The sequence below is a fragment of the Brachionichthys hirsutus genome, chromosome 21 (genome assembly GCF_040956055.1).
Source record: "Brachionichthys hirsutus isolate HB-005 chromosome 21, CSIRO-AGI_Bhir_v1, whole genome shotgun sequence".
Taxonomy (NCBI): Eukaryota; Metazoa; Chordata; class Actinopteri; order Lophiiformes; family Brachionichthyidae; genus Brachionichthys; species Brachionichthys hirsutus.
The window spans coordinates 8,578,608-8,685,018 of NC_090917.1; the positions used below are offsets into that span (position 1 = coordinate 8,578,608).

Consider the following 106,411-nt stretch of genomic DNA (forward strand, 5'->3'; position numbering starts at 1 on the left):
CATACTGCAGTGGCCCAGTGGGAGCAATCTGCGGTTCAGTGTCTTCCCCAAGGACAGACACTTCGACATGCGGACAGTCAGAGCCGGGATTCAAACCGCTGACCTATCGGTCACCCGCTCTACCAACTGAGCCACATGTCAGTGTTCGAGTGTGACACAGTTTATAGCAGTTTGGTAAAGTATAACTTGTTTGCTGCCTTGCTTTTAAGAAAGAATAAGACAAATGTTATTTCATATTTACTTGACTGATTGCGTCCAGATGCTGCTGCTGAGAGGGGGTGGGACAGGTGAGGGGGGGTGGGACAGGTGAGGAGACCGGCGCTGTGGCTCAACGCCTCGGTACACTCACCGATTTGAACATGTGGATGAGTGTTTTGTCATGTTTAGTGCATCCTTCCTTGTAAAATATATGTTTTGCCCAGCTGACTCATTATTCGGGCCTAAATAAAGCCACACTTTAGCGCTGTTAGCTGTGCTCTACGGCAGAGTCCAGTTTGAAAAACGTTTCTGACCTGTAAGGCACAAACTTCAGATGCCGCCACCACAGGAACTGAAACTTAACGCGAGTGAAATGTATCCAGAAACCGGACAACTGAAATAAAAACGTCGTAATGATCCCGACGGAATCGTATGTTTAGAAGCTGTTCTGATTCTGAACTGGTGGCCCAACCTTTGTAAAGAGTTTGAAGTAACAACAAAATAATAGCGCATGATGTGAAATAATAGATATTCTAATGTCCAACAGTCAATATCAAATTATATAACCCTATGATAAACATACAATTTAAATTTTACTAAATTCTAAAAACAAATTCAGAATTATACGTTGGAACAAAAACAAAGAAATTCCAATTTCACAATGTAAATTTCCATGCAGCTATCTTACAAACAAACATAGTATAGCGGATTGTGTGTGAATCGAGCGGAGGAGCAGAACCGAAGGTGACCCGGCTGAGACGCTCGGCCACTGCTGACCTCATTTCTACCGTGTACACTTTTATTGTTTCTGCTTGAGAGGCGAGAATGTCGAGACCTCATTTCTCTGTCTGCCTTTTATAAGGACAGCTTTCTCTGTTTGTGCATCACCTGCAGGATGAGGTGGACAGTCAGAATCCAGTGTTAAGAGACAACCATCAGCTCTACGAGGAGGTGAAGGGCTGGCTCAAAGACCAGAAGGTGCAAGAAATCTTTATGCAAGGTAATCTATTGGTTGTTTTTATTTGTATCATTGTTTCAATGTGTGAAGCGTGACCATTATAAACGGTTGTCATGTTATTGTGACTGCATGGTGCATACGCAGTGTGCTCGGTCTTCTCAACGTGTAACTGTTGTGCCTTCTAATACCACGAACCTGTCGGCACGTTCTCTGCCCCGCAGGCAGGCAATGCTCTGAAAGGTTTCCCTTTGCTTCCAGGTCCCTATTCCCTGAATGGCTACCGTGTGCGTGTGTACAGACAGGACTCCGCTACCCAGTGGTTCACTGGTATCATCACGCATCACGACCTCTTCAGTCGAAACATGGTCGTTATGAATGACCAGGTACACCCCAGACATGTTGTCCTGTTAAAGCAACAGCGATGCCAGCCGCTGTTTTAATGTTGCCGAGCTCGCACACCTGTCCCAGATGTGTCGATCTGTTTTGTGTTCAGGTGCTAGAGCCTCAGAATGTGGATCCATCTATGATCCAGATGACCTTTCTGGATGATGTAGTCCACTCCCTGCTGAAAGGAGAGAACATTGGCATAACTTCAAGACGAAGGTCGCGATCCAGTCAGAACAACAACACTGCTCATGTGAGAACAGCAGCACAGTGGTGCAGATTATAATCAATACGTCTACCCTCGTAATCAGTTTGGTGTGTTCTACTGTCCTGTGAAGGCCGCTGTTTGACCTCAGCATAGTCTTGGTTAAGTTTACCCAAACATTCCAAAATGGCAAAATCCATCCTGCCTTGGACGTTTTGTTTTTCTAAGTGGGGTCACTAAATATCACCCGAGTCCTTTCTCACAACTGAGTGAGCCAAGCCTGCTCTCTCGTCTTTCTGTTTTTAACTCGACCTTAAAAACTCGTGTGTTTCATGTGACAATGATGTCAGACACTTTGTTTTGTTAAAATGCTTGCGGTACGTTGGGGAACCAGTCTGCTGACCGATCAGGTCTTTCTGGGCCCACAGTCAAAAGCTCTCCTTGTGCAACATTTTCCTGATAGCGATTTCATTTAGTTACTTTTCTCTTGATACTTTTTCTCTCCTCTTGTTGACACATTAAAGATGGCAGGAGGGAGATCCAGCGGGACCACTGGCATCAATCAGGTACCCCCGCCCCCCCTCCGCCATCGTCATGATTGATGCTTGAGCGAAAACATAACTAATAGGAATCTGAACATTTCCAACTGTTGAGTCTGTTCGGCTCTACTTGATTAGCCCTTTTTACACGATTGATAATGCAATACCATTGTTGTGCTCTTTATTTGAGTTAGCTGCCGGCTACCGCTACCTGCTGCTATTAAATCTCCATGCTGAGAGTCACGCTAAGATGTCCTCTTGAAAACGTCGCACCCTCATCCTGTCCTGGGGCTTAGCAATAATTTATTTTATCAGACAGTATGCTGTCACTAACTGTCTCGCTGTCTCAGAGGTGGAACAAAAAAGTACTTCACCGTTCAGCTTCATAACTTTAAGCAGAATGATGACGCAGCAGTTCTCCCGTGAAGAGGATTTGTAAAAGGCGTTCGTGATAAAGGTGCAGACGTTGGTCTCATTGGTCATTGACATGAAGTTTTCATGTTATAGTAATATTGCAGTCATGAAGGAAAACCTAAATTTAGAGCGCTAGTGATCCAGAAATATATTATCTTTTTATCAACTATAGCGTCTTTTAGTCCTAAAAACACAGGAAGACTCATTTTTAAGCATCAGCTAACAATTATATTTTCTGCATGTCATCTCTGTTGTTTCAGTAATTGAACAGATGAATGGAATAATGAAAAATGATGCTGTTGTAATCTACTTATTAAACTGTTTTATTACAAAACAGGTCAACAGTTTGATTTCAAGCACTTGCCATGTTTTCAGTGTTTTCATAACTATTGACATTTTCTTTGGCTTGTACACAATATTTTCACTTTGATTGTTCTCAACATCTTTGGGGAAAGAATAGAGCTTCATTATACTAGTCACCATAAAGAGCATAGAGAAAAGACTAAGTTATTGCTTAGACTAACTTTGCCCTTCCCAAAATCAATCCTGTTTGCACTGCCATCTAGTGTTCATGCCACTGCTACACACTGTGCTGCAGTCTGCAGCCAACGAGACAAAAGTGAATCAGCCCAGAGCAATGTTTTGAGCTTCGTGTGGAGTTGCTCTATAGCCATAAATACTACTAAATTCCTCCAGAGTATGGCTCAACACAGGAGAGACAACTCCTCAGGACAGGACTCAGCAGTCCACCTGAAGGACATAGGACACTCCTTTGAGGACAGTAATGTCCAGGTTTTATCCAGGGAAGACAGATGGTTTGAGAGAGGCGCTAAAGAAGCTTTTTTTTTGTCAAACTTGATAAATAATCTCTGAACAGACGGTCAACAGTATTGACCTCTGTCCCCATAATCCCATCAACCTGCCATACCTGGGTGCAGCTCAACATAACAGCTCACATGAGAGTGGGGGGCAGCGACCCTTCACCTTATAAAAGCTAATGAATCCTACTAAGTCTAATTTTCTTGGTGGTTTCGGTCCTTCGTTTGTTTTCTGCTCCAACAGGGAGTGCAAGTTTCGGGACTCTCTACCAGTCATTTAGAACTGAACAAGTCCAGTTACTCTTCGTGGTTATGGCTGTGTATTGAATCTGGTGATGTATTATATATTTTGAGTGCAATTTAAGTCAAATAAAACTCCAATATCAATGAAATATTCCTAAAAAGAGATTTTATGGTAGGCCTGTCACATTGATCGAGTGAATTGAATTAGCTACATGTATAGATTAATAGTGTTTTTAAGCATGACCTAACAAAAGACTTTATCTATTCTTACAGAGTCATTACACACGAGCCCAAGCTAACAGCCCCCGCCCCACTATGACTTTATCAGGTCCCAACCCAAAAGGTTCCCAGGGTTCGGTGACCTCCCAGCAGCAGAACCATTCACAGCAAAGCCAGCACCCAGCAAGTCAATCTCACAACTCTCCAAACGGCAGCGGACGGGGGGAACAACGCAGTGCTCGCTCATCCAAAAGGAAGGGATCTGATAGCAGTGTTCCAGAAGAAGAAAAAGACAGGAAGGAGGAGACGACAGGAAGAGGTGACCACGACGGCCAGTCAACACCCAAACCCATTTGCCCTGTCATTTTTGGTGATTTGAGCTTGTCTTTCTATGATGGTGCAGGGGTGGGTTGTAACTGTTTTACACAGAGGATGCACAGAGGATTCCTTTTTTAAAATACTTTTTATAGATAGATACTTTATTACTTTATCCTGAAGGAAATTCTGCGTAACCTATTGCTCTAATAATAATACATATTAAATTAATATTTATTTCTATAGCGCCAGATCATAACAGAAAGGTATCGCAAGACAATTTACAGGCGTAGCAGCAAAAGACCTGCAGGGAAAGATAGAACCCAACTTGTCTCACAAGAGATAGCACTTTGGAAACGAAGGCAAGGAAAATTGTCCTTTTATTAGGCAGAAACCTTGAACAGAACCCAAGACTCAGAGTGGGCGGCCATCGGAGAGAGAGAGATGTAGAAAGACAGGGAGACAATGACAGACAAGGACAGGTAGGAGGAGACTGTAGTCGAACAACTCAGTTTTTTACCCAACAAAATGGAGTTTAAAATGCCTCAAGTCGAACAGATTTTCTGAGTTCACGCGAACGAAGGCGGAGTCTACCCGAGTAGGTTCAGTTTGTGTCGACCTGCCAGAGGGGAGAGACTGTGCAGACTTTATGCTTCGTGTGCGTGTTTTTTGGGATTTATTCTTTTGAGCTCTTCGCCATGGATCCAAAGAAAGGCAGCAGTAATACTACCGGTATTTACGGTACTAATTTTCTTGGGAAAACTGAGCTAAACAGAGAGAAGGAACAAAACAGAAGGACATTCACCCAGTCATTTCATGGAGGGAATAACCGTCCCCTTCTGTCCCGCCGCCTCCCTCCCCACACTTTTTCTGCATCTGCTGGTCCTCTTGTCTTTCTGGTTCTCCTGTGGTTTGTGGTTCGTGGTTCATTTCTTTCATGGCTTAAATTACAGCTACACACTCGTACTGTTTCAGAGCTTTGCTTTTCGACTTCAGAGATATGCTTTGGCTGAGTACAGACAGTAACTTGTAGCGAGTACAACAAGCAGAATAATGACGACAATTGTGTTCTTGTAACTAACATTTACCTCAAAATTAGGGTTGTTTCATTTTTCTCGTAAAAGTAAGGGTAATAAAATCTGTGATTGCATTTTTCAATTCACGCTTTCTTTTCTAATTTTCCCAGATACCAAGTCAAAGGCCAAGCAAGTGGTGAACAAACGCAAGAAGGGCGAGGAGGATGAGAAGAAAGTGAGTCTAAAGAGGCTGAAGACTGACATGACCTCTGACCTATCAGAGAGCAGTGACTCAGAAAACCCACACAAGAGAACTGCCCACTCTTCATGCTCCTCTTCTTCATCATCATCTTCATCATCATCCTCATCCTCCTCTTCCTCCTCCTCTTCTTCCTCCTCCTCCTCCTCAGAGCCTAGTTCTGAGAATGAACTAAAGACTCGTAGCAGTGATCTGAAACCAAGCAATGTCTCCAAAAAGGAAGAAGATGAAAAGGCTCTGATACAGGGCAACAAGGCGAACGATTCCTCGTGTCTCATTGGTCGTCTGTCCCCATGGGTGGAGATTCAAGCAGCTGTGGATAGCAAGAGTGTTGTGGTTAAGGAAACTGGGAAAATGATAACGAAGGAGGAGGAGGAGTTGGTTGCCGTAACGCAGATCACCCAATCTCCACGACAACAAATGCTTCTGAGCTCTGACGGCGTCCAGGGCAGCATTATGGAGAGCAGCAAGAACACTGTTAAAGGTACAGTCCACGGCACATGGGAATAGTCATGCACCTTAAGCTGCGAGCCTCCACAGAGTTTCATTGTGTTAGCATAAAGACAATAAAGGAATCTCGAATACACACGATGATTGCCAGTTAATTTTAGTAACCCCGTCGCGTATTTCTTTCAGTGACATGCCAATCCCAAGCAGCGTTGATGTCCCACCTCCATGGCGGGGGTGTGATTGACATCACAGATGATGCCCAGGCAACAGTGCACCAGGAGAGCTCCGAGGCCGTGTCGGCGTTGCTTGCCTCCCAGAAAGCAGAGTCCACGTCCCTGTCCCCTTACCTCCCCCTGAACCCCTCTCCTGTCTCCTCACCTCCTGTGCCTCCATCTCCCTCTCCATCAGAAGGATCACGCAGAACTGAAATTGAATCCCCCATGCAGGCACAGGGACTGTTAGGAGGTGGTATGGCAGCAACCAGGAGCTTAAGCAACAAGATAGAGTTTGCTCCCTCTGAGGTCATCAGGTAAGAACTGAATCTTCTAATATGTTCAAGAGTATTTCTTTAAAACTCATTCAGTGCCAGCCGTTTTCGCTCATTGTGCCCTACTTTGACTATGCAAACAACAAACCTACCGAATGAAACTACCAGATCATTCGGGAGCAATTTCAATTTGTAAATTCACTAAATGAGTATTTTATATATATTATATATTTTTTTTACAGGCCTGTCACGTCAATGGCTGACAATACAGTCCTGGTGGAGAAGGAGAAGACTGTATTTTCTCATCAATTTCATCATCCTGTGCAGCAACAGCAACACTACACATCTATCCATCCCTGCATAAAGAGCCCGTCTCAGCCTGAGGAGACGAGAAAATACCCACAGCAGCAACCACCCCCCCACAAGATGAACCCCAGCCCACTCCGGCTCGACTGCCTCAAACAGAAACTTCAGTATCCCAATAACTCTCAATGCCAGCCGTACCCCATCACAAACTCAGCTAACATCGTCAAAACGAAACCCCACACGGGCCAGTTGGACAAACCCAAACCCAACACCTCCCCAGAGGTCTCTAAACATAAAATACCAAGGTACTCTGACGCCTCCCCTCCTCTGACAGGGCGCTTGATCGCCAAAGCTGAAGTGGCAGAACCTCCGCGCTCTAGTTTCAAGCCGGTGCCAGACCGGGCGGAGACGGGGGGAGTCGGTACGAGCTGCAGCAGCAGCACCAGGAGCCCGCTGATCATCGACAAGAACGAGACCTTCACTGTTTACAGAGACCCGGCGCTGGTCCGCTCAGATTCAGAAAACACTGCTTCTGCCGCCATCGCCTCAAATCACGTGGCAGCCTATCTCCATCCCCACCTGCACACCCTCCACTCGCCCTCCCCTCATTCCCCCTGCCTCAACCCGGCGCCCCACCTCCTAGCCCCTCCCCACAGCTCAGCCCTACCTCACCCTCACCTCTTACCTGGGGTGCTCCCATCCATGCCTCCTCCCGCAGCGTCTCTTCTCGGGGGCCACCCTCGGCTCGACGCTCCTGGTGGCTTGGGCCACCTTGCCCTGCCTCACCCAGCATCTGCGCATCAGCAGCAGTTCCTGCAGGTCTGACTCCAAATTACATTCACACTGTTTAAACCGATGTGTGTGGGTGACATCTTAAATTCTTAATGTATTACATGCTATAGCTAGCTTGAAGTTACACATCCTTTGTATTGCTACCAGAAATAGAAATGACTGAATCTGCTGCTTTGCTTTCAGGGTCAGGGCCCCCCTCCACCGCCTCTTCTAGCACAGACTCACGGTGGGGCAGCAGGTCTTGGTCTTTACCCCATCCTCTGGCAGTACCCAAATGGGACATCAACCTCATACCCCCCAGGGCTCAGCATGTCTCCCACGGCTAAGTGGGTTCATTCTGAAAGTCCTGTGAGTGTGAATTCGGAGCCCTCGCTCAGGAGGGTAAGCCTTTACGGGGGGGGGGCAGTATTTCTGCAGTTCTGTATTCACATTCATTTGTTTGGTGATTCGTTACCTGATTGAATTGATAGGCTCTTAGTTTTCTGGCAACAAGGAGAGGGAGGGTAGATATAAAAATATAGCGACTAGTCGAATACGGCATGTTGTTTGCTGAAAATTGTCGATATAGTTAACTTTTATTTTACTCAGAACTCCATTTATTATCTTATTACTTGCTTCTTACAGTATTTTACGAGTCTGTAGGATAATAGTGTGGAAAGGCATGGATGTAAATGCCGCTGGAGGCCTGCTGCACAACTCTTGTTTTCTATTCTATGCGTCTATTGATTTCGTATGTGGTTTGATATGTATTGATGCTGAACGTTGCAGAACACAGCCAGTCCGTGGCTGCACCAGACCGCTGGTAGCACTGGTGACAGTCTGGGCTTGCTGAGCCATGATCCTGTGCGGCCTGCCAGTGCCGACCCCCACCGCCCCCCTGTTAAGGTCAACGCACACGCAAGCTCTTCCCTTTCAAAAGCCAGCATGGACATTCGTAAAGAGTGAGTATAAAGATCAGAAATATTTCATTCTTCTTCAGATGGACTCTGACCAAGAATGAGTAATCTACTACTTAAAACTTTGATTACTTTTCTTTTTAAAACATTTTTTAATGGTTTTGTCCACTAGAGATTCACAATGTTGGTTAATTACGCAGTCTTAACTATTAGCGGAATGCACAGGATTACAGTGGAAGCAGCTCCGAGTCCTCTCATCGGTCATGCTTATTGAGTCTGCTTCACAGTCAGTAATAATATGGCCTACTTTTTTATTTTATCTGACCTTATTTTGACTGACTTTCATCCAATCTAATAACCGACTTTCTTTCAGCGATTCATTTATTGACAGTTCATAAGTTTTAGATTATTGCAGTTGATTATGTAATTAATTATATGATGATTATGGGATGTTTCAAAAACCTGAGGTCATTTCTGACATTTATAGCACCAAATGCTTTTCAGGCAATAAAACCGTCAGCCAACCACTTGAAGAGCAAAAAGACATCTTGATTTAGCAGCGATGTCAGATGGTTGTAATAGAAGATGACCGTGGGAGAGCTGATTTGCTAAATGTCGGACTTGTCTCTGTGCAGAGATTTGGATAAGAAAGGCTTTGCGGAGCCAATAAGGACATTGACATTGGCTCAGCTGAAGCAGGATCAGGCAGATAGGAGTCGAACACCCACAGGGAAAGATGCCAGCCTACACCGCCTCTACGTAGACCCCCACAGCAAGGCTCGCCTGACAAGTCCACAGGTACACCCCTCTACTGCTACCATTGCTATTAGCATTATTGCTATTGTTGTTAGTGTCTCTGTCTGGGTCTCGGTCGGCCTCGAGGAAATTCTGGCAAAGCGTCCGGTGCCTCCGGAGGGGAAAGCGGTGCGCCGCCAACCTTGTTTACGGTGAAGGCGGCGAGCTGCTGTCCCTGCCTGGAGATATCAATCCCGTCACCATGTCGTCCATGGAGGAAGCAGAGGTGGACTCGTCCATCACCCGAGGTCACTGAGGTGGTTGTCAAGCGTCTCGGTGGCAGGGCACCGGGGGTGGATGAGATTCGCCCTGAGCATCTTAAGTCTGGGACGGATGGACTATGGTTTTCGCTAGTTGCAGTATTCAGTATTATCGTGTTCCACTATGTGAAAAGATGTTTTCTTTCTCTCAACATGAAAGCAGCAGGTAAATGAATTCAAATGTAGTAGCATCACTTCAAATGTGTGCTTTAGTTTATTTGTGATTCTAACTGGATAATAGGACTGGTGCCACTATCGTTCTCATGTCCATCATTACGTTATTAGACACATATGTTGGTCTACGTTGAAATAAAAAGTATTTATTTATAATTCGGAATTCTGCTCTTAATCTCTCTGAAAACTAAAAATCAAGTTAAGTATAACAACTTTTTGTTCCAGGATGCCATCCAGGCAGCAGGCCGAGCCAGTAAATACAAAGAGGAGAATCGGCAAATCCTGAAAGAGAGCATTGAGGTCGCGCCCTTCACTGCGAAGATCCAGCGCACCGGCGACCCCGGGATGGACCGGGAAAGAGAAAGATGTAGAGATTCAGCCTTCCCTGCCCGGATACCAAATATCGCCTCCCTGAGTCCCAACGCTGTCCATGCCCATCTCCATGTCATCCAGCCAGAGAAGAGCAACTACTTCACCACGCTATCTAACAGCGTCGTGAATGAGCCGCCAAGACTGTACCGCTCAAACGAGCTAAATTCTTACTATGAGAAAGTATCAGCTGGCGTTCCAGGGGTTGTGGCCAGTGTCGGGGCCACTGTGCCAAACCAGGGGCCTCTGTCCATGGGCAGCTACAGCTGCAAAGCCTCCCTCTCTAAGCCCCCTCCCCTTATTAAGCACCAGCCGGAAGGAGGAGAGGGCTTAGCAGGGAAAATCACAGAGCAGCTCTGCCAGCAGGTGACCCTGATTCAGCAGCAGCATCAGCACCACACGGTTATAGACAGGGTAGGGTGTCGCAGCCCTGCCAACTCTCCCCCCATCTTTACACCTTCACCTTTCTCCTCCGCCCAGAGCCACCACCTTCACCATCACCATCAGAATCATCAGAATCATCTCAGGGCAATGCCATCGCTCCACCGAGCCCCCGTCTTCCACCCACCCACTCAGCATGCACTGGAACGCAAAGAGGACCGGGAACGAGACAAAGAGAGGGCCAGCTACGGCGGACGCCTGTCTCCACCAACCCTCACGCCCATCCAGCCAGTTAGCTTAGTATCAGCTGGAAACAAAACATTAGCAGAGCAGCAGAAGCCCCCCACGCTGCTGCCAGAACTCAGGGACATCAAAGGTCATGGAAACGCTGCCGTCGTCACCTCTGTGGCCTCGGCCGTCGGCGTGGACACCATGAATTCATCTAAAGACGGGTGGAGAGGTGGGGAGATGATTAAAGGAAGAGCAGCCTCGTTCTCCGGAGAGAATGGAGCGTCAAAGGAAAAGCCCCACGCTGCTATGGCGTCAGTCATCGTGCGTCCAGTGATGTCTAATAAGTACGACGGTGATATTGGTGGTAACAAATGCGGTGCTGCGATCCATAAGGAGTTCCCCCTGGGGAGGTTCTACTCCTCCAAGCTTCAGGGTGAAGGTCCTCGACGAGGGGAAAGTGAATCTGGAGTTGGCAGGATTATTCAACACATTTCAAATCTAGATCAAATGTCTGTTCAGTATAAAACGAATTATGTGTGTGGCAGTAAGGCAACAGCGAGAGGCAGCGCCGTCGCCTCTTTGTGCAGGACTGCAGTTTCAGCTGCATCAGCCTTTGGCAGAGAGATGGACAGTTGTGCACCCGTCCCCGAGCTGGGCGAGACCTCGGTGCTTAGAAGCAGCACTGCTGGCTGGGTGCTCAGCCACTCAGGACCAGATCACCAGGAGGGGCTTGGATCACCCACATCATCTCCAGGAAGGTCTCGCCCTCCATCCAGTCCAGCAGGGATGCCTCAGCCAAGCCCAAGCCTCACCCCAACGCTTACTTCTGTCTCCGCCCCCAGTCAGCCTTACTCCTCCTCCTTCGTCCATCTGAAGAAGCACAAAGCCGCCTTAGCTGCAGCCCAGTCCAGAAGCAACTTCTCTTCTGTTCCCATGCCCATCACGGCTAGAAATTCATCTCCAACTATTGATGCGATTGATAAAACCATGCCTCACTACTCTCCCCCGCCACCGACCACGAGCCAATCCTCATCCTCCTCCGTTGACAGCAGCGGCAGCAGCTTGGCCAACGGGAGCACAACGCCAGACAAGTCCAGTCATCTGTCCAACGGCCATACTTCTGGGTTGGTCTCAGCAAACATCAGGCAACCTAACAACTATCACAAGCTGAAGAAAGCCTGGCTAACTCGCCACTCGGAGGAGGACAGGAACACGGCTGCTACCGAGAGCGCCACCAGCACGAAACCAGAGAAAGCGCCCGGCACCTCTGCCAGCACAAACAATGCCACAGCCATGTCAGACATGATCAAACCCTGTACCGTCAATCTCAGCGCCTCCACCTCCAGCGAAGTGGAACTGAACAAAGACAATGGGGGCAAAGCTGAGAGAGAGCGACAGCTGGAGAAGCTGGGAGGAGCAGCAGTAGAGGTGGAAGAGAGAAAGCCAGCTTCTTCATCGAGGCGAGGGAGCAAACGGCCTTATGAGTCGGCTTCAGAGAGCGGCGGAGACGAGTCTGACGCCAGTGAGAGCAAAACGGAGGGCAGAGCCAAGCGGCAGCCTAAACCGACCTACAAGAAGAAACAAAACGATATGGCCAAGAAGAAAGGAGACAACGACAAGGAGGAAGACGATGCTAAGCCAAATGGCATCTTCAGATCAGCCAGAGAGAAGACTAAACTCAAGCTGACCAGCAGCAGTAAGTCGTATCGTCTATCGTATCGTATCATTTTAGTGTCTGCTACAATAGATAGACTCTATTGTAGCAGACACTAAAAGGATTAGTCGGGCAAACTTCAACATTTTGGTTACGAGCTATGTCAATTTAATATGGCCTAGTAATGTAATGTAATCCCTTCCCTCAGACGGTATCCCCCGATCCATTTTGAAGGACTGGAGGAAGGTGAAGAAGCTAAAGCAGACTGGGGAGTCCTTCCTGCAGGATGACTCGTGTTCTGAAATAGGTCAAAACCTGCAGAAGTGTCGGGAGTGTCGGGTGATCCGCACCAAGAAGGGCGAGGAGCCCGGGCATTCCCCGGTCTTCTGTCGCTTCTACTACTTCAGACGGTAAATTTAACATTTACATTTGTAACTTTTTATTATTACTAGCCCTGCCTTCTGTCCATCCTACGTTTTACTGTTTAAATAGTAGTTGTTGTAACCAGAATGCTCTTTAAAGAGTTCTGAGAGTTATTTTTCCTGCTTAAATAAAGGCTAAGTACAATTTAAAAAGTGAACTGCATGTCACAGCAGAATTAAACGGAGAGAGGACAGATGAGAGGAAGGAAGGAGATTATTTATGACGGGTTTGTGCAGACCATTCGGCCTCGGTCGGTTTTCCTCTCAGACATTTGCTGTAAATGCACATTTAATACTCGCATTTGAGTCTGGATTCTGCCAAAGAGGATTTTGTGCTCTACAATCTCTCAATCCTACACTGCCCCCCCCTCCCCCCTTTTTCTTTTTTCATCTTTAATTCGTGCTTTCTAAATCGCCCTATTTCCCTGTCCTCGTTGACTGATTTCATGTTCACCTGAGCTGACGGACATTTCTAAGGACAGCGGAGGCAATAGTGATTCATATAAAGTGAGAGATAGCAAATATAGAAAACTATTTTAATATTGAGTATGCTTGGGTATTGTAATGGGATTGGGTTTTAAATTGTGTCCAATACAATTGCTTTATCTAATCTGACTGCGCTGCAGGGGATTCCTGCGATGTAAGTGTCATTTAAACATGTAACGTGGCGTGTAGTGAGCAGAAGACACTTGCAGTTGTGTTCCTCGTTAACGTGTTTCTCATCTGGGTGACTGTAGATATGAAACGGATTTATTGTTCTTTACGCGCTGCTTTTATCCTCACCGGGACGAATGGTGACCAGCCTGTTGTATCCTGTCTAGGCTTTCCTACAGTAAAAACGGAGTCATCCGGATGGATGGCTTCTCCACTCCGGATCAGTTTGATGACGAAGCGCTGGCCCTTTGGGACCCCGGTGTGATGCGGGAGAGCCACCTTGACCAAACAACAGCCAAGTATATCCTCAGCTTCATAGGAGACAAGTTCTGCCAGATGGTTGTGACTGAGAATGCTGCAGCCAGTTGGGTCAAGAACGATGGTACATACGTCTTTGAAACGTGCTGATATTTAAATTCAACAGTACCGCGTTTTTTACATTTACCTAATTTTGTGTTGCAGCCAAGCTGGCATGGAAGCGAGCCGTGAGGGGTGTCAGGGAGATGTGCGACGCCTGCGAGGCCACACTGTTCAACATCCACTGGGTGTGTCAAAAGTGTGGCTTTGTTGTCTGCTTGGACTGCTACAGAGCCAAGGAGAGGAGGAGCTCCAAAGGTGCGTGTCCTCGGGCCGGCACTAGCATCGCCCACGTAGCCTCACGCCCCAGCGAGTGAACGAGGAGGAGCCCCCACATTAAGACGGCAGCAAACGTCTGAAGTGCATTTAATATGTCAACATCGCTAAAGATGAGATTTGCAGGAAGTTGCTTTGTTACAGCAGCAACTTGCATACACGCACTCGGGCATCCCTAAAAGAAAGAATAAAGAAAGTAAAAACATTCAATTGCATTTAATATAAAGTGTAAATTAAATTGTGAGATAAAATCAAGACTTGGAGGCAGGTGGAGAATGTCAGGAGTAACGTATGAGTAATATGAGTAATGGATAAACCAGCTAAAAGAACAACGCGTGCAAAAAGCAGAAGGTTTAGCTGTTTTATTGTGAGCATTTAAACATGCTTTGTGTTTATGCTCATGTCCTCTGTCAGCCTTTTAATCAACATCCAATGAAAGTTTAGCTTAAAGAAACATTGATCTGTATTGTTCTTCCTTCACAATTCGATCGGGACTCATTTATAATAAACATAAGTTCCAATCAGCACAGCTCTGTGCAGATCTGACATGAAACTGTCTGGAAAATGAATATGATAGCGACTTTTTAAATTATTTTTTCATCTTTATACTTTGTTGATAGAGTGGCTACAACTATGATTTATTTATATTTAAAAAACTGTAATGAAATGATGAATTAATGATACAGTGTTCCTGTGTGCACACTTAAATGACTCGTCTGTCCTTCCCCGATCAGATAAAGAACTGTATGGATGGCTGAAGTGTGTGAAGGGCCAACCTCATGATCACAAGCACCTGATGCCGACACAGATCATACCTGGCACAGGTACTGCAAGCTTTCCCAGTGTGGACCATGTATGCCGCCTGCTTTCCTATTATCTCTTGACACCACGTACATCCATCCATCCTTCCATCTTCTTACGATTATCCAGGGCCTGGTTTCTTGTGAAGCACATCCTAGTGTTTGAATCGTGCTACACAAATAAGGGCGCTCTACTGTGCCGTTATTGTGCTAATAAATGATCGATTCTGCTTCCTGCTGTGTCAGTGCTGACAGAGTTGGTGTCTTCCATGCACTCTCTGAGAGAAAACCACAACATCAAGCCCCTCTGTCCCTGCACCAGCAAACAGAACCTCCTCCTCAAGCTGCCAGCCACCAATGGAGTCTCTCAGGTATGAATACAGTTGGTTATTATGGAGCTATAGACGAACAATAAGGCTACATAAAGTTGCAGTTGAAATGATAGCGACGGCGAAGTGTAAACTATTGTCGACGTTAAACCGATGCCTTTCACTGGCAGGTTCTGCAGAACGTCCTGAACCACAGTAACAAGCTGGCTCTGGTGAAAGCTGAGCTGGGCTCTCATCAGAGCTCCGACCAACCAGGAAGCAAGACGGAGGCGAATGGCGAGGGGGGCGGAGGAAGCAGTCCTGGCAGCGATGCGGGAAGCGCCCCCGTCACCCCGCCAGTGTCCCAGTCGCCTCTAAACTTCCTGGCTGACCTGGCAGACCAGAAATCCAGGGAGGAAAAGAAAGGTGATGAGAGATTTTGAGTATGATGTACAGCTATTATCGCTTCTACATTGTCTCCTTAATTCCGTTTTGTATATTTCATCCCCCTTTTTCTTTCTCCCCACAGAAAACAAGGAGGCCGTGATTCTTGGAAAATCTCTGAAGGAAGACAAGGAGGGAGAAAGATTGGAGGTCCTGCAGCAGTGCAAGGCCACCTTGCTGGGGGGCAACAATCCAGAGCAAGGCTCCACACTCAGGGATCTGCTCACGACCACAGCAGGGAAGCTGAAGCTGGGCTCCACTGATGCAGGAATCGCCTTTGCACCAGTGTACTCTACTGCTTCACAGGTAGGCGCACATACTGGAACATGTACCGACTAGATAGTCATCATATTTTAATCACTTTTGGTTCTCACAGAAAATCACAACAGTCACCACCCTGGGAAATGCAGAGTTGAATAAATCAAGTTTAAAATATTGAAGTCTTGTCCCCCCCCCCCCCTCCTTTCCTTCATATGTTTCCAAAGGCTGGAAAAGGTGGACGGACTATGCCCAATATACTTGACGACATCATTGCTTCGGTAGTTGAGAATAAAATTCCTGCCGGCCGCCAAAACATCGCCGCCAAGATGGCAATCAAGCAAGAGCCTTTAACGCCGAGCAAGAACAGCCCCGCCCCCGCGGTGGCTGAGGATGTCAAAGCAGACAGGAGGAAGTCGGTAGCTGCTGCTGCAAAAGTGTCCGAAGAGGCAACTAATCAGTATCCGGACGTTTCCCACTGCTGGTTGAACAACAAACAGTTACTGTGGCTGAAAGATCACCGCAACCAGAACAACTGGAAGCCGTTCAGAGAGTGCTGGAGACAGGGAAAGGTACCTGTGGTGGGGGGGGTGCTGATGATTTCATCATCGTCACATGATCATTGTTAATGCAGAACATTTGTGTCACGACTGGATCCCTAGATGAATGTCTTCCTGTTTGTTCAGCCTGTCTTGGTGTCAGGAATACACAGGCGGCTGAATGCCAGCCTCTGGAAAGCAGATTCCTTCAACCAAGAATTTGCCGACCATCAAGGAGATCTGCTCAACTGTAAAGACCAGGTTGTGACCAACTCTGGTATCAAGGAGTTCTGGGACGGATTTGAGGACATCACCAGTGAGTTAAGCTGCCCTTGATAGAAAACGGTGACAAACGTATACGGAACTAAGCCTTCTCTACCCGTTCAGAGCGACCGAAGTCCAAGGATGGGGAGCCCATGGTCTACCGGTTGAAAGACTGGCCGTCTGGAGAGGAGTTTATGGCCCTCATGCCCTCGAGGTACACGCACCGTCTCCTTTTCACCTTTTCTCCAGGTTGTAGATTCTAAACATTTACATCCGAAAATATGTAAATGCAAAAAATGCTCTTGAGGATTCAAATTCTTTTCCTGATCATGCATGTTTTTTGCAGATATGACGACTTGATGAAGAACCTGCCCCTGCCAGAGTACTCTGATCCAGAGGGTAACCTCAACCTGGCCTCTCATTTGCCGTCTTTCTTTGTCAGGCCGGATCTCGGGCCAAGACTATGCTGCGCCTATGGTAGGAAGGAATTACACGACGGACAGCGATGCTTTAGTTCTCACCTCACAGCCTCCGATTTTAAATCAGTGGCTAGCGAGTCGTTACCGTCGCCAGTCACAAACCTGACTGATGCAAAGCCAGTAGGCGAGTCGGCTTGAAACGACTCGCCTACTTCGTTGATCTGCTTTTAAATAGCTTCTCCATTGTAAACAAGCCAGTAATAAAAGGCTACGTGAAACGTTTCAGGCGTGATTAGTCAATGCAGGGTGCGCGGAATGTCCTGAACGGCCCAAAGCAGTGGCCGGCACACTCAAACAGCTACAGTTTCCAGTGTTCGCTGCAGATTGAAGCCCAGAGCGCTCTTGTTCTTCTAAATCTCTTGTTTGCCCCCCCCCCCCCCCGTAGGTGTAGCTGCATCTCTGGACCAGGACTTCGGCACTGCCAATCTCCACGTTGAAGTGTCAGACGTGGTTTCTGTTTTGGTCTACGTGGGTGTTGCCAAAGGCAACGGAGTTCTGTCCAAAACCGGTGAGGCTAACTGGAATCAGTTTATTTATTTACCGGAACGAAACGTCGCCTGAGACAAGTATGTAGGTATGAGCAAATAGTGAACTACAATAATAAGCAAAAACAATATATATATATTAGAGTAATGAAAGTAAAGTGTAATAAGAATAAAAGACAAATAAAATAAACTGGAATCAGTTTAAATGGTCAAATCCAGACTCTTAGAAAAGTGTTAACGGTCGGAGCAAGGAGAAGGTTGGCTTCCCGCTCAGTTCATGCAGCTCGCTTCAAGGGAATTCTGTACGGAGCGCCTCGATACGACTGGGGCTCATTAGAAAGCAGCTTTTCTTTAGTAAATAAGTATTTGAAATGGGTGCAGCCCTCATAGATCTCAGTGTTCAACTTCAACCGCATTAGAAACATGAATACGCTTTAATTCCCCGCCGGATGCCTAAATATTTCATATCGTTCTAAATGGAATGCTTATTATTATCCTGAGGAATATGAGTGAGTGTTTATGTGTGTGTGTTCAGGAGTGCTGAAGCGATTGGAGGAGGAGGATTTGGATGAGGGCGTTCGGAGGAGGCTCAAGGATTCCAGCGAGACCCCCGGGGCGCTGTGGCACATCTACCACATCAGAGACATGGACGAGATCCAGGATTTCCTGCAGAAGGTCAGCACGCTAATAGAGATGCTGCAGCAGGTGAAACAGGAAGTGTGCTAAATCTCACCGCCATCTGCCTCAGCTTCTTCAGGAGCAGCGATTGGACGTGTCGCTCGACCAGGACCCGGTCAAAGAGCAGAGCGTGTACCTGAGCAGGAAACAGCGCCAGCGGCTGCTTGATGAGCACGGAGTTCAGGGCTGGACTGTTGTTCAGTTCCTGGGGGACTCTGTACTCGTACCAGCGGGGGCCATGCACCAGGTATACATGGCACACACACACACACACACACACACCAACGAGGATGCACCTCTGGAGAATCACTTCATACGATACCAGAGTCACTATTTAATATATTGTTAGCTACTGCAATACTGGAAGTGATATATTGCAATTTTCCAATTAATTTTAGGGAAACCGCCAGTGGTGTTTCCTTTAACAGGGAAACGGGCTCTGGGTCTCAGTGGCGTTCCCTGTAACAGGGAAACGGGCTCTGGGTCTCAGTGGCGTTCCCTGTAAACAGGGAAACGGGCTCTGGGTCTCAGTGGTGTTTCCTGTAAACAGGGAAACGGGCTCTGGGTCTCAGTGGTGTTTCCTGTAACAGGGAAACGGGCTCTGGGTCTCAGTGGTGTTTCCTGTAACAGGGAAACGGGCTCTGGGTCTCAGTGGTGTTTCCTGTAACAGGGAAACGGGCTCTGGGTCTCAGTGGTGTTTCCTGTAAACAGGGAAACGGGCTCTGGGTCTCAGTGGTGTTTCCTGTAAACAGGGAAACGGGCTCTGGGTCTCAGTGGTGTTTCCTGTAAACAGGGAAACGGGCTCTGGGTCTCAGTGGTGTTTCCTGTAAACAGGGAAACGGGCTCTGGGTCTCAGTGGTGTTTCCTGTAAACAGGGAAACGGGCTCTGGGTCTCAGTGGTGTTTCCTGTAAACAGGGAAACGGGCTCTGGGTCTCAGTGGTGTTTCCTGTAAACAGGGAAACGGGCTCTGGGTCTCAGTGGTGTTTCCTGTAAACAGGGAAACGGGCTCTGGGTCTCAGTGGTGTTTCCTGTAAACAGGGAAACGGGCTCTGGGTCTCAGTGGTGTTTCCTGTAAACAGGGAAACGGGCTCTGGGTCTCAGTGGTGTTTCCTGTAAACAGGGAAACGGGCTCTGGGTCTCAGTGGTGTTTCCTGTAACAGGGAAACGGGCTCTGGGTCTCAGTGGTGTTTCCTGTAACAGGGAAACGGGCTCTGGGTCTCCTGTACTGGGTTTCCTGTATTCTGAGCGGTCCAGTACGCTCACATCGCCTTTCCTTCCTGTGTCTCAGGTGCAGAACCTCCACAGCTGTGTGCAGGTCATCAACGACTTCGTGTCTCCAGAGCACATCGCCAACTCCTTCCAGCTGACCCAGGAGCTGCGGCCCGGCAGCGAGGAAGTCACCTACGAGGATAAACTGCAGGTGATGAACCACCGTGAACAAATTCACACTGTTAATGCAGAAAATGGGGGTTGTTTGAGTGCATTATCCTCGTTAGTAGGGGGGGGGGGGGGGGGTAAATGATTGTTCCGGCGTGGAGGTGGAGCTCCGGGAAGGGGTCGAGCAGCTCCAGGTGGCTCGTCGCGCCATAATGGAGGATTCCTGTCTGAAGATAAATGTTTGAAATCAAGCATCTGATGCAAAACTCAGAACTTTACAGTGTTGCATGATTTAAAAACCAGCGCTGCAGTATCCGGTGTTTCCTGTTGCTCCTCCGGGGCAGCGTGTCGTCAGTCACGTTATACCTGCGGTTGTCCTCGCACCAAAGTCTCCAGCCTGCCTCTTAACGTGTGACATACTCGATTGAAAAGCATTAGTGGAATAAAACCTCTCTCCTCAGGTGAAGAACATCCTGTACCACTGCGTGAAAGAGGTGGTGAATGCACTGAAGACGTCCGTCCCTGTGGAGGACAAGGATGAGAACTCATGATACGCCCTCAGTCGTCACACCTTTAGGAGACGGACACGACTCCCATCAACAACTTAAACAGCTGTCGCTTGGCTGTAGCTGGTGGTGATGTCAGAGCTTGTTGGGGGGGGGGGGGGTCATGAGCCACACCCACCTCCATCAGCTCCCCTGAACCGTCAGCGCCAAGGAGACGCGCTGGGGGGGGGGGGGGGGGGGGCAAGTCCCGTAAACTGGGTGCAACCAAACTCTCTGGGGTGGCTCGAGGTCCATTCTGTTCAGGCTCCGTTTCCATAGCGATGCAGCCATGGTTTGCAGACCCAGGAGATTGAATCCGCAGCAGCTTCTCGGATTACAGATGTTGCTGATCGTCACCAGCAACAAGATCCAGCTGCCATCGCTGTTTAAAAAAATAAAAAGAGTTGGCTGGAGAAACTCACGAGAGAAATGTGGGATCTGTCAGAAGACGGCGAGCACTGCTGCTGCCTCGGTTGTTGTTTTGTCACGTGTCTGTGTCCTTTTTGTAGTCCGTTGTAGTTTTGTTCTTAATTTCCTCTTTCATACAAACGTTTTGATTCCTCTTTGAAGATGTATTTTATTGCTCTGATGTGAAATAATTAATGTAAAGGAGATTGTACAGGTGTTTTTCTTTTATGTGTTTTCTGTTGTGATACGGCTCAACTGTGATGGAGGGCGCGCGCACACACACACACACCAGCTCATGCCTGTGACTTTGGGAAATGTTGAATGCTCTACAATCCTCATGCCATAAATACATTTTTTTAAGATTTACTGCCAAACTATTGTAAAGACTGTAAAGTTGTATTATATAATGACTAAAACTATACACTTCAGCATTTTTGGAGAAAAAAAGTATTTGCTGTAAAGTTGAGACGTTTACCAAAAAAATATGTAATTTATTTAAGAATGAATTGTCTTGTTTTTTGTTTTAAGATTTACTATTGTGAAGTTAAAATATAAAATAATGAAAAGGTTTACTAAATGTGTAAATATATACATATATACAGTCACTAAGGTATTTTTTTAAAACATGGCTTGCTTCAATTTCAGATTTTAAAGTGCACATATAACATGCTTTCTACGTTGAAGTTGAAAAGGGTTTTACATTTTCCATTAAAATGGATTTATCAGATTTGTGTTGTGTTTTTGATGCTCGAGCTCCGGTGCAGCTTCTGCTGCTGCCTTGCTTCACAGCAAGGCAGCCCTCGTTTCTAACCCCGGACCTGTGACTGTCCCCTGAGAGAGTTTGCAGATTTCATACTCTGGATTCCTCCCAACAGTAAAAATCAAATGGATGCATTTCTGTGAGACTTTGTGGAAGGTTTTGACTTTTATGTGAATCTAGATATGGAGCCTCGTGCGTCAGCCGTGCGTAAAAGCCTGGCGGTACATTCTCACGTCAAAGTTCATGACCGTGGGGGGCGTGCGCTGGCTCACGCCAACGTCATGGCTGGTTTACGCACGTTCCTACAGCTGTTGGCTCTTTGGCGACACTTAGAGGTGATGCTGGGAACTGTTAAATACACATCAGAGAAACGCGAACAATGAACGCACCCAGCCTTCTGCAGCTACAGGAGAGGAGAGAAAAGCAAAGTTTACTGCTTTTACCGGAGGACAGCGAATATCTCTGCGCGTCTCCAACTCGCTTCCGGTGAAGTTTCTCTTATTTCCGGGCTCCCTCATCCTTTTGTTTTAATTTTCTGGTCGTGCAGCCATGCAGGGTCATTTACATATGATTTGCGTATGTAAATATGGGCGTGGGCAGGGCGGGGTTAGCGTAGCGACTCCGACATGTGCGCGTTGATTGGGACGCATGAAGGAGATGTGCTTGGATTCACGCGTGCTCTGTTTTCTAGATTTGTGCGGACTCCAAGTTTCAGTAGGAAATCCACGCACGTCTCGATCCACGAAGCTCCTGATACTTTTGTATTCTCCATCAAACATAAAAGATAAAAGCTGCCTTTGCTCTTAACGCAGTAAAATCGTTTTGACCATCGTTTTCCAATAATGACAGTATTTATTGATCAGTTTCTGTTCGTGTTCTGATTCACCAAAGACATGAATTCTGGTTTCGGTTTGTCCTCCAGCTTCAACACATTGAACCACTGGATGGCAGACTAAAACTAAACACGGCGGCCTGCGTGTGTGCACGCGCGCGTGACAGTTTAATCGGAGTGCACTGGAGGCAGAAGTTCACCAATTGAGGTCAGACAAAGGTCAGGCTCCTTTCCTTCTTGTTTTCCTTGTTTTCTAATGTTTGTCTTTCACCTTCATTTCTTTCTTTCTTTCTTTCTTTCTCTGGATTTAGATAAACTGCTGAAGCTGAGACAATACAGTCATCTCGTCTTCAAGAAGACGAATGGATGATGGATAAATGAATAAATGAATGAATGGATGGATGGATGGATAAATGAATGAATGAATGGATGGATGGATGGATGGATGGTTATCTGTTTCACATTAAGATCTGTTGTTGTTTTTGCTTGTTTATAGGTTATCATTAAAACACTTTGTGCTACTTGTCTATTTCCACAATACAAGGAGAGAGAGAGAGAGAGAGCAGATCAGGGAGGAAGCCACCGAACCGGAGCAGCAGGATCTGAAGATGCTTTTTCCGATTCAGCGAGGAAAGACTCGGATCCTAAGCAGTTAAAACTGTTTGAGCATCGAGAGCCTCCAAACCGAACGGCTTCCAGAGTGTTTGAAGGTTCGAGTTCTGACCTAGAACCTAGAGCCATGGAAAAGAACGGTGGCATCTCCCTGAGCTTTTACCCTGAGCTCTGCTTTAGGGTAGCGAAATCATGTCTTCTCCAATTTAGGAATATTTCAAATCCACACAAGCCCCACACCTGCTGTCTGTCTGCCCCCTCGGTGTGAAAGTAAACAAGTAAACAAGACATTCTTGCTGTGGCTTTGTCTGGAGGCAAATCTGGATAGCTCCAGTTTTAGTGATGGAGCTGGAAAAGATGTTTGCATCACTGATGTGCAGCATTTTTATGACAATACTGTGTGTGTGCGTGTGCGTGTGCGTGTGTGTGCGTGTGTGTGCGCGCGCACGCTGCCCCTCTTTAAATGTGTGTGTCCTACTGCAGAGGCTGGTGTACAAACAGAAGCTTCTAAGCGGAGGAGAGGAGGCCTCATAAATCCAGTGTGTGGACAGCAGGCAGCTTCCTGCTGCTCCTCCCCGTCTGTCCCAAACCGGGGACACCGGAGACAATGCGCCGTGTGTCCCCCCGAGCAAGGTCGTACAGAAGCAGAGTCCCAAACTGGGGACACCGGAGACAATGCGCCGTGTGTCCCCCCGAGCAAGGTCGGACAGAAGCAGAGTCCCAAACCGGGGACACCAGAGACAATACGCCACGTGTCCCCCCGAGCAAGGTCGGACAGAAGCAGAGTCCCAAACCGGGGACACCAGAGACAATACGCCGCGTGTCCCCAGAGCAAGGTCGGACAGAAGCAGAGTCCCAAACCGGGGACACCAGAGACAATACGCCACGTGTCCCCCCGAGCAAGGTCGGACAGAAGCAGAGTCCCAAACCGGGGACACCAGAGACAATACGCCGTGTCCCCCGAGGAAGGTCGGACAGAAGCAGAGTCCCAAACCGGGGACACCAGAGACAATACGCCGCGTGTCCCCCGAGGAAGGTCGGACAGAAGCAGAGTCCCAAACCGGGGACACCAGAGACAATACGCCGCGTGTCCCCAGAGCAAGGTCGGACAGAAGCAGAGTCCAAAACCGGGGACACCAGAGACAATACGCCGCGTGTCCCCCCGAGGAAGGTCGGACAGAAGCAGAGTCCCAAACCGGGGACACCAGAGACAATACGCCGCGTGTCCCTAGAGCAAGGTCGGACAGAAGCAGAGTCCCAAACCGGGGACACCAGAGACAATACGCCGCGTGTCCCCCGAGCAAGGTCGGACAGAAGCAGAGTCCCAAACCGGGGACACCAGAGACAATACGCCGCGTGTCCCCCCGAGGAAGGTCGGACAGAAGCAGAGTCCCAAACCGGGGACACCAGAGACAATACGCCGCGTGTCCCCCCGAGGAAGGTCGGACAGAAGCAGAGTCCCAAACCGGGGACACCAGAGACAATACGCCGCGTGTCCCCCCGAGGAAGGTCGGACAGAAGCAGAGTCCCAAACCGGGGACACCAGAGACAATACGCCGCGTGTCCCCCCGAGGAAGGTCGGACAGAAGCAGAGTCCCAAACCGGGGACACCAGAGACAATACGCCGCGTGTCCCCCCCGAGGAAGGTCGGACCACACAGACGGCTTCAGAAGGAATCGCGTGTCGGTTCGTAATACGCTACTCATAACCACAGCAGGCACAAGGCCAAGGCTTCTTGTCATGGATGGGGGGGGGGGGGGGGAGGTTCAGTCCCCATCCAGAAAGTGAAAACACGACACTTGACCCTCCCTCTATAATATTATATTATACAGTATACATTCTGTATGTATAATACAGAGACACATTGTGTGTTTTTGGGACTATATATTATATATTGGGAAATATTATTACCTCCGCAAAAGAGGTTATGTGTTTGATAGCTTTTATTTGTTTGTTTGTTTGTTTGTTAGCAGGATTGTGGAAAAACTGCTGGATGGGTCTTGATGAAAAGAAAAAAGCAAATTGATCTTGATCTAACTTAGATCCCGATAGATTTGGAGAGAATCTTGTAAAATCTGCATTCAGTTCAGTCACCAGAAATCACAGTCATGAAGAGGTCCGATAAGAACGATCATGAAAAATGTCTTCTGGATCTGATCCAGAATGGAGTCAGGAAAAAACATTTAATTCTAACATTGAAAACTCAACTCTGATTCACTTTGACTTTTCATGGTTGGTGTGTAAAGATACCAAGAACAATCTAGAACCTTCTGGTGCTGATCCAGTGTGGACCCAGTTAGGAGGGGAACGAGCTGCTTGGTGGAGGTCTGCGCTCCGAGTGCTCTTCTAGTATTATATTGTCAGTATCTGCCGACACATTATTTTCTCCTGCTAAAGCATCTCAGACAAACGGATCATCTCACCTCCAGAACTCCATCGCAGCGACGCACGGGCTCAACGGTGTGTCTGTTCACACACCGATGGCGTCTGCCACGCCGTTCACTACATAAACATCAAAGAGCATCAAAGAAGAAGACTTTTATCTGTTAAGGTTGATCAATTCTTCAGATGAATCGGGATTTCATTATAGAATACATTTATGTTTTCTATATTTTTGTGTAGTGAATTACAGGATTTAATATAACCTCCAAACTGTGAAAAAGTATTGCATAGAAAAATAAAATAAAAAAGTATTCTCATATCACTCTAGGCTCCCTCTCTCCTGCATTGGGAGACTAGTTTACATCAACATCACATCTTATGTCCTCTCTGGCAATGCATCATGGGAATAATCTTTTTGAATGTCTGATCCAGGCCCGAGCATCTTCAGGAGAAATATCCCCACAATGAAGCTGAAGGTTGTGCTGCAGCCTTAAACGGCCTCTCAGAGTACATGATTTTACCACGTGTGTGTGTGTGTGTGTGTGTGTGTGTGTGTGTGTGTGTGTGTGTGTGTGTGTGTGTGTGGTGGGGGTGGGTGATGGGATGGCTCAGAAAGGAGCAGGAGTGGCAACAGGGTAAAGGGGCAGTAGGGTAGGGTGTTTAGTGGGGGTTAAGGCTACATGGAGAGGGTTGGGGTGAGATCGGGGTGAAGGTTTAAGTTGAGGACGGAGGAAAACGAGGAGAGGAGGCATGTGTGTGTGTATTTGTGTGCACGCATGTGTGTGTGTGACAATGTTTAAGTGAAGGCAGATGAGAGAATGTGTTTCTGTCCTCCGATTGACCCCATTTTCACGTGTGTGTGTGTGTGTGTGTGTGTGAGAGAGACAGAGAGAGAGAGAGAGAGAGAGCGTAAAGGTTCAGTTCCATTCCGTCCATCTATCTTCTTCCGCTTTGCGGGTCACGGGAGTCCTGGAGCCGATTGCAGGATTTTTATTTCTCTAGCGCCAGATCATAACTGGAAGTTATCTCTTGGCACTTTGCAGGCGGAGCAGGGAAACACAGAACCCAACTTGTCCCAGAAGAGGAAAGAAGGCAAGGAAAAACTTCCCTTTAACAGGCAGAAACCTTGAACAGGACCTAAGGCCATGCACACACGTAGTCGGTTTTGTAAATCCGAATACCTTTTACTTTTCACTTCCTATAAGTTCATTTAAATGTATACTCCCTTTGTTTGTTTTTTTGTGTGTGTGTAATGCAAATGTATAAGAAAATGAATGTTTAGAGAAAGCAGTCGGCAGTCAGCTGTGTGAATTCTTTAGAAGGCAATCATTTATTTAAGGTTTTTCATTCAGGTTTCAGACCTTTTTATAGCATCTGATCACGGATTATTTTATTAGATCTCAGTGCAGCCGTTGATGCAACAGATCATCAGATTCTGTTACAGAGACTGGAACAATCAGCTGTTAGAGGATCTGCATTGAACTGGTTTAGTTCATATTTATCTGATAGATTTCAGTTTGTAATTGTTCATGATAAATCTTCTATGTACACAGAAGTTAAATATGGAGTTCCACAGGGTTCAGTGTGTGGACTTATTTTATTCACGCTATATACGGTTCCGTTAGGCAACAGTATTAAGAAACACTGCATGAATTTCCACTGCTATGCAGATGACACACAATTATACCTATAGCTATATGTGCTGTGAGGCTGGTGAGGAGAGGAGCAGCAGGTGATGTGGATGAGCTGATTATGGGTGTGGCAGGCAAATCAGTGTGCCCAGAGCAGGAGGGAGGAGCAACGTAGAGCAGGAAGCTCCAGCCGGGTACAAGGAAGTGGCCTCGTTCCCCGCAGTAGATGCTCGACCTTCCTGCGTTTCTCCCGGCTTTGAACAGAGGGATCAAAATCTTTGCGCATTTCTGCAACAAAATTGGAACAAGATCTTGTAATCTCATAATTATCAGAAAAGGTGGCTAGAGCCCATAAAGCCGCACGTTCTGTGATGAAGGCTGTCTTAGACTCGTCCAACGGTTGGTTGAACCCCAAGGGCCATGTTAAAAGGAACTGAGCGCACTTACCCGCCTCCCCTCCGCACATAACCGGTGTGGGAATTAGCGGTTCACAGAGAGGAGGAGAGGCAGGAAAAAAAGAGATAAAGAAGGACTCAAGGGAAAGTAGGTGTAATTAGGAGGGAAAGAGGGATGAAATGGAGAAGAGGAGAGGACCTGGATGAGGGTGAAATGGCTGGTAATTAGAAGATCTGAGGCCGCCGGTGTTTATCACTACACATCTAGCCGTCTGTCCTCTTCCTGAGCTCTTTAAAGGCTCCTCACGTGTGAAGGGCGTAAAATCACCTCCGAGTCTGAATCGCTGTTGACCCTGTCGTCTCCGTGGGGGGGGGGGGGGGTTCAAACTGAGCTGGAGGGCTTAAAGGTGACCACTGCCTGGAACGGGCACGGAGGGATGGGAGTAAGAGAAGGCTGCTGATGGTTCCAGCCGAAGACCAGTCAGAAAAAAAATTAAAAGCACATTTATTTACAGAAATCAAATTTACATATAAATCACACTCATAAAAATATGTGGGGAAAAGAGATTCACACTGTATATTAAAAAAATAAAATAGAGACAATCATAAACAAACGCACCAAATTGTCACGTTCAGCGATGGGGTGTGACACAAAAGCTCTGAGCCACAACTCGAGAACACGAAGATAAGCTGAAACTGGGCCGAGGACGGGGAGGAAGCATGGAGCAAAACGAAGAGCAGCACAAAAACACAAACACATAAACAATGAGACAAAAACATAATCTGCTGCAGAACCAAGCAACGGAACGGCGTTTAAGGGGTGGGGAGACGAGCCGCTGCCACCTACTGTAGCGGATGTTCAACTGCACCGTGCGTGTTCCTCAGGGTCACGCGCACCACCCTGGAGATCTCGCTGCAGCCCCACCATATGTGAAACACAACACAACACAAACCAATACGAAGCTGCCGCTCTCCTTTTGGACCCCCAATCATCAGCCAGTGCCGTGGCGCCCCTGGGCCCAGCTTTACCGCTACGTCCCACCCCAGTGGCAGCCTTTCAGCTTCGATGCAACAATAGACTCAAATGAGTCGTCTTGCCCTACATGCAGGTTCTCAGTCGTCCAGGTCGAGGTGAAGCTGAAGAACTGAAGAAGCCGCTTGGATGAAACATCTTCAACCAAACGTAAACGAGTCTGCCTGATTTTTCCTTTTCTCCTCTCTGTGATCCGTAATCCGACACGTATCTAATGGGTTTGTATGTAATCGAAAAGAAACACACACACACACACACACACACATCCTGTCCTTGCATACACTCACACAAACACACAAGCACACGCACACTAAAACAAACACACACACACTACCAGGCACGCTGCCACTTTGGGGTGAGAAGGGGAGCAGGGTTCATGTGCAGGGCAAATGACAGTATGTGGGGGGGGGGGGGGGGGGTGCTGCCTGCTTCTCACTTGTGTGAGCTAAAGCCTTTTAGTATAAATGCTGAAGTCTTCACATTGAAATGGGGCATTTATGTGGCTCAGAAGGTCGTCCAGTGACCAGGAGGTCACCGGTTCGAATCCCTGACTGACTGTTCACATGTCAAAGTGTCCTTGGGCAACAAACTGAATCCCAAATGGCTCCGAGTGGGTCTGGCAGCACCTTGCATGGCAGCAGTCTGGACCGTGTGGACTGTGTGGAGTGTGAAGGTGGCGCTAGACAGAAATGTCTATCTCTAATTGTAAATGTAGGCTGAAACACAAGTGCACCCCCCATTAGTGGAGAGCTCTTGAAAATATCCACAATCCAGATGAACTTCAGTGGTGAGATCGACGCCCTCGATGGTGTCAGACTCCATAAACCAATGGATCAATAATCAACCGAGATACCGAGGAACACATTTTGAAGCTCCGTTGACTGCAACGTTAACAATCATCAAGGGATCCAGAATCCAGGATCTGTTCTGGATCATCACCGGAATCCAGGATCTGTTCTGGATCATCACCGGAATCCAGGATCTGTTCTGGATCATCACCGGAATCCTTTATGCCCCCTTTTCATTAGCACTAAGCAAACGGCAGCAGAATAATGTGTGACTAGTGATAACAGAAGGTGTGATGTGTAGCACAACAGTGTTTGCATCGAGTGTGACGTTTTACATATGAGTTGATCAGCTCCATGTAAACAAAGGTGTAGGGGGGGCGGGGGGGGGGGGGGGGGGGGCATTTAACACTCTGACCTTGTCCTCAGCCCAGAGGTGAAGATGCTCCTGCACCTGGATTTACTGCTTCTTAGAGGGAGATGCTATCTGCTACTGGCTGATATGGAAATCTGCTGATTGTGACTGTCACACATCACGTGTTGCTCAAATATCACACCCCCGCCCCACCCCGTGGCTCTGCTGCCGGACTCCCCCTGTAATATTGCTCTACATTGTTTCTACCTCTGCTGGCTCAAAGGAGGACAAACAATGAGCCCTCCTTTGCACCCGTGTGACGCTCAGAGCGAATGGACGACCCTGCTAGCTGCTCCGTGAGCAACGTGGCACACAAGACCCCAGAGTCAAGTAATAGCACGTCAAGTCCAATCAAATATAACAGTGACATGATATTTATGGTGTTTAAACCAAAAGCGTGGTGAGATAATCCTGATGAGAACATAGCTGGGTGTAGAAAGCGTCTCTCCTCCAGGGGGCTGAACTACACGCGACCTGCAGGATCTGTCAACAGCCTCTATAAATATGGCGACGGCGACGGGGACAACTCCATTATCGCCTCTCAGTGAGCGTCCGTGTGACCCCACCTCAGAGGCTGAGGCTCTGGCTCCGCCCGCCTGAGAACACACAAGTGTGTTACGTCATGATTAAGAATCCCATAGTTTCTATAGTCATCTTCAAACCGCTTTAACACACTCACACCTATGAATAATTTAGTGTAACCAATTCACCTAAATATATACACTACCGTTCACTTAGAAATGTCTGGGAAATTTTGAAAGAAAACCACAGTTTCTTTTAATGAAAACTTTAAACTAATCAGAAATACACTCTATTCATTGCTAACGTAGTAAATGACTATTCCAGCTGGTTGTTGGTGCAACACCTACGTCGGGGTATCGAGGCCCAGCTCCAGCAACCATTGCTCCAGGGTCCTGATGGTGTTTCCTCATTGCATCAGAAGCCTGATGGATAATTAGAAAACCCCGCAAGCATGATAGCGCGGCTGAAAACAGTTTAGAATAGACCTTCCTGTGTCTGGGTGACCCCAAACTTTTTATCGATAGTGTTTATGTATATATATACATATATACAAATATATATATACACACATATACACATCAGAATCAGTTTATTGTCAATGAGGGTTCACACTTCACAGACTAGGAATTTTCCTCGGTGAAGTCGTGCAACATGTAACAGTAATGACAATAATAGATGCTAGCTACAGTGCTATAGGCTGTAGCCTTCGCCCTAGAATAGACCAAGTTACAAAAAACATACAAGTACAGAAAAACATTACAGCAGCATCAGGAGTGGATACACAGATGTGTATTAGTAGCAGTAAAACTAGTATAATCACGCAGTGCAAGTTACATTATATATATATACAGTACATACACATACACACACATCTATATATATATACAGGTATTTATGTTCTGCTTTGCCCTGATTACTGCCTGATGCTGCAGCTGGGGGGGCTTCGACCCACCTGCTGCTCGTTCAGTCATCACCGTCAGCTCCTTAGCTCCTGCCTTCCATTGTCAGGTCGCTGTTCCAGAGTGCTGCACAGCCTGCTCCCTGTGCGACCATCCAGTCTTCTGCACATTAACATTTACATGAATTTCAATGGGGGATTTCTTTGTTGAGTTGATGAACGTTTCAAGTTGTCAATGGAGTAAAATAAAAGACTAAATTCGTAAACCGAGGTTCCACTCTCGTGGTCGGTTCAGCTCCTACAGAGTGTTTTCAGGTTCACAAGCACTGTTCAGCTCCAAAGTGGTGTTAGCAGAGGGGAGATCGGCTGGAAGGAGCAGACACTGGATGAGACGGGAGCAGGATCATCCACTCCGAGAAAGCTGTATTCTAAAATAAACACTCATCCTGTCACTATTTGCAAGAAAATAAAATGTTCTAGCAAATGCCTGAAAGCAGCCTTTGACCTAAACTTGAACCACTGTCTTCTTTACATCAGATAAAATCATTTTTTTATTCTGTTTATATCAGGTCGATTCCATCAGTTCACCGGAAATGTGATCAATAGAGATCTAGTTAGCACCAAAACGGTAATATTATATTTTATATATATTTTTATATCTTAGATTAACAAACCCTGGTAGGCCGGTTAAACGTTGTTCTTTTGTCTTCTCCATTCGGGTCAGTTTTTCTCGTGTACTTTTCATGGAAACCCAGCTGTTGGGTGTGTAGAAGTACTATGTTGGATAACGCTACTTCACAAGCTATTACAATGATTTACTTTGGACCATGTTCATGCCTGGACATCTAATTGAAAGCGTAGTACTTTCTCACCACTTTCAGCACTGTGTTGTAAATTTACTACAATTGTTACACATTTGCACTGAAATAGCCTTGACCGTACAAAGTTTTGTCTCCACTGGGTGATGGTGAACAATGGAGGAACGCAGACGCTCTTTAGAATGAGAAGAGGAGGCAAAGTTCATAAAAGTTCGTTCACATCGTTCGAGGGCTGGGCCAGCGGGGATAGGACGGCAAGACATAAAGGTGTCACCTACAATTTACTATTACAATTTGGCCATTAAGCTGAAACTCTTATCAACAGTGGCTAACAATAAATACAGCAATTCAGCATTCGTGGATCCAATAGTACCTCAGTAATAAACAAGGTTCCAGGGACAATAGCACAAAGCTCAGAAGTTGACATGGAGTGGAGGGAGGCTGAGTATAAATCAGAAGGGCTCCAGAAAGAAAAAGCACCTTGTGGAGCAGCCGAGGCAAATTGAGCGGCTGCGGCTGGTTTGTTTCTCATTACCGAAACATTGTATCTCTCCACCGCAACAGGCCCGCAACTGTTGCGGTGGATGATAGCGGTGTTGCGGTGGATGATAATAGGGTGTTGCGGTGGATGATGATAGGGTGTTGCGGTGGATAATAATGGTGTTGCGGTGGATGATAATAGGGTGTTGCGGTGGATGATAATGGTGTTGCGGTGGATGATAATAGGGTGTTGCGGTGGATGATAATGGTGTTGCGGTGGATGATAATAGGGTGTTGCGGTGGATGATAGTGGTGTTGCGGTGGATGATAATGGTGTTGCGGTGGATGATAATAGGGTGTTGCGGTGGATGATAATAGGGTGTTGCGGTGGATGATAATAGGGTGTTGCGGTGGATGATAATGGTGTTGCGGTGGATGATAATAGGGTGTTGCGGTGGATGATAGTGGTGTTGCGGTGGATGATAATGGTGTTGCGGTGGATGATAATGGTGTTGCGGTGGATGATAATAGGGTGTTGCGGTGGATGATAATGGTGTTGCGGTGGATGATAGTGGTGTTGCGGTGGATGATAATAGGGTGTTGCGGTGGATGATAATAGGGTGTTGCGGTGGATGATAATGGTGTTGCAGTGGATGATAATAGGGTGTTGCGGTGGATGATAATGGTGTTGCGGTGGATGATAATGGTGTTGCGGTGGATGATAGTGGTGTTGCGGTGGATGATAATAGGGTGTTGCGGTGGATGATAATGGTGTTGCAGTGGATGATAATAGGGTGTTGCGGTGGATGATAATGGTGTTGCGATGGATGATAATAAGGTGTTGCGGTGGATGATAGTGGTGTTGCGGTGGATGATAATAGGGTGTTGCGGTGGATGATAATGGTGTTGCGGTGGATGATAATAGGGTGTTGCGGTGGATGATAGTGGTGTTGCGGTGGATGATAATAGGGTGTTGCGGTGGGTGATAGTGGTGTTGCGGTGGATGATAGTGGTGTTGCGGTGGATGATAATAGGGTGTTGTGGTGGATGATAGTGGTGTTGCGGTGGATGATAATGGTGTTGCGGTGGATGATAATAGGGTGTTGCGGTGGATGATAGTGGTGTTGCGGTGGATGATAATAGGGTGTTGCGGTGGATGATAATGGTGTTGCAGTGGATGATAATAGGGTGTTGCGGTGGATGATAGTGGTGTTGCGGTGGATGATAATGGTGTTGCGGTGAATGATAATGGTGTTGCGGTGAACGATAATGGTGTTGAGGTGGATGATAATAGGGTGTTGCGGTGGGTGATAATAGGGTGTTGCGGTGGATGATAATGGTGTTGCGGTGGATGATAATAGGGTGTTGCGGTGGATGATAATAGGGTGTTGCGGTGGATGATAATGGTGTTGCGGTGGATGATAATGGTGTTGCGGTGAATGATAATGGTGTTGCGGTGGATGATAATAGGGTGTTGCGGTGGATGATAATGGTGTTGCGGTAGATGAGTGACAATGAACGTTTATGCTAACGCAGTTAGTACATGATGTGCTCTAAACCATTCTTAGCTGTTTGTTTAGACCATCATTGGGTATATAATAATAATACATAGAATCATTAACTTTTTTTTTTACTTCAAAACTTCACGTTTCGGTAATGAGAACTAAAAAGTTGTGTAGCTACTTAAACATACAAACTTTGAAATTACTGTATATCTGGAGAGGTAAAAAAAATAACTGCTTACCTGGTAGCCATCTGGTAGCCAATGTTACAGTCAATACTGTCCCCTCCATCAAAATTCCTTGCAAATGTAAGTTTCTTGAGGACTTAAACAACGATTAGGGAACGGATTGAATATAAAATCCTTCTACTTACTTTTATAGCCCTCACTGGCCAGGCCCCTCCTTACCTTACAGAGATGATTATCCTGTATTGCCCCACTAGGACCCTGCGGTCCCAAAATGCTGGCCTGCTCGTGGTTCCAAATATTTCCAAGAGCAGACAGGGGGGACTAATCGATGCAGTAATCAGTATAATCAATCTGCTGTCATTAGGCAGCATTGGTGGCTTAACATCGTGACACACTGAGCTCCTCCATCTTTACCGGGTTATTCATGTTATAAATATATGTGTGCAATCTGTCTCTATTCCCCGTAGTCTTGTTCTCTCTCTCCCGCTGTTTGTCCCTCTCTCTCTTTCAGGTCCTTCTGTCCGTGGTGCTGCAGAACCTGGACCTGTGGCCTCAACACTGATGTCCACGTCGCTAGCATTAGCATTTTGTTTTTGTCTGCTCCTGCTCCGTCTCACTATCACTTCCCTATCCATCTCCTTGACTCGTCTCCGACCTGCCATTCTCTCTCTCTCTCTCTCTCTCTCTCTCTCAACCCAGCCGGCCAGACAGATGGCCGTCCACCATGAGCCTAGGTTCTGTCCAAGGTTTCTGCCCGTTAAAGGGAAGTTTTTCCTTGCCTCCGTTGCTCTTGTGGGTCAAGTTGGGTTCTGTGTTTCCCTGCAGGTCTTTCCCTGCTAATCCATTAAAGTGCCTTGAGATGACTTTATGTTGCGATCTGGCGCTATATAAATAAAACTGAATTGAATTGAATTGAATTGATTGAAAATTGTTGCGGAGAATGAGAAAATGAGTCTTGGACACATTTTTATTCCTTGTTATTTTCACTAACTTTACTAATATTCTTCAAAGACCAAATGTCTCTTCACTGTAACTGTTTATAGTATAACATGCACTAAAGTTTATTATTTTTTATCTTTCTTAATTACTAATATTTCCATCTCATAAAACCCAAATCTAGTTATGGACACATTGCGGTAATGAGAAATTTACCCTTAAATGTAAAGAAAAACAACAAAATTTATATTTTTTATGGTAAATTTAAATCATGAGCAAATAGTACATTAAGAGATGTCTATAATGATATCCTTATTATTTTGATAGCATTAAGTTTTATAATCAAAATGCTTCATGAATCACCCATTTGTGCCAGGGGGTGGTAACATTTTTATGTTTGACCCCTGGCATGTCCCATGTCACATGACTGTCACATGTAATGTCCCATGTCACAAATATGAATTTACCACGAAAACAAACAAAACCGATTTTAGATGTGTTTATTGCTGTAATTCCATGTGTTATATTATACAAAATATGTGTTAATATATACAGTGGCGTTGCTAGGGTCTCTTGGGACTCCAAGCAAGAAATCCCTGGGGCCCCCACCCCACCCATGCACGCTGCAAACATTTGTTTTTTTTCACATTAAAATGCACAATAAATAGGTAAACAATGTATAAGGCCAAATCAAAAGAAAAATAAAGTTGCCACAATATATATAAAACAACAGTGTAAATAAATAACGTCAAATAAAATAAATGGCATTATAGGAGCTGGCCCGCGGGTACAGAACCAGCGGGCCAGCTCTAATATTAATTTGGGCCAGAGTTTGACACCCCTGCTGTAGAGTTTTTAATGGGGTTGTTTCAGAATAAGATGAAGACTTTTGCAGATGTCATTGTGATCTGTGGTGAGCGCAGAGAGCAGGTAGACGAGAATCTAGAGAAGTGGAGGTCTGCTCTAGAAAAGAGAGGAATGAAGGTGAGCAGGAGTAAAACAGAGTACATGTGTGTAAATGAGAAGGTCCCAGGGGGGACAGTGAAGCTACAAGGAATAGACGTAAAGAAGGTAGAGGACTTCAGGTACCTCGGGTCAACAGAGCAGAGTGATGGAGAGAATGTGGAAAGGAGGTGAAGAATCGTGTGCAGGCAGGCTGGAACGGGGGGAGGAAAGTATCAGGTGTGCTCTGTGATAGGACGAAGGGACAGGTCTACAAGACAGTGGTGAGGACAGCCATGATGGACGGCTTAGAGACAGTGGTGAGGACAGCCATGATGGATGGCTTAGAGACAGTGGTGAGGACAGCCATGATGGACGGCTCAGAGACAGTGGTGAGGACAGCCATGATGGACGGCTTAGACACAGTGGCTCTGAGGACGAGACAGGAGGCGGAGCTAGAAGTGGAGGAGATGAAGATGCTGAGGTTCTCCTTGGGAATGTCCAGGTTGGACAGGATTAGAAATGAGACAATAAGAGGGACAGTGAAGGTCAGAGAGACCAGACTTCGATGGTTTGGACGTGTTCTGGACATGTCTTGGTATCTGTAGAAGACAGATATGGTGGACACTGAATGCATGTGTGTCTGCTGGCCCGTGTGGTGAGTGTGGGTATAGCCTGGGGGTGGGTGTGCCGGTGGGTGTGCCTGTGGGTGTGTGCGCATGGGCGTGTGTGAGGCTTTAAAGGCACGCACACACCTGGAACACGGAGGCTAGGGGAGAGGCAGTTGGGAGGCCGTAATTTTTGTTGACCGCTTTACACGGATTTGTACACTTTGGCTTTATTTGATGGTTTATTTTCATCCATCCATCCATCCATCATTCATCCAGGCAATATACCTTTTGGACTTTGTCTATCGCCAGTACCGCCGCACTTGGGCCGCAATAAATCCACCTGAGAACGCATCCTGGATTCCGCGTCGTTTTGTACAAACATTTGAGCGCGTCGGACAACTACGCAGGACCCAACGCACCCCTCAGCGGCTAAACCAGGGAAGGAAGCCGCAACATTTGTCAACAAAAAAGGCAACATGTGAAGATCATCGCGCTGCGCACTCAAACGCCGAAGGAGCAGGCCTTCAGCTGGAGAACAAACGGACAGCTAAGTGCTTTGAAATACGAAGTTTATTCGTCAGGACGCAGGTAAGCGCACCTGTTTGACGTCGAGGAGGATTCAACCTGTTGGTGCCGCCGCGCATCTTTGGATTGGGTTGGATTAATGAATGAAACTGGCGCGATTGCACTGCTGGAGGCGCCATTTCTCCGCGCTTGATGAAGGGACTCTGAAGTGGATTCAATGCGCATTTACGCAGCGGTGATGGTGTTTGGAGCCAGCTGTTGAATTATTCGATTAGCATGGTTTTTTCTGAACTTTAAAGGAGACTTTTATGACTTTTGAATGTTTGGTCTCAAGAAATAAAGTAAAACAAAATGAGTCAAACAGATTACAAGCAAGGTCCAAGCATGGAAATTCGGAAAGGAGAATGTAAATTACATCCTGCAAATGAAATTACTGACGAACCACCTGCACCTGAATATGATCCAGGAGACCGAGTGCAGCCTGGGGACAGCATTTCAAATGCTGGGAGTAAAAGGTCTCGGTCCTGTTACTCCTCCACGACCTCACGCTCTTCTGCATGTTGGAAAGCTGAAGCTGAGCTGGCAGCTTTAGAAGCCAGACAACAGTTCCTTAAAGAAAGACATGCAATTGAAGATGAAGAGGAGCGGTTACGCAAAAGGAGAGAACGGTTTCAAATAGACAGTGAAATTGCTGAAAAAGTAGCAGCACTGAAGGTGATAAAGAACCAAAGCAGCATTGCACGTAGTACGTCAAGACATTCTGACGGGATGAACTCCTACCTGGGAAAACCAGGTTTACAACAGCCACAAAAGTCACAATCTCTTGATGTAAAGGCCACAGAATTCATTCCATCTCTCTCTGTTAAACCAAAGGAACCCGCATATGAGAACGTACTTCCACCAGCAGAACCCAGAACCGTTCAAATCTCTGAAGATATGCAGTACAGCAATACGTTTTGGGCAAACACTGGAACACCAAACACTGATGGTGTATTTGGAATAATGAGAAAGCAAAATGAAATCACATCACTTCTCATACAACAGCAGTGCATGTCTGCTCTCCCAAAAAGAGAAATCCCAGCGTTCGATGGTGACCCTCTGAAGTTTCACACGTTTATCAGAGCATTCGAAATGGGAGTAGAAAGCAACACAAATAACAACTACGATCGCTTGTGTTTCCTTGAGCAATACACAAAGGGACATGCAAAGGAACTTGTGAGAAGTTTCCAGTATATTGATGCAGAAAGTGGATACTTCAGGGCAAAGGCTTTATTAAAGGAACGGTACGGGAACGAGCAGAAGGTGGCGTCAGCCTATATGGAGCGAGCACTGTCGTGGCCACACATCAAACCAGAAGATGCCATGGCCCTGCAGGAATACAGTCTCTTCCTCCGCAGCTGCTGCAATGCTATGGAGAATGTGCAGTACCTACATGACCTGGACACCCCATCTAATATGCAGAACATTATAAGAACGTTGCCATATAAGATAAGAGACCAATGGCGAAGCCACGCCTGTGATCTACAGGAGAAGTCTAAACGAAGAGCAAGGTTTATCGACATCACAGCCTTTGTTGAAAGGCAGGTGAAGATTCTCACTGACCCTGTGTTTGGCAACATACAGGATGAACCTACCAGGAATAAAAGTGCAAGCAAACCTGAAGCTCTGCTCCACTCTGGAATCAAAACAAGCTTTTCCACCACTGTAGACCCTGTGGAGAGGAAATATCAGTCTGGATATACGAGCAAGGACACTCACCCACCAAGGAGGAACATATGCCCCTGTTGTAAAGGAGGACACTCACTGACGGAGTGTGTGCAGTTGGAGAGGATGGCTCACAGAGAGAAGATGGGCTTTTTGAAGGAGAGTGGGTTTTGTTATAGCTGTCTGCGTAAAGGGCACATGAGCAAATATTGCCGCAAGAGGATCACCTGTTTGAAATGTGGCCTAAAGCATCCAACTGTCCTGCACAGGGACAATGTGAGTAATCCTGAGCAGACTGGAAGGAACATCACACTCTCAGTGGATAACACCTTGGTCTCAAGTGGTCTTACAGGGGCTGGAGAGCAGAACTGCAAACTACCTATAGTGCCGGTCCAGGTTAAAGCAAAACAGGGCGGTGAAACCATCAACACGTATGCTTTCCTGGACCAAGGCAGCACAGCGTCGTTCTGCACAGAGGATCTAATGCACAGACTCCATCTCACTGGAAGAAAGACCAGCATTCTCCTGAGAACTATGGGCCAGGAAAAGGTGGTGACCAGTTATGTTGTGCCCGAATTGGAAATAGCTGCACTGGATGAAGAGAAGTTTATTGATTTGCCGAGAGCTTACACACAGGAGTCAATGCCAGTATACAAGAACAACATACCAACAGAGAAGGACCTGAGAATGTGGCCGCACCTACAGCACCTTGCCTTACCGCAGATTGATGCAGGGATTGATCTGCTCATAGGGACTAATGTTCCCAAAGCTGTGGAGCCACTGGAGGTGATCCACAGCATGAATGATGGACCTTATGCCATTAGGACTGTACTGGGCTGGACAGTGAATGGGCCACTGATAGGACACAGTGGGCAGGCCATGGATTGTGAGGCAGTGACAGTAAACGGAGTTTCCATCACGAATTCAGACGAGCTATGGAGACGACTGTTTGTGAATGGTTTTAAATATTGACCAGAAGGAAGATTTCCATGTTGTACTTCATGGACTTTAGATCTTGTGCTACATGCATTGCTGGTGCTTTCTGTTGTGTCTTCTTTTATTCATGATTGTGTAATTATTGTTTCACTTAATAATTAGGGGCTGGTGTGTAGAAGACAGATATGGTGGACACTGAATGCATGTGTGTCTGCTGGCCCGTGTGGTGAGTGTGGGTATAGCCTGGGGGTGGGTGTGCCGGTGGGTGTGCCTGTGGGTGTGTGCGCATGGGCGTGTGTGAGGCTTTAAAGGCACGCACACACCTGGAACACGGAGGCTAGGGGAGAGGCAGTTGGGAGGCCGTAATTTTTGTTGACCGCTTTACACGGATTTGTACACTTTGGCTTTATTTGATGGTTTATTTTCATCCATCCATCCATCCATCATTCATCCAGGCAATATACCTTTTGGACTTTGTCTATCGCCAGTACCGCCGCACTTGGGCCGCAATAAATCCACCTGAGAACGCATCCTGGATTCCGCGTCGTTTTGTACAAACATTTGAGCGCGTCGGACAACTACGCAGGACCCAACGCACCCCTCAGCGGCTAAACCAGGGAAGGAAGCCGCAACAGTATCTGTGACCAAGTACGAGTCTCAGTACTACTGACCTACTTCCACAGAAAATTGATGGATGGATAGAAATAGAGCTGATTATTATAGACTATTCTATTCTAGCAACAGTTCAGTTTAAATGTTAATAGGTGGAAGCCGAGATGCTTCCAGTCTGCTCTGCAGTGATTTCAAGTCAAAACAGGTTGAAAACTACTCAAAAGAAAGCAGAGCAGTGTTTTTATTACATTTTAACGTAATTTAGACATTTACGAAATCACCCTTTAATTTAAATGAAATAACAAAAAAACATGATCACACACAAACGTTTTATTAAATATAAATTCAATACAATATAACATATTAAGTCACATAAATAAATTGAGGTGTGATACAATAGTAATACAGTCTCTAAATATGTACATAATGAAGTATTATAAAAATCCTATACATATGATTTATATATATTCCATTCACCCATTTTCTTGTAAAGATAAATTCAATCGTCTACCCCCCCCCCCCCATCTGCTGTGGATGTAGCGGTAAACGCAATTCGAGACATCCAGTCAACATTTTTACACGAACGTTCCTCGTCTAAGTTTAATTTTGTGCATAGCTGGTGAACTTGGTTGGCAGTTTGTCCACAGGATAGACCGTAGGTCCCGTTTTCATGGTGGGGGGCCCATTTAAAAGAGTCCAATGACACTTTGAGATCACTTCCACAAGGAAGATCTTCAGCAGGACCATGGCAAACTCCTTCCCCACACACATCCTGGAGCCCCCTCCGAACGGGATGTACTGAAACCGGGAGTCAGCTGGAGGCTTGGTCATGAAGCGCTCCGGCTGGAAGTCTTCCTTATTGGGAAAGATCTCCGCCACGTCATGGGTGTCGCAGATGCTGTAGATGACATTCCAACCTTTGGGAATTTGGTAACCCTGATGTGGTCAAATGGAATCATGAAGCAGACACATCGCAATCTCCGATTTACACATTTGTTTAACGATGCTTTGTTAACTCACATTGAGTTCAAAGGTCTTGAGCGCCACCCTGAAGCCTCCGGGAACTGGGGGGTTGATCCTCAAAGTCTCTTTAATGACGCAGCTGGTGTATTTCAGTCGCTCCAAAGACTCCATGTTCAGACTCTGGAGGTCCGTCCCCTGCTCCACCCAAAGAGGCACACAGAGGGACATGACACACATCAAACGAAGCAGAGATGGACTTGTTGAACTGATTTCAGAAAGATGACTTTGCATTGCAATAGAACTTCCAATGGCTAAATTAATCGTATAAGACCCCTCATCAATCAAGAAGAGCAGAAAAGAGTCAGCTGGACTTGTTCAAATTTGGTTGAAGACGTTTCACCTCTAAGGGACAGAGTCCAGATACAAAGGACAAAAACAACAACAAGACTTCTCATTAACATTCATCAGGATATTGACCTCAATCCCCAGAATCCACAACCCCCCAGCCACACCTGGGTGCAGCTCAACAAAGCATCTCACCTTAGGTGGGGGGGGGGGGGCAGCGCCCCGTCACCTTATGAAAGCTGATGACTCTTGATGAGTCTAATTGTCCCAGTGGTTTCGGTCCTGTTTGTCTTTTGTCTTCAAGTATCTGGACTCTCCACCAGTTAGAACTGAAGGAGCCTCTCGGATACGAGGTGAAACGTCTTCAACCAAACTAAACAAGTCCAGCCCCCCCCCCCCCCCCATCAACTTTACTTTGTTCATTGAACATTATCCCGTTGTCCTTTCTGGTAAAACGTTACTCAGCTTTCCTCGTGACTTAGCATCATCATCCAGCCCCTGATCCGAGTTTAACGAGTCCTACTTTCATTATCCCTGAGGATACATCAGGACTCCAGGTTTATTTACAAACTCTTCCCCCACAGATTTCCACCAATTATAAAAAAATGATTTATAAAACAGCTCAGTTGTCATGGAGATTTTTCTTTCTATTAGTCTGAGAACCTCCATAATAAATAAGCAAACACACAATGAAATTACCGTGTCCTTTATTTCCTGCCTGACTCGAGCCACCGCCTCGGGGTTCAGGCCCAGGAACATGATCAGAGAGGTGGCTGTGCTCGCTGTGGTTTCATGGCCCCCAAACAAAAGCTCTGTAGCAGATTCCTTAATGGCCTGGAGACGCATATGCAGACACTGAATCACTGGAATTGTCTGGTTTGCATTGTTATGCATCTATTTCATGCGTTAAGTCATTAGTTAAAGTAAATGTGACGTGTCCTTCTGTACCTGCATGCTGAAAGGTTCTCCGTTCTTCCTGCTACTGTCTATGAGCTGCTGCAGAGCGTCCCGGTGTTTGGATTCCTCGTCCAAGTCCTGCATCTTCTTCTTGATGTTCTCTTCTATCTTGGAATGGATGAAGTTCCTCGCTTTGAGACCCTGAAGGAATAGAGATGACAGGAAAGAGGTGGAAAGAAAAAAAGGAGGGAGGCACATATAAATGAAGATCAAAGAGGACCACTAAAAGTTAAAAATAAAAATAAGACTGTAGAAATTATATGCACCAAATAGATACACACATATCTAAACAGTACACATTTACAGATTTCCCATGTGGCAAGCAAAACATTTTCAGATGTCGATCGATTAGTGAAATAATAATGATTACACTGAGAATCATTCAACTACTGACCCCTACTTGTTAACGTCAAATTAGACTTCTGCTTTACGACTACAGGTACAATAAGGTCCGTAACAACGGTACTGTATCCCCAATAACCTGGGCAATATGTTTGATTCGTACTTTCCCGGTGCATGAAAGTTAGCTGCCATGGTACATTCACCGCGGATGGATCCTTGTTCTATCAGCATTAAACTATTCTGATCATTTACTTTGATAGGATTAACAGCTTTTGATTGGTCTAATTCTAACAATATAAATTACTGTTGATTAAATCACATCTATCTCTTGTAAATAAATGTAATAAAATAAAAATAAAAATTTCAGTTAATCAAAGACAGAAAAATTAAAAGAGTTTCTATGATTGATGCCCCCCCCCCCTTATTTTGGGATGGGCCCCACTTTTGAAAACCACTTTCCAACTCCGAGTTGAAAAGTGAATATTCTGTCTTTTTGTTTTAGTGTTTTTTATCTTACCCTGTAAAGTCCGCTGAAAGGCACGTCGATGGGGAGAGAGAATAGATTCTTGATCATTTCCTCAAAAGATTCCAGCAGCTGCTGCTCATCGGTCTCGATCTGCTCCGGCTCGAAGCCCAGGAGGATCCTCATGGCGACGCGGAACATCAGCCGCTTCATCTCCACGTAGACGAGCACACAGGAGTCTTTGAGCAGCCATTCCTTCACCGCAGCGCGGACGTCCTCCTGGATGATGGGGATATAGAACTCCAGAGCCTCCCTGGAGAAAGCGCGCAGGATGGCCTGGAAAAGGGCAAAGAGGGTTTAGGAACGCTCACTCCAGCATTCGGTCTGATTTTCATCTGATTTAATTCCCTAAATAAATTAATCTAAGACACTTTTGGGCATTGGTGGCGATCATGTCTGAAATAAAGATGATACAATTTATCTCTCTCTTACAATCTGAAGAGGGAAATTGTTTAAGTCTGAGGTTTTAATAAGTTGCTGTTTAAATAGATTAAATACATTTCACTGTGAATTATATTGAAATCAAACCTGCCATGAAACGCAGCAGGAGGAGAATGACTCACCCTCTTCTTGGTCTTGTGCTGCGCTCCGTGCACGTTAGACAGTGTGTCCGAGCCCAGGATAGCGCGCACAGAAGCGGGCCACTGAACAGACACGAGCTTGTGCTCTCCCAGCAGAATCTGCCTGACGTTTTCCGCTCCGGTCACGCGCACCGTGGGGTTTCCAAAAAGGTGCGTGCGGTAGATGTAACCGTACCGCTGCCGCTTTATCCGCAGGAACTTTCTCCTCTGCGAACACGGAGACATATTAACAATACAGAATATTATGTGAACTCTGACGCACGGAGAACAAGCAGCAATGACGCGACATTTAACGTTACAAATATTCTGAATTAGTAGTCAAACTCAGATAACAGCAAGACATCTTAGACTGCAAAAACAACAACATTGTTATTACACATTGTAGTAACTATGTCATTAAAATCGTACAGATTTCTAATCCCGTCTGTCACGGCGCCACACGGACGCGCGCAAAGCAGTGGAGATGAATACAAAGATGTTTGTTTATTGAGAAAAAGAAAGTTAAAAGTCAAGAAAAACCAATAAATCGGAATCCCTGTGATGACTCAGCACAAACCGACGCGCACGTTTACCTGGAGGACGAGCTGAAGCGTTTCTCCTATGAAGGGTAAGCCCATGGATCCGGGGGGCAACGGCCGGGGGCAGTTGGGGTCTCTGCTGCGGATCATATAAACCTCCCACAGCCTCACCGCCACCAAAAACATCACGCTGGGAAGCACGATCGTGCACAGGAAGGTGGCGAGCAGCGCGCTCAGAGCCATGGCGCAGCGACGTGCAGGTGAAGCGGCGGACGCGGCAGCGGCCTTTTATAGGCGGCCGGTTACCTTCTCCTCCCTCAGATAAATTAGTTCACTCAAAGTTCATCTTTAATTGTGGCTGTCGCTGGGCCCCGCCTCCGGTCGGCGCGGGGCCGCGGAGCCGCATCCTTAATCCTTACCTCCCGGTGCACGCAGACAATCCGCGACACATTTCATTGAGAAAAGGTGACGATTTCTTGCGAGACAATGGAGCCGCGACGCCTTTGTTGCAATCAGGCAGCTACTTTACGCACTCCCTGGAGGATCAGCGAGCAGCGCTGCAGGGCGGGCCGCATTCCAGAGGAACGCGCGTAAAGCGCGCATTAATCCCTCAGTGGGTCGATGGTTCATGCAAAGCAGCTGCTGGTCGTATCAGAGTCACGTCTCTGCTGCACGTTTTAATGATTTCTAATGGACGCGCCTTACTGTAGCCCCCCCCCCCCTCCATAATAACTCCAGCGCGCCTTACTGTAGCCCCCCCCCCCCTATAATAACTCTAGCGCGCCTTACTGTAGCCCCCCCCCTATAATAACTCCAGCGCGCCTTACTGTAGCCCCCCCCTATAATAACTCCAGCGCGCCTTACTGTAGTCCCCCCCCACGTAATAACTCCAGCGCGCCTTCACGCTGAATTAGCAGAACAATGCAGCAGTGACTTTGAGAGATGAGACGCGTCATTACGCGTCTGAAAGCGCCGCTGCCCTCTGCGTGACTTCCTACCTCTCCGCTTGAACCTTCCCAATCTGCGAGACTTTAACCTGCTCCCTGCGCGCACGTTGCGCGCGCGCGACGGCGAATACAAAGGTTTTGGGTTATTGAGAGGAAAACGGTATAAATAAATCACAAGTCCTGACAGTGACCACAGAACAATAAACCAGAGTCGATCTGGACCCAGGGAGACCAGCGTGTCTCACTTTGGTGACGGCTAATTGGGGATTCTAAAAACAATAAAGTGCGTGTGCGCGTGTGCCTGTTATAAAAATGATATCTCACTAATTGGGTTCAAACTCAGGTCAGGGGGGGGGTTGCCCCCGGGCTACACCGCCTGAGAAGTAAACACCAAGACGAGTCACGGCATCCTCACTCTCAATTTGAGATCTTGTTTTTTTTTTTTACTACTGACCATAACGTCAGCGCGTGTCCGTGTCCGTGTCCGTGTGCGCGGACGTGGGTGAGATTTATGTGTATTTTGCATGAACACGTTGGATACTTTTGATACAGGTCGCCACTCCAGCATTACCTTTTCTTTTTATCACCTGAATCTGACTATCTGGTTTTCATGTTATAAATATGAAAACGTTTTATTCAAGACTTTTATAACGTAAATCTGATTCCATTTTGGCCTGCCGTCAGCTAACAGCCCCCCTCACTCTCTCTTAAGTGTTACTTGGTGCTGGTCTTCAACGTGGAAGACTGGAACTGCACTTGGAGAGCGCAAACCTCCGCCGAGCAGGGGGATAAAGCTGACGAGTCACACGATGAAGTTTTAGGAAAAAGTAGTTGAGGCTAGACTAAGGACAGATGTAAGTATTTGTGAGCAGCAGTATGGCTTTATGCAGAGGAAGAGTACCACAGATGCAATGTTAGTGTTGAGTCTAGCAATGGAGAAGTACAGGGAAGGTCAGAAGGAGCTGCTTTGTGTCTTTGTAGATCTAGAGAAAGCCTGACAGGGTGTCCAGAAACTGTGGTACTGCATGAGGAAGTCTGGAGTGGCAGAGAAGTATGTCAGAGTAGTTCAGGACATGTAGGACAGCAGTGAAGTATGCAGCAGGAGTAACAGAGGAGTTTAATGTAGAGGTGGGATGCACCAGGGATCAGCTCTGAGCCCCTTTTTGTTTACCATGAGATGGAAAGCTCCTTGGAATATGATGTTTGCAGGTGAAGAATCGTGTGCAGACAGGCTGGAATGGGTGGAGGAAAGTATCAGGTGTGCTCTGTGATAGGAGAGAGTCAGCGAGGATGAAAGTAAAGCTCTACAAGACGGTGGTGAGGACAGCCATGATGGACGGCTTAGAGACAGTGGTGAGGACAGCCATGATGACGGCTTGGAGACAGTGGTGAGGACAGCCATGATGGACGGCTCAGAGACAGTGTCTCTGAGGAAAAGACAGGAGGTGGAGCTAGAAGTGGAGGAGATGAAGATGCTGAGGTTCTCCTTGGGAGTGACCAGGTTGGACAGGATTAGAAATGAGACAATAAGAGGGACATTGAAGGGAGGACATTTTCAGTGAGACAATGGTCTTGAGGACGACCCAGGAGAAGATACATGGACGTAGTGAGGGAGGACATGAGAGTGGCTGGTGTTGGGGAGGACGATGCAAAGGACAGGGTCAAGTGGAGAACGTTGATTTGACCCCTCACAGGACAAGAAGAAAGTACACTAGTAGTAATTTTGGAAATTACTTATTCTGACAAGAATTTCTTATGGCAAATAACCTGAACTGCTCCCTTAATTATATTCTAAATACAGAAAATGATGCTCAGCATACTGCTGGGGGAGAAGCTTTAACCAGGACCAACAGAGGAAATAAAATAAAAGTGGACTGTGTTCACTGGAGGTATGTCTCCTCCTCCTCCTCCTCCTCCTCCTCAGACTGCTGCATTGTTGGACTGCATGTTTATTGCCTTGTCAAAGTGTTTGATCTCTGCACTAAAGTACTTGACAGACAGGAAGGAAACACTAACCCCACCTCTTCCAACTACATTAACACAGGAACTCTAGACTGTATGTGGTGATTTCAAACTGCCTGAACAGTCACAGAACACCAAAGTTGACTTTAAAAGTAGGAATGGGGGAATGTCAAGTAACCCAGAAGCTGAATGTATCACAGTCGTACGACAAAGCAGTTCAACTCCAAAGGACCCTTCAATGGTGGCGTCTTTCTGGGCAGTGAGGGATCCACACACACACACACACACACAGCGCCTCACACACATGAGCATATGAACATTACTGATGGGATTACTGACAATACGAGAGCGACCCATTCACCTAAACCCGAGGAAACCCGAACCCGGAGAAAACCGATGCTGAGACCATATTATTGGTATAAAATTAGATAAAGGAATTACGTTTTATGACAGAATAAAAAAAATATAAATATAAATTCAGAAAAACAACACATTATTTATGAAAATGGTAAAATAAGGTGCAAAAATGTAAAAATTGTTGTCGCTTCATTTCCACAGATATACATACAATATACACAAATAATCTTTTGGTTATTTTGTGATCACCTCTATATAGCACTTTTTTATTTTTAACTGCTGTTAAAAATGAGCACTTCTGATGAGGTTTCTGTTGCTTGGACAGTTCTTATTTTCAGTGTCGTCCATGAGGACTTGGCCCGGAGACCTACGGGTGGCCGGTTCAAGACCAACTCAAGATCAGTTTGTAACCAGTGGCTGGTTCGTGATCAGATGAACCAAGAGGTGTGGAGTGTGGACTGGCGGTTGGAGAAGTGCTAGTTTGCCTCCTATGTGCTGCCGAGGTGCTCTTGAGCTAGGCACCGAACTACCAGAAGCAGCTCCCTGGGCACTGCTACGTGGGTTGACCTTTTACTCTCATCATCTTCTCGCTCCCCTAACTTGTATGTCTACAGGCCCTTTGTGTGTGTGTGTGCATGCCCAAGCTGTGTGTATGGGTTGTGCTATGACTGCCAAACACTTCTACTGCCACCTGCTGGGATGGAGAATGATTTCCTCTCACACAGAGAAAGCTCATACTTTTGTTGAACATTGGTTGCAATAATTAGTGTTTTTAGGTGCAACTTTATTCTTCCCCAGACCATTTAAGGTAATGGTGCTAGTTCTGTTGTATGAAATACAATCAACAAAATGCAATACTTGATTTGCCCCCCTAATTAACGAGTCATGGTCTAAGACTGTCTATGCAACCTAAAAAGTTTATTTTGGGTATAATGGATAATAATAATAAGTAAATGATGGATGGTTGAATGATGGGCAGCTGAGTAGAAGCACCCTAGCAGCAGCTTGTGGGGTTCGGTGCCTTGCTCAAATGCTCAGACGCTGAACTGACACCTCTGCAGCTACCAGTTCACTATTCATACTGTTGTCCGCACTGGACTTGGACCGTCCACCCTCTCTCTGGTCCCCCAAGCCAAATCCTTGTGGAATAAGCTACCACTGCTCCAAGAAAATATGGATACGCGACGAATTCTTGTGTCAATCTGTGTGTAATTGGAATGTTGACTGCAGGATTGCCCATTAGAGCATTTGCCCATGAACAACATTTAGATTTTTCTAACATAAACCAATTAGCTCCAAGAATTTGACAGAACCAGCCAGCCTCACCCTATTAGGCCCCGTGTAACTACGCTAGCAGAATTTATTCTGCAACTTTCATAATAAAAAGAACACTGAACTGAATTTGACTGAACATCGGGGGGGGGGGTACCAGACAAGAAGTGACAAAGGTAATAAATGTCTTTCATGTTATGTTTAATCATGTTCGCTGACTTCCTTCCTCACTCTCTGACTCGATAACAAATTAAACACATTTACAAAGTTGCAGATTCTCTGGGTTTTCCTTCATTTCAGAAAAAATATAATGCAAGTACACAACTTAAAGCATATAACAAAGGTCATTATTAAACATTTTAAAGTAAAAATTATACATACTTACATCTTTGAAATGCAGAATCTGCTCGACACCGAGAGGCTGTCGAGGACCATATAGAATAACGCAACAAAACACACTCTCCCATCTCTCATTAGTTTGTCACAGCGTTTGTTCATTTCAGTTCAGTCAATCACACCCAAACATGTAACATTATACACGCTGATATTTATCTCATTTAACATTCATTGTTTTTATTGAGTGCACACACTTAAACCAGGTAAACCAGAATGTGCTATTAGGGGGTGATTTAAGATTTTGTTTTGTATTTATTATCCGTTTTGTTTTCTCATTGTCATTTGATTTTCACAATGTCATTATGTGAGGTCAGCTTGTTAAGCAAAATCTTGGACTTTAGTAATATTGTGCCAAACTACTTTATAGGCATAGTCATTATGTTCTTGGGTTATATTGATTTAGGTTACAACCTCAATGCCAGGTGATGTTGGTGTACCTAGATTAAAATCATCCTATTGGAAAGAAAAGGACGGGATTATTCCCTGAAGACAGATAGAAAAATATCTGCAGGTTTACACAGTGGGGGCTCTAAATATTAACATTATGTGGATTGGTTGGTCTGTTTCCAATTCAAAAATTAAGAAGACTTTATGTTTTGTATAAACTATAAAAGAAGCCATGTACATTAAATATAGGAATGCTGAAGGAAAATAATTTAAAACTGCTTTGGCAAGAAAGAAAACAGAGTGATTTCCACCCCCACCCACCCCCTTTTTTTCTCTTTTCCCTCCCCATTGTTAGTGCCAGTTTGTATTATTTTAATTATCTATGTGTGTGTATAGATGCGTGTACATTTGTATATGAGTATTTTTGTACATACTGTACTTCAATGTTTTATGTGTTCGTAAGCAACTAATAAATAGATAAAAAAAAGACGAGACAAACATGTTTCTGATGTGCTTATTTTTCTTCTGAGACGTCTTTTCCAATCTTAACTGTTGATTAAGTTTCATCATTAAAGTATTCAAACAGTATAAAAAAAGGGAAAAAAGAAAGAAAACAGCATCAATAGGACGTCAAGTTCAAAGCTTGGCTTGCTAGGGGTGAAAGATAATAGTAACCTCCATTTTATATTGTGTATGTGGACAACTGGGTCAATGTTTGCTGGAATGTTTTTATCAGACGGTGATGAAAAACACACAGACAAGCTTTTGAAGCTGAAAAACAGTAAAGAAACTCATCATTTATGTGATGGGCTCTAGCAAGACTACAGGAAATCCTATTTAATAATGAATGCTGACCTTTAACCTCACTGCCTTAGTGCTCAATCACTTACATTACATTCTCACGTATGTACAAAGCATAGTTTTGAGTCATTAAAAATTCACCTTCCAAAACATTTTACTGTTGACTGCTGTGAAAACTCTAGGAAACTGCTTAGTGTGTGTGTGTGTAATTTACAATGGGCTTTCAGTCAAGGACACTAGGAAACAGTGGGGGGTGGGGGGGTATTTGGCAGCCACCGATTGTGCGAGTTATCCCACTTAAAAAGAGAGGTCTGTAATTTTCATCATCGGTGCACTTCAGCTGTGAGAGACAGAATGTCAAAAAATAAAGTCCAGGAAATCAGATTGTATGATTTTTAAACAATTAATTTGTCAATTCTTGTGTAAAATAAGTATTTGGCCTACAAACAAGCAAGAATTTTAATTTGTTTGAACTCATTGAAACAGTCAGACTCCAATCTCCTCCACGGCCGAGACTAGAGAGCTGTTCAAGGACACCAGGGACAAAGTTGTGGACCTGCACCAGGCTGTGATGAGCCAGTCTACAACAGGCAAGCAGCTCGGTGAGAAGAGATCAACTGTTGGAGAAATTATTCGAAAACGGAAGAGATACAAGATCCCTGACAATCTCCGCCGACGCTGGGCTCCATCTTCTTCCGGTCTTCGACAAGAGCAGACGTTTTTCCTCTCGTCCCTGCTTGTATTCTTTGTCTCGTCTGTCTGCTTTCCAGGACCCGCTGCGTGCTGAGTTCTGATCTACTAAATCGTGGAATCGATTAACTGATTGATCGCATTTTGTCACCCAAGCATGGGACTCCGGGGGAGCCCACCTGTCCAGACGGGACCCACGCAGCAGGCTACACCATGGATCCCTGGGAGAAATGGAGAGTGGTCTGTCTCACGGTCCTATCTGTAGAGGATGTGGAAGATATTTGGCTGTTTGGCTTATTGGTGGGGGGGAATCTGCTAATTGGAACGGGAGTTGCCCTGGTGTGCCGGAAAGTCTCCAAGACGGCGGCTTTCAAAGTTCTGGATAAATTGACCATGGATCTAAAAGTGCTCTTCGGTGCTTTGGGGGACCGTGTGATGGCTCGAATCGAGGACCTGGGCAAAGAGCTCAGGGATCGATCCGGGGAGGACTGGATACCATCTTGCCCCAGCAGGTAGAACTATATCACAGACCACCGAACTGAGTACTGGCTTGGAGGGACTGAAGTCTCGCCTTGGCACACGAAACGAGGAATAACTGAGGACCAGTTGACTATTTGGATTAAGCTAGATTTTTATTTCGCCTGAATATTGGATCTATTATGTCTCCAGTCCTCCAGTTGAGGGGGGAGAATGCTGAGTTGCATCTCAAGAGCACCAACCCCACTGTGAAGCATGGGGGAGGAAACATTATGCTTGAGATTTTGGGCAAACGTCTCTTTCCATCAGCGAGAGCATTGAAGATGAAACGTGGCTGGGTCTTCCAGCATGACAAGGATCCCAAACACACCGACGGGAAACTAAGGAGTGGCTCCGTAAGAAAGCATGTCAAGGTCCTGGAGCGGCCTAGCCAGTCTCCAGACCTCAACCCAACAGAAAGTCTGTGAAGGGAGATGAACGTCTGTGTTGCCCGGCAACAGCCCCAAAACATCACAGCGCTAGAGAAGATCTGCCTGGAGGAGTGGGTCAGAACACCAGCTGTCCAAACCGGGTCAAGAACTACCGGTACAGGAAATGTTGGAATCCTGTCATTGCCAACCGAGGTTACAGTACAAAGTACTGAGTTGAACTTTTGCTATTGACAAAATATTTATTTACTGCACCATTATACAAATACATTGTTTAAAAATCATACATTTTGATATCCTGGATTTGGTTTCTTCACATTCTGTCTCTGACAGTTGAAGTGCAACGATGATGAAAGTTACAGACCTCTCAACTTTTTAAGTGGGAGAACTGGCACAATCAGGCGGACAAATCCTTTATTTTGCCCCACTGTATATTGGTGAGGTTTTTTTTTTTTTTTATCACAATGCCAAGAGTCTGTCCTCTGCATGTTTTCTATTCTGTATTGCTGTTCCTTCTTATGATAGTATGTAAAATATCCGTCTGTCCCTTTTTTAAAATCTGTATGTGAATCCCTGTGAGGCTCAGTGTCATGTCGGGGTCACTATTTGCATTAGACTGCGTGCAGCTTCCAGTAAATCCCTTAAGGACAGTGTGTTTAGGAGGACATGCCATTGACAAGACTCCTCAGTTGTTTGACCACAGTCTCAATCAACTTCTGTTTGTCTCTATCATTCTTCCTGAACTGAGAGAAGATGTTGTTCTTCTTACTGGCATCCTTCATCCTGGACAGAGAAATAGAGAGTATGTCAAGGAGACAGGCCGCACAAATGTATTGACACTGTCTCTCTCTCTCACACACACACACACACACACACACACACACACACACAACAACGACTCAAGTTACGGCGGGCTTACAGAAATTTAAAGATCCCATATTATACCCTTTTTCCACAAGTTAATGCAGTTCCCAGACACTTCTATGAAATATCTGAGCCAGTCTTTGGTGAAAATATTAAACAGATGCTGCAGGACAGCGTCCGTCAATTCTGTCTCAAACAGCTCCATCAGAAACGCTCTAAACCCGGAAGCAAAAGTACGTTCATAGCGCGCACGCGTGCAGCAATGCTACCATTGTAACCCGTGAGGAGACGTTTCAGCACACACAAAAACATTTTTGGCAATTTTCGGCAGAACATTACCACAAAAAATAAACTTCTTTGTCAACTGTAGCGCAATCAGGGGGAGAGCGTCTACACACAAACACACACACACACCGCAGTGACGCCAATAATGTCAGGACATAATAAAACATATTTTGAATCATGAAGGCTTTATTTAACACGTCTCCCTCATCTACTCGTCACACAAACATCTTACAGATCTGAACTAATACGGCATGTGTGGTCTCTCCCAGCCAGCCTACGGAGGAAGCTCATTTCAGCCGCTTGTACCCGCAACCTTGTTCTTTCGGTCACTACCTGTTAGGATAATTATTTCATTTTCATTGTCACATAGTGGAGAAGGGGTAGGTTTAAATAAGCTAATGCTTCATCCTACTCCTTTTTGGACATGTTTCGTTCATATTAATAATGTTGTTGTTTTGACTTTGTTAGTTATTTTGACTATTATCATTGTTTTCGGTTTGTTTTTCTATTTGACTTTCTTAATAGCATGTTCGAAATAAAGCATTCATTCATTCATTCATAGTAGAGTCTCTAAAAATGGTGGACCCACGAGGGAGCCACGAGGGTCTCTCCAGAGGAATTTCCTTTGTCTGGGTTATCGTGGGGGGTCGGGGTCTATGCAAATAGCTAAGAACCACCTACTTTTACTGTACTAATAAATTGTCCTGAGGGACGGCAGAGGCCATCGTATGTAGCTGCTGGACGGTTTCGAAGTTTGTCTGCCTAATTCATTTTGTGTGCGTTTAATTATTTTTACACACGGTGTGGGAGAAAATACTCTGACACTACCCAAAGCTCGTAACCGCAGGTGAGGGTAGGAACGGAGATCGACCGGTAAATGGAGAGCTTCACCTTTTGGCTCAGCTTCCTCGTCAACATGACGCACGCACATCTTGTGCATGTCCCCCCGGCTTGACGTCAAGCCGAGAGGGATTTCTTCCAGACGTGTTTCAGGAGGTGATTACAGATCTACCCAAACTACGTAGGATTGACTGGATGGTTTATTTACCTGTTTGGGGTTGATAAGGACCCAAAAACAACATAATCGTGTAGAAACATGGGAAAAGTGAGTTTTTTATAATATGTGACCTTTAAAAATGGTAATTTCTACAAAATGCCATAATGACTCTTACGGTTAATTATTTTGAAATTGTTCATGTTCCATCTTACTTCTGCACATAACAGAGCATGGGGGGAACCACAGAGTGAGGAATAAGCACTTACCCCTTGTAGACTCTGACCAGCAGCAAGAAAACAGCAGAAGGAAAAGGTTTTAGAGCAACAGCCAGAAGAACATGAAAACTAAAAAGGAAGAGGAATGCAGACAAAGCAGCAACGTTCATATCTGAGGTTTTTCAGTATTCTTTGCAAGAATGAAAAAAATGGCATAGATTCCTGAGGTATGGGAAGCAGAAACATGATGGGTTTTTCAAGTTGTTGAAGGTACAGGTGGTTCCGTTGCCTAATATGACATCATGCGAGTCATTAACATTTTTTATCACTTCCACTTGACTCAAGGCGTTAACAGTGCTGAAACTGTCTGAGATGCTACTACTGCATTGCACCTCTGTTTAGAAATGGCGGTTCCAATTTTGCACAGATGGGTTCTTTCTTTCCCCTTTCAACACGTCTGTCGTCTTTGTTTGCCTTCTCTTCAAATGAATTTCATTTGTTCTTTAGATGTAAGTGGATGGCTGAGTCCTGGCCTGGAGAGCTGTCGCTCCTGTGTTGCACCACAGTTGTGTGGTCCCCTATATTCCGGTTTGATTACGAAACATCTTTACATTTACAGGTACTATCCGAGTTACAACCGAGATCAATACAACGGAAATTATACAAATGATTTATTCCTACAGATCAGATGCACTCACTTCTCCAGTAGGGCCAAGGCAGTGACCGGGTTCACTCTCAGGTATTTGGAGGTTGGCTGACCATAGTCTGCTAGGTAAGTCGACCAGTCCCATACCATGAACAGATCAAGGAGCTAAAACACATAACAAAGAGAAACAATAAGATAGAGGACTTCACTTCAGAAAATTTCAGACAGAACCTCTGAGATCATCAGAGGAAACGCCGCTCTTATAGAACCCAGCCAATATGTGAGCAACCACTTTGATGATGGAAGCGAGGAGAAAGTTCCTTTTAACAGGCAGAAACCATTATAAGAATGGTGCTGTGTTACAGAATCGAGAGGCCCCCTGCTTTTCATGCTACCACCAAACAAAATTCCCCTAACGATACTGGGCAATCACATTCATTGATCGGAGACCTTTGACAGCAACTTATGTTTTGTATCACGCACACAACTGCAGTGGCTTTATGGCCAGTGGTCGAACCTTAGTAAGTAATTGAATAATATGATTTGTGGTCTACCCTGACATAGTGAGACAATTTTACCTGTCGTAGGTCGATGAAGGCCAGTTGCAGTGTGTCGCCTTGAAAGCCGGGAACTGGCTCTGAACTGGCAAACACTGAAAAGACATGAATAACACCAGAACGTAGTTACTTCAAAATGGCAGAATACAGCGCAGCTAGCTGGTGAGTGTAGCTTGACTATCAAGGTTAGCAGTGACGGAAGTCAAAGTACTGAAATCCCACTTAACTCATTCAGTGCCATTGACTTCTATAAATGTCAAATGGAATCCATGCCCTTGTGATAAACTGTTATTTTGCCATCAAAAGCACTTTTTCAATGTTGTTTTTGTTGCTTTATATATCAAGACTTCGCAATCAATACATGTAACATTAATACTAACACTGATAAAAATAGAAAATAAATTATTATTAGAGTTTGACTTACATTCACATTGAATGACATCTAAATTGAACTGCTGAATGGCACCCATGCTGATCTGCTTCAGTTCTGTGTCCAAGAGCATCTGCATCAGTGATGTCGACAAATGCTTGCAGGCTGACATACACGCCGTTTGGGCAACTTTACCCTGCAGAGAGAAGGATAGTGAGAAGGAAGGGATGACAAGAATGGTTCCAGACAAAGGCAGGAGGAAGGCAAGATGGAAGGGTGTAGTTAAGGTTAAGGTGGGATGATAAAACAAAGATTAAAGGGCAAGGACAGATATTAGGAGGCAAATAAAATAGGTTAATATGGGGGGGAAATGGAAAGGTAATGCAGGTACAGATGAGAAAAAGGAGCGCAGTTAATAAGAATGGGAGTAAATCATAAAAAAAGAAATGGAGGGCTTGTAAGATGAACATACAGGAGTAAAAATAGATGGGATGAAAAGCAAGGGCAAAAGATAATCGGCTATTAGCTCTGATGTGAATCCCAAACATGCAGAGAGATACAGGTGCAAATATGCACTAAGTACTACACTCAGCATACAACGAGATGTAAACTGTGTTTTTCTGCTTAGGAGTAACAGTAAAACCCAACTTGGTCAGAGTGGAAAACACAAATGACTTCTGTAAAACACCTTAATGAAACACTTACATATCCAGAAAAGAAAAACACATACATTGTTTATTCATTTATTTTCTTACAGACGAGACAAGCTCAATAGCCTACAGCCGCTTTATCTGCCTTGTGGGCCACGGGTGTTGCTGGAGCCTAGCCCAGCCGACTATAGGCGAGAGGCGGAGTCCACTCTGTGAGCATCGCCAGGCCACACATCGCACTCGCACCTACGGACAAGCTTGAGTGTTCAATTCACCTAAGTTGAACGTTTTTGCTGGTGGGAGGAAACTGGAGAACCTGGAGAAAACCCACGCAGATACGAGGAGAACATGCAAAGTCCTCGCAGAAAGAAATCGAACCCGATACCTTCTTGCTGTGAGGCTGCCCCGCTATCCACTGCGCCACCATGCTGCCCTTTTTTTTAAAACCAAAAATATCAAAGTTGCCCATTATCAGTATTGGCCATTAGTAGTAAATAAATATCGGACAGTTGTTCTTCTTCTTCTTTCGGCTTGTCCCATGAGGGGACGCCACAGCAAATCAACTTCTTCTACCTTCTTTACGTCTCCTCTTTGTAACATCACTGTTCCCTCTGGGATGTCTTATTCCTGCTCACCTTCATTCCTCTCTTTTCTAGAGCAGACCTCCACTTCTCTACATTCTTCTCTACCTGCTCTCTACTCTCACTGCAGATCACAATGTCATCTGCAAACATCAAATTCCAAGGAGCTCCCTCTCTCACCTCATCTGTTAGTCTGTCCATCACCATGGCAAACAAAAAGGGGCTCAGAGCTGATCCCTGGTGCATCCCACCTCTACACTAAACTCCTCTGTTACTCCTACTGCACACTTCACTGCTGTAGTACAACTGTGATACAGAACTCTCTTTTCCAGAGCAGACCTCCACTTCTCTAAATTCTCATCTACCTGCTTGCTCATATTCAAAGGGGATTTCTGTCTCATCTCTGGTTGAAATAAAGCCCATAAGATGCATTGCTACATATTTATAAAATAATGTGTTTTACATAGGACATTCATGGCTGAACAATTCATGGATGGCCACTTCCCCAATCTGTTACCTCGTTGTTGTTGTTTTTTAGCAGTCTTGTTTTTTTTTTTGTTCCTGTCCCAACTTGTCAAAATTGTGTAGCTGCTAATATATTTAGAATAGGCACATATTTTACGTAAAAAATGAAACAATTCATCCAGTTTTATTTATGGTTTTCACAATATTATAGCCTTTTTGGAATCAGACTTGCGTATAATAAACCATGGATAGATATTTTTTATACTTTGATACTGAGAACCAACTGCCTAATTGGATCAAGCAAAATTCATGTGTTTTCGGCTCAAATTTGAATTATTTTCTGCCCCCCCCTCCCCCTTCCCCCATCAAAGAGTGCACCATACAGCTGGCCCTATCTGTCTCTTTAACCAGAACATCTTTCCCAAGGACAGGTGTGTTCTGTGGCTCTTATCAAACTCTACACAAAATAACGGATGCACCCCCCCCTCCTTAAATGGCTGTTCTGGATCCTTATCATCATGAAAGAAATCCCTGCACGTTCCCAGTGCAGCATTGTCATTCCAATATATGTGTGTTTAATGTGTACTAAATGTGCTTGTAACTGCTTTCTGCTATTTCCTAAACACACATAGCAGCCTAATAGTGCGCATGTGCCTGAATTTCCCTTTGAGATTAATAGTGTATTCTGAATAACTGTTTTTGTAACACATGACATGGTTACCTTTGGGGCTGTTGCTCAGTGTGAGAGCAGTTGCCCACTTATCAAAGTGGTTTGATCCCAGCCTACGTGCTGGAATGATTTTGGGCAAGATACTCAACCTCAGATTGCTTTCAGTGACTGTTGAAATAATATGTTAAATCAGCTGCTAAATCTTTGGCAAGTAAAACACACGTTAGACTTAGATTAGACAAACTGGCACAGACCCAATGTGGCCACATGGCTAAATCACCTCTGAATGTGCATTCATAATGGTCAACTGGTCGATCCATCAGTGTGGAAGTTCACACCATGTGTAAGTAGGCTCTTTCTCTCTCAAAGTTCCACTGGATGAGAGTAATAATTGACAAAACGTGTAAATACTGTCCTTAAGTTTCCTAACTAGGGGACACAGATGACAAAACAAACAAGCGAGTGGTGGAGCTTCCATGGTCAAAGATGTACATGCGTTTTATCTGCCCTCTACCTGCAGAATGGCAGCACAGTGTTGTAACAGCCAGGCCGGAATACTCACCGACATCGACGCATGGTCATTGTTGCTATTCTGAGTAGAGACACCCCAAACCAATCAAAATGGAAGAGGGGGAAGGAAAGAAGGAAAGGACAGGAAAAGAAATCAGGGTATCTGAACATTAACATATTTAATTTTAAGATACCTTTTTCAAAAAAAAAAAAAATAACATTACTGTAGCAAAAAGAAGTCTAGTACAAAAACGACTTTAGTTTTCCTGAAACTTCTTCTTCCTCCTCTTTGGTCTTGTCCCATCAGGGGTAGCCACAGCAAATCAACCTTCTGCCGAACTGCCTTTTAATTAATAAAAATACACTGAATTTGCAGTAGATCTAATGCCACAAAAGAAAAAGGATTTGCCTAATCGCTATTGGGGAACATTTCCTTCTCTATTAGAGTGAATGCACGTTGATGTTGTTGGTGGTTGAGTAACTGTTGGCAACACACAGTATTTGTGTCGGCATAGAATGGAGCCACTGACAGCCAAACCAGTCTTGCAATTACTGCAAAGACTTAGCCACAATCGTGCTGGCCGTAGCAGTGCAGGACTCTAAATGAATTATCAAATACATTCTTCCTCCTAAAATGCAGACCACTGTCACACCAGCACAAATCAAAAGAGAATATGCATTACCTGGGTAAAGTACAAACAAATACGACAAAGCAGAAATGGTCACTGTTGGTGAATTTGGGCTGAAATAGCAGAACAATAAGTCACAAATGGGCCCTCTCATTCATTCTTCAGATAACATGTCAGACATTTCAAGACATTTCTAGATCTTGAATATCAAAATGCATATTTTAAAGGATCTATTGTAACCCTGGAAGTGTAATAACAATAACTCAACAAGCAGAGAGAGATAAAGTAATAGCTTAGAAGTTTAACATATTAATGAGTTCTATTCATAAAGGAAGAAACCACCCATCAAGCAAGTTATTTGCACCAATGTTTAAGTGTGGACAGAAAGAAAAAGGACATTCCTGAAAAACAGATCATCGAAACGGCAAAATAAGAATAATATAATAGTTTAGCTGGAATTTACTTAAGACATGAAAGACATGAAAGACTAATCTGAGAGCAGACCTGGTGACAGGGACACCCTGACAGCAGCAAATGTGTCACGTTAACAACAGCACAGTTACCATGCAATGAACAACACGTTCTCAGCTCGACTTTAAATTCACAAGGAAAAACCCTTCACTTACAGACACATGAGTATTATCCTGACTAGAAGTATGACATGCATGGAGTAAACCAGCAGATGGCAGATTAGGATGAAGGCGAGATGGAAAAACAAACAAAGAAGAGCAGTCTGATGATGACAGAGCCCCCTGATATCACCACAACAAATACATCAGCTTGTGGTATATATATATCTGCATTTCCCTTGGAGAGTATAGAGTAGAGTACATTCACTGTTTTGGATATGTGCTGTGGAGAACATCAAAATACTCAGGTGTTCTCCACCTTCCGTCCTCGTCTCCGTGTTGTGTTTCCAGTATTCACCTGATTCTGGCTGTATCTGTGAGTTTTCCTTAGAAGTGATGGGTCCAAAGAAAGCGAGTGGAGAGGATGGCAGTGAGAAGAAAAGACGATGATGACGATGGAGATGAAGCATGATATGATCCATCAACGTGTCCGTAAGTGATGGGACACGCCAGTATGAGCGGAGTACATCGACGATGTGTACAATCCTCAACCAGAAGGATTCTGTCAAGAACACAAAGCCTTCAAGAGGCAGAACTACTATGTCTAAGTTTACGTACGAGTACCTGTAAAGTACAATTACTGCATAAAGTGTCTACGTACCGTCTGACGCCCCCTCCTCCTCCTCACCGCTGTTAGTACTATCGTCTGTCTCGAAGGTAAAACTCATAATAACACATTTTATATTACAGTAATACTGTATATCATTTATTATATCATTGTGTGTATCTATAGAGAAATTAAAAATGTTTTTCCACCGTTATTAACGTTGATTTGAGTGTTTTAGACTCCGGAACGGATTAAATTGTTTTCAGTTTAGGGTATATTGGATTTGTTTTTACATACAAGTGATTTGAGTTACGGTCCAGGAACGACTTATACTCGTATGTCAACTACATATGTTCAAATTTGAAAGTGCATGGGTGTGTGTGCTTGTGTGTGTGAGTGTGTGTGCTTGGCATACATGTGTGAACTGCAGCTGTCTAAACTGTACAAGGAATTTCCCCGTGAGGGATTAATAAAGTATGATTCTTCTTTATATCGTACTTATATATGCGTAAAGGTTGGTAAAATAGGAATGTTTGTTTGTTATGTATACTCCAGATAAAAACATGATCCTTCAGAATCAATGATTAACATGGCAACCACATAAAACTACAAAATATATTCAATATTCAAAATATCAAAAGGCACAGCTACCTTTCAGGGTCACGTTACATGTTTTTAGGTCTAGAGAGGATAATAGAAGCATTAATAAATCCTTATTATCAACTAAAACATGCTCAATGCTGCCACACACCATGTGACAACAGTCCAAGAGGACAATAAACCTCAGTGCAGGCTAAACAGGTCAGGTGGAACAGACTCACCGGGAGGTGTGTGAAGACTTGGAAGGTGGAACGCAGGAAATTGATCAGGTCCATAAGGTAGCCAGAGGCACGGCCATCCGACTCAGCCATGCACCATTCATAGTCTGCCAGCTGGATGAATTCATCGATCTTCTGGTTGAGTTTGGTATAGATTTCTCCCTCTGCAGCATGACGAGCATCCTACAAATCATTTTCAATAAGGCTCTTTTACAATACTCATCGAGAATGCTTGCAGTTTCAAATGCCGTTTAACTTATTTAGAAAGAGAGAGGCAACTTCACAATTAGCATATTTTCAGTTTTGTTAGTCGTCGTGTTCAGATGAAACAATGTGCTTTACTACTGTATTCTGTGGGACATTCACAGCCATATATATTGGTACTCCCTTTAAAAATGGTTTAAAATCGGTAGAATCGTATCTACCTGTTGTGTACTGTGCAAAGATGTTTAATGTGTGGCTATTCATGGCGTCGATCTATGGATGGGAGGGTCTGCAATCTCTGATGTTTTTACATCTGGAATTGTGCCTGTGCTGTAACATGGGAGTGTCACTTTAAGAGGGAGGGACACGAATGGCATGATGGGAAAAACAGCCCAGAAGATGTGTTGTAGTACGCAGGAGACAAAAATATTACTTGACTTTACTGAACCGAGGACTGTAATTCAAAGTTGCCAAACGAAGATGAACGCGAGTCCAGTCGTTCATTTCATTTCAGGGGTGTCATAAAAGTCGTATCTTCTCCCGTTCCGGAGCAGCAAGCTAGCGCAGGTTTGGCCCCTCTGATCCCTGTTTACTGTCTCACAAGATCCAATAGTCTATTGGAGGTGAGGGTCTGCAATCTCTGATTGTCTTTCTAGTTTTAAGTGAAACATGTATTTCATTTATTATTATTTGTCAGAATTTCTTAAGTGCTTGACAATTATAAAAAACACGTTCAGTGTTAGGTCCTCACTTTACAGTATATGCAGTGAAAGTCAATAATTAATAACAAAATATCCACTAATACAACTTAACCAACAATGGGAAAATGGAAGATTTTGGTAGTCTGGTAGTAGAAGCTTAAACATTAAAGAACTTGCATGAATTCCTATTTTACCTTGAATGTGGACAACCCATAGAGTCTTGTGGTGTGTACTGTTTCAGGAGAGACGATGGTGATGTTTGTTATGAACTCCTCCAGATACCTGCAGCCTTGCTCTAAGTGGGTGGTGTTAATGATGATCTGCACCAGCTGCAGAGAGAAGGTTTCCAGTTCAGGCTAAATGAAAACGCATTCTTGCTCGAGTAGATGTGAGGGTGTAATTCCTAACGGCACTACTTTCCTACCTCGGTCAGACCTATGTGGGGCTTCTTGATAAGGTTTTGCAGGCAGCCGCTGAGTGTTCTCGTCAGCAGTAAGTTGGTTGATTTTCGCAACATGTCATCGATCTCTGTTGAACTGGAGTGACAAAGTTGACCTTTTAGGAAGTTCGTATTGGACAAAGAGCTCCAGAGAAACACATCGACTGCTCAGTGAGGCCAACCTTCGATGCAATGATTCCGAGAACTTGAGACTGGCGTAAATGAACTCTTTGACCTGTGTGTAGATCTGAGGAACGGACTGGGACATTGGCAACTTTTTTGGAAAGTCCTGCTGCAGACCCACGAAAGAGAGAAGAGATGTGAAAATATTAGATCAAAATTCAGTTAATCCTTCTGTTGTGTTCTGTTTAAATCTAATCGATTTTAATGTTTTCACTAAAAGAAAATTGTTAATTAATTTATTTGTCATAAAGTTCCATGCTTTGGTCTGCACCCCCAACATCAAAATACCGTATTTTCCGGATTATAAGTCGCGTTTTTTTTCATAGTTTGGTCGGGGGTGCGACTTATAAATCGGAGCGACTTATATATGCTTTTTTTACAAAATCTGTGAGCGCAGAGACAGTAGCCTACACATTTCTATAACAGGTGTTACAGGGAACTCTGTGACCCGTCAGAATCTGTCGCGGTTTCTGGAGGTTCATAGTTATCTGTCACACCTGTTATCTAAAAACACCAATTAGAAGGGCTGATTGAAAATGTCGCCGAAAAGAAAGTCATATTCCGCGGCTTACAAGCTTCATATAGTGAAATATGGAGCCGAAAACGGCAATCGAGCAGCAGAAAGAAAGTTTGGAGTGAGCGAAAAACTTGTAAGGGACTGGCGAAAAGCGGAGGTTATGCTTACTGAAATGAAGAAAACAAAGAAAGCTAATCGCGGGCGACAAGCTAGGTGGCCACAGTTGGAGGAACGAGTTCACGCATGGGTGCTTGAACAACGTGCTTCTGGGAGAGGTTTGTCAACGGTGCAGTTGCGTCTCCGCGCCCAAGTGGTTGCCAGGGAGGTGAATATAAACGGCTTTGCGGGAGGACCTTCTTGGTGTTACCGCTTCATGCAGCGCAAACGCCTCTCTATCAGAGCTAGGACGACACTGTCCCAAAAACTGCCAGCGGACTTCCAAGCCAAGGTTGACAGTTTCCGCGCGTTCATTGAAAAGCATGTAAGTGATCACAACGTGACACCGGATCATATTATTAACATGGACGAGGTCCCCCTCACTTTTGACATCCCCATGGGCCGAAGTGTTGCAGAGAAAGGGCAAAAAAGTGTGAATATCGTTACAACTGGTCATGAGAGATCACACTTCACAGTGGTGCTGGCATGTTGTGGAGACGGATCAAAACTGCCACCGATGGTCATTTTCAAACGAAAAACCATGCCAAAAATCCAATCCTCCTCAGTTGAAGTCGCCGTGAACGCGAAAGGGTGGATTGATCAAGAAATGATGAACTTGTGGCTCACAAAGTGCTACAATAAGCGACCGGATGGGTACTTTAGAGCACGCAAAGCTCTGCTTGTGATGGATAGCATGAGAGCGCACATCACACCACAGTTAAAAAATAAATTAAAAGTTCTCAACTCCATACCTGCCATCATCCCTGGAGGCTTAACCAAAATACTCCAGCCACTTGATATCTCCGTGAATAGGAGCTTTAAGTCAGTTTTGCGTAACCTGTGGGAGCAGTGGATGACGGATGGAGAGCACAGCTTCACGGCAACCGGGAGAATGCGCCATGCAACTTTCCTGGAAGTCATTGAATGGATCGACAAAGCATGGGCTTCAGTGACAACCGCAACCATCCTGTCGGGATTCAGAAAGGCTGGAATAATTGGAACTGCAACTGACGACGAGTCTGATGTAAGCGACGTAGAAGAGGAAGCGGCGTCTTGTCTACCTGCCGAGTTGGGGGAGTTGTTCAAAAGTGACACCGAGGATGAAGATTTCCTTGGATTTCGTGATTCGGAATAAAACCTGATATTTTGGTAAACGTGTTAGCATGTTCTTTGTGCTATATGTTGTTTGGTGTTGGATTTTATCAAATAAATTTTCCCCAAAAATGCGACTTATCCTCCAGTGCGACCTATATATGGTTTTTTCTTCTTAATTATGCATTTTTTGGCTGGTGCGACCTACAATCCGGAGCGACGTATAATCCAAAAAATACGGTACATACAATTAATTTAGAGAATGTTTATGAAATAAAATTCTATTGAACTTTTATACACACTTGGTGTCCCGAGTCAAAAATGATTGGTCATTATAGCAACGCCTCTTTTTGCCTTCCACAGAAACCGCTATAAGAAGTTTCACCCGATGGGAGCCATGCCCGCTGGCCATGGTCAAAAACAACTGTTTTCTCACAGCTCTGGTGTGTAAAGCTTGTTTATACTCTCAATTCCAACTGTCAGATGAATAATTGATTAGGAAGGAACAGAGACTTGCAGTCAGGAGAGGCAATACTGTAATGCAAAAAAATATATATATCTATATCTATCTGCATTAGCGATTATGCTAATACATTGTGAGAATACGGTATTTTAACTGGTTGTTACCTTGTCTATTTCAGCATCATGGAAGGGAAAGCGACTGACCACCAGTTTGTACTCCTCTTCCGTGTCCACTGGGATAGGACTGTAATTGTCCAACTCAAAGATGTCCCTGTAGAAATCAACACAAGTTTGTATTTGAAGTAACGGTAAAAATGATTATTAATAACAAACAGCAGTAGGTATAAAGAGTCTGCTGTTATATATGTATGAAGTTATGACAATATACATTTTCAAATAGCATGCAATAAAAAATTGTTTTAGCGTACTAAGTAGCGCGTTGCTGAGGAACTTCAGACAACGTCGTTGGCTGGCCGAGCTTCAATAGTGTTTCAATTCTAGTGAATAATTATCACGCTCACCTGAACACCAGAGCCCACTTCTTGAGCAGTGTTTCATTGTACTGGTCTCTGACTTCAAACAGCAATTCAAATAGACGGTTTACTGGGAAACCATAACCCTGTACAAACACAGAAGAACCCAGTATGTTAATCTCAGTTGTTTTACACACTTCTCAATCTGGTCAGATGAACTGAGACCCTGAACTAACCTGCAGTGTGTCGGCGAAGATGACTATGAGGTTCTTCAGCTCCAGGACCAGGTCTGGGTCATCACAGTATGACTGGAAACAACAAGCAACATTTAGCAGGACAAGATTGATATTGAACAAATAAAATGATGATCAGATTTGAGGCGATGTTCATAATATTTGGAAAGCACTTTGCTATATGAATCAAAGAATTAAAAATATATCAAATAACCTTATCCATTCTAAACAGTGGAGACGCCCGGGGTCAGATTAAAGTGTGGAGTGTCTAATTTCAAATACAGCCCACTATGAAATCCCAAGTATTTCTCTATCTATTAATCTACGGAACTGTACATTGTGAATAACAAAATGAAAGTAGCAATTAATATGTAATAACCATAGCAAAAAGCAGTTCAAGAAGAAGAGCAACAACAGCAATGTTATCACTCCTGTTCGAGGTTCACTCTGGGAAAATTGGACATTTTACACTCATATATAAACATATAGACTGGAGCGCACACCCACACCCACACCCACGCCCACGCCCACACCCACACCCACACCCACGCCCACGTCCACGTCCACGTCCACGCCCACGCCCACGCCCACGCCCACGCCCACGCCCACGCCCACGTCCACGTCCACGTCCACGTCCACGTCCACGTCCACGTCCACGTCCACGTCCACGTCCACGTCCACGTCCACGCCCACACCCACACCCACACCCACGCCCACGCCCACGTCCACGTCCACGTCCACGTCCACGCCCACGCCCACGCCCACGCCCACGTCCACCAACATACAAGGAGCAGCTTGCATTGAATTAGGCGTTAGCTGGACAGGTTTGTTAAATGTTGTAATGTGTGGGCCTGGAAGAGTGGCGTTCCCAGCGTTGGGACAAGCAGCAGGGCCGCCGGCCACAATGGACACGGGCTCTTTGTTCGTCTTCTCATCCCTTGCTGTGCTGGCCATTACCTAGCCTGTTAGCATAATCCTCTGAGTCATTTACAAATGACTGGAGCCCAGTGGTCAGGAATATCCCTTTTAATTCTTCTGTTATTGTTGCAATCTGTCTCTCATTAAGATCCGAATGGCCTCCTGGCGGGCTGCATGCGTATGAGTGTTTTAGTGTCTTCCAACACTGACCTCCACGCTGTTTCGTGTGTGGGTGTGTCTGTCAGCCACGAATACAGATTCATCAGGGATAAACAGATTCACAGCAGGCTCTATTTTCTCTATTAACTCTCAACAGTCTCCTTCTCATTCACAGTTCACTCCCAGCTGGCTGTGTGTGTGCGTGTGTGTGTGTGTGGGTGTCTTAACCTACAGAGTGAGTGCGTAGCACAGCGATGATCTTCGATAGAGCCATGTTCCATAGTTCATCAGTGAAAGCTCTGGTCACCAGCCCTTGAGTGGCATGGAGGATATGATCCTCCACAACAAAGAATCTGACAAAATGCAGATTAAAACAGATTAACACAGATTAAAACAGATTAAAACAGATTAAAACATCTCGCTATGTGCTTGTGTTCACAATGAAATCAACAAAACTGATGGACAAGCTTGGTTAATCACACTAATTACACTTCAGATCAGTTGAATGTAAGACAAGTGTAGTTTATTCGTCACATGCAGCATGGCAGTGAAATGCTGTTGGACATACTCTACTCTAAAGGTTGTGTAACAGCCATTTGACACCGCTTATTTAAATATAAACAATCCTTAGTGCAAAAATATGTGTGTGTACATTCAGTGTGTTTGCCAAAAATACCATTATTATTAAACGGTAGGATTGGACCATCGATTTCAGGGTCTGTGATTACGGAGCTGAAACACTTCACCCGAGGAAAGAAGTTCTGTTTTAGGTTTAGTTTTAGTTTGAAGTCGTAATGAAACTCTTACCCTATAATCTGATTGAAGTATCGTCTGTAGCCTTCCACCGTCTCATACTACATACACATACAAATACAAACACAAGGGATTATTTTAGCGATATCACAAGAATGCATCGAAATATACCGTGTACAACCCCCCCATCGTATTTTCTGTTTATTCGCAAAATATATTATTTATCAGGTGTTTGCAAAGACCAGATGAAACAACTGATACACGTAGTTTTATCTGTATAAAATATAACGCAAAATACTAGTTTTACTGACTATTGAAAAAAGAAAATTGTAAGTGAAATGCTCCTCATTTAACAGGATGAATCTGATGTCATGAATGATAGTTCCTGGTATAGGAGGGAATGTGCATTAAATGTGTGTCCTGGCATTACTGACTGTGTGCTGCTCACCATGTTAGCCTGTGGCTGCAGAACGAGCCGGGCCTGTTTCTTCCTCTGCTTCCTATAGTAGTTCTCAAATGTTTCTCGGTCTCCCTGCAAACACGATGACCAAAAGGTTACTGACAATGACAAACAGCAGATGACAACTTAGTTAGCTGCCAAAATCGTTCATTAACTCGACCAAGGAGATTAGATTTGGTGCTTTGTTTTCATATCTCTTTGATTGATTGCAGAATATCTAAAAGAAACTCTTCAGCAGACTTCGACAGACGTTGCACAAACACATTTTTAAATTTAGTGCTATCAGCACCTCTCCTCCTCGCTCTCATTATTACATCCTGCATGTTCCACAGGTAGTACAGGAATATTTGGTGATACATTTTGACAGTTTTTCTTTTTTTTATATATTTGTCAGAGAGAACAAAATAAAAAAAATTGATTTGAGTTACGAGCTGATGCTTTGGTCAGAGAGGAATACATTTATTCATCGTGTCGTCTTATACGGTCTCGTCTACACGTTTGTCAAAGATTCAGCTTGCTGAGGTTGTGTTGTGGAATAGAGAGAAACCTACCAGAACAGTGTAAATGTGCAAACACCTGTAGACAGGTGAGAAATCCACCAGATCCTGAGCTGTGAGAATCTGTCAGACACAGATGATAATAGTTAAACATCATTGAGAGCTGCTGGAAGAACATCATCAAAGCTGATATATACAGTCAAACCTGGACTAGTGACCACCTCTATGACGTGACCCCTTGCTCACAGTGAATTTTTACCTCCCATTAATATGCACATTCCTGTAAAGGACGCCGACCCATCCAATGGGACTGTAACCAGTGCATTTGAAACTTGCAGGGATCCAACCCCGCATGGCAGAGCTCTTATTTATCCTTCAACTAAACAGCATATAGATAGCAAGAGAACTAAATCAGGGTCACAGGAATACTCCTCAACGTACGCAGAGGAGCAGCGTTCAGCCGCTACACAGCTGCTAGGCGCTGGCTGGAGTATACACTAATACGGTGTGAAGGAGTGAGGGTTTTAACAACACCACAGTTGAGGAACAGAAGAAAGGAAATCCTGATATCACATGTGGATTCTCTGCAAGTGGACAATTTATGAGATTTCTGGGCGAAGTACAGCAAGGTGTTTTTGAAAGACAAATAATTTTCTGGTGGAAAGCAGAGCGTAGATCATCATCTCACCACAAACATGACAGGAACAAAGGATCACCGATCATTAGTGGGGAGACCCAACTGGGGCTGGGAGCGGATGTGCAGAAATCAAATGAATGAAAAGGATTAGAAATAATAATTTTGTGTTCATGTTTAGGGGAGTGTAACAGTTATAGTTCAGCAGCTAAACATGGAAACTGTACAGTCTGAATCAGCGCTTCCTCTAGTCTAGATAGGTTTGACTGTATATTTAATGGGTGTGTGTGTCAAATCAAACTACAATAATGTTTCCTCACCTCTTCGTCCGCTTCCTCCTCGTCTCCAGTGTCATCCTCCATCATCAGACCATTGTGTGCGTGTGTTTGTCTGTTGAGGGAGTGCACGGCCTTGGTGTGGTGGCCCATGCTGGCCTGTTTGGCAATTGCACTGTTGAACGTCCTGTGCTGCTGTGCCAAACAAAACACACACAGAGACAGAGAGAGAGACAAAGAGAGAGAGAGACAGAGACAGACAGAGAGACAGACACAGAGACAGAGAGCGAGACAGAGAGAGAAAGAGAGACAGACACAGAGACAGAGACAGAGACAGACACAGAGAGAGACACAGACACAGGGACCGACACAGAGACAGACACAGAGAGAGAGACAGACAGACAGAGACAGACACAGAGACAGAGAGAGACAGAGACAGACAAGGAGAGAGACAGAGACAGAGAGAGAGACAGAGACAGACACAGAGACAGACACACAGAGAGAGAGAGACAGAGAGACAGATACAGAGACAGAGAGAGACACAGAGAGAGAGAGAGAAACAGAGAAAGACAAGGAGAGAGACAGAGACAGAGAGAGAGACAGAGACAGACACAGAGACAGAGAGAGAAACAGAGAAAGACAAGGAGAGAGACAGAGACAGAGAGAGACACAGAGACAGAAACAGAGAGAGACAAAGAGAGAGACACAGAGACAGAGAGAGACACAGACTCAGGGACAGACACAAAGACAGAAGCAGACAGAGAGGGAGACAGACAGACAGACACAGAGACAGAGAGACACAGAGAGAGACAGAGAGAGAATTGATGTACAGATCAATGATATAATAAATATCTTTCCATAATTATTGGGGAACTGTTACAAAGACATGCTCACATATACCTGTCTCATGGCAGTCTGTCCAATCTTGTCAGAGTGTTTTCTGATGCTCTCTAGGAAGTCCTTCAGGTCGGACATGGAGATCTCCTTAATCTCTTCTCTCAGTCTGGGCAGGTTTTCGGCCATGATCTGACAGAACCGATACTGACTGACCCTGAAAAAGACACAGAACAAACATGAATTAAGTACTATTTAATCCAACTGGTCATATCTCATTTCATTCTGATTCTGGGGACACAGTCATTGTCAGACCTGTACCACTGCCCTGTAAACATAGCATTAACTTCTGTTGAACAGGTGGGATGGGTATGAAGAACTGAAACGTGTATTCCAAGCAACAAAAATGAATGCAGAAAGGAGCGTAAGCAGAGAACTGGTTTCTGTGTACCGTATTTTCACACCCATAGGACGCGCCTAAAAGTCTTAGATTTTTTTCAAAATGTGCCGCGCGTCCATTGGTCCGCGCGGCCTATTTGTTGTTGTAAGGCGGACGTAGGAGAGGACACCATGAGGACGTAAAGGGGGACATGTGGGCGTGGATGAACAGGTATATAAAAGAACAGGTATGTTCGCAGAACATCGTTTTTATTAACGAAAATGGCAAAGAGACACTCTTACGAAGCGCAGTTCAAACTGAAGGCCATCAGCTACGCGGAGGAACGTGGGAATCAAGCAGCGGCGCGAGAATTAAAAATCAACGAGTCGACAAGTGGAGGAAGCAGGAAAACGCGCTCCGCCAGGTGAAGAAGACTCAGCTGAATTTCCGCGGGCATAAGGCGAGATGGCCTGAGTTGGAGGAAAGACTCGAGCGGTGGATCAACGAGCAAAGAGCGAGCGCGAGAAGCGTTTCCACGGTCACAATTCGTCTCAAAGCGGTCACGCTCGCAGAAGAGATGAACATTGAACATTTCCTAGGTGGTCCGTCTTGGTGCTTTCGGTTCATGAAGCGGTGCCATTTTTCCATCCGGACAAGGATGACGGCAGCGCAGCAGCTCCCAGCGGATCATTATGAAAAGCTGGAGATCTTCCGCGCATACTGCAGCAAACAGATCGCCGACAAGCGCATCCAGCCCAGCGTCATCACCAACATGGACGAGGTGCCGCTAACTTTCGACATCCCGGTGGGTCACACTGTCGAGAAGAAGGGCACCAGCACGGTAGCGATACGCACAACGGGGCACGAGAAGTCTTCGTTTACCGTTGTGCTCGGCTGCCACGCTAACGGACAGAAGCTGCCGCCGATGGTGATCTTCAAGAGGAAGACTTTGCCTAAAGAAAAGTTTCCCGCTGGAGTCATCATCAAGGCAAACGAAAAGGGCTGGATGGATGAGGAGATAATGAAAGAGTGGCTGCGGGTGGTGTATGTGAAGAGGCCGGGCGGTTTTTTCCACGCATCGTCATCGCTTTTGATCTGCAACTCGATGCGTGCCCATCTCACAGCTGATGTGAAAAAAAAACTGAAGGCGATGAACTCCGAGCTTGCAGTCATTCCGGGAGGCCTCACGAAGGTTCTCCAGCCGCTGGACATCGGCGTGAACAGGCCGTTCAAAGTAAGGCTGCGCGCGGCATGGGAGCGATGGATGACGGACGGAGATCACAGTTTCACGAAGAGTGGAAGGCAGCGCCGGGCGAGTTACGCCACAATTTGTGAATGGATTGTCGATGCTTGGGCGAACGTGTCTGCTGGCACGGTTGTTCGAGCGTTTGCAAAAGCCGGCATCATTTCCGAGGCGTCGCACGGCACGGAAAGTGACTCTGACGGTGGAGAACGGGACCCCGGCATGTTTGATGGAGATCGCGCGCAGCTCTTCAATTCAGAAACGGAGGATGAGGACTTTGATGGATTTGATTAATGTCTATTAAAAATGTGAGTACCAAACTCTGTTTTGCTTGTTTGCTTGCTTAATGTTGATTAAAAATGTGTGTGCCAAACTCAGTTTTGCTCCTGCTTTATTTTGCGCACCAATCAAGCCGGCGCCTTTTGATCCGCGCGCCCTTTGTATGTTTAAAATACCGGAAAATCAGCTGTTAATGAGACTGCGCCGAATCACCAGGTGCGTCATAAGGTCGTGAAAATACGGTAAATTCAAACGTTCATAGCTTTATAGGCATGGGACTGACAGAAATCAAATTGTGCAAAGTGTGCAGCAGGAGTAACATGGGAGTTTAGTGTACAGGTGGGATGCACCAGGGATCAGCTCTGAGCCCCTTTTTGTTTGTCATGGTGATGGACAGACTAACAGATGAGGTGAGACAGGAAGCCCCAGGTGTGCTCTGTGATATGAGAGTGTCAGCGAGGATGAAGACAGTGGTGAGGACAGCCATGATGGACGGCTCAGAGACAGTGGTGAGGACAGCCATGATGGACGGCTCAGAGACAGTGGTGAGGACAGCCATGATGTATGGCTTAGAAACAGTGGTGAGGACAGCCATGATGGACGGCTTAGAGACAGTGGTGAGGACAGCTATGATGGACGGCTCAGAGACAGTGGTGAGGACAGCCATGATGGACGGCTTAGAGACAGTGGTGAGGACAGCCATGATGGACGGCTCAGAGACAGTGTCTCTGAGGAAAAGACAGGAGGCGGAGCTAGAAGTGGAGGAGATGAAGATGCTGAGGTTCTCCTTGGGAGTGTCCAGGTTGGACAGGATTAGAAATGAGACAATAAGAGGGACAGTGAAGGTTAGACATTTTGGGGACAAGGTCAGAGAGACCAGACTTTGATGGTTTGGACATGTCCAGAGGAGAGACAGGGACTATATCGGTAGAAGGATGCTGAGGATGGAACTGCCAGGGAACAGGGCTAGAGGACGACCCAGGAGAAGATGCATGGACGTAGTGAGGGAGGACATGAGAGTGGCTGGTGTTGGGGAGGACGGTGCAAAGGACAGGACTAGAGGACGACCCAGGAGAAGGGACATGGACGTAGTGAGGGAGGACATGAGAGTGGCTGGTGTTGGGGAGGACGATGCAAAGGACAGGACTAGAGGACGACCCAGGAGAAGAGACATGGACGTAATGAGGGAGGACATGAGAGAGGCTGGTGTTGGGGAGGACGATGCAAAGGACAGGGTGAAGTGGAGGACGTTGATTTGCTGCGGCGACGCCTCACGGGACAAGCCGAATGTCATGTAAACCCGAACCCTACCTGGGAATGTAGACTTTCTCCAGCTGCTCCATGGTTTTCAGTGCTGCATAGTGTCTGCAGAGGGGAAACATGGTTTAACTTCCCTTAGACAGGGATAGTTCTTTACTCAAGCATCCATCCATCCATCATCAACCGCTTTATCTGGCGCCGGGTCGCGGGGGGGGCAGCAGCCTAAGCACTAAAGGACATATTTCTCATCTGATGTCTGCCTGTCTGTCGGCTTAAAATATAAATATTCATAGTATTCTTATAAGATGAATAACATTGCCCCCCCCCCCCCCCCCTCAGCACGCTGGTAGCGTGATGAGGTGTAAGTTTCACTGTTTGGGGAACAAAATAACTCACTCATGATATTCTAGTTTTTTATAGATGCACCTGCACATCCAGTAGAAATGAGACAGATTTCCAAATTTGGTGCGATCGTATCCTACATAGCCATCAAACATCTAAATTAAAGCATGAACTATCCCACTGTTTGAATTGAATTTGATTTGAATACCACTAAATTATGCTTTTTATATTTTAAATACATATTCCAACTTGACTGCAGGTTCGGTCAGGAAGCAGGTTAGTATACTGCCATGTACTGTATAGTACTCACCACTAAATTATTTAATTAGATATTACTCTTTTGTTTCTGATGGGAACGTTGGGATTTTCAAAAAGCCTTCACACTGTTTTAATATCACAATTAAATATTAAATTAAATATCACAATCAGTCACAACGTGCAAGAATACTTGTGAGGTACCTTTTGCATTCGAGCTGCTCCTTCAGTTTGCTGTACATTTCTAGAACTGTAAAAGAGAGTGAAAAGAGCAATCATAAACATACAAACACTTGAAATGAAATATTTGGGGATTTTTGTTTTAACCTAAAAAACGAGATTGCCTTCAAAGTTTCCAAAAGATGATGAGTATCAAAGGAACATAAAGGTCAGGACTGTGAGTTCCCCTTTTCTGATGCAAGAAGCTGAGGAAGCGCCGCTTCTCCTTTTAACTTTACAACACTTAAAGCTGGTCACGAATCCTTAGCAATTCTGAAATTGGGTGGCACACCTTGCAGAACATTAACAGATTGCTCATCTCTAACCATCAACACACAACATAATAAACCCATAGTGCAGCCCTCCACCTTGGAAGTCCAAATAATTGAATTAACCCTTTGCTCCCTTATCCCGCCTGCAGGCTAGATCTTTCATGTCACTCTACACACGAGTGCCGGCTACAGACGTGTTGAAAAAGAGGAAGAGGAAGAAGAAGCAGAACCAGCAGCACCGTGGGGCACTGATGCCCAAGCAGCAGCGCTACCTGGTATGCAGAGCTGGAGCTTCTCCACTGTGACGGCCATGTTTCTCTGCTGCATACGACAGCAAATCACCGCCTCTGTCTGAGCTGTAACCTGAGGAGAAGAACACGAGAACCAAAGCGATCATGAGATCATCCTGAGAAAGAGATGCAGCTGAGCATTCATGCACACACGGACTTACCTCCCTCCCAGCTTCTTGCAGCCTATAGTTAGTGTCCGTCACTTGACCCTATCAAAAACAATACAGGCAGTTAACGGGACAGCCTCAGAATTTCTTTCACAATTAGAACTCCTACAAATGTATGCTATTGAGGTCCAAAAGCTGTAAGTTTCCCAAATTTCCTTGAGTGAGTGAGTCAGTATCTGAAACACACCCCGATGAGTCACACTGATAGCATCGGTCACATGTTCTTACATTATCTAGAACACATCATATTTATTTAGACTTAATATTAAAGCACATCCTGAACTCGCCCGTAATAAACACAGTGGGGCAAAAAAGGATTTTGCAGCCGCCGATTGTGCAACTTGTTCCACGTAAAAAGATGAGAAAGGTCTGTAATTCTCATCAGCGCTTCACTTCAACGCTGAGAGACAGGAGGGGGGGGCACAAACCGAGGAACTCACATTGTACAAACAAGCAAGAATTCACAGACCTGCTACTTCTACTTTAGGAAGCTCTTCCATCCTCTACCGTTACCTGTATTAATGCCCCTGTTTGAACTCGTTACCTGTATTATTGCCCCTGTTTGAACTCGTTACCTGTATTAATGCCCCTGTTTGAACTCGTTACCTGTATTAATGCCCCTGTTTGAACTCGTTACCTGTATTATTGCCCCTGTTTGAACTCGTTACCTGTATTAATGCCTCTGTTTGAACTCGTTACCTGTATTAATGCCCGTTTGAACTCGTTACCTGTATTAATGCCCCTTTTTGAACTCGTTACCTGTATTATTGCCCCTGTTTGAACTCGTTACCTGTATTAATGCCCCTGTTTGAACTCGTTACCTGTATTAATGCCCTGTTTGAACTTGTTACCTGTATTATTGCCCCTGTTTGAACTCGTTACCTGTATTAATGCCTCTGTTTGAACTCGTTACCTGTATTAATGCCCCTGTTTGAACTCGTTACCTGTATTAATGCCCCTGTTTGAACTCGTTACCTGTATTATTGCCCCTGTTTGAACTCGTTACCTGTATTAATGCCCCTGTTTGAACTCGTTACCTGTATTATTGCCCCTGTTTGAACTCGTTACCTGTATTATTGCCCCTGTTTGAACTCGTTACCTGTATTAATGCCCCTGTTTGAACTCGTTACCTGTATTATTGCCCCTGTTTGAACTCGTTACCTGTATTATTGCCCCTGTTTGAACTCGTTACCTGTATTAATGCCCGTTTGAACTCGTTACCTGTATTAATGCCCGTTTGAACTCGTTACCTGTATTAATGCCCCTTTTTGAACTCGTTACCTGTATTATTGCCCCTGTTTGAACTCGTTACCTGTATTAATGCCCCTGTTTGAACTCGTTACCTGTATTAATGCCCCTGTTTGAACTCGTTACCTGTATTATTGCCCCTGTTTGAACTCGTTACCTGTATTAATGCCTCTGTTTGAACTCGTTACCTGTATTATTGCCCCTGTTTGAACTCGTTCGCTGTATTAATGCCCGTTTGAACTCGTTACCTGTATTAATGCCCCTTTTTGAACTCGTTACCTGTATTATTGCCCCTGTTTGAACTCGTTACCTGTATTAATGCCCCTGTTTGAACTCGTTACCTGTATTAATGCCCCTGTTTGAACTCGTTACCTGTATTATTGCCCCTGTTTGAACTCGTTACCTGTATTAATGCCTCTGTTTGAACTCGTTACCTGTATTAATGCCCCTGTTTGAACTCGTTACCTGTATTAATGCCCGTTTGAACTCGTTACCTGTATTATTGCCCCTGTTTGAACTCGTTACCTGTATTAATGCCCCTGTTTGAACTCGTTACCTGTATTATTGCCCCTGTTTGAACTCGTTACCTGTATTATTGCCCCTGTTTGAACTCGTTACCTGTATTATTGCCCCTGTTTGAACTCGTTACCTGTATTAATGCCCCTGTTTGAACTCGTTACCTGTATTATTGCCCCTGTTTGAACTCTTTACCTGTATTATTGCCCGTTTTAACTCGTTACCTGTATTATTGCCCGTTTGAACTCGTTACCTGTATTAATGCCCCTGTTTGAACTTGTTACCTGTATTAATGCCTCTGTTTGAACTCGTTACCTGTATTAATGCCCCTGTTTGAACTCGTTACCTGTATCAATGCCCCTGTTTGAACTCGTTACCTGTATCAATGCCCCTGTTTGAACTCGTTACCTGTATTAATGCCTCTGTTTGAACTCGTTACCTGTATTAATGCCTCTGTTTGAACTCGTTACCTGTATTAATGCCCCTGTTTGAACTCGTTACCTGTATTAATGCCCCTGTTTGAACTCATTACCTGTATTAATGCCCCTGTTTGAACTCGTTACCTGTATTATTGCCCCTGTTTGAACTCGTTACCTGTATTATTGCCCCTGTTTGAACTCGTTACCTGTATTAATGCCTCTGTTTGAACTCGTTACCTGTATTAATGCCCCGGGTGGCAGAAAAACAAGGTCACTGACAACCTCCCTCGACTTCGGGCTGCAAATCGATTGATCCTGGAATTGTCTCGCCTGATGTCACACGACTCTTACCATCAGCTTCTCTGCGTCGGCACGGACTTTGAGGAGTTCCGTTATGGCATCCACGAAGCCTTGGTGGTGGAAATTGCACATTTTCTCAATTTCGCGGTCATGGTTCTTTATCCGGACATCCAGCTTTTCCATGAAGCGCTTATGAGCATTTGACTGATCATCATAAATGGACCTGAAAGAGACGATGAGTAAGACGACCGTTCAGTCGTTATTACAATGTAATAATGACGGCAAATATAGACTCCAGAGATCAGGTTTAAGACTTAACTTTCCCTTGTGGTCGTGACCACTAAAGCGTGTCTTTGTGTCCTGAACTTGTGAGTGAACACTCTGAGGTTTATATGCAGGAAGAGCCAACCTGAGCGAGTCAAGGTTCAACATGAACACTAACTCTTCTGCAACCCAATAAAACAACGCCAGGGACTCGATGGACAGAGACCACGAGGACTCGAGGGACGCCACAAGTCCCGGTGTGATGGACAGAGACCACGAGGACTCGAGGGACGCCACAAGTCCCGGCGTGATGGACAGAGACCACGAGGACTCGATGGACGCCACAAGTCCCGGTGTGATGGACAGAGACCACGAGGACTCGATGGACGCCACAAGTCCCGGCGTGATGGACAGAGACCACGAGGACTCGATGGACGCCACAAGTCCCGGTGTGATGGACAGAGACCACGAGGACTCGAGGGACGCCACAAGTCCCGGTGTGATGGACAGAGACCACGAGGACTCGATGGAAGCAACAAGTCACGAGGACTCGATGGACGCCACAAGTCCCGGCGTGATGGACAGAGACCACGAGGACTCGATGGACGCCACAAGTCCCGGCGTGATGGACAGTGACCACGAGGACTCGATGGACGCCACAAGTCCCGGCGTGATGGACAGAGACCACGAGGACTCGATGGACGCCACAAGTCCCGGCGTGATGGACAGAGACCTCCCTCAACCACACCCACAAATGGCGTTGACATGTTTGACAGGTCTCCGGCCATCCATCACGACACAGAACACGAGAGATCTCGTTTCATTCCAGCAACCGGGACAGCGACGATCGATCAGAACCCATTCAGGCTTTCAGCACCATAAACCTGCTGATTGCTAACGTTAGCCCGCCGGCTAGGTGGCTGAGCTAGCTATCGAACCAAAATGTGTAATAACACAGACGACACAACCAAACACCCGCACGCTGGTACCGGTGCGGTCTCTACACGGAGACATCCTTACCGCAAAGTGGGACCGACGCAAGCCGCGTCAGTGCTCTCAATTTCCTGTAAAATGCGTTCGTGCTCCGTTACACACTCCAGGGTTTCTTTTTCCGCCATGATTGTTGTGTGGATTGTTGGTCACTGCAGCTGCGAGGTCTGGACGGTAGGGGGCGCGCTGCAGCTGCGAGGTCTGGACGGTAGAGGGCGCACTCTGTTTTACGGAAAAACTGCTGGATGAATGTTGACTTGGTCTAACTTAGAGTTACATTTAGAGAGCGATCTGGATACGAAAAATAACAAAAACACAGATTCTCCCATTTACTTATAATTGAAGTTTAAAAAAAATATTCTAGTAAAACATGCATTCAACTCATTAACCAAAACTCCCAGTCATGAAGCGGTCCGATATGAACCATCATGAAAAATATCTTCTGGATCTGATCCAGAATGAGGTCAGGAACAAATATTACATTTCAACATTGAAAACCCATTCATGGATTCAAAAATCAGTTAAAAATACTCTGATTCACTTTGACTTTTCATGGTTGGTGTATAAAGATACCAAGAACCATCTAGAACCTTTTGGTGCTGATCCAGATCAACCATGTGGACGGTGTAGATCCAGTTAGGAGGGGAACGAGCTGCTTGGGGGAGGTGATTTCATAACCACGCCTCGTCTGGTCTACAGCCACCGTATCTGCCTCGGTGTTGCTGGAGCCTGTGCCCGCTGACAACAGGCGAGAGGTAGGGTACACCCTGGACATGTCGCCAGCGCATCGTGTGGCCACACATAGACAAACAGCACCACACATATGGGCAGACTGTTTTGCTCTTTTTTGACTTGTTTCACGTTCCTTTAGCAAAAATGGAAATGTGCTGTTGCTAGAAACAGCTAAAGGAACTCCACTTTACAGAAACGTCCACATTTATTGCAAACACAGTTTCCAACAGAGACGCCTGAACATGTCGTGTGTGAGAACTTACAATATTTATGTGTGAGCATCAGCAAAAACAGGAGAATGTTCTATATTTGAAATACGTTACTGCAATACACCCTCACAAATATGTGGCAACCTGAATTGGAACTCAGGGTTGGAACTTTGCGGAATGGGAATACTACACTGACTATCGTGTAAAGCTACTGCTACACATCGATAAAACTCACCTGTTTCTGAGATTTTCATAAGAAACATTTGTGTTGGCAAAATATTATCATTTCATGTATAGTCATAGTTCAAAAGTCGATAGTTTCATTGAGGCATCCCAAAACAGGGATGGAGTGGAGAACCCGAGTATAGCTCTGGAACCACAGTACCGAGGTTTGGACTGAATTAATAGTGAGGTACCCTTACTCATAGTAAGAATGACGTCCTTAAATGTTTTTAAAAAATTCAGATTCTTTTTCTTCCCTGATGATTTTATTTCCCTGCACTGATTCCAGCCAGTCATTAATTCTAATATCTCAGACAGTCCAGCTCGCTTGTAGACCCAGTGAGGGCCGGGGGCCACAGCTGAAGGGCCTCTGCTTCAGCTGGCTTGTAGACCCAGTGAGGGCCGGGGGCCACAGCTGAAGGGCCTCTGCTTCAGCTCCGTGCATCATTCGCTGGAGCTCTGGTGAAGGGGAGGAGAGCGCTGGTAGCATGTGACGAAGGCACTTTGCAGGTAGCTGGCTCTGTGCACTTCGTCCTCTCTCATCCTCCGGATCTCCGCCTCTTTCAGCCGCAGCTTCTCCAACGCGGAAGACATCTCACTCTCTCTGTCAAAGAGCGCCTCTCTATGGTTACTGTTAAGTACTGCAGCAGGACATAGGGAAGAAAGGAAACATTGCATATTTAAGACATGATACATGCAAACATACTGACCTGGTTACTTTACATAAAATACTTATTTCTGAACAAATCAGGGCCTTTTTTAATGTGAGGGCTCAACTCTCCACACTGAGAACATGCTAATGTTAGCTGTTGCGTCTTTTGGATGTTCCAGTGCAATGGCTGACCTCACCATGCGTGTTCAGTCTGAGCAATAAGCTGAAAGTAAAAACTAGCTGTGGACACGAGCACAACTCCGTCCACAGAACCCCAAACTGGAGAACCAGTTCTTAAAAATTAAGTCAGAAATTAAATGCCCCTAAAACACCTCAAGATGAAGATCATGCTCAGGATCACCTTACAAAATGTTATGTTATTATTCTTTGGGTCGGGTCATACCTCTCCTAACAATGTAATAAAATCTATTCCTACAGTTTTATTTATAGAAACCTGTATGAAGCAGGACAAACAAACCAAAGCAGATAAAATCTTTAACGACTTTGTGGAGGTAAAACGTGTTCGATATGGAACAAATGACAGGCGTGCATCACGAGGAAACAAGAAGCATACTTTTACAATCAGGTTAAAGTGCATAAAGTGATCTGTGGAGCACACCTTTAAGCTCTCTCTCCAGAGCGCCGATTTTCTCCTTGAGCCCTCCCTGTGCCGTCCGCTCTGCATGCAAATGTCCGATCTGTTCCTGCAGCTCCAGCTTCACCCGGCCGACCTCGGCCACTTTCTCCTGCTCCTTGCCTGACAGCTCCTGCAGTAACAGACGCCCTTCATTCATCGCTTCTGTGGCCATTTGGAATTCACAAGTTAACCCTCAGAGAGGAATCGAACCCTGAACCTTCTCACTGTGAGGCGACAGCGCTACCCACGGTGCCACCTTGCTGCCCCAAGTCTTACAGCTGGAATGCAGCTAAGAAGCTCAAATGCAATAAGAAGCTGGTGGTTCCCAACCTGCTGGAGCTCCTCCATCCTGCGACGCAGAGCGTCCGTCTCAATGCTCTGTTGGCTGTTCTTGGCCTGCAGTTCAGAGATCATCTGTTTCTGCTGGGAACAGTGAAGCTGCACCTCCTGCAGCGATGCACGCACTGAGTGAAGCTTATCCATCAAGGATGACACGTGCTGCTGCTGCTCAGAGGGGGGGGGGGATAAAGAACTATGGGTGGTGGAGAACAGACGGCTGATCCATTCAGTCTCATTTAATGGGGAATGTTTCTAACCCACCTCCTCCAGACGCAGCTGAGCTTGCAGCCTCCCCAGTTCTTCCTCTGCTTGGGCCCTCTCAGTTATACACGACGCTCTGGCTTTACTCAGCTCCTACAACAAATTAGCATTGACTTCATGACCGTAATTACATGTTCACAGTGCATGTGCTTCATAAACGGTGCAGCTGGTGTTCCCTAAGATCCAAAATGAGGACTAGATCTGGACTGCCTAATAGTCTAGATCCGCCTGCTGTCCATTGAGACACGGACGCCGCGAGACGTCTAAAGGTATTCTGTGGTATCTGGTGCCACGACGTCAGCGGCAGATCCTCTATGTCCTGTAAGTTTTGAGGCGGGGCCCGCATGGGTCCGACTGATCTGAAACTGAGACCTCTTCCAGCTGTTTCCGTTGTCCCTCCAGTTTGAAGATGCGTTCCTGGAGAGATCTCCCACTGTCTTCTAGACGTTGATTCACATTCTCCACCTGCGACACAATATCACATTTTAGCGTCTGATCTTTTCATTCTACGCGGGTGATCGTGCACGTTAACAGCCTGACGATAATTCCTTGCACTTCTATTCGGCTCCGGATGGGAATGGCCCCACGCTCTATAAAAAGCTCAACATCTCGGCAGTACTGTCCATCAGCTGTGGCTGTGTTGGAGCACTAAGCTTCAAAATCATGTGATCAGATCGGACCAAAATAGAACTTCTTGGTGTAAACTCCAACCGGCGTGTTTGGGGGGGACTTTGCTTTATTGCAAAGGGGACAGGACAACTGGCCCGTGTTGAGGACAGGATGGATGGGACCATGTATCGTGAGATTTTGGACAGAAGCCTCCTTCCATTTTCCTTGACCTCAGGTACACGAGACAATACCACAATAAGTACTTGTACACGTCTCTGGCCGTTAGAGCACCTCCTTGTGACGCAGTAGCTCCGTGTCCTCCAGAGCTTTCTTGGACCTTTGCTTCTCCATTTCCAGACGGTCTGTCAGCAGGGTGAGACATAAGCAACCTGAGCTCAGTAATCAGTGCAGAACATTTTGTTTCTTTTGTAGTAATGTACAAGTGTGTACTAGTGTGCGTCACCTTCTGCTTGTGCAAGCCGCAACTTTAACTCTGCCGTGTTTTTGGCCAGTTCCTGCCTCGTCTCAAAGATCTGCTCATGCTGAGATTTAGACTTCCGCTCCATCTCTGCCACCTCACACAGGTTTGCACTCAGTGTTCATAATGCAACATCGTGCGTTCATCAGTCTTGCCATTTGCCGCGGTTGCGTAAAATAATCGGACAATTTCACTCCGTTTAGGTCGGACATTATTCTTACTTTATTCTTGAGTTGGAGGTTGGTCCCTGTCAGATTTTGGATTTCTCTGAGCAGTTTACTTTGTGTGAGTGCGCCATCCTACACAATGACAACACAAGGTTAAAAGGGTTATCATGAGGCTGGTGTCAACATAGCGAGGCTTTCTTTATTGTCTAGAACATATGTGTCAAACTCAAGGCCCGGGGGCCAATGTGGCCCGCCACGTCATTTTTTGTGGCCCGCAAGAGCTTTGTGCAGACATTTGTTTTTGTAAAATGCTGAAAAGTAAAAGTGAATCAGAGTTCATGTGTATTTGTAACTGATTTTTAATCTGTAAATGGGGTTTTAATGTTAAAATTAAATATTTGTTGCTGACTCCATTCTGGATCCGATCCAGATGATATTCAGTGGTGAGATAGAGCCCCCCCCCTACATGACTGTGTTAAATTCCCTAAATATCGGTCAATAATCAATGGAGATATTGAAGAACAAATTACAGACAGACGCCGGCGATTACATAACCTCGGCGGATATTTTTACAGCAGTAAGGTATCGATATATTTTTAGAACTATGCAATTGCATATGTAATATTTATAATTTAATTAAGTATGTAGTAGTAAATACAGTTTTTAGCAGCATGTTAAGGAGTAGTTACATTTTATTTACATTACATTACATTTAGTTACATTTACACGATGTTACATTTACAACTGGCCCTTTGAGGGCAACCATAATGCTGATGTGGCCCTTGGAGAAAATGAGTTTGACACCCCTGGTCTAGAAGAAACTTCAAACCTGACACCCCATTAAAAGTTCATCATCGTTCTTAGTTTGTCCATTCATTCTACATGAAATACTGTGTATTTGCAACGCAGCACGGCTGGTATATATATGTATATTTGTACCTCCTGCTCTTTCATCCTTTCCTGGTTCTGCCGTTCCGTCTGTTCTTCCTTCTCAGCTTTCACCCGCGTCAGCAACTCTCCCAGTTGGTGATTTTTCTGCTCAGAGAAGGCAAGTTCAGCCTCTCTCATCTGGAGTCTGTACGTCACAACATCACGGGATCAAAGTTACGATACTGCAGCTACTCGCCATTTAGGCCGCAACGCTGCCGAACAGAACGAGCTTCCGTTCTTCAGTTCCGTGACCGCGTTGAGACGACTTGAAAGTTTCCACAGATATGAACAAACATTTATTGAACGAACACACAAAAATAAAAGCTGAATATCTGCCAGTAAAGTATCCAGAGAAACAAGATATATGTTCATATATTTAAGGTCTTTGTGACAATTAATGAAGTATTAGTATCATCTCAGATCAATAATGAAAATAACATATTGTAGACGCTTTGCTTTTAAACTTTAAATAGTAGTATAAAGTTAAAGTAATTTGGGGAAAGCAAAAAGCGTATTATGACTTTCAGATGTGTATTCGTCGTATTTTAGGTTTAAAATTTTACGAAATATTCAATAGACGTAGGTACTGGTAAACAGGTTTTTGGAAAGGGAGGCTAACAGGCTAACAAATGTGTACGGGACGGTGGTGTAGTGGGTAGTGCTGTTGCTTAACAGCACAAATGTGCCGGGTTCGATTCCTATTTGTGCTCGTCTGTTCTTCCCATATCTCCTAGTAGAAGATACATGAACGTATAGTTAATATCTAGTAGTAGTACATCACTTGGATACTTCGTACCCTGGATCAAAGTAACTTATAATTTAGTATTGGTTATTATTTACCGAGTACATCAGGCCGGGTTGTCCTTCAATTTTTTGGGAATATTTTTTGAACCATTAGAATCAGCAATCAAGCAAAACAAAACAGCAAACCTGCCATACGATCCGTCTCAAGCTTATAAACTCTTTGATTTATATATACTAACAGTGTTATATCCAGTCCACAAGTTCTTTGCATGTTTAAATTATTGCATGTGCATGTTGTGTTGGAAGGTAAGAAGACAGCTCTTATTGTGGAGGGCAAGCAGGAAGTGGTCATGGGTTTGATGCTTTATTTAGTAGTGGCTGTTGGACATGGGTAGCAGAGGAAGTTAGGCGTGCACGCAGGTAACATCTACATGTACCGTGGAAATGTTCTTCAGGTTGTGCAGCTGGAATTAAAAGAAATGAAATGCTTACTTGGCAGTGAGAGAGTTGACAGCTGACTTCCTGTTATTCAGAGCTTCTTGGAGTTGGCCTATCTGAATGGAAGTGGATCTAATCAAACAGATGAGAAGCAATAAGGTTATAGCCGTGAAGTTATGGATACAAAATGAGTGCGTGCAGAGGGAATAATGCAGGAATGAACGCTTAGCTAAGAGTTTAGTTTCATTCCAGTAGGAATGTAAAAGGTTAAAGTTGAAAGACTGACGTTGTTGTTGTCGGTAGCAAAAGGCTGTGAGACGTAACATTTAAACTCACCTGTTGGAGCGCTCCATTTCATCCCTCTGCCTGTCTATGGTCTCCGTCTGCCTCAGGAACTAAAATACAGTCAGAAAAACCACAGCAGTTATCACAAACACCAGACGTATATTTGTGCCGTCACACAACCCGAGTTAAAGAGTTATTCCACTCACCTGCCATCCCTTTTCCTCTTTCAGTTGATTCAGCTCCTTGCAGAGGACCAGGTTCCTGCCGTGGGTCTCTCTCAGGGTGGACTGTTTGTCCAAGTTGTGTGCTGCTGTCTGCTCTTAAAGGGTTAAAGAACCGGGACAAAAGGGTGAAAAGAGAAGAGAGCTCTTCAGTTCATATGCCAGCCTGCATCACTGTGCAATAGTCACCAAATTCAAGTCCACAAAATACAATAAAAAGGATTACATTCTAAGAAAAAAGACGAGACGTACCTTTATAGAGTGAACCTCAAAGGTACTTTAATGATTCAGATCATCAAACTAATTTTAATATTCGACAAAGAGATCAAAACAGAAGATTGAAATGCTTTTTTGTTATGAAGTTTTGCATATTTTGTGGACTAGAAAACTTCACTTGACTTTCTTTTGCCGTGGAGGCGAATACACTTTTTGCGTAACTGGTCTCTCAGTGAGGAAGACAGGTTACTTTAGCAATGCAGAGTAGAACAGGTCAGCTTTGTGTTGCGCTAACATGAAACGCGACACACACGTTCCTTACCAAGTGCTCTGAGTGTGTCGCTCGGTACGTTATTTCCTGCCAGCTCCAGCTGCACCAAACTCCGGTTCTTCTGCAGCGCCTCCAGGAGGGACCTGCCCCCCAGCAGACCGATGCTGTTCCACCTCAGGTCTGTGAAGGGCCAGAACAAAGACAGTCATAACACAAACACCAAAGTTGTTCTTTACCACTCCAAGTTGTGGGTTCTATCATTCTCAAGAGATCGATCGTGTGAAGGTTGGTACATTCCGTGGGCACGCTGTCGTCAGGATCATCAACGAAATTCGCCTGAATAGCATGGCTAACCAGAGAAGCACTCAGAGAGCGCAGACCTCCACCAAGCTGCTCATTCCCCTCCTGATTGGATCGACACCATCCACACTGAGATCTGGATCATCATCTGGAGGTTCTAGATTGTTCTTGGTATCTTTAGACACCAACCATGAAAAGTCAAAGTGAATCAGAGTTGATGTATTTTTGGAATCCGACAGCCCACAGTTCCGGGGCTTCTCTTGTTTCGGCCAAAGCTCCCATTTTCATCATTCTACGAGTAAACGTTGTGCTATTTATCGTTTGTTATGGCGTATTACCGAGCACTTCCAAGGTGTGGTTGGATTTAAGGGCCAACGCAAGCTCAGATGCTCCACGGTGATTGATCTGATTGTTGCGGAGGTCAAGCTGTACCAGCCCAGTGTTAGAAGCCAAACCCTCGCACAAGAGTGAGAAGCCTTCGTCCCATATCCCCAGAGCGTTCCACTCCAACACCAGCCTGCAAACAACACAAGTATTAAGCATGGCACCACCGGGGGTCCTGGGAAATCCTCCTTTAGAATGTATCCATTCTCTAATCTGTGTAGCTTCTCAGTCATCCAAGTGGAGGTAGACCACGGAGAGCAAAGACGAAGAATCAGCTGGACCTTTTTGGTTCAAGACGTTTCACTGCTCTTCGTCAGCTCTGAAACGGATTCTTCGTTTTTGCTCTGTGAGTTCACAAATCCGAGAAAGTCATTCTGAATATTTCTGTCAGTTCGTGGCAGTTCTATCTATACTTGAGTGGGCTGTGAGGAATGATAGGTGGGGCGACTCGGATGAAGGGTCGCGCCAGAGGTTGAGTCATCGTCAGCCGGTGGCCTGACAGTCGAATCGAGCCAGAATCTCTCCCCGAACACAAAGTTTACAAGAAGAAGAAAATACTTTTATTCAGACTCAAAATGAAGAAAAACTGTGAAAGCAGATCGACTTAAAAAAAAAGGGAAAAAAATCAATGCTTCATAATTCAGCATATTAAATAGCACCATCAAGTTGATTTTCATTGGATGATCTTGGTTCTCAATCAAAACTAAAACCTAATCCAGTGAGAATTCCAACCAGAGGCAACATTTGCAAAGAATTCAGAACCTTTTAGATATGGTTGCTTGTACATGACAAATTCACTGTATAGTACAGTCTTCATCCAATAGATCACCTTTGGGATGAGGTGGGCATGGATGTTCAGCAATGATGTTCAATATGACCCAACATCTCAGAGGCATGTTTCCAGAGCCTTATGGGCAGGTCTGACCCAATCCTAGCACGGTGTATCAAATAAAGTGGACAGTACACGCCTTCAAGCTTCATCGCCCACATGAGCATCACATGAGAGTCATCCTCACCTCCGCAGAGTCTTGTTATGTGCCAAAAGTTTCCCCAACGCCTTGGCCCCTTCGGCCCTCAAGTTATTCCCCTGTGAAGACACATTTTCCATCAAACACCTTTGCGCGTTCCATTAGAACAGTCCATCGGCGCACTTACCTTGAGATCCAGGACTTGCACTGTCGTGTTGTAGAACAGTCCAGCAAGCAGTGCTTTGGCACCTAAGTGGCACACGCAATAACCAAAAGCAGGTTCAGTGACGTCATACTGGCTGCCATCAAATCTCACGCACCAACGAAACACGTATTCACCTTCCTCAGTGAGGATGCAGTCGCTGAGCGACACCTCTTTAAAGACCGCATCGTGTTGGAGGGCTCTCGCCAGCACAGCGCAGGCATCCGAAGACAGGCCCTGTCCACTCAGGTTCAGTCGGGAGCAGCGGAAAGCCTCGCGGTCCTGGAGCTGAGCCACAACGCCCTCCTGAGGCTCCAGGCCCGCCTCGTCACACAGACGCCGGTAGGTTTGCCTGAAGTCCTCCATTCTACAGCACAAGTCTCTCCTTCCTACATGGAAAACGCATCCATGTCTTCACGTCTTCTTTCTTCCCTTCAAGACCCTTTGACTGGATGGGGGGGGGGTCCTTCACAAAGAAGGGAACAAGGCAATAAATAGATGGATTAGCTCACAATGCAACACAATCTTCACATCTCGTAGGTTATTCTCGTGTTACAGATATCGGCACGTTGCTCAGAAGTCCCTCCCAAAGTCTGACCTTTGCTCTCTCTCTCAGACGTAGTGCTGCCACTTCTTATGTCTCTCTGCCCTGTTTATCTTTAAGCTTAGCTTTGGTTGTTTTCGAGTGTGCTATATCAATGCTCTTACAGGACACAGGTGCTATTACCATGAATATAATAGTAATAGTTAATAACAAATGGCCTGAGGATCGTATCAGCTCCTGTCATAGATTGATTTGTACGTAAGTCAAAGGCGAGGTGAAGATGTGGAATTTATTCCTCGATAAAGATGAAGCCGCGTCCGAGCGCTCTCTTAAACACAATAGAGGGAGAGAACGTGTCTGTATAATCCACGATACCTTCTACTACAATGTCTCAGTCTGAACTTCACACTCGGAATAATTCACATTTAATATTTGGAACAACAAACCTTTAAAACATCTGGTATTTACGTTTACGTTGTGTCAAACAGAGCAACTGAACAGAGTAAACAAAGTAACTGAGAAGTCTTCTTCTTCTTCGTCTTCTTTGTCTTCTTCTTCTTCTGCTGCTTCTTCTGCTTCTTCAGCGCCACCTGCTGGAATGGCGGTACAATGATGTGAAGTTTGTTCATGATTTGTGCTTCCAGACTTCATCTTTCATCTTTTATTTTTTGTCTTCTGATTTGTGGAACTTCTCTCTTATTATTAGGAACTTGGATCATTAATTTAGTGTAATCTATAATGAAAATGCTTGTTCCTCATTTCTAAACTGTTGAATCCTGCATGTCCTCCTTTGTCCACCTCTTGTCTCATCTCTCCAAATCGCCTCTGAATGTTACAATGTTAGCAAACACTGAAGATTATTATTTATTTATTTTAAGATAGGTTGAAAGACACGATTGGTAATTTATTGAACCAGCAGATGGCGAAATACAAGAAGCAGGTAAAGAAGAAGTCTGTCAGCCAATTAATAGAAATCCCCAAATCTGTAACTGCAGAAAAGAAGAAACAGTCTTTAACGCCAGTATTTGTTTACATTCTCATATATTCCACAGAGAAACAAATGCCAAAATAAAATTATCTACTTCCATGCTTGTTCAGTTTGAATCAAGAGTTTATGACTAGCCTAAATTTTATACCAACCGGGAAATTTAACCAACCAAAATTCTTCAGAAAACAATTAAAGTCAAGAAACAAAAAACAGGAAGGAGCAGACAATCCGCATGGGGCATGAAGTTATGCCATACGTGCTGCTTTAAAGAAAAGAATAAGAATAGATCACACTTCATTTCATGTGTTATATGCAATCAGACCAGTGTGTTCTGGGGTCAGGGTCATTAGCTGGGGGTCAGCTTTCATTGATGATTCACCGCTTAACGAGACGCTCCCTGTCTGAGGAAGACACGATGATGGTGCCTTCAGGCTCTCTTTGAAGTGAAGTTGGTGATGCTGCACAGCGGACAGAAACATCGGTGCTGCGTGGGGGACACGCAGGTTTAGTGAATATCCTCATCCTCTGACTAAAACCATGGCAACGACCAATCTGTGACAAACAGCAAGAAAATGATGAGAAAGAATAAAACAGCCGAGGAACAACAATCGGATCTGTACATTCCGGTTCTTACACAATACTGTACATTTGTTTTGATTTCTCGCGAAAACATAAATAAATATTCTAAATATATATATATATGTATATATGTATATACACTCTGCTAATATTGTATTATCAGTATCACATTCTTTGAACTGGTATTAATTGTGATTTACAGTTTGTTATTGCGATTAACTTACTATGTAAACTTTGTAAATGTTATGGGTGTTTTTTAATTGGACCATTGTGTCTGCAATAAAGATTTGATTGATTGATTGATTGATTGAATAATTCACCATCTGTGACACTATATTAATACGTGATACACAATCCTATAGTATATAATTTATTGCCTTGTGTGAAAAATGTCATATGTGCAAAACACACACACATACACACACACATACACACGCACACACACACACACACCATCAGATTATATATTCAAGATTCAAGAGTTTTTATTGTCATTATGCTAACATAACAAAATCGTGTGATATATATATATATATATAATATATATATTTATTATATACTGTATATAATCTATATATAATCTATATATTTATTATATACTGTATATAATCTATATCGTATATATAATAAATATATATAATATGTATGTATAATATCACCCCGATATAAAGGTCAGAATGTCGAAACAAAAGAATGTAGCCTGACACAATAAAATGAAATGTTATCCTTATTAGAAACACAGTATGTACAGAATTGATATTTTATTGTGTAATAATACTTTTAACTGCACCAGAGGCGACACGCGGCAGCAGCTCAACCTTGTAGGTGCGGGTTTGAATCCCACACAACAAAGGGACTCTGTCTGGCCCGGCTGCGGCTGCGGGGCCTGATCCTCCCCTACGCGTCGGTGACTGGCGCCAGCGGCCGAAGAGCCGCAGCGCCTCTGGACAAGTTATCAATCGTTTCTGGACAGGAGTCTAGTGCCGCGTAAAGCAAGCCGGATCGATGAACTGCAATCATTGTCGCAGTCCAAATATTAGCCGTTTGGGCACTTCTTTCATGTCTTCACGGCTGTTTACGTCCATGTTTGTTCTCTGATTCCACTTTATCTAAATTACAACCGTTAGAAAGTTGCCCGTTTGGGTCGCGTGCTTAAAAGACGCACCGAAAATCGAAGCGGGTTGCCTTGTTTGTGGCGCAGCTCCGTTATCAGAGAGACGCGGCGCCGAATCGTGACTTGTGCACGAAGTCTGGCAATAAACGGTCACGCCGGGCCATAACGCGCAGCTGCAGCCTGGAAGCGGCGCGCACGGCCGCGCTCTGGAACAGAGAAGTCATCGGTTATTGGTTAACACTTTGCGGAAACGCGTGAGCGGATAAACACGCACTAAGTGAGCCATTCAATCGATTAACATCTCCAGTCATAAACATCGGGCCGATCGCGCTGAGACGTGGTGCAGGGAGAGCGCAAAGAGTCCAAGTCGGCGTTCAGCGGCGCGCTGCAGGACGCGGGGCGCAGCGCGTAACCGGATGATTGGGGTTAATTGGGCAGGCAGGTGTGGGAGGGAGCACCTGTGGCCCATTTACCACTGATTGGGGGGGGCGTATATAGGTGCTTCCCCTCCCTCGTTCCAGGTCCTCATTTACGTTTTCCCCGTCTCGAGGGCAGGTTGGTCGTAGACTGTCACTGCTTGTCTCTCCTTTTCATTTGTTAGCTTTGTCTCTCCTTTTTCTTTTGTTAGTTTTGTTCATAGAGTGTTTTTAAGGAAGTTTTTAGAGCGTTAAATAAATATTTTGGATTCCTAATGCCGTGCTGGTCATCACTGTGAGCGGACCTGTGGGTGGGGAAACCCGCTGAAACGTGCTGGGGACCAACGGGGCGAATTAAATAGATCTTTAGGTTGCAAGTCCTAAAGTGGCGTTGTCGGCAAAGGTCGGACCGTTCGGCCCCATATTCCCAACGCCACACATGGATCGCGCGTAAAACCAGAGGTCATATCTGGATGTCTTCCTCTATTGGAGTTTAGGGTCCCGACGCGCATGTTGAAGCGACTATAGGCAACATTTTGGGTATTTTAAACGTTCAGATCAGTGAAACACGCTTTGCGTGACCTAATGACACTAAAGATGTAAATTTCATCAGCCCACATCTCCTGGTTTCAGAATCGAACCAACAACCTGCCATGATGAAAACCTCGGTATAAAAGACTTATTATCGATTCCCCTTGATTGCTTGATTCCCTTTATTAGATATTATCAATCTGAGCCCATTTGCTGGTCACGCAGATGAAACACTGTAATCAGGGACTGGAATCTGAATTCGTTATTCGTGACAGGAACATTCTGAACATGTTTGGACGCCTCTATGCTAAATGATGTGATATTAAAACATGAAAACATAAATAATTCTGCATCACTGAACATTCAAACCCAGTAACTAATATTACAAATGATTTTTAATTCTTATAGAAGCTGGCTAACAGATAAAGATATCGATCACTGAGCCGAGGCCCAGTGGCTGTTTTAATAATCCAGCATGTTATCTGGAGCAATATATTTATGTTTATCGTCTGTGCCTTACATATTTTGCTGATAATGCTTTTAAACTCAAAAAAAAAAATCAACATATAATGTAGCATTAAATACCACAATATTTGTTATACTGCAATAAGTCATTAATGGGCCTCTTGTAAATTGGAATGCAGCAAAGTTAGAGCCTTATTGTGTTTTAAGTTTCATTCTTGCTCCTTTTTAAAAGTCTGTCTCAAGATTAGCAGAAAAAGGTCCGTTTTTCAGGATCCGGGTTGTTGCTCAGAATTGCAGAACTCCGTTTGTTTTAAAGAAGATATGACAGAATTGTGTTGAATTCTCTTTTAATTATCACCGGAACCGTCTCTGCTTCTGTTTGAGACCTCTTCCACGTCATTACTTGCGGGGACGGATTCTCGGGGGACAGTCTTTCCCCTCCGGTCTGATCGCCGTGCCGCTCGATTGGAGCGCCGAACGCGCCAATCAGAGCGCGCGGCGGCCCACCTGCAGGAAGTCGGCGGTCCGCTGTCCTCCTCCCTCTGCGTGCTGCGGCTAGATAACGGCCCCAGCAGTCGGAGCGGGTATCAGTCCGTCCATCATGGCGCGCTGATGGACATCAGAGCCCCAACCGTCTCCGCGCAGCCTGGAAAGACTCGTTAGTCCAAAGTTAGTCGGGTTAGCGCTGGTTAAAAGTTAGTCGGGTTAGAAGTTCCAGCTGTTCGCAGCATGTAAATAAGATCTTCTGATAGTTCCGACAAAGAGGAAGACTCTGGAGAGGGGAGGGCCGCCTTCTTCTTCTTCTTCTTCTTCTTAGTTCCAGTGCGCAGCGACGCCATGAGCGTCCCGCTTTACGCGCCGACCCCCACCCAGCCGCCCCCCCCGACGCCCTTTTACATCGAGGACATTCTGGGGATGAGCGCCGCCGCCGCCGCCGCCGCCTCGCCCTCCGCGTCCTGCGCCGCGTCCTGCTCCGCTCCGATCGTCCCCGCGTCGTCGCTTCCGTCTCCCAATTCATCCTTTACGAGTCTCATCCATCCATACCGGACACCGATTTATGAGCCCACGCCGCTCCACCCGACGCTGGCCCACGGCGCCGTGACGTACGGCCCAGCGGGCGCGTTCTACCCGTTCCACCAGCAGCACCACCGCTCCATGGGCGAGTACGCGCACGCGCTGCTCAGGCACGACTGTCTGGGTGAGTTTGGCAAGTTTGACAAAACTTTCTGTAAATCCTGTTTTGCATGTTTTCATTGTCGCGTTGAGACATTTTAAACTCAAAACAAACTTCAGCCCCTAATGGAGACACAGGATTCACGTTTTAATCGTGACTGACATGTGTGTGTGTGTGTGTGTGTGTGTGTGTGTGTGCGTGTGCGTGTGTGTGTGCGTGTGTGTGTTGGGATGGGGGTAACATGTAACCTTGACTCTTTTCCTGACTCCATTGTTCTGAAACATCAGAGCAGCAACGCATGATGACTAAAACGAGCTGCACTCTAAATCATGTCAACGAATCCCTCTCTCTCTCTCTCTCTCTCTCTCAGAATTCCCCGTACATCGCCGTTTCATATACTCTTGAGGATTGTTTTTTAAAGATCTATCTATCTATCTCTATCGTGTTATTCCTTATTTTTCAGGGACTATATCTTGGGGTGCATTAGAGTCAATAATAACATTATTTTAGGTCTCCGGTTGAATATTTGGACCGACAGGCCTAAACTCTGCCACCAGTGGCGCGCCAAGCACGAGGAATCAGAACTCAGGGTTTGGCTGAAGTATTGATTGAAACTGTTGGATTCGATCGGAGACCGTTTGGGATTGAAACGTGACACCTTCTCCAGAACAAAGTGACAGTCTGACTTTGTGTTGCGCTCAACGGGCCAGGTCTTTTCCGTTCGTGGCGGAAGCCGATAGGAGTAAATCTGGTTTCAGAAGCCGTCCAATGCCTTCCTGCCCCCCCCCCCCCCCCCCCCCCCGGCCAGCCGCTTCCTCGGGAGCTCGCTGCACACTGCTGATTATTTTATCGACATCCTCAATACAGACACATTCAGGAAACACTCGGCTTCTGATAGCCCGGGGTCCGTTTTTCACATATTGTGGCACTTCCTCTGCCCGACCTGCATGCGAGGATGTGCGGCTGACTTTCTGCACGCTTGGCGGAGTGAGCAGAATAAAACAAAAAACAAGGCGACTCTGATGGGATCTGAGCAGAGATGGTAAAAAAAAGAAAGAAGAAGAAGAAGCAGATTTAGAAAAGTTCAAGAATGGACAAATAAAGGGATAAGAGGTGCATCAAGACTCGGCTTAAATAGAACCACAATCAAATGTGGAATTTAAAGTCAAACAATTATACTAATATGTTAGAGCAAATTAAATGTGCGGTATAATCTAATTGTTTGTTTATTTCGGGTTTCCTCCTGGCAGTAATGCGTGCTTTAAGATAAAGGGCTTTAAGATAAAATAACGCGAAGGCCTGCAGGTGACTTTCTTTTCCTGAAACACACGCGCATAGATTTATCTTTATGTATTTCACCTTTGTGCGTTTACCCAGTATACACTTAAATTAGTTTCTAGCACAGTTTGGAAAAGCTTTAAAACTGCAAAACAAATTGCAAAACTTTTAGGAAATCCACCTGCATAGCGAGGCTGTCCGTCGCTGCTCTCTGAGGACCATTTGGATTTATTTTAATTCTGCATGGAGCAGAGATCTGACGGTTTTATGTTATAAATTCACGGTAACTCCGTCCCTGTCCTGCTAAATCTACACACTATTTTTTATTATGTGTTGCTGTATTTGTATTTATTTATTTTTGCTACATTTATACATATTTCATAGATTTAATAGCTTCTTTTTTTTTTATTAAACTAATAACAAGTCACACAAAAACATTAAATTATAAAATCTTCTGGAGCTAAATGGAAAAAGAAATCTGACCGGAACCTGCTCAGGAATTCTAATGATGATCCAGATTTTAGCTCAGTATTTATTTAGGCCTGAAACATCCATGTCGACTAAAACTTCCCTTTAATGATGATTTTGTATTGAAAACGGACTCTAATTCCCAAGCCACGTATTTTATAGCTTTTCTCGAGCCTATATGTAAAAGGTAATTATAATGCACTCCGAGGTTTTAGAATAATGCCGTCGGACCAGACTTATATTAACAGTATAAAACAAGGCATGTCTTTTTCATCTTTATCTTTCAGCTCAATAATCGATCTTGTCTAACTATTAGAAGCTTTAGTGCCTTTCTCGCCATTTCTTTTGGATTGTTTTGAGAAAACGTCACTTTTGGGAAAAGAGAAGCAATAAGAAGCTCTTTGACCGCAGCGAGCCTCTCATTGTGTAAGTGAGGACATGCGCGCCTGTTGGATGTCATCGTGTATAATCACAGCACAAAGCAGGAAGCATGCAGCGGATATTTGCCCATAGTTTTCTCTGTCACGACCTTCCTGAGAGGCGGCCTGCAGCAGGCCGGCGGCTCGGCCATTGTTCGCCGCGGCCCATTAACAGCAGGGGAAACCAGACAAGACAAAAACAGCCCTGATTACATCCGCACATCTCTTCAATTGTGTTTCCAACGAACCCATTGAACAATTTAAATTATGTTGTATTTATTTTATATTATTTGCTGCCATTTATTCTATCTTGACCATCACTGCTGCATCTTTTTATTTTATTTTAATTCATACCTTCATCATGTGCTTGCACCACAATGAATGGTGCCATAGTGGGCATCTGGACCCGAGCAGGTGTGAAGGTCACATTCATTCTCGGCCCTGCTTCCCCCCTATCTAAAGGGAAGCCTCTGCTGTGGACGCCCTTTATCCAGCGGCCCTTACATAAAAGGAAGGGCGGCCAGGTTCGGTTCTCCAACGACCAGACGATCGAGCTGGAGAAGAAGTTCGAGACCCAGAAGTACCTCTCACCTCCGGAGAGGAAGCGTCTGGCCAAGATGCTGCAGCTCAGCGAGAGACAGGTACAGTGACTGTCCGTGACGTCAGCGGGTTATTTACATTATTACTCACTTTATTCACACAGGACGTTAGTGTGTGTGTGCGTGCGCGTGCGCGCGTCTTTGTGTCTGTTTTTTGTCCATTGACGAAATAAAAAATATCAGGAAACGGGAGTTGGAGTTCAAGACCTCCACAAAAGTGGATCAACCGGGTGAACATGCGGGGATGTGTGTTTGTGTGTATTTGTGTGTATATGTGTGTGTTATTTGTGTGTGTATGTGTGTGTTATTTGTGTGTATTTGTGTGTATATGTGTGTGTTATTTGTGTGTACATGTGTGTGTTATTTGTGTGTATTTGTATTCTGTTTCACTCGTCTGCTCAAAATGAGACGCGACTGAAAATGAATTGCGCAACACGCCAGAAAGGAAGAGCTTTCTATTTTCGAGCTGTTCCCGCTTTTATTACTCAAGAATGAAACCAGACCGAGGATGAAACGACGACTCAGCTGCGTGATAGAGACGCAGCTTCATCCAGATGAAGCATAAGAGCGTCCGTTGTGCGTGAATGTGCGCGCAGACCTCCGCCGAGCAGCTCATTACACCGTCCACATGGTGATCTGGATCAGCACCAACGTTCCTTCGAAGTTGCGATCGTGCGTAATTACGCACAGCTGATACGGTCTTTGCGCAGCGAAAATCTACGTTTCGCACAAAAAGAAAAATCCAACCTAAATTGAAAATAAGATAAACACGTAAAACTTCATTCCGTGCTATTTTCCACGGTGAGTCAGTGACCGGTGACCGGCTGCTCCGGCTAATGATGAGATTCACATGTTTTTGCGCATCTAACAGACGCCATTTAAACGGAGTTCCAGTACACACATCCGTTCCTTGTTGATTTTATCTGTTTTATTTTTGTTGATTTTTATCACTTGTTTTTATGTTATTTATTTTCATACTATTGTGTACTTTGAGATTTGCTTTTAAATGTAAAGTGCATTTAAAATAAAATGTATTACTATCATGTTGCTCAAAGTTGTCCAAGGGACTGCTAAGGGAGTCTGTGTGTTTGCTCAGACGCATTAAAAATTAGAGGGAACATTGATCAGCACCAGAAGGTTCTAGATTGTTCTTGGTATCTTTAAACACCAACCATGAAAAGTTAAAGTGAATCAGAGTTGATCTGTATTTTTAACTGATTATTGAATACATAAATGCGTTTTAATGTTAAAATTATATATATATTTTTCCTGACCTCATTCTGGATCTGATCCAGATGAAATTCGGTGGTGAGATAGAGACCCCCGCCCTACATTACTGTGTCAAATAAACATTGATCAATAATCAACCGAGATATTGAGGAACAAATGTTGAATCTCCGTTGACTGTAATTTTAATGGGCATTTCAAACTGATCCAGAATCCAGGATCTCTTCTGGATCATCACCAAAATGTAATCATCTGTTCCTGGAAACATTCGCAACATTTCCTGAAAATGTCATCCAGATCCATCTGTAACGTTTGAGTTATGTTGCTAACAGACAGACAGACAGACAAACCCAGCGCCGGCGGAACGAGGTAAAAATCGATGGATTGATGGCGTCCTACAACTAATATAATAATCAATTCAAAGGTTAGCCCCCACAGTTGTTGGTTTTTACCATGAATATGTGAGGTAGGCTAAAATTACACGACAGAGAATTGTGCCGACAATGTTCTGCCAAATAAAACATGACTGGTCTCACTATTGCATCATCCTCATCGTAGCTCTGTAGACGTTACAGGAAGCTAATTAAATTAAACAGACGAGGCACAGCGGGTGGTGGCTAGGTAGCTTATGCATCTCGTTTCAACTATTTCTGCAGTTTGATTCTTTCCATCCGTATTTCCTGCTGTGGTTCTTTAAAATAGATTATAGTTAATCAAAATCAAAAAGCTATTCTGATTGCTTCACTTTGTGATTTGTCTTTTAGGTTAAAACCTGGTTCCAAAACCGACGAGCAAAGTGGCGAAGACTAAAACAGGTGAGAGATTTAGATAGATTGTGAAGAGACCCATGGCGGGTCGAGGACCAGCAGCACGGCCCCCGTAACACCAAAAACGACTTTCATTTGCAGGAGAATCCACAGGGAGGTAAGGTGGAGATGGAGGACGACAGTTCTGCAGGGAGGAATAATACAGGAGACACGACTGAGCCTTCTGGGATCCAGAGTCCGGAGCAGAGACACGTGGCCCCGGCGGGCCAACGGGGGCCAACGGGCCCCTGCGTGCTCTCTGTGTCTGCAGAGCAACCCCACACGGAGCTGGACTATGATGTGTCAGATGATACAGACCAGGAGCTGGACATCGAGCATGATGCGTAGTCCACACTGGACCGTTCTGAGACGGGCTGCCAGCTCGATGCCGAGAGGATGATGATTACGCGACGCCTTTGATTAACTACAGAATGAAAGACGGGACAATAGACTAGTTCCTTCCACTGCCGTTCAGAATGGACTACCGTTTCCATTTGTGTCTTATTGCATATATTCTGCTGTGTCGGTTTCCCTCGCTGTTAAAACACCAGCCCTGTGGGACGAGATGTTTCGGTGCTCCTCATTCCTGCAGACATTGCCTTCATGCGATAATCAACGCAGGACAAATGATTTCTTGCTGTTGATATCTAATAGAAGTAGGCAAGGTTCTTAGTGAGTAAAAGCAGCAGGTTATAAATGAGCCTTTGCTTCAAACGACCCCCTTTGGTTCGTCAGTGTAAAAAGCCTTTGTATGATTGTGTTTTTTTGTACTTTGTCCTTGTTTCATTGAAAAATGAACTGAAATAAAAAAAAAAATCATTCAATCATTCATTAAATTCGTTCCTTCTTATAAATAAACTATTTTATGGTACAGATGGTCCCTGCTTAAGGACGATTCGGAGCTACGACGTGCTTTCGGAAATTTAAAAGTGTGTTTAGTGGCAAAGGAATCGCCGTAACGATGAGCAGAATGCGCTGGCTGCCGAGTTGTGAGTGAGGACGTACATATGTGCAGTATAAATATACGTATGCAACCTCTGCCAAGGCGGGTGTTATGTAGGATCCCCATCCTACACATTCACGAATTTCATCTGGATCAGATCCAGAATGGAGGCAGGAACAAATATTACATTGTAACATTAAAATCGATTAATGGATTCAAGAATCAGTTAAAAATACACTTCAACTCTGATTCACGTTTCATGGTTGGTGTATAAAGATATACCAAGAACAATCTAGAACCTTTTGATGCTGATCCAGATCAACCATGTGGATGGTGTAGATCTAATTATGAGGGGAACGAGCTGCTCGGTGGAGGTCTGCGCTCTAGTTCATTCATTCATTCATTCAGTTTAATGCCTGCTTTAGCCGCCTTGTGGGTCACGTGTGTTTTCTATGGGCTAGAGGTGGGGTACACCCCGGAAGCGTCACCAGCGCATCGCAGGGTATAACATTTTTTATCACACAAAATCTTGGCCAAGTTGCCAATCAACGGGGGTTTCATCTAACGATGAAATCATTTAGCGACGGGGTCTGTGGGACGTAACTCCATTGTTAAGTGAGGACCAGCTGGAATTTGACTCATTTACTCACGACATGAAAATAGATGAAGTCGTTTTTCATCATTTAAAATATAATAATAGATGGGGCTTGAGTCAGAATCCCATATTATTAAACTGAGTAAGTAAAAATTGTAAAGTGAGATAATTTTTTTGTAAACAACAAAATGTCTTTCTTTAGCATTTACAAGGGAAATAACAGCATTTGGATATTCATGTTTATAGAACAGTGAATTGAAAGAAAACTACTTAAACTATATGATGGCTGATGAAGTTTCAAAACATCCAGAAACATAATATAGAAAATCTGTGGCACAGAAAACTGCCCAATATATAATAGCCAAATATATTTGTACATCCTGAATAGTCTGATGATAAAACAAAAATGGACTATGTATGTAAAAATTCTGCCCTGCGATGAACTGGCGGCTTGTCCAGGGTGTACGCCGCCTCTCGCCCTTCTGAGATAGGCTCCAGCTTGGCCTGCGACCCGTTAACGGACAAAGCGGTTGGAATATGAATGAATGAATGAATGTAGACACATCCTGTCCAGTCTATGCAGGCAGTGGGCATTATGGAGATCACACCAGTTCGTTCAGCCGCCTGCACCAAAGCGCGAGACTGAAATACGCTTTTATCTACATTCGAAGACTGAGATTTCTTCTTCTGAATGATTTGATTAACTCAACTCAACTCTATTTATAAAGCACTTTACAACCATACAAAGTGCTGTACATGTGCAGATTAAAAATGGGTGAATAATAAATTAAAACAGGAAACATAAATAACAAAAATGAACCAGATATAAATATGAACCTCCACATCAAGAGGAGTCAGCTGAGGTGATGGGGCATCTATTCCGGATGCCTCCTGGATGCCTCCCTGGCGAGGTGTTCTCTGCATGTCCCACTGGGAGGAGGTCTTGGGGAAGACCCAGGACACGCTGGAGAGACTGTGTCTCTCGGCTGGCCTGGGAAGACCTCTGTATCCCCCTGGAAGAGCTGGAAGAGGTGTCTGGGGAGAGGGAGGTCTGGAAGTCCCTGCTGAGACTGTTGAAGATGGATGGATGGATGAACCAGAGAATATAGGATGACCCTGCGATGAACTGACGGCTTGTCCCGTGAGGGGTCACCACAGCAAAGCAACCTTCTCCACTTCACCCTGTCCTTTGCATCGTCCTCCCCAACACCAGTCACTCTCATGTCCCCCCTCACTACGGCCATGTCTCTTCTTCTGGGTCGTCCTCTAGACCTGTTCCCTGGCAGCTCCATCCTCAGCATCCTTCTACCGATATAGTCCCCGTTTCTCCTCTGGACATGTCCAAACCATCAAAGTCTGGTCTCTCTGACCTTGTCTCCAGAACGTCTAACCTTCACTGTCCCTCTTATTGTCTCATTTCTAATCCTGTCCAACCTGGTCACCCCCAAGGAGAGGTTGAATTTACAGATGCAAACCAAACCACTGCTCTCCATTCTTCTGATTTTCTAAGGGCTCAAAGGCAACCAGAGATTAGCAAACAGTTTAGTCCATGTTAATGGTTGGCCCATCACCACATTCGACTTCAGATAGCTTCTCATTGAGCTCTCGAGTAAACACTGTGAGTAGGACTTTTTCTGTAAGTAGATTAGGTTAATGATTGAGCGAACCCTCAGGATGGTCGGGACCGCATGAAGGTGGCAGCTGTATGATCGTCCAGGATCTTCACAGTACATTTTAACGGAAGCGATGAGGACAATCGTTGAGAGTTGTTGAAGATGACGACGGAGTGAGGGGCTGATTTAAATGTGATGTTTAAGGATTAAAGCTAATCGCTGTCACAGCCTTGTTTGAGTTATATTACGAAGGTTCAATGGCATCACACAGAAGGCCATTCCAAAACCAACAGTACGCACATTGATCCCAGCCTCTGGATTGTGTAACAGTTCGCAAATTGTACAAAGTAAAGTCAACATTTCGAAGCATTGCACACACAGATGGCGGGTGAAATATTCTTCACATGACTAGTTGATTCCAAAGTGCCCGCTGATCGGATCAATTCAAACACACACACACACACACACAACTTGAAAGAGCTATTCAATGTGTGATGAAACATTTCAGACATTCAAGCTCTCTAACAACCAAAAACAGTCACTGACTTGTTAGTGAGACAAATGGCATCGTGGCGACTGATAAGAGGTCACAACTCCATCCCGCTGTTTCTTGATGTAAGCACGGTGATGCCATCCATGATGCCATCCTTATATAGATAAAACAAAACTGAGATTACAGCTTTACAAGTAGAAAAGATAAGCTGGTATTTCAGGAAAATCTTTGAGCAATTTGTATCATATTTGTCAAATGGACATTTGATAAGTTCTTGATTTGAGAGCAATGGAGAAGTAGAGGGAAGGTCAGAAGGAGCTGCATTCTGTCTTTGTAGATCTAGAGAAAGCCTGACAGGGTGTCTAGAGAGGAACTGTGGTACTGCATGAGGTACTGTGGTACTGCATGAGGAAGTCTGGAGTGGCAGAGAAGTATGTCAGAGTGGTTCAGGACATGTATGACAGCAGTGAAGTATGCAGCAGGAGTAACAGAGGAGTTTAGTGTAGAGGTGGGATGCACCAGGGATCAGCTCTGAGCCCCTTTTTGTTTGCCATGCTGATGGATAGACTAACAGATGAGGTGAGACAGGAAGCTCCTTTGAATATGATGTTTGCAGATGACATTGTGATCTGCAGTGAGAGCAGAGAGCAGGTAGAGAAGAATCTAGAGAAGTGGAGGTCTGCTCTAGAAAAGAGATGAATGAAGGTGAGCAGGAGTAAAACAGAGTACATGTGTGTACATGAGAAGGTCCCAGGGGGGACAGTGAAGCTACAAGGAATAGACGTAAAGAAGGGAGAGGACTTCAGGTACCTCGGGTCAACAGAGCAGAGTGATGGAGAGAATGTGGAAAGGAGGTGAAGAATCGTGCGCAGGCAGGCTGGAACGGGGGGAGGAAAGTATCAGGTGTGCTCTGTGATAGGACGAAGGGACAGGTCTACAAGACAGTGGTGAGGACAGCCATGATGGACGGCTTAGAGACAGTGGTGAGGACGGCCATGATGGACGGCTTAGAGACAGTGGTGAGGACAGCCATGATGGACGGCTTAGAGACAGTGGTGAGGACAGCCATGATGGACGGCTTAGAGACAGTGGTGAGGACGGCCATGATGGACGGCTTAGAGACAGTGGCTCTGAGGACAAGACAGGAGGCGGAGCTAGAAGTGGAGCAGATGAAGATGCTGAGGTTCTGCTGCTATGATTTGATGTTGTCTTGGCCGCTTTTAGCATGTTAATTTTTTTGTATTCGTATTTTGAAGCACTTATATGACTGTAATTAATTCATCACAATTAGCGTGATAATTTTACACCGCTAATTAAAACCCCATCTGTGAGGGTTGCTATGGCGACTGTTGCTGCAGGTTGATTTCTGCCCTGCACAGCTGCGGGGGCATTGTTGAACTGAACGAGACGCACCTGTTCCACATCTCACCTGATCAGCTGACTCTCTGGACAGTTCTCTGCCAGAACATCCTCTCTGGTTCCTCAGTGTTTACAGGTTCTCCTGTTCTACGTGTCGTTCCGTATTCTCTAGTTCTATCTTTAATACCTGAGGAGACAGATCCAGGTGAAATCAGGGTAAATATTCACATAAAATATTTAGTTTTTGGACCTTTCAATAATGTCTCTCTTATTACCTCCTCAAAGGAGGATTCTGTTCCTGCTGCCTTCACCAAGATGCTGGAATTAGCAGAGGACAAAAGCTCTGGATCTGGATCCAGAAGAATCCACCATTACTGAAAGTGTGCTTCATAACTTCTAAACTAATAATGATATCAATGTGAATCCGGGATATATTTTTAGATTCCTTAACCATGAAACCATAAATAAATATTACATTTGGTGTAAATCACAGTACAGGGAGACTGAGGTGCTTGGCGGAGGTCTGCGTTCTCCGAGTGCTTTTAGTTAACGACGTGTTGCAGGACATGATTAACTCATTTGTTCATGTATACCTGGATGACATCCTGATGCATCTCTGCACTTCTTATTCCAAATTCTAAATCTGATCATTTGGTATTGAACTCTGGAACAAACGAAACAGATTTTTGGATCAAACCCTCTGTTTTGCCTGAATCCTCTCTCTCTCTCTCTCTCTCTCTGTGTCTGTTATTAGTGGACACAAGTTAATGTGTGGTTATATTTGAACGACTGAGGAATGTGTTGACTGTTGACCGTGGCCAAATGGAAGCCATTATCTCTTGCCCGAGTGAGGCCTCCCTCCCGCGTTCAACTGATAAATTAATGAGAGAAAACACGGCGTACGTCAATACTAGTGTCACCAGCAGTCACAGGGACGCAGTGGGAGAGAGACAGAAAGGAGAGGGGCCTAAGAAGAAACAGACATGGCTATTCAGGAGCATAAAGCAACGACGGGATGGTCAAGGTCACGAAATGGTCTGATGGTTCATTTCACCTCGTTCCCATTTCATTTGCCACCACTTAAGTAACTTTATTAAAAACGTGAAATATTCTGTGAGTAAACAGACAAAACGTAAAAGATGAGTGGAGGTCATACAGGATGTACAGATGTACAGAAAGGAAAAGAATAGTTTGAGCCGAGCCCAAAACAGAGTGTGATCTGAGCTACGACTGGGCAGGCATGGAGCAGCATAAAGTTTATTCATCCCACTGCCTTTGACCTTTCAGAGGGTATAAAGACGCGTCAGCCATTGGTGTCCAGCACGCTTCTCTGATTGAGACACAATCCTCTACTAATGTCTGTAGCAGATCGATCATTATCGGTGCACTGACACCCAGAGTGGGATCCGGCTAACAGAATAATTATTTTAGCGGGGGGCCACTTAGTCATGAGCACAGCTTTCAGTGCAAGAAACTAGCAGTTAAATTGACCGTGTACGGATTTGCGCTGAAACAGAACAAACATGGCTCATGTACTCTGGGGGGGGCAAACAGCTTTCTAAAGACTTGCAATCGTGATCAATTATATTCATGAGTATAAAATGAAGGAATCCAATGCGCCACCATGCTTCCCTCCATAGGAAAACAAGATTCTATTAGATTTTAAACACGACCATTACTTCCCACTAAATTGACTGTTGTGTTTTGGTCCATATTTGACCTCCTCAATGTAAGGCCTCATTCACACCAAGCACCAGCAGCCTCGTGCATCAGGACTTGCGTGGATCTCCTGCTGAAACTTGGCGTAAATCCAGATCTCTGAGAACATGAATCCAATCCTTCAGCCATCCCAATCAACGTGGAACTGAACCCAACCCCGCCCTGTCCACGCCCTCATTTACATGCGCAACTCATATGTAAATGTCCCCTGCATGCGCGTGATGGTCCCATGGCTGCGCAACCGGATGATTAAAGTTGGAGACACTTTTAACTGAAGTGGAGGCGCGCAGAAATATACGCTGTCCTCCGGTAAAAGCCGTGAACGCGAGAGGAGCGTGCGTGTGAGGCTGATAGAGACATCTCACACTTTACGCACGGAGTTATTAACGTGAGTTCTTTGCACACAGAGACAATCAGGGGCTCGTTAGAAAGATCTGAAGCTGCATTTCAACCAGCAAACAGCAAGTCACTAACTTTAACCTGACTAGTAGTGATGCTGTGAAGATGGGACAGTGTTCGGGGGCGCGCATGCGCACCACGGGACCAACGTGAATGGATGAATATGCTGATGCTCCGATGACATCAGGAACACCGGCTCTCGCTGCAAACTGCGCTTTAACGTCAGCCCGTTCAGATGCATTGTGGGAATGTGATAAACCGGGAGGACACGCGGATGGTTCCGTCCCACACGGCTGGCGGGGCTCGGCTCAGTCCCGATCGGTCTTCCCCGGTAGAGGAACCCCGGTGTGGTCAGCACCTGTACCGGTACCGGCAGCGCATGGGTCCGCGCTGTGACGCGCTCCCAGGCCGGCTGCAGCTCCGCGCAC

General features: G+C 45.1%; 5 protein-coding genes across 5 annotated transcripts in view; 2 read left to right on the top strand and 3 right to left on the bottom strand.

Annotated features, from left to right (window-relative positions):
• jmjd1cb (jumonji domain containing 1Cb) overlaps positions 1-20,334 on the top strand; it is a 26,362-nt gene extending 6,028 nt beyond the window's left edge. The window contains exons 3-30 of the mRNA XM_068754913.1: positions 1,093-1,198; positions 1,415-1,539; positions 1,650-1,793; positions 2,270-2,311; positions 4,033-4,297; positions 5,480-6,052; positions 6,205-6,547; positions 6,748-7,630; positions 7,787-7,984; positions 8,372-8,544; positions 9,135-9,297; positions 9,954-12,405; positions 12,572-12,773; positions 13,607-13,821; positions 13,902-14,054; positions 14,807-14,896; positions 15,119-15,243; positions 15,372-15,606; positions 15,710-15,930; positions 16,110-16,454; positions 16,569-16,737; positions 16,809-16,899; positions 17,032-17,162; positions 17,550-17,672; positions 18,185-18,324; positions 18,398-18,574; positions 19,617-19,748; positions 20,167-20,334. Of these exons, the coding sequence (XP_068611014.1) occupies positions 1,093-1,198; positions 1,415-1,539; positions 1,650-1,793; positions 2,270-2,311; positions 4,033-4,297; positions 5,480-6,052; positions 6,205-6,547; positions 6,748-7,630; positions 7,787-7,984; positions 8,372-8,544; positions 9,135-9,297; positions 9,954-12,405; positions 12,572-12,773; positions 13,607-13,821; positions 13,902-14,054; positions 14,807-14,896; positions 15,119-15,243; positions 15,372-15,606; positions 15,710-15,930; positions 16,110-16,454; positions 16,569-16,737; positions 16,809-16,899; positions 17,032-17,162; positions 17,550-17,672; positions 18,185-18,324; positions 18,398-18,574; positions 19,617-19,748; positions 20,167-20,256 (8,106 nt within the window). The 3' untranslated portion in view covers positions 20,257-20,334. The remainder of the gene's footprint in view (positions 1-1,092; positions 1,199-1,414; positions 1,540-1,649; positions 1,794-2,269; positions 2,312-4,032; positions 4,298-5,479; positions 6,053-6,204; positions 6,548-6,747; positions 7,631-7,786; positions 7,985-8,371; positions 8,545-9,134; positions 9,298-9,953; positions 12,406-12,571; positions 12,774-13,606; positions 13,822-13,901; positions 14,055-14,806; positions 14,897-15,118; positions 15,244-15,371; positions 15,607-15,709; positions 15,931-16,109; positions 16,455-16,568; positions 16,738-16,808; positions 16,900-17,031; positions 17,163-17,549; positions 17,673-18,184; positions 18,325-18,397; positions 18,575-19,616; positions 19,749-20,166) is intronic.
• A 20,443-nt stretch (positions 20,335-40,777) lies between these two features.
• Positions 40,778-44,649, bottom strand: cyp26a1 (cytochrome P450, family 26, subfamily A, polypeptide 1). Its single transcript, XM_068754403.1, has 7 exons — positions 44,461-44,649; positions 43,871-44,095; positions 43,302-43,583; positions 42,434-42,583; positions 42,185-42,319; positions 41,198-41,335; positions 40,778-41,113 (listed from the first exon to the last, which is right to left on the bottom strand). The coding sequence occupies exons 1-7, from the start codon at positions 44,647-44,649 to the stop codon at positions 40,778-40,780; spliced, it is 1,455 nt and encodes a 484-aa protein (XP_068610504.1).
• An 8,130-nt stretch (positions 44,650-52,779) lies between these two features.
• On the bottom strand, positions 52,780-79,117 carry exoc6 (exocyst complex component 6). Its single transcript, XM_068754257.1, has 23 exons — positions 79,020-79,117; positions 77,787-77,958; positions 75,247-75,294; positions 75,068-75,158; positions 74,509-74,554; positions 73,759-73,812; positions 70,607-70,763; positions 69,758-69,907; positions 68,858-68,926; positions 68,295-68,378; positions 67,901-67,947; positions 67,326-67,446; positions 66,020-66,091; positions 65,832-65,929; positions 65,476-65,581; positions 63,083-63,192; positions 62,886-62,997; positions 62,656-62,790; positions 61,560-61,739; positions 56,112-56,253; positions 55,709-55,782; positions 55,183-55,295; positions 52,780-52,906 (listed from the first exon to the last, which is right to left on the bottom strand). The coding sequence occupies exons 1-23, from the start codon at positions 79,115-79,117 to the stop codon at positions 52,780-52,782; spliced, it is 2,406 nt and encodes an 801-aa protein (XP_068610358.1).
• An 807-nt stretch (positions 79,118-79,924) lies between these two features.
• Positions 79,925-88,620, bottom strand: lrrc45 (leucine rich repeat containing 45). Its single transcript, XM_068754452.1, has 17 exons — positions 88,392-88,620; positions 88,240-88,301; positions 88,101-88,171; positions 87,039-87,217; positions 86,452-86,580; positions 85,899-86,011; positions 85,744-85,802; positions 85,462-85,539; positions 84,235-84,370; positions 83,350-83,427; positions 83,114-83,225; positions 82,942-83,012; positions 82,414-82,506; positions 82,042-82,134; positions 81,772-81,945; positions 81,424-81,571; positions 79,925-80,793 (listed from the first exon to the last, which is right to left on the bottom strand). The coding sequence occupies exons 1-17, from the start codon at positions 88,618-88,620 to the stop codon at positions 80,597-80,599; spliced, it is 2,022 nt and encodes a 673-aa protein (XP_068610553.1). The 3' UTR covers positions 79,925-80,596.
• A 5,108-nt stretch (positions 88,621-93,728) lies between these two features.
• On the top strand, positions 93,729-99,210 carry hhex (hematopoietically expressed homeobox). The gene is made up of 4 exons (XM_068754684.1): positions 93,729-94,089; positions 96,693-96,871; positions 98,821-98,871; positions 98,965-99,210. The coding sequence occupies exons 1-4, from the start codon at positions 93,729-93,731 to the stop codon at positions 99,208-99,210; spliced, it is 837 nt and encodes a 278-aa protein (XP_068610785.1).
• Positions 99,211-106,411: the final 7,201 nt, after the last annotated feature.

Excerpts from the sequence above, each read along its gene's own strand:
- cyp26a1 (XM_068754403.1), bottom strand. The coding sequence starts at position 44,649 with ATGGCTCTGAGCGCGCTGCTCGCCACCTTCCTGTGCACGATCGTGCTT. Across the intron at positions 43,584-43,870 it reads AGCACAAGACCAAGAAGAGG|GCCATCCTGCGCGCTTTCTC; the intron begins GTGAGTCATTCT and ends GCCCTTTTCCAG. Across the intron at positions 41,336-42,184 it reads GGCAGGAAATAAAGGACACG|GGGACGGACCTCCAGAGTCT; the intron begins GTAATTTCATTG and ends TGGGTGGAGCAG.
- exoc6 (XM_068754257.1), bottom strand. The coding sequence starts at position 79,117 with ATGGCGGAAAAAGAAACCCTGGAGTGTGTAACGGAGCACGAACGCATT. Across the intron at positions 75,295-77,786 it reads CCGACGCAGAGAAGCTGATG|GGTCAAGTGACGGACACTAA; the intron begins GTAAGAGTCGTG and ends TGTTTTTGATAG. Across the intron at positions 66,092-67,325 it reads CTGTGCTACGCACTCACTCT|TCATACTGTGATGACCCAGA; the intron begins GTAGGTTAAGAC and ends TGTTGTTTCCAG.
- lrrc45 (XM_068754452.1), bottom strand. The coding sequence starts at position 88,620 with ATGGAGGACTTCAGGCAAACCTACCGGCGTCTGTGTGACGAGGCGGGC. Across the intron at positions 85,803-85,898 it reads AAGAGGAAAAGGGATGGCAG|TTCCTGAGGCAGACGGAGAC; the intron begins GTGAGTGGAATA and ends ACTGTATTTTAG. Across the intron at positions 82,507-82,941 it reads AGCTACTGCGTCACAAGGAG|GTGGAGAATGTGAATCAACG; the intron begins GTGCTCTAACGG and ends ATTGTGTCGCAG.
- hhex (XM_068754684.1), top strand. The coding sequence starts at position 93,729 with ATGAGCGTCCCGCTTTACGCGCCGACCCCCACCCAGCCGCCCCCCCCG. Across the intron at positions 94,090-96,692 it reads GCTCAGGCACGACTGTCTGG|GGAAGCCTCTGCTGTGGACG; the intron begins GTGAGTTTGGCA and ends CCCTATCTAAAG. Across the intron at positions 96,872-98,820 it reads TGCAGCTCAGCGAGAGACAG|GTTAAAACCTGGTTCCAAAA; the intron begins GTACAGTGACTG and ends TTTGTCTTTTAG.